This window comes from Lacerta agilis, chromosome 9, assembly GCF_009819535.1.
Source record: "Lacerta agilis isolate rLacAgi1 chromosome 9, rLacAgi1.pri, whole genome shotgun sequence".
NCBI lineage: Eukaryota > Metazoa > Chordata > Lepidosauria > Squamata > Lacertidae > Lacerta > Lacerta agilis.
In genome coordinates this window covers 39,711,342-39,853,348 of record NC_046320.1, presented here as the reverse complement: position 1 = coordinate 39,853,348, position 142,007 = coordinate 39,711,342, and the positions used below count along the sequence as shown (strand labels likewise).

The 142,007-nt window shown below is 42.0% G+C and overlaps 3 protein-coding genes across 6 annotated transcripts; 1 reads left to right on the top strand and 2 right to left on the bottom strand.

Moving 5' to 3' along the window:
- Positions 1–3,938: 3,938 nt before the first annotated feature.
- Positions 3,939–41,149, bottom strand: MGAT4D (MGAT4 family member D). Its single transcript, XM_033159800.1, has 15 exons — positions 40,886–41,149; positions 32,700–32,861; positions 29,744–29,884; positions 25,911–26,044; positions 21,901–21,947; positions 20,147–20,260; positions 18,366–18,441; positions 16,804–16,918; positions 13,084–13,214; positions 11,398–11,505; positions 9,417–9,610; positions 8,500–8,578; positions 6,969–7,032; positions 5,461–5,573; positions 3,939–4,049 (listed from the first exon to the last, which is right to left on the bottom strand). Exons 1-15 carry the CDS (start codon positions 40,974–40,976, stop codon positions 4,029–4,031), a joined length of 1,590 nt encoding a protein of 529 aa, XP_033015691.1. The 5' UTR covers positions 40,977–41,149; the 3' UTR covers positions 3,939–4,028.
- An 8,028-nt stretch (positions 41,150–49,177) lies between these two features.
- ELMOD2 (ELMO domain containing 2) lies at positions 49,178–66,430 on the top strand. 4 transcript variants are annotated; one of them, XM_033159796.1, is made up of 9 exons: positions 49,178–49,260; positions 50,772–50,919; positions 52,709–52,737; positions 53,543–53,640; positions 56,902–57,031; positions 58,211–58,344; positions 58,643–58,711; positions 60,209–60,342; positions 61,854–66,430. In XM_033159796.1, the coding sequence occupies exons 1-9, from the start codon at positions 49,216–49,218 to the stop codon at positions 62,003–62,005; spliced, it is 939 nt and encodes a 312-aa protein (XP_033015687.1). In that variant the 5' UTR covers positions 49,178–49,215; the 3' UTR covers positions 62,006–66,430. The 4 variants fall into 4 exon arrangements, with proteins under 4 accessions (XP_033015687.1, XP_033015688.1, XP_033015689.1 ...); XM_033159797.1 differs by lacking the exon at positions 49,178–49,260 and adding an exon at positions 49,333–49,434; XM_033159798.1 differs by lacking the exon at positions 49,178–49,260 and adding an exon at positions 49,375–49,480.
- A 1,229-nt stretch (positions 66,431–67,659) lies between these two features.
- On the bottom strand, positions 67,660–119,690 carry TBC1D9 (TBC1 domain family member 9). The gene is made up of 20 exons (XM_033160822.1): positions 119,317–119,690; positions 98,192–98,302; positions 94,597–94,715; positions 92,999–93,235; positions 90,596–90,832; positions 88,831–89,037; positions 84,092–84,262; positions 82,870–83,020; positions 81,185–81,399; positions 80,254–80,371; positions 79,417–79,702; positions 77,193–77,322; positions 76,810–76,908; positions 76,642–76,710; positions 74,527–74,767; positions 73,363–73,428; positions 72,395–72,481; positions 71,596–71,670; positions 71,381–71,481; positions 67,660–69,018 (listed from the first exon to the last, which is right to left on the bottom strand). Exons 1-20 carry the CDS (start codon positions 119,441–119,443, stop codon positions 68,317–68,319), a joined length of 3,549 nt encoding a protein of 1,182 aa, XP_033016713.1. The 5' UTR covers positions 119,444–119,690; the 3' UTR covers positions 67,660–68,316.
- Between the last annotated feature and the right edge of the window lie 22,317 nt (positions 119,691–142,007).

Genomic DNA, 142,007 nt, shown 5'->3' with positions numbered 1-142,007 from the left:
TGAAGGTAGGCCAAAGTCAGTGTGGTCATCTTATGTGCATGCACACACACACACACACACACACACACACACACACGGGCAAGCACACAGCCTCCCTTCTTAACTGATCAGCGAAGAACAGCCAAGGGGGGTAACTGATCATTTGATGACCAGGGAGGGAAGAATTTGTATCCAATCAAGGTGCCAGCCCCATTACTCTATCCACTTTTTCTTTTGTCACCACTGCCATAAACTGTGGACTTAACAGTGGCAGGGGGGTGGGAGGTTGTTCTGGGAGCTGGATCAGGCTCCTGAAATTTAATGGACAATTTTCCTGATTATTTTTGCTATGTGTCTTGTTTAGTCTTGATTTGTTGCTGTCTGCTTTTAATATTTTATTACTCTCTTGTTGATTCAGTGTTAAGCGACTGTGGTTTTTGTTTTTTTTTAAAGTTAGTTGCCTTGAAAAATCCTGCCCACCAATCCCACACAAAGGCCCAGTTATGAGGTGATAATTGTGCTAAGTTTTGCATATGTACTGTATATAAAGTTATTCCTGAGTAATATATTCAGAGATGAATTAAACACATTGCAGACTATAAAGGCACTTGGTTGTGGTGTGTGTGTGTGTTTTTACAGAATTTCTTCAGTTTTTCATTTTATTTTAAAACTTTTCTGAGTCGCCGACATACGATTCAGCATAGATGCAAGGCACAAGAGTGAATGGTTACGTCTTTTGCCATATTGTATGCAACCACAGTGAATCTTCTAGTTGTAGTGAATCTTCATTTGAAATAAAAAACATCAAGGTATTTAAACTTTAAAAAAAAAAAAAAAAACTTCAGAGGGGCCAATCCTACACTGGAATTATGTTGGCTGAGGAGCTTTAGGATTTGGCAGAAGAACCAGGGCACCAGTGCAATACCAGGTGCATTGCTGGCATGACAACTACACTGGTGGAACACTTGGCCAGTAGAGCTGTTCTACCAGTAATGATCTTAATAATCATAGTAAATTTATTACCTACCCTAAGGCCGCAGGGTGGGTTACAGCAATTAAAACACAACATTAAAGAAAATTTAGAACAACTGTCAGTCACAGAAATAGGGTAAGTCCAAATATACATATACACTGGGTGTCAAAAGCCAGGGTAAAAAAGCCTGTCATCAGTGTTCACCAAAAATGCAAAATGAAGGTACAAGGTGCACCTCTGTGGCAAGGGAGTTCCACAGCTTAGGGGCTGCCACAGAGAATACCCTGTCCTGGGCTGCTGCCAACTGCGTTTCTCAGGGTGGTAGAACAACCAAGAGGATCCCTTTTGCTGATATTAACACTTGAGAGAGTGTGCAGGAGAGGAGGGGGCCTTTTGGGTAGTTGGGGCCTGAGTTATTTAGAGCTTTAAAGACTAACATGAGCACCTTGAATTGGGCCCAGAAATGAACCGGCAACTAGTGCAGCTATTTTAAAAACGGGGATTAGGTGAGATCTGTCTTTTCAGGATTCAGCTTCAGTTTACTGGCCAAATGCAGCCCACCACTGCCTTCAGATTCAGATGGAACAGAGAGAGAGAGAGAACTGGATGTCATACGCATATTGATGACACTTCATTCCAAACACCTGATGACAGCTCCGAGAGGCTTCATATAAATGTGAATTGGCATAGGGTACAAGATGGAACCCTGCAGAGCACGACAGGACAATCCCATGACACTGAACAGTAGTCTTCCATGACTTTCCGGAAAACACCCCGGAGGTAGGAGTGGAACCACTGAAGCACAGTGCCCCCAACCTCCATCTTCCTAAAAGGCTCCAGAAGAATACCATAATCAGCAGTATTGACAGCTGTCAAGAGATCAAGGAGAACGAAGAGGGTCACATTTGCCCCCCCATCTCTTTCCTAACAAATATAATCAACTAGAGTGACCAAGGCAGTTTTGGTGCCATGACCAAGCCCGAAGCCAAACTGGAACGGATCCAAGTAATCAGTGAGGCAAGAACCTTGATGGGGCCACCAGTCATGTCAGCTGGAAAATCTTCCAGAGCATTCAGGAGTCCATCAGTCTCCAAGGGTAGACCAACTCAGTGGGTCATCCCCCACCCTTGCAGAATAGCTGCATTCAGCCCCAAACTCACCAGAGAATGGTCTGTCCATGACAACAGACTCACATTGGACCCTCCAATCAGCAAAATACTACTGATCTGCTCTATGGCCATGACAAGGCCGAGGGCATGTCCAGCCACATAGGTTGTGGCATTGATGTACTGAGACAGCTCCATGATTGACATGGAAGAAGAAGAAGAGTTTGGATTTGATACCCCGCTTTATCACTACCCGAAGGAGTCTCAAACCGGCTAACATTCTCCTTTCCCTTCCTCCCCCACAACAAACACTCTGTGAGGTGAGTGGGGCTGAGAGACTTCAAAGAAGTGAGACAACAAAGCCCCAAGCCAGCCCATATGAGGCAGCTTCGGCATGGATATTGAAATCCCCAAACACTATTGTGAAGGGGTTCTCCAACACCGCACCTGAGGCTTCTGCTGCCAACTTGGTTAGGGAGGTTATAGAGCAGCATGGTGGAGGGCACACTAGCAACATCCAGGTTCTGTATTTCTGGCCCAACACCACGAACCATCCTGTGGATTGGTCTGCTGGTGAAGGTGATTGAATTCTTATGGACAATTAAAACTCCCATGTGGTGCCTCACCCTCTCTCATCTGGAATGGTGCTGCGCCAAGAACCCAGGCAGACACAGCTAGGCTAGCATAGGGCCTAGCCTATCATCCCAAGGTCTCTGTTATACATGCCAAACCTGCTCCCTCATTCACCATCAAATTGCAGATCATCAATATTTTATTCCGGGAAGCCCTGGCATTGAGCAACACTAAACAGGGTTAAGATGTGGATGGGATATAGGAGAAATGCACACTGATGGCAAATCCTATGCCCCACCCCCACCCCCAAGCAAGGCCACACCCCAGCCCCTGATCGGGCACAGTAAATTCCCCTCCCACTTACTTGCATTAGGCGTGGAAAATATATTGGAAAAAGCTGTCCCATGTTGACAGCAGCTACACCCCTATTGTCCTTTTAGAACATAAGATAGATGTAACTCAGCACCCTATCACACCACGCCAACATCAACAAGTAAATTATTACTCAGATGATATAGCATGGGGCTACATTGCCTTAGGTTGTTCATGCATAGAGCTCAGGAGGGAAAAGCTTGGTGATGGGAAACAAGGGGAAAGGGCATTTTGCACGGGAAAAGGAGCACTTTACATAATAATCTGATAATTTACTTTCCCCCCCCCCCCCGAAGCCCTTTGTGGGGTAAAGAGGAAAAAGCTGAAAAGCCCTCTCCCAGGACTAATGCTTCAATCTGTCTTTGAGTGCCTCCCTCCCCAGATGCAACTGCTGTTATGAAAAAAATTAAAAATGTTGGGAGATTTGATTATGAAACTTCCACCATCACACACAGTCCATTTGGGAGGGCTTCAGTTATGAAGAAACTGGGTTGCTTTTGATCACTGCATCTCTTACCTCAAAGGGCTGCTGTGAAGATAAAGTTAAAGAATTCCAGTTCCGTTACCTGAGCAACTTGCTAGGGGGAAAAGGGATCAAATAAATAAAGATTAAAAAAAAACCTTCAGCTGTAATAGGACTTTTAAAGGTATGTAGTTTTGGCAATATCATGCCCTATGGGTTTTTTTTTTTTAAAAAAAGGTGTATTGCTAATCTACTGTACGATAAATTAACATGTGGTATTTACAGTGCAATCCTATGGGTTTTTATACCCTAAAATGTGTGGATACGACTGCACCCTTATTTTTTTTAAGCTATTGAAAGTATTTTTATTTACAAAGGGCCTGTTGGTAATATTAAAAAAAAAAAAAAGATTTAATGTAACATTATCCCCTCTCCTACTACACTGTATTAGGAAGGAGACTACAGTACATTTTTTGGTTGACAGTTTTGCTGCTACCACTAGATGGCCGTGTTTCCATGTAGCATTCAAGATTTTCATATTCTCAAAGAAGTGTTTCTTTCTTCACTGCATCTTTATGAGTATCTACATAAAAAGAGATGAGAATTTATTTGTCAACATTTATGAAATACTTAGAACATTTATCTTGGTTTGTTTGCTTATAGCATCTTTACATAATTTGCAGTTGTTTCCTCCAAATCTCTCAGTAAGATATTCTGTAGGTAGAAAAAAACTGAATTTTACAGACCAATCAGTATCAACAATTCTGTCTGAAGATGTTGCAAAACAAACAAAAAACAACCAGAAGAATTAACAGTAAAGCCAAAGCTTTGGAAGTACTTTGGAAGTCATTTCCTAGCTAAATGGCATATGGAATTTTTAAAAATGGAAAGCGCACAACCATCTCCCTTTTATGCAATCTTACATTTACAAATTCGGAATGCTACTGAATGGGAAAACAGGAAAATTCTAAAATGTCTCTACACTTCTAAACCCATTAATTGCAAATTCCCTTACACATGACATAAAAGGCCTTCTTGCAAACCATTGCACTTGGACTTACATATGAGAGTGCTGAAAGAGCAATTCCAGGTAGGGTAGATGGCGGGGGGGGGGGACTGAACTGGCAGGTGTTATGCTATTTCCAAAGCTCTGATCATTTATGCTGGCCAGAGAAAGTGGTGGTGATGTTTTTTTCTTTTCTTCATACCAGTTTTTTCATTTGCTAAATTCACCCCATTGGTTTTGATCGATGGGGTGTGTGTGTGTGTGTGTGTGTGTGTGTGTGAATGAACTATGCTCAGTCAGGAAGAAATGGCTGCATGGGCGTAGCCAGGATTTTTTTGGGGGGGCAGGCCTTTTGTTAGGGGGCGCAGAACCTGAGTTTGCTATGTATTTTTATTGATTGGGGGGGCAGCTGCCTCTCCATGCTCTGCCCATGGCTGGCTGCTATGGTGGCTTCAGACTCTTTCAGTTGCTGTCAATGGGCTGCTTGGTGCTGTTGCTTGCTGAATAGCTGGGTTTTCAAGGCCTTCAGCAGGTGGGGTGATGCAGCCTAGCTGCAGGGTCCCAGCCGCTCCTCCCCTCTACTTTCCCCGTTACTTTCGTCTCTTCAATCTTTGCTCAATATGAGCTGTTCAAAGAAACCTATGCCACCTCCATGTTTGCACAGTTAATGGGTGCAATCCTGGGTTTCTTGGGGGAACTGAGGGTCTTTGGATCTCATGATCCCTAGGCTGCCTCTGACATGACACTGTCCCTGGAATGCCCTATTTTAGAGCCTAACAACTGTGGAAACACCACTGACAGTAAATTATAACTGCTGAATTGTCTGTAGCCTGAGGGTTTGCCGGCACAGGTGCTTCATCATCAGAGCTCCTCTCCCCTGGCAGAGGGGTATTTCTGCTCCATCTTATCCCCTTCCAGCCAACAGATCTGAGGTTAGGAGTGCTCTGTTAATTATCTTTTGATTAATTCTTTATTCCGACATGCTTACCTCACTCAGTAACAACCAGGTAGGAGAACCAGAATGGATAGATAAACGAAGAGCTTTTATATTTCCTAAGTTTGGGTTGACGATGCCATCTGCGATTCCATTTTTGAATGTGTCTATAAGTGAATGAAAACATTATTTTTGGTATATTCTGTAATAAAATTATTTTTCCAGAATACTGTAGTAAAAAATAAAAAATCTTATTTTATATTACATCAAATAAGGCACAAATATTGCAATTCTTACGTCTTAATGAGACATCACTGAAGTGGGTATAGAATCATAGAATCATAGAGTTGGAAGAGACCACAAGGGCCATCCAGTCCAACCCCCTGCCAAGCAGGAAACATACTATCATATTAAAATAGAACCTTGGTGCATATCTTTGTAATGTTAAAACTGTGCAATGCAAACCTGTGACTTTTGTTTCCAATTCATGATCCTGCATAGCAGTTTGAAAAAAAGTGATATTTTCTTGCTCTAGGTTGTAGCCAGTGGTGGCTTTGCCTTTGTGGAAAGTGCTTTGGTACATGCAATTTTCAACAATTGGGACATCCATGTTTCAACAATCTCCTCAACCCAAATGGGCTCTTTGCATCCCTGCTCCTCAGCAAAGCTACTCTTGAGGGTGGAGGGACCTTCCAGAACAGAATGATATATGACACAGAACGGAAGGTTACTGGGTGGAGCAGGTATCAGAGAAATTCAGATGCCCCTAATTTATGCTGTCACAATCTCTTTCAACTAGGGCAAAGTCACTACTAGATGCAATTTTCAGTCCCCCAAAGATAGCCTTTTACAGGCAGGAATGAGGCCAAACCCTTTCTTTGATAAGGCAATGTTCTTTACCATAGGTGCAGCCTACAGCCAAACATGCTAAGGACACTGATAGGAGAACAGACCATTAAGGTTAGAAGTCAGACTGAAGTGATGTGCACACTTGCACAGTAATGCACACTTGACATGACTTTGTCATGCAGACCAGAGTTGGCTTGCAATAAGTGAGCTGAAATTCTGTCTCTGCCATGCAGTCACTGGGTGGCAGGGCAGTAGCATTCACACATCAGGCCCCTCTAATGTTCCAACACTAAACACAATCTTGCTACCCCTTTCTTCTCTCGTGTTGTGTTGCTTTCTTGAGACATCCGACCTTTTATATCCCCTGTCCCTCCCTCCCTCCCTCCCTTCTCTCCATGTCTTTCCCCCATTTCTTCTTCCTGTCTTCCTGCTCTGATGGGCTGATTTTGGTGTCCACCCTTAGCCCTACCCCCCAGCTGCTAATACCTCTTTCTAGAATGGAGAAATGTGATTTTGGCTACATAAGCACAATCACAATCTAATCGGTATTAAAATAAATGATTTCAACTTTCTCATGCAACATTGTTGTGAAAGGAGTACAACTTTTGGATCCTACCCCCTAAATTACCAGTATTGCAAAACTTTAAGCTGTGCTGCAGTTTAGAAGAATATAAAAAGCAAGCTGAAACCATCTTAGAATACATATTTTTTACCTATTTGAAAATATCCATCCTGAGTTTTTACGATTTTTAAATTCCCTGAATTGCCTCCTGCAGACTGTAAGAAAGAAAAAGAAAGAAAATCCTAACTAGTTTTCCAAAAGGAAAGCCGAGCCTTATTGTGCACATTTCCCTTTCGCAAATCTCCCCAGCCAATAGTGCTAACCATGTGATAACCCATGATATCCAACTAATCAATTCCAGTTTTAAATTAGTTTGTAACAACTATGTATGCTGTTAACATATTTTAACTTTCTCTGGGCAAAGTTATTCAATATATACTGTCATATACTCTTTTCAGTGTTTTCCTTCTCTCAGTTTTTACATGTTTAAGGACAATTTTCAAATCAGAGAAATTGATGGTATTCCAATAATTAATCAAGGGATTCTAAGTTGCATAAAAGTTTTGGCTGACAGCCTACCTTCCCATATTCATTTATACTATACCAGTATGTTCATTATTGTTTCAAAACACAATGTATTGAACAAAGAGATTTGCTTTTCTTCCAAGCTCTGGCGAGTACATTTCTGGCAACCGTCATTAAATTGCCCATCACTTTGCAATATGTTGCATAAGCTGGGTTCTCAGTTGTGTACAACACAACAGAATCATTGAACACTTCATGGGCCAATTACCTCAGTTGACTACAACAGTATAGGCAACATGTGGTCTTCCAAACGTTTCTGGGCCAGCACTCCCATCATCCCTGAGCATTGGTCATGCTACTTGAGGTTGACAGGAGTTAGGAATGTAGGAAGCAGCAACTGGTCCATCTAGCTCAATAGTGTCTACACCGACTGTCATTGCCTCTCCAGGATTTCAGGCAGGAGTCTCTCCCAACCCTGCCTGGAGATGCCATCAGGGATTGAACCAGGAACCTTCTGCTTGCAAGACAGGTGCTTTATCACTGAGCTATGACTCTTCTCCAAGTTGGAGTCCAACAGCACCTGCAGGGTCACAGGTCCCCCATCTCTGGGCTACAACAAATAAAGATTGCTAGTAAAAAGATCTGCAGGAGGAAAATTTACAAGGCAGGCCCAACTTCCATTTCTCCACCTTTTTTTTAGCTGATCAAACACTCAAGGTGTTATCAGAGCAATATATCAATATACAGAAGAGAATTTATTAAAATATAAGTGGCTGTGCCTGTAAGACATACACTACCAATCCTCAAAGCCTGCTTTCTGCTCCAATAACAGATTGACTTTTTTTTTTGCACTATGGCAGCCACGGTTTTCAGTCAAAGGTGACTTCTGCGGTGCTGCCAAAGGCCATGGCAGTCAAACACATTCTGCCATCACATGCTGAAGTCAGATCAGAAGCAGTGCCTGGATGAGATAAAACCAGAGATGCTTATCTCTGAGCAGAATTTTGACAAAACTGTCCCATATGAGGTTCAGATGGTAACATCCTGACAGGTTATGACTGCTGGCCAGGAATATTAAGAAAAGAGCAAGACTTTTCCCTAATATTAATAATAAGATTTGAAATGCTTTATATTTATGCGAGAGCTGAGATACTTACAGCACTGGGTAAAACTTCTACAGTAGCATCAACTATTATATCTCCTGGGTGTTCCTCATTTCCGCTTCTAAAAAGGTACCTGCAAAACACATTATTGGGGCAAATTTAATAATGCATTAAATATTTAACTTAGTTATTTTTATGATAGGTCTTCCATTTAATGTTCTCTGGGAATATTTTACAGATGGAAGCAAGAGCATAAACATACTGAGGGTGGAAGTGGACATTACATATCAGATAACACTCTGCCAATGCATTGTATTCTTCTTTAAAAAGACAAATAAGGTACAGAGAGCTGTAAATTCAATCAGAGGAGTTACTTCTTTCTCCATCAAAGATGTTCTTCTCAAATAGGGATGGTTGAATGAGTCAATTTCAGGTTCTCAGACTTAAGTTCAGTTGTCCACATTTCCACATCAGCTTGCAATTATTATTTTTTAATCCTCATGAAAGTGTATCAACATTGGAGTACAAATTTCTCCTAATAGACATGTTTCAATGCAATTATTGCATAATATACACATTTTGCAAGCAACTCCAAATAATACAATGAATTTTTGTATATTATCTTCTTTTCTTTTTTATTATTATTTATACCCCGCCCGTCTGGCTTTCACTATCCGGTTTTCACTAGTATATGCATCATTATGCACACTGCCTACAATATGTATTTTTTTTACTCATTATTTGGTTCGATAAATTCATTGCAAAATTCAGAAAAATGCAAATTCAAAGGATGAGTGTGTCTTGGTTTGCATATTGTTTCAGGAAATGCAGAATAGGTAGATTAGACTGTAAATACAAACTGAGCTGAATTTCTCCCCCATCCCAATGTCCAGCTTTTTCACCTATGGGAGAGATTAAAGAGCTTGGGGAGAAACAAATTAGAGGAAATGTTCCTGCATCACAATACCTACCTTTCTATTTTTATTGGCTGCCAAAACCTGAACAGAATATAATCTCCAGCCACAGGAGCAAAAGCCCAGAAATATTCCAGTCCTTTATAAGCTTTATCTAGGGTAAAGTGCTGGAATACTTTTAGACTTGTAGTCACATCTGCAGCTGGGTTGACATGTGCTGTAAGTAATGAATTTTTGCCGAAATCTCTATCCTGTAAGACATAAATGTATATTTTTATATAAAGAGAGTGAAATGCAAAGTTATCAACAAAATGAAGGGCAAAGACAAACCATAATCTTTATACTTTAAATGTGCTGTAAATTATAGTAATGGATGCATCACTGAACATTTTGCAAATAAAATCAGGGGCAGTCATTGATAAGGTGTAAACTATAACTTTTTTCAAACAACCAGTGCAAGAACAAGGTATTCATGTAGGAGAGGAGTTAGATCCTGGTATCAACATACATGCATTTACTAGACTGGGGTGGTGAACCTCAGGCGCAGAAAGAAAGCCACATGTCCTATTTCAAATGGGACAGTCCTTTATTTGAAAGGCTGTCTGGATAGTTTTCTATTTGAATGAACACCTGGTGCAAATCTGATATAAAAATATAGAACCATAAGAAGAGAGAGCAGAAGCCTTAGAGTTGCCCATCAACAGTTAGCAGACTGAGCAGGTGTACAAGCATGCAGCTCTGGATGGCCCTCACAGTGGAATGGAATGTGCTACCACAGCCTAACTGAAAAACGTTAGGCTGAGTGTTGCAAGCCAGCCCTACCATCTGGCAGAGTGAGACGGCTACTTTGGGCAGCTGGGAGTATGAAAGAGCAGCTAATTCCAAGTTACTTAATTTGTTGTTGTAATTTTATTCGTAAAGGGGAGGTGCATGTGAATTTTTTTTGCCTCCAGTTCCAAAATAACATAGCCATTATGCACCTTGACTTTGGACAAATGCGGTGCTCTAACTCAGGAAGCAAAATGTTTTGGGTCAGCCCTGAGAATGAAACCTGCTGCTATGATCTCGCTCCCATTCCATGCATGCCACACATACATAGATCATCTAAACAAATATTTACGTTTTATGCACCATTTTTTGAAAGAAACTTTGCCTGTGTGCAAACTAGCCCAAAATTTCAGCCACTTTGCAGGGTGGGGTATAAAAACAAGAGGTATTCATTTATCTCTAAAGAAGAAAGAAAACAATGACCCATAGTTCTATGACCATTAGGGATGGGCAAACTGCACTCAGCTGCTTAGCCCTAAGATTAATTGAGCTTCTCAGGTTGAACAACCATTCAATTTTATATATATATAATTTCCAAACCACCTTTCATCTAGATGGATTCCAGGGTAGTGTACAACACCCTCTAAGGAGGGTGTTCCATGGACATGGTGCTACCACAGAAAAGTCAAAATCTTGAACACTTGAGTAGCAAAATTCCCCACTTCCTCAGGAAAATAATTCTTACCTTGGGCAAAGCAGGACAATGGGTGGGAGAGACAAATGGCTAGGGCAGGCAGTTCAGAGCAAACTCTCAAACTATAAAACACCTGCAGCTATTGATTGTTGGGCCAGATCCACAGTCCCCTGCTGAAAATGTCATCTCTGTGTAGCTCTGAAAATACCCTGTAGGGCTACTTCTTGGCTGCATGGAGCTGTCACTTGCAGCTGGAGGGCATGGAGTCGGCAAGCCCCACATTCTTCAGCTGTAAGCTAAAGAGGGGTGAGGTAGCTCTCAGCCAAGCAGGTGTCCTTGCATTCTTGAGCATTCCCACTATGAATAATCACCCAATCACAAACGACAATTGGGGACTGTGATTTGTTTTGCTAGCAGACACCGTGCAGGGCAGGGGACTAGTTTTGGCACCTGTGCATTGCTTCCACAAAGTCTCTAGCACTTCATTTGCCTTCCCTTCGAACTTGGTGATGGTTGTATTTCTACAATATCGACACTGTGATGTTGAGAAAGAAGCAAATGACTAATAGAACTTACTTTCAATTTCTGTATTTTCCCAGTCAAAGAAGAATGAATTCCCACATGCTGAAAGAGAGAGGGCTTATAACGGATGCGCAAATAGGCCTTTTGCCGTTCACAGTGTTTCTGAAAATGAAACCATTTCATGTAAAACAGCAACAGAAGGAGTCAACCACATTCAGCTGCATTTCAGTTTCTCTATATATTTTATATTTATAACTTCCTATTGCAAACTATATTCCATCACAGGTGAACAAACCACCTATACTTTGTTATGCTTGTGGTGTTGAACTGACTGTGGACACTGCTTATCTTGGGGGGGGGGGGGTTGTTCTCACATTACCAACTCAGCAAGGTCATTTGTCCCTCTGCTTGTGTTGCTTGCTGCATTTGCACAGTGTTCACGCTTAAGAGGGGGACAGGGATGTCTTCACTCAACATGTAGATGAGAAAAGGAACCGAAGCAAGCAGAAACTATTGAGAGAGGGGCTCTAAAGTAATGTCACAGTGCCTAAAGCCTGTTTTACTGGAAGTGCTGCAACCCTAAGGAAGCAAGGAGAGCTAAGACACAATAGCCAGGGGTGGGGTGGGATAAACATTAACAAAATCTCATATATTAGTTTAAACCAACCACCCAATTCTGTGGTTGTAGGCTTCTAGTTAACTTTAAAGATATGTGTTGAAAACGACTATGCACAAACTCAATTCAAGTTTAGTATTTATGTGCCAACAAAGAATAAGAGAAAGAGTAAGATTTTTTAAAATGTAGGATTAACTGTTTAATTACAGATCAACTCAACTGATCAACCTCAAAATTAGGTCCAATATTCCAGCAGATATGGTTTTAGTAGGATTCAGTGTGGCATAGTACTTTAAGTGTTGGACTAAGACCTGGGAAACCAGAGTTGAGATTCCCACTCAGCTAGAAAGCTCTCTGGGCAATATTGGGCCAGTCACTGCCTCTCAATCTAACCTGCTTCAGAGGGTTGTTGTGGGGATTAAATGAAGGGTGAAATAGAGTATTATACCTTGAGTTCAATGAAGGAAAAGCTTAGATCTACATGTAAGCAATAAATAAACAAACTAACCACATATTATTAAAATATATAAAGCAATACTGGTATTGAAAATGACAGAATATATAAACTCAGATGTATAATTCTAATGGAATATCACATGCAAATATCTGTGCACAAATCTAGCTTGTATCAACTTACTGTCTTACTTATTAAATTGGTTTTAAAATAAAATACCCACAACATATCTAAGGTGACTAACCATAATTAAAACCAATTTAAAAACCACAATAATATCAACAGATAAAATGCAAATGATCAACAGCTTAAATTGGATTTATTAAATAATTTTGTACATAACAGCAGTTTTTTTATTTTAATTGTGTTCATCATTTCTGTTTCTGTCATGTTACAGTATATTACATTCAAACTTACAGAATAATGGAATATGCATTTTTTCATAGTAGGGTGACATGATTCACAAGGAAATTTATGAAATTTGGTTGAGTTAATTATTGTGAACTCATGCTGTCCATTTGCCCAATGGTTGTTTGGAAATTCCAGTTGTGTAAGCAATCAGCAACAATTTCCTTCTCTTTTAATTCTAAAATGTAATTGTATTGTCAGTGTTTGCCCATCTGCCCGACCCCCCACGCAACTTACTTTTGTTAATAATTGTAGTACTTACTGTATCTTTATCTGGACTGCAAACTTTAACCCAAAGTAAGTGGTCTAGAAGCCAGTCAATTGGCTTATCTTTGTAGAACATTAACAAAAATTCAACTATCAGTGGCAAGTCTCTGCATCGGAATAATTTTCCTGAAAATGATGTTTTCAAAAAGGGAGAGGTAAATCACAACTTTCCATACTGCACAGTAAAGCACAAAAGAATGAATTTGTGCATGTTGTTTCCATGATTATATGCAGTTTTATGCACAATTTACGCTAGTGTATGCATTTTTTGTACATATCATTTGACCACAGAACTGCACTGCAAAATGTAGAGATGTGCAAATTTTGAAGGATGGTTTTGTTTCAGTTTGTATCTTGTATGAATTGGGCACATATGCCTTTAAATGCTAACTGAATTGAATTTATCACCTATCCCTAGGTGGTAGTACTTCATGGTCCAGTGATGACCTCTTCAGGAGGGGTGGCACTACCTACTTTCTCAAGGTAGTGAGCATCTTTCCCTTTCACAGCAAGGCATGTACCATTTCCCGGACCCATCCAGTCAATCCCTTCCTGGCAGATTTTAACAAGGCAGGCAAAGTTGAGAGGTCAAACGACAAACATTCTATCTACATCTATGAGCTTAAAAAACTGCAAATGATCCTATAAATCTAACCAGATTGTGCTCTAGTAAACTGCACAGGACCTGCAACAATTGGCCTCAAGTTCGGAGTGGATACAAGTATGGATGGAAAGATCTGTTCATTTTAGTTCTCTCAGTTTCTCATTTTTCCTATCTTAAATTCTGTTCTTCATATATCTGCTGCAATTTGTGTTTTTTTTAAAAAAGAATCCTCATGAAAATTCATCAGAATTTTGGTGCAAATTTATTCTAATGTACACATTTTTGCTTACAGCTGTGGCTAATGCATACATTTTTACAAGCACTTTCTCCTAACATAATGCATATTTGTATGTTATATTTTCTACTGTATGGAATTTTATGCACACTTCCACCTAATATATGCTTTTTTGTAAATGTTGGCTGGGTGGAGAAAGGCATTGCAAAACTCTGATAAGTGCAAATTTTGAAGGTGGCTGTATTTCAGTTCTCATATTGTTTCATGAAGCGCAGCCAGATTTAGGGCACAATCCAGCCCAAGTCCAGCTCTTCTGAGTCCCATTGATTTCAATGCTTAGCATTCAAACACAATCAAAGTGGGGCATGAAATATTTAGTGTGATGGCCTGGGATTCAGACTCGGATGCTGAACCTGAGGGATCCCAGCCTGCACAGGATTCCCCACCTCCAGAACCAGCAGAGCCAGGGCTAGGGCTTGAGTCTGAAGGGTCCTCACCTGTGCTGGATCCTCAGGCGCAGGCATCAGCTGAGTCTGCTCTGGCTCCTGATGGGATGGGAGGACCCATTGCCTGCAGGTGCTCCACTCTCAGCCCTGTCAGGGGAAGCTGAGGCTACCCCTGGGTCCGGTAACCCACCAGCCTCTCCTGAGCTGTGGAGGCTCAGGGCAGAGAGGCGAAGGGAACTAAGTTCCTGCAGGAGGAGTGCTCGCCTCCAGGCCAGAAGGAGAGGCAAGTCACCAGAGGATCAGTGCCCTATGCTTTGGAGCAGATAAAAGCTAGCCAGCCCCAGCCCCAAGTTGCGTGAGCAACACAGTTGCTTCCGTGTGCCTGCCTGTGTCCTCGTACCTGATCCCGACCTGTACCTTGCTCTGCTTCCTGCCTTGCTCCCCACCAGACTGACCCCCTGTTGGACTCCTGAACCTTGGACTGGACTTTGACCCTGCTTCACGGATGAACCCCTGGCATGTTCCTGACCTCTGACTACTTGGCTAGACCCACAGATTGTTACCTGACCCTGCTGCCGCCCCACCCTTGGACTTGGTTGCCTCGCTGGACCTACCGCTGTTGTCTGGGACTGCTGACCACGCCCCCGCTCAGCCCCGGGTGAGTTTCTGGTCTTCCCACCTGGTGTTCTCTGGGCTGGGCACCCCCGGGGCCAGCACATTTAGGGCACAATCCAGCCCAAGTCAAGCTCTTCTGAGTCCCATTGATTTCAATGCTTAGCATTCAAACAAAATCAAAGTGGGGCATGAAAGCATTCAACTATGAATGAACAGCATACGCAGTTAAAAACAATGCCCCTTACAACCTGTAATACTGCCTTAACCAGATAAGATGAACCCTGAAGGAAGAACAAAACATGCAGAACTAGTTATTATTGTTACAACAGTTGCTTACGCACTACGCAGTATTTTGCATTGTTTCTAAGTGCACATTCTGGAGATTATATGTAATCTAGGTAAAAAGGTAAAGGGACCCCTGACCATTAGGTCCAGTTGTGTCCAACTCTGGGGTTGTGGTGCTCATCTCGTGTTACTGGCCGAGGGAGCCAGCATACAGCTTCTGGGTCATGTGGCCAGCATGACAAAGCCGCTTCTGGCAAACCAGAGCAGCGCACGGAAACACAGGAGCAGTACCTATTTATCTATTTGCACTTTTGACGTGCTTTCGAAATGCTAGGTGGGCAGGAGCTGGGACCGAGCAACGGGAGCTCACCCCATCGTGGGGATTCAAACCGCCGACCTTCTGATGAGCAAGACCTAGGCTCTGGTTTAACCCACAGCACCACCCTATATGTAATCTAAGTACCTGCTAATTTACTTGGGTCATGTTTTGCTTTCTTTGTTTGATCAAGATGATTTATTAATGGAAGAACTTTAAAAACCTGCACAGACCTACAGATGCTCTATTTTGGTTCCGTTACAGGTTAATTCCACTCATTGTTCCTTGGATCTGCCTCATAGGTTTAGAAAACATTATGCCGTCATAATGTTGAGTTCAACATTTCCTTGTTCTAACCCATCAACTATTTCCCATAAATAAGAAAAGAAACTGCATCCAATGATTGTCCCAGGGGAGGGGAAGTTTGGTTAAATTCTCAAGTGAGGCTTTTGTTCCACCTATATTACTTTAGAAGTAGCTTAAGGGTTTTGTGAGCATCTCTTCATTCTGCAAGTTATATCTCTGTTGTTCTGCATTCTGAAGCCTACCCAGATGCCTGTGATTCCTGAAAAATCCACGATGTCACAGGCTGTGTGAGAAGACAGAGACACTGCCTAGCATGTGCCTGATAGCTGTTTGTCACACTAGCCTTTTCAAAAGTAAAGTCTATTCGCTGTTAAATAAATCTGTGTGGAAACTTTTTTTGGAAAGATGAAAGGAAAGACTTTCCTTAAAAATCAGCAAGTGCACTGCTGTTGGGCACTTGGTAGCCAGCTTCCTCAATTTTCCATGCTTCAGTTAAAGCCCAGGAAAGATGTCACAATATATATCCTTCCATGGGGCTTTTTCTGATCAGGAAGCATGGACAACCAGGGAGGCTGCAGAGCAGTGGAGAAATGTTTAATGGGATAAACACAAGCATATCACTCTCGGCCATCTTGCTACCATAAAGTAAGCTCAACCTCATCCACAGGAAGTCTAATGCACCCTATGAATGTGTCAGAAAAACAAAAGCCTCTTTAGCAGAGAAATAAAACTTTTGAGAAACTGGTGTCAGATTTCAGCACACCCCTCCTTCAGGTCAGCCTACTAACATGAATGAATGAAAAATTCATTCCTAAATCAGGAGCAAAGTTGTTGCTGATAATAGGCACACACTTCCTCTCTTGCTTAGGCTGCTCCTTTGCAGTCTTGGATAATGTCACTTTACTTACCAATAAACCCAAGCTGAGAAAATTCGAGAAACACCCACTCCTTTGAGTCCTGTAGCACAACAAACTCACTGATTGTTTGTATATATGATGGTTTGGCTATAATATCATCTTCTAGCTGAAAAAGAAATCAACTTTTTTTCAATTGCAGCCATAGATCTTGGAGACCCTTTACAAATAATTTTGTTGCTTCCAGAAAAATAAATGAAATAAGCAAAGGGAAAAGAAACGGCAACAGGGTATCAATATAAATATAAGTCACTTCTGTACTCCATAGTAGATTAGCAGAAATGGAGGCACAGAAGAGGCATTGCTATATCCTGGGAAATGAGTTTTCAGGATGAACACAAAATTGGATAATCCTTTGGGTGGCATATAAGCAGTGCTTTTTTCTGGGGGGGACGCAGGGGTATGCATACCCTTAAACATTTTGTGAATCTTAGTTTGAAGAGCAGTATTTCAATATGAGTAGGAAAATGAGAGTACCCCTAAACATTTGTTTAAAAAAAAACTGCATATAAGCATCACAGCGGTAGAGTGAGAAGGTGGAGAGTCAGAGTCATGAGTAGGCTGATTATAAAGTAGCAAAGATTGTAAAAACAACAACATATTAACTACATATGCACAGTGCTGTTTAATGACTTGAACTGAGACGTTTAAATCTGACGCAGTAGAAATAATAAGATGCCTTCTGAGCAGATTCAAATGTGGAAACTGGATAATCAAAGCCAAAGGTTGTTTAAACATTAGCATTTTCCCTCATCAAACAGTAGGTAAATTGATATGCCTTATTATTGCATAGTTTTCTCACTGGAACTGCTTCACTTTTACTTTAACAATTTGATCTGTCTCTTCAATTATTAACCTGCTTGCTTTCCACTAATATATATATGTTTAATTGCTACAAATAAGAACATCATCTTGTGAAAAGCTGTGGGTGCCAAGAGTGCTGCTGAAGTGAAACAGTACTCCCAATAAATGTTCCTGAATTCTTCTTTTTTGGCATGAGTTCTGAATCAAGCTGCTGAAAGCTGCTGTAGTTCTTAATGTTTTCATTTCATCTCCCTTGAGTGTTAATAAAAAGCACTTTCTAACAACTCCTGAAACAGAGCTTCTCAAAGATGCTTTCAGCTTTGGAAATGCCTAATTATCTCAGGATGAAGCGGACCTAAATGGACACAGAGAATAATTACGATTCACCCCAGGTGAAGAGGGATTTGGCTGCCTGTTCATATGGCTCCTGTACAGCCATTATCTTTTCCCAGGCATGACTAAAAGTCTCTCAAGGGACCCTTGTAGACTTCAGAAATTGTGAACGATTGCACTGAAAATATTGACACAATTTTATCTAAACCTCCCTCAACCTTTTATTGATTTACAGAGACACTGGCCTTAAAAAAAGAAAAGAAATTTATAGCTTACATAAGGAAAAAAAAGAAGATGCAGATAAGAGGGTTTATTTCCTTAAACTGCCTTGAAAATGTTGCTAATGGTAGCACAACTACAAAGGACAGAAGAAAAACTAATTTAATCAGTGCAGCAATTTATGTAGCATGTGAACTTACCTGTAAATAGAATGTTCCCCTTGGTTGGGCATACATCATTAAGAAGCTATAATCCAAATTCTGTTTTGTTCTCCATCTAAACGGAGGCAACAAATTATGGTTTGTTGTTGTTGTGTTTTTTTTTAAAGAGGAGCTTACTTTCATACTATCATTTTAGACAGACACAAGCAAACTTATCTATACCTACAGTATTTCAGTCTAGTTTTCTGGATGGTAGTGAGGATGGAAACTCCCTTGGTGACCCTGGCTAATAATCTACACTGGGAGAGTGACAACAGGGACTGTAACTTTGTTGTTTCCCTCCGATTTATCAGCAACTTTCAGTACATCAGCCACAGTTTCTTCTGCAGTATTTACATAGGCTGCAAGTTGGAAGTCCTGAGTTACTTTGACTCCTACCTTACTAGGAAGTTTTGGAAGGTCGTGTTAGAAGACTTCTGTTTGTTTGTGTTTGTGTTTGTTTGTTTGTTTATAAGAAATCCAAACTAATTGCTTTACATTTTTAAACAAACAGAATAATAGCCATAAGTAATTATCCTGTGCAGGGTTCTGCAGAAATTTATTGTTTCTACCATGATTTTAAACTTCTGCATCAAACTTTAGGAGAGGTTGTCTGGAGGTTTGGAGAGAGCTGCCAGCAATACACAAGTGACATCCAGCTCTTATTTCTCCTTTCCATTTCAACAAGGTGTGAAGATGTCAGCTTAAAATATTTGCCTGAAATCAGCAAGGGACTGAATAACAACAAACAAACAAACACTCAGTGCAGACAAGACGTTTATGGATATACAGTACTTCGCCTGGGTGGGGTCATATTCCCCAGAAAGAAACTGTTGTGCTCCTGGATCTAGGCCTTATTGATCAGTTGTTTCCCAGGACTACCTCTTACTAAAAGTAGTAATGGCTCATAGGCATTTTAAACTTATTTATTTATGTATGTAATTGATATACCTCTTTTTAGACAGACCTCAAAAAGCAGTTTGCATAAGGTTTTTGTGAGTATAACCATCATTTTTTTAAAAATAAAAATAATAACAATAATATTACATTAAAATGAAAAAATGCAAATTCTTTGCTTGGAAGAATATGTTCTCACTACCCTTAGGGCAAGAAGCCCCTGTGGTGACAGTTGAGGGAGGCAGGGGCCACAATGGAGGGTGGGTGTTGATAATTCCTCAAGCTTCTGTCTTCTCTACTCCCCCCAGGGCAAGATGGTCCTGTGTCGGCAGCTGGGGGAGGGAGGGGTCACCATGGGAGCTGGATGCTGCCAACATTGACAGATATTGGGGGGGGGGAGCATTTGAGTGTGCTCAATGGTGCTGACAGAAGCAGCCCTGCCAGTCTACACTCCACCACAGGTGGGGAGGCTGCACTGATTCCCCAGCAAGACTGGTGAGGGTGTCCTTCCATGAGTCTCTGCTGGAAATGGATGCACCTGGGTGCCCTCAGGTTTCCTTGGGAGTCAGTTGGCTGCCGCCAGGGAAGGGTGCTGTCCCCATGCTCCAGAGACCGACCAGAGCTTAGAGGCCAAGCAGGTCTCCGGGGCTGCCTCTAAGCTGCAGCTGCCAACTCTGCTCCACCCTGGGGTGAACTATTTACTTTATCTTTGCAGTTGTGGCATTTGTTGACTAAACCATGCCTCGTAGTTTTAAGATACTGAGAGCTGCTTTGGGAACGAAGCTTTAAAACCAAGATATTCACTTTAAAATAAATAAAACAACCCTCTTTTAAAAACACTTAATAACGTGTGGTCTGAAATCCTCACACGCCGCCTTTCATACCTTACTCTCTCCTTTGAATCCCCTAATGATTCCTTGAGATTGGAGAGATTGGGATAATAGGAAGCAGGGGGAGATACAACCTCCAGAACTCCAGAAAGTGCCTCCTTTGGGAAGCTAAGAAAAGAAAAAAAGAAAAACAGTGTTCTCTTCCAGTGAACTTCTGTTCAGAAGTACAAACTGTACAGGATCAAGGGCTTATTCATATTTGTTTATGCTTGCGGGAGGACATTTGTACATTTTATTAGCAAAAAAAAAAACATTTATTTTTCCTGTGTATGTGTATTGCAGACTTGGGCAAAGCGATCCTCTGTTGCAATTACTCTGTGGCTTGAGATATGCCACCGCTACATTCAGGTGTTGCCACCTGAGGTGAAATGGGTATTTGTGCCTCCTGCCCCCTGCCCCTCTCTGACTCTCGCCTCTCAACTTGGTGGGAGATGGGGCACTCTTCAAAGCATTGCTGCTTGGCTTCTCCACCTGGGACCAGGGAAGACAAACAGCAGTGCCGTATGCCAGAATGCCTCCTCCTTGTTGGTGGAAGCAATGGGGCAGGCAGAGTGCTGCCTCTTGCACTTGCACCACCCGAGGCAGATGCTGCAGGGAAACAGAGGGAGCCAACCCATTCCAGGAAGTCTGGAGGCAAGAACTCCCTCCCCAACCCACAGAACAGCACAGTACCCCTAGCATGAGAGCCCTATTAGCACAGGCAGCAAACATATAGTTTGCCAAACTCTAGGCAGCACGGGAGGAAGGGATGTGACATCTCAAATATGCATCTGCACATGAACGCTTCAGCCTCAGGAACCAACCAGTCTCACCTTGGAAACCTATGGGGACCAACTTCTAAAAGCCATATTTTCCATACCTTTGGCATCACAAAGGCACTCTTAACATTTTATTACATTAAAGTAGGATATTATTTTGAAAGCAGACAGAAATAAACAAACACCTACAACAGGTTGAAAGAATTGCTACTCCAAATGTCTAGACACTAGTAAAGATTTCTGATTACTTCATAGAATGTAAGTAATTGAATTCAGTACTGTATACACACATGGGACGTGGGTGGCGCTGTGGTCTAAACCACAGAGCCTAGGGCTTGCTGATCAGAAAGTTGGTGGTTTAAATCCCCGCAATGGGGTGAGCTCCCGTTGTTCAGTCCCAGCTCCTGCCCACCTAGCAGTTCGAAAGCATGTCAAAGTGCAAGTAGATAAATAGGTATCGCTCCGGCGGGAAGGTAAATTGTGTTTCCGTGCACTGCTGTGGTTCGCCAGGTTTAGTCATGCTGGCCACATGACCCGGAAGCTGTCTGTGGACAAATGCCGGCTCCCTCGGCCTATGGAGCAAGATGAGCGCCGCAGCCTCAGAGTCGTTCATGACTGGACCTAACGGTCAGGGGCATCCTTACTTTTACCTTTACTGTATACACAAAAGGGTGCTTTGGGCTGGCATACTTAAATTATGTGGAAAGTAGTCTCAAATTCACTTATTTAAAGATTATAAATGCAAAGTAGTGTCAGAGAGAGAGAGAGAGAGAGAGAGAGAGAGAGAACTAAAGGATTTAGCTAAACTTTGCAATACTGTTATTTTTCTGTCTTCCTTAGTGCTGTAAATGTTAATATCTAGTTTAGTATATGCTACAGTAATCCATGTTACTGATAAGTAAACATTTATTGATGTGGTATTTTTAATGGCATAATATTACTTATTTTTAGTAGCCATAATCTGACATATTATATTAAAAAAAAACTTACCGGCTTCTGATGCTTTCTGCAATGCTGTTAACATATTTTGAATCCACCTAAAAATAAATAATAATAATAATAATCAACATTTCTGCTATTTTCTGAAAACAGAAGTTGTGCTAATCATACTGGAAACCATATGTGCATTCATTTTATTCCATTTTATGGTCACCATTGCTTAACAATGGACACAGCAGAATTAATTTTATTATATGAATGTTAAAAATTAAATAGAAAGAAGTTGCTGCACAGTTGTTTATATTATATAGAAGGATTAAGATGTATGTACTTTTCCTCATAATTACAGGTAAAAGATTTTAGAAAAATCTATTACTCTTACCTTGCAGCAATGAACTATACCTTTCTGATTTGTTCTCAATAATGGAAATGCAGCTGAGTTAATCACAAACTCTCCCCCACAACCTTTGGTGAGAAAATTCACCCAAGCAGTTTCCTTGCCTCAGGACATCCATTACAGAGAACTTCCAACAGTTTATTCCAAGTGTTTCCAAACTGTTGCATTTATATGTGAAATTGAAGCAACCAAGTTAGCCCATTCCCACAACATAACCAGACAGGTTTTTTTATGGCATTGCTCTAGGAGTTCTAAAGCTTGCTAAGAACACATTCTATATCTCTGGTACATTTATGCATTAATGCATGGGTAGGCAAACTAAGGCCTGGGGGCCGGATCCAGCCCAATCACCTTCTAAAACCGGTCCGCAGATGGTCTGGGAATCAGAGTGTTTTTACACGAGTAGAATGTGTCCTTTTATTTAAAATGCATCTCTGGGTTATTTGTGGGGCCTGCCTGGTGTTTTTACATGAGTAGAATGTGTGCTTTTATTTAAAATGCATCTCTGGTTATTTCTTGGGCATAGGGATTCGTTCATTTCCCCCCAAAAAATATAGCCTGGCCCCCCACAAGGTCTGAGGGGCAGTGGACTGCCCCCCTGCTGAAAAGGTTTGCTGACCCCTGTTAATGCCATCAGGAATACCCATAAAATATTCAAATATTAAAGTCATGATAATGCACTATTGTGAGAAATATTGAACTCTTGTATGCAGTACTTGATCTTTTAGGGCAATCACACAATATGTCCTCAGTAAAAAGGTAAAGGACCCCTGGATGGTTCAGTCCAAAGGCGACTATGGGTTTGCAGCGCTCATCTCACTTTCAGGCCAAGGGAGCTGGTGTTTGTCCACAGACAGTTTTCCGGGTCATGTGGCCAGCATGACTAAACCGCTTCTGGCGCACGGACGACCGTGACGAGTGCCAGAGTGCACGGAAATGCCGTTTACCTTCCCACCACAGAGGTACCGGCATGCTTTTGAACTGCTAGGTTGGCAGGAGCTGGGACAGAGCAACAATAACTCATGCCATCGCAGGGATTCAAACCACCAACCTTGCGATCAGCAAGCCCACAGTATCTTGTGCGGTATATGCAGTAAGACTACTTACATAGTTTTGGAAAGATTATAATCATAGGTTTGCAACATTAATATATGTGAAAATGTGTCCTTCGTTTGCAGGTGCTGGCTAAGAAAACCAACATTTCGGCGGACTAGGCCTGGGCTTTCTCTCCATCTACATTATATACTGATTACTGATTAAAGACTATCAGCATAATGTTGTTCCAGAAACTACAAGGTTTCTTCCCTCTTCAAGCTCCTATCTATTGCATTGTCCGTTTAAAGCCATTGAGCTTTTGCTACTTTAGAACTATACCAGAACTGCAGGATTAGCAAGTCAGAGCTCTAGCACTGAAACCTGCATTATTTGGGTGTTTTTGTTTTTTGCTATTTAAAAAAAGGGATATCCGCAGGCCAGTTATTGCATAGTAGCTGACAGTAGACGACCCTCAGTATGAAATATGGTAGATGGCTCAGCAGGAAACAGCAATGCAATGGGAAATAAGAGATGGGAGATACCGGTAAATCTATTCCGAAAGAACTAAACGTAAGGATGAGAACCTGTGGCCCTCCATGGTTTGTGGCCTCCAACTCTCGGGCATTATGACCAATGGACAGGGATGAGGAGGGCTGCAGTCTGTAATATCTGGAGAACCACAGATTCTACATCTTTGGTCTACCACAAATGACTTCTGATGTGACCTATCTAAACAATAGGTTTAGATGGTAAATGTGGAGCAGGCAGGATTTGAACTCTCACTCCAGAAAGCAGCACCCAAACCTCACAGCTCCTTAAAGACAGGCTCATGATGGGCCATTTAATATTGCCTAGACCATGACACATGCCTTTACCCATGCATCATATCCAGAAATCCCTCCCAATGTGGAGCCTCATCTCAGTGCAACAGTCCAGGTTCAGCAGACCCAAGTGCTGAAGTTTTGTAATGTTACATAAAATGGTGTATAATTGTAATGGTGTTGCATTTTAAGTTGCTGTGAAAAACGTGTGAACACGTGGTGAAGGCTTGCATTGTTTACATTGCAAAGATAGGGTGGACTAGGTTTTATGACTGAGTCATGGGTCTCTGGATAGAATTTTTGAATGTTCACTTATGTTAATGAACAGGGGCTGCAACCCCCCTCATTATTTTGAAGCAGGGCCCCAGTACCCCTCTTTATTGGGGGGCTGACATCCCTCACTGCTGGGTGCCCTCTGCATGCCCCAGCCCCTACCCCTCGCTTGTCCCAGCCCCCTCTTGGCTCCTGGACACAGAATGGGAGGAGTGATGGGAAGATTGCCCTCGCTTGTCCCAGCCCACTCCCAGCTCCTTGGTTCCCGGGCAGGGGCATGCAGAAGGCACCTAGCAGCAGTGGGGGATGTCAACCCCCTCAATACTTGGGGGGCTGGGGCCCCTGCTTCAAAGTATTAAGGGGGCTGAAGCCCCTTGCACCCCCTATACCCAGCACCCCTGTTCTGAGAGAGTACAGGCGTCATAGGCACTTCCAACTACCTTTATCTTTGGTTCTTTATTGTTTTCCACTGCGAAGTGCTCCTTTGCATCAACTTGCCCATCAACAGAATTTCATTCAGGGCTAGCGCAAGGCATTTTCCCACCTGAGCCAAGGTGGATGAGCTGTCACTGCTTCCCCGTGTACTGATCTCCTGTTGCTGCTGTTTTACTTATTTGCTGTCACAATAGCAGCAAGGGTGGTCCTTTGGCCTTCTGTGTAGTAAACTGTGAAACTTTAAACAAGTGCTTGTGTTCGTAACATCTTTATTAGGAGCACCTATGTGGCTTCTAGCTTCCTAGGAAACAGCTGCTGAGCCAGAAGTCATGGCTGATTGGCTGGTGGTGGTGGTAGCAGGGCAACAGCAGTAACCAGCCAAACATTGGTGGGTGGATAGAGACTAGAAATCTCAGAAGGCAGGCCAAAAGACCCTGATCCACCACCATGCCACCTGAGACAAGGGGACTCTTGTTGACTAATGGGTGGATTCACCCTGATTGCTTCTAGTGTGCCCATAGATCTCCACATGAAGAAGAGTGTCGCAGCCCCATGACTGTCTCCTGAATTAATCAAATCAGTGGCTTCGTTTCTTCGTTGGGTCAAGACCTAGCTGTTTACTCTGGTCTTTATGGGTAATGCTCAATATAGTGATCTGCTTGCTGACTTTAGCTTGCCATTGCTTAGAATAATAGAATCTCGACATGCGGTCTCCCATCCAATTTGAAACCATACCAGTCCCTGCTTAGCTTTCCAAATGTGCTAGCAGTTTTATTGCTGCTATTCATTATAGTTCAATATATATCTGACAAATCATCATTTTAGATTGAATGTATCCACCCCTTAAGATCACCTGGCAGAGTGCGAGTTGAAAATAAATAAATAAATAAATAAATAAATAAATAAATATCATTCTCTAATGTAGCAAAGGGGTAGAAGGGATTCTGGACTGTGGATCCCAACATATGTGGGCCAGGGCTGATGAGAGTTGGTGCCCCACGACACCTGCAGGGCCACAGATTCCCCACCTCTATATTATAGACAAACACAGACTGCTGCATTTTCCTTCCATAAACACAAATCATTTCAAGCTAACTTACCTCTGCTACAAAGATAATTATCATACAATGCTGCTTCTGCTCTTCAGACATTCCATTGAAAAGGGATTGCAGTGTGTCCATCAAATAGCTTTCCTTTGCTCTTCGCACTGTTGGAACACCTATTACCATGGCCACTAACATCAAAAAAGGGGACTTAGTTGGATTTAAAAAAAAAAGTACGATAAAAAATCATTTCCATTTTCATAATGACACAACTACAGATATTACTAACGTGATACTATTATCGTCCTTAGGTGCAGAAATCAGCAGCGAGTTTAAACCAGTAAGAATAGAAATGCATATTCTACGTTGGTCATAATCCAACACTAAGTTAGATTTTCTAACTGTGTGTTAAAGTGTGGTTTTAAGTTTTGAATCCAGGTCCTCCTTATTTTGGGAATATTTTGCATTCTCCACTAGCTGTCCATTTTATTAAGCTGTTGTTGTTCAGTCGTTCAGTCGTGTCCGACTCTTCGTGACCCCATGGACCAGAGCACGCCAGGCACGCCTATCCTTCACTGCCTCTCGCAGTTTGGCCAAACTCATGTTAGTACTCTGTCATCCCCTTCTCCTTGTGCCCTCCTCCATCTTTCCCAACATCAGGGTCTTTTCCAGGGAGTCTTCTCTTCTCATGAGGTGGCCAAAGTACTGGAGTCTCAACTTCAGGATCTGTCCTTCCAGTGAGCACTCAGTGCTGATTTCTTTAAGAATGGATAAGTTTGATCTTTTTGCAGTCCATGGGACTCTCAAGAGTCTCCTCCAGCACCATAATTCAAAAGCATCAATTCTTCGGCGATCAGTCTTCTTTATGGTCCAGCTCTCACTTCCATACATTACTACTGGGAAAACCAGCTTTATTAAGGGAACTAGCTTTAGTAATAAAGCTAGTTCCCTTAATTTTTGACTTCCCTTTAATACAGACAAATTAACCCCATTGATAAGGAGGATCTGTCATATTTTATAGATAGCAGCGGTAACTCATATGCTGGTGGTGGAAGCATCACAGCAAGAACATAAGGACAGCCTGCTATACCAGGCCAATGGCCCATCTAAGTCCAGCTTCCAGTTCTCACAGTGACCACCCAAATACCTGTGGGAAACCCACAAGCAGAAACTGAGCACAAGAGCACTGTGCCCTACTACTAAGTGGTATTTAGAAGCATACAGCCTCTGACTAATGTTAGGAACATAGGAAGCTGCCTTATGCTGAGTCAGACCATTCATCCATCTAGCTCAGTATTTCTATACTGAGCGGCAGCGGCACTCCACAGTTTCAGGCAGAAATCTCTTCCAGTCCTACCTGGAGATGCTGGGGATTGAACTTGGGTTCTTCTGTGTGCAAGGCAGATGTTCTAACACTGGGGTACAGCCCTTCACCTACTACTCCGCTAACATCTAGGCAGAATTTTAAAGCAGCTTTGTGCAGAGCTGTCAAATACAAGCCTTCTACAAAGAATAGCACAGAGCAGTAGAACTATGGTGAAGGCAAAATGAGATAACAGCGCAGAAAAGGTGTGTGTGAGAGAGACTTGAAGCCTGAGAAGATAGAGCAAAAGATGCCTGCTTCTTGGGAGAAAAGCAATGACAAACCTAGACAGCATCTTAAAAAGCAAAGACATCACCTTGCCGACAAAGGTCCGTATAGTTAAAGCTATGGTTTTCCAAGTAGTAATGTACGGAAGTGAGAGCTGGACCATAAAGAAGGCTGATCGCCGAAGAATTGATGCTTTTGAATTATGGTGCTGGAGGAGACTCTTGAGAGTCCCATGGACTGCAAGAAGATCAAACCTATCCATTCTCAAAGAAATCAGCCCTGAGTGCTTACTAGAAGGACAGATCCTGAAGTTGAGGCTCCAGTACTTTGGCCACCTCATGAGAAGAGAAGAGACTCCCTAGAAAAGACCCTGATGTTGGGAAAGATGGAGGGCACAAGGAGAAGGGGACGACAGAGGATGAGATGGTTGGACAGTGTTCTCGAAGCTACTAACATGAGTTTGGCCAAACTGCGAGAGGCAGTGAAGGATAGGCGTGCCTGGCGTGCTCTGGTCCATGGGGTCACGAAGAGTCGGACACGACTGAACGACTGAACAACAACAAATCATCTGTATACTAAACAGAAGCAGCAAGAGAAAAATGCAATAGTAAAAAAATGGTGCCTATTATGCTTTCCTCCTCCTGCAAAGGTTTTACAAAGCTCTTCATCTGGGAAATTCCGCAGCTACTCCTTGGACAATTTTTAAAAAGTGGCACTTTTACATCGTCTCTCTTTTCATTCTCTTTCCACCCCAGTCTCCAAGCAGTGTGATGGTCTAGGGGTCCAGGCACTTACCCAGGGTTTCTGTTTCCTTTATAAATGAGGCCCAGCAGAGAATGTGGGGTTCTTTATGATATGTGGTTTATTTACACATATATACAACAATGATGGAGGGGTTCAAAGCAATACACTCCAAGAAGGTCCCATCTCTCCAGGGGCAGATTGTTGGTCTTTCAAATTTCAGCAGCGCCCTGTGTGAGGCCAACATTTGGTCTCTCACCTTCTGTTCTGCTCAAGTCACTACCTTCATAGTTGTGATGCTCTGCAGTGCCCCCTAGGCCCAGTTCCCAGAGCAACAGAACCAATAATACTGCCCTAAATCCTCTCTACTGCAGCCTCCGATTCAAAACAGGTAGCCCACATTGTGCTCTGCCCCAACTCTCCAGCTTGCTGTGTTTAACAGACTGCAACCTCTTTTTCCTAGGTCACATCACCACCACTAAAATCCTAAATTTAACACTGCTTTTTCTTTGCTCACCATCTCTCTGTGGAAGGAGGGGCTCCACACCTTTGCTGTCTGGCACAACCTATGCCTTCTTTATGGCTTTCTTAATGGCGCTTCCCTTTCCCTTTGTCCTATTTTCCTGAACCCAGAAAACTGGTTTGGTCTGTATTTATTGACACTGGTAAAATTGACCTCTGGCTGCCCATCTTAATTCTCCAAGCACTGGTTAAACTCCAACACCCACTAGACTCGGGGAATTTAAGGGAGGATCTTGCACCCAGAAATTTAGGAGCAATGAGGCACCTGCAAACTCATAACAAAGATGATTCTAGGAATATATTACAAAAACTGTATACACCCTGACTTCCCTGGTGAAAGGGCATGTAATTATAACCACTGGTCTGGATCCAGCCTCATCCTTTCATGAATAGAAGCATTTCTTCTGTTTGCAGATGGTCCAGTGAAGGCTCCTGCTAGAGGAAGGGGAAAGGTGATACCCCTGTCTCCCTGCACCCCCAGTATCACCTCTTATGAAGTTCAGGAGCAGCTACAGGAGGAAGGAGGATTTGGCAAAAATTGTGTGCACCCCTTCTTCCACTTGGTGTATCATGTGTGCATAGTTTTCTGCTCACTAGAAATCTGGATACAACCCACTATTTCCCACAAATGCTAGTCACTATGCAACAGCACAGCACAGCAAGCTATGTGATAGGCACACAGTTGGCTATTTGGCAGATCTTACACCACACTTAAAAAAAGTTTGCATTAGCAGAGCAAAAGGTGTGTGTGTGTGTGTGTGTGTGTGTGTGTGTGTGTGTGTGTATATAGTTTTGCTGAGGGTTGCAGCCCAGCAGATCACTACAGTTTCATTCCCCCACCATTGAAAGCAGTAGTGGAGGAATTCGCTATGGTGGGGCAGAGCCCCATTTGCCCATTATGGACCAGCCTCCACTGGCAGAGGGAGGCAGATAGGCACACCCACCATATCCTAACTCTTTCCAGAAGGCAGTTCTAATCTGGAGTTTAGGGTTGCTCTCTAAATACAAACAAACAAACAAACAAACATATTCTCACCCCCAGTCCTTCCTTGTCCAATTACAACATTTGGATAAATACCAGCTTCATGCTCCTGGAGATGAGGCAGATAGTAATGGATATTTGAAAGATGTATAGGGAGCCTGTTGGCAAGACTCAACATGTTCAACTTCGTAGAGTCTTAAAACGAAAGGAAAAAAGAGCTTTGGAACTCAAAATCGAAACACTTAAATAACTGCCTAAAATGCCAACATGCTCAGAGTACTGAGATAACATCATGGCTGATAGCATACCAATAAGTCCAAACTGCACGCTTTGAAAGCATGCAGCTTTATGGTGTAGCATTATGGCATAAGGCCACTGTTCTGAAACAGGCCTCTCCCACCCACCCTCTCCAATGTTAAGCTTAAGAATGTCATGCACCTTCTGCTCACATCTCATGCATTGGCTATCAGCTGGAGCTTACAATTGGGTCTCCCAGCCTACCTGCTTAGGAGAAGTCCTTTACAATTTATTGCTTTGCTGTTCTCTACATAGACATATTATTCATACTGTGAAACAACTCATTTTGCAGTATGATAAAAGATTTTACCAGGGACTTGAGTAAACATAATTGAACTCTGGGAGGTTTACTTCTGAGGGTACAGGCATAGGATTGCTTTGTAAATTATTTCATGAGTTAGATATAACATTTATTTTTAAAGTCAGACCATGGGCATAGTTGGGGGGGCAGCTGCCCCCACCTAAATCAAGCAAATCAATAAAAATACTTAACTAGCTGAGGTTCTGCCCCAACCCCCCCACAACATGAAGCCTGCCCCCTAACATAAATCCTGGCTACATCCGTAAGTCATTGAGTGTTGCCTTTCATCCAGTCATTGCAAAGCAGTGCACAAAACAATATATAGTGTCTCTCTCTAGGTTCTTCTTGAGATAAATTCTGGTGTCAAAGCTTGGCTAAAGTGGAAGCCAATCAAGGGAGCTTTGCACAATGTAAGTTATAGGTGGCAAGAAGGTTCCATGCTCCTGGGTCCTCATTCCTGCTTTTGCAGCTTAATTCAGACTTCTCTGTCCCAAAATCATTTTAATGTCATTTTGGCAATTCTCTGTGAGATAGCCAGTGTGGTATAGTAGCTGAATGGTTGAACAAAGGAGAACAGGGTTAAAATCCGCACTCGGCCATGAAGCTCACTGAGTGACTTTGGAGCAGTCACTGCCTCTCCTCAACTTAACCGATGCAATCAAATAAAAACAAACAAACAGATAGCACTGCCTATTAAAGTTAGGAAAGGACTCACCGGCAAGCAAACTAGTAAAATTCCCTTATTGAGTTCTGGTGATTCATCACTGATTAAAACACAGGACAGAATTGACCAACGGTATGCATTGGCCTAAGGTTGATTATTTATTGCACGTGGGTTCGTTGTGACAACCCAGCTACTGGAGGTTGTGCCATTTTAAAGATGGAAAGCCTGGAACCAGGCCTGTGCAGAGCTTCTTTGAGGCCTGGGGTGGGAGTCTTGTTAGAATGAAGTTATAAACTCAAACAAAAAATCTGCCGGTCCCTGGCAGGACCTCCTGCCCAGCTTAGCCCTCTGAGTCCTGGGGCAAGTGTACCTGGCTGCCTCCGCCTATGCATGGGTCTGCCTGGAACACTTAATATATTTTTTTAAGATAAGGGTTATGTCAGAAGAAGACTAATAGAACCAGAAGTACTGCTGGAAACTCCTGTAATATAGCTGATGGCAAAGTTAACAGGTACATCCCTTAGGGGAGGGAGCTGGATCTTCCTTAAGACTTCTGAATGGGGCAAAAGTAGAGCTTCCACCACCTCAACTAATGGTGATGTATGATCTGGTTCTGTCTGTGTGGTTGAAATGGGAAAGTGAGACAGATTGGAGAGACACAGAGAAACACTGAGAGCTGATCTGATCTGGGGCAGTGGATCTGGGCTGTCTTCTGGAGACTTCACTTATTCTCAACCTGTATATTTGTAAATAAACTCCTAGTTTTAAAACGCTGTAAGCCTCTAGAAACTTATTTCCAAAGTAAACTGGTAAGTGCTGCACTCTAGAATGTCTCGTGGCTCTGAAAAATTCAGGCAAGCATTACAGTATATACAACCTTTCCCTTGTATAAAATTTTGTGAACGCAACAAATATTTTTTCAGACTTTGAGGGAAGACACTTTGCTGGGTGGGGTGGGGGTAGGTCACTGCGTTCTCTTTCCCAATCATATCCAAATAATTTATAAGAGGATATCATTTAACTGAAAATTAGAGAGCTGGTTTTGACCTATAAAGCCCTTAAGCAACTCAAGACCGCAGTACCTGAAGGACCACTTCTCTCCATATGAACCTACCCACAAGAGGTCCAGAGTGTGGCAACATGAGAGTGGGCCTTTTCTGCAGTGGCTCCCTGTTTGTGGAATGCTCTCCCCAGAGAGGTTCAGCTGGCGCCTTCATTATGCACGTTTGGGCACCAGGTGAAAATGTTCTTCTTCAACCAGGTTAACATCCAACACCCTTTTAAATGTGGGAGGGGGTGAGGTGGGATTATTAGTTTGTTTTTATTATATATTTTGTGTTCTTTTAATCTTGTATTTTTATGTTGTGAACTGCCTTGAGTTCTATGGATGAAGGGTGGCATACAAATTTAATAAATAATATCTATCTTGTAGTTTCTTATAAAATACTGCATTTTGATGTGTCTCCTCCGCAAACCAGCTTTGATCAGAAATGAGAAAAAGAATTATTGAGCTGTGTTTTCAGCTGGTCTGTACACAGACTTATTCCCTGCTTTTTTGGGATTTCCCTTATGCCTTCTGTTCCCCACCTCTGTGTCTTTCTGACTTCCCACTGCCCAGCATCACATCACATGCTCCCATTAAAATCCACAGACCTCCATTAAGATCCATGTTTCCTTTCTGAGAAAGTAATGACTTGTCAAGTCGTTAAAAACAAAACAACAACAACAAAAACCCATTCAACACAAACCTGTAAAATTTCCGGAAGTGCTGGCTAGCTCACCCATGAATTGCTTGATTTCATTTAGGACACTGTTCAGCTCTTGGGATCTTTTTTTGTTTTCTTTTTCAGCGTCGAAGAGTCTTTGGCGAAGTTCCAAAAGCTGTCTTTGGTTCAAATCTAAAACACTTCCTGCAATTGTAAAGGCAAATTATCTTCTTCGGAAGGAAGTAATTCATTTCCTTAAGTAAAAGAAGGGTTAAACCCTTTCAGACTGATCATTTATTCACAGAAGCAAGAGTGGAAAACACCCCCCCTTTTTAATCCTTTGTGTATTTATGGATTTATTATTATTACTATATTATTATTATTATGTGTAAACATAAACTAATATTCACAAAGTTCACTCCTCCTCTCCAACCTCCCATAAATCTGGATTATTGACCATGCCTTTCCTCACCAACACTTAGTCAGACTATAGATTGACGAGTCTATTGTGATTTACGCCTCCCACAGGTGCCTTACAATGAACCTGTTAAACACTGCTATTACAAAAGCCGGCTGATCATTGAACAACATGTAGCTGAATTCCATGCAGGTTTTGACCTGAGGAAACTTAACTAACTGGTAGTGAAATTTCTAATTTATAGCAGTAAAATGAGGCCGAATTCAGAGCCTGCTTTTCAGTAGCGCTAACAGAACAGTATACACACATCCAAAACAGTCCATCTTCCAGGGGTGGCTTTTAAATATTGTATAGCACTTATTGAATTAATGTATAATTAATGAGCTGTATAAGTGTTTACTAATCGAAGCAAGTCCCTGATCTGCCCATGTCCCCATGGTTACCAGAGCCATCAAGTAAGTAGAAAACAGTGACAGGGTGCTACTTTTAGGGTGCACATTGTTGCTTCTTCAGCCCCAGTGACTGAACACCCTCAGTCAACAATATATTTTACCTAGCTCTTTGGCAATAATGGCACTTCCTGTTTCTTTCCCACATCTGACGCCAACATGTCAACAAGAGGGATAAGAAGCAGCTGTTGCACTTGCCACAAGTGAGCAAGAGTTATTATCCAAATGAGAAAGGAACTCAGGAGAACTGATTTTTTTAAAGGGGGGTGGCGGCAATATCCCACATAGCGTCTTGTTCCAACTCAAACAGTGTCAATGAAAGTACTTCCTTCTACCAAACTGGCATTGAACTATGTAAAACAGGTGAGCTACCCAGCTCAGTGGCACTTGATTTCTGCTTACGCAACCATTATACAGTCTTGTGTGTATTTACAATGAGCAACAGGTCCACTTCCGTTTATTATTGCTCATGTGTGCAAAGTTACTATCTGCATCACCTTCTATAATAAAACCTTGTTAAAGACTATACCTCCAGTTGTTTCCCTGTTCAGATGGAAATTTGACATTTGCATTTTATTATCAAATCTGAAGGTGGAGGCTGTACATAAAAGTACTAGGTGAGACCTTGGGGCAACAACATCATTATGTGAAGCTCCAGCAGCTGTGGGAATATTGTTGTTGTGTTAATTGTTCTTGTATATACCTGGAGAGAGAGAAATATGCACCTATGTTCTATATATAGATCTACTAATGGCTAACAGCAATTCTCTGTTGGAGGAATGCAGTTTTAAGGAAGAGTATAACCAGACATACTTTGAAAGAAAAATCTTAGTGTTTTGGATAATCTTCCCAAGCATTTATATCAAAAAGATGTTTTATTACAGACACACACAAAATAATAAAACCACTCAGTATAGAAAAAAATCACCCTGCAACACATGGAAGCATGAGAAGTGCTGCAGAACAGTCAGCATGGATAACCTTCTACAACTGTGTTCTACACAGTGCTTTTCTCCTCAGGAGCTGAGGTGGTCCCTGTTCAAAAGAAATCTCCCAACTACAGTATGATGAAAAAAACTAATGATAATTTAAATGTGAGAGGTGTACAACTAGTCAGGGGCACCAGACAGCAGTTGAGAAAGGCCAGAGCATCACAGTCCGAAATGCAAATGTAAAAGACAGAGTATATAAACATTTATACACTAATACTAGAAGCCTCTGAGTCAAGATAGGTGAACTGGAGTGCTTGGCCTTAGAGGACAACATTGATATAACAGAAACCTGGTAGAATGGAGAGAGCCTGTAGGACTCTGGTTATAAACTCTACAGATGCCTTGACTAAGGGAGAAGTAACTGAAAGACAGCAAAATCCCCCAATCTTAGTTTAATTTATCCTCAGACTTAGGTGTAAATAGGTTTGTTTGTTTTTTAAAGCATTAATATTATTTCAAATGTATAATTTTAAGGTGAACTTATTCATTTTACTGATTCAACTGAATTAATGAATGCAACATTTAATATACAGTAAATGGTTAACTTGCCCTGCAGCTTATGCATGCCTACTTGGAAGAAAGGAACCGGAATATATCTATTGGAAGTTCAATTTCTCCAAGTTCATATCATTAGCTGGATATGTATTTATCTTTAATATAAAAATCTTGCATCCTTCTTAGCAAATTATCTATTATAGTCAATCCTTTTCTAACTAAATATCCTGTAATGATACCATATTAGAAGACTGCCTTTCTAGATAATCAGCTCTTCAACATGCAATTTCATTTTGTTTCCCCCCTCTCAAATCACCCTATTCAGTTTCACATAAGACTCTTAAGAGTAGCTCAAGATTATGTTTGTAGAAGATCTACTTTCACAAGGAGAAAAGCCGTAATAAAACATCTATTGTGTTTTGTGAATGCCTCATGTAGCACTTGTCAATTATTACAGATTTATTTGGGTGACTCATGAATTAGTTTAGTTTCCACACTGGCTCACTGCCATTCTACGGGGACAGATTCACCACTTGGAACATCAACCTAAACTTGATGTGAGGGTGGCTAGATAAGAGACTGCTACCCAATGCAGCTGTCTGTCTTGTTAGGCATTCTTGTGTACCACTTTTCAATACTACCCCAATTCTAAGCACATTTATGTGGTAGAAAAGCTAGTATGTTTGAATCTTATCAGTCCGATTTGCTTGTACAACTACTTGGGACACACTGCAAACTGTGGCTTGAGTGGTATGTACAGATGGGGATTGTATTTCTTAAGAAGTCAGGAAGGCAAACAGGAACAAAAAGCAACACACAAAGAAAGAACATGCAGTCTTCTTGTCTCGTATTTGTTTAAAATGCCTATGTCAACTTGACCCAAAATGTCACACCCAAGCAGGCATGTAGTGCTCCAGAGTTAATTATTTGGATTTATATCTTCATTTGTTCTGCCTTCTATCTGCCTGGCACTCCCCTACTTTTCACCTGAATTTTTGCTAGTTGTGTATGACAGAACTGCCTCTTGTTCATAATCTAAGGATTGGATGCCCCAATTTCTAAGAAATCCTACAATAATGGAACAGCTTTGCATTACACTGGGACCAGAGAGATGCCACCATTCTGTCAGTGGAACAGCCACCATCTCTAACACATCCTTGGACTGGAAGGAAAGGGGAGGGGAACACACAACCAGAAAAACAAAATAAAAATGGTGCTGGAAGCCCTGCCAATGACAATCAAGCAGTGACTATGCCCACATACAGAGGTACTCAATGAACACACAATGAAAGCCACATATTGCTAGCACATGCACCCCTGCATTACCACATAAATAACACACATGATAATGCCACAGTGCCTCTGCTCTACCAGTGCCATTGGCACAGCCAGCCAAGACCCCACTACTGCAAGTCCCAGGAATCCCTACTGGCAACCTCCCTTACGCTCCTGATAACCACTGTTTTATAAGCACAACAGAGAGGAGAAAGGAGAGCCTATACAACATAATACACACATAGCTCCCTCGGCAGAGAGCCTGGAGAGATTGCATACAGAGCTCCTGAGATAAGGGTTCAAGACCCACCCCGGGAAGAAAATACTCTTTTCAAAACCAGTCAAGGGGAGCGGTCAGGGCATTCAAGTGCACCCACAGACACACAGAGCAGCAGCCTTCAGCGCCCCACTTACAGGGCATAGGATTGGCAAGCAGGAGATATCCCTACTGAACCCTGTGAAGGAACAGCAAGGAGCATCCTGGACCCTGCTTGTCACGGGATTAACACAGAACACGGTGTGGGATGGATCCTGTACTTGTGGGAGAGTGACCTGTGTAAGGGCAGGGGAACAAAGGGAAAGAATAATGAGCAATTGTCAGCAGCTGGAACACACAGTCCTTGAACCTGGATGCACAGTGGATGTTTGTGAGGAGAGAGAGAGAAGGTGGAATGGTGCCACCTGGGTGCTCAGCCAGTGTGTCCATGCCACAGTTTCCTTCCTGTGGAGGGAGAAACTGTAGTGATTATATATGTACTTCCTTTTTTATGGTTGTAGTGAAACACTGTAACAGCTCTTTAATTTGCTCCATGCATCCAAGCTGTTATATTGCAAGGCAGAAGCACTCGTGAGTGTTTAGCAGCAGTGGCAATGGGTGCAATGGAGAGCCTGGCTTTCGGCAGCAGAGAACTTACCTACATGGGCAAAGAGTGCCTCCCCTGTGTGATGAAGACAAAGCTCCCCACTTCTGGGCTGGAAAGAGTATTAAAGCAAATTGGTTTAGTCTAGACACAGATTCCCAGCTTTCACTTAAAAAAAAAACGGGGGGGGCAGTTTCTAACATTTGTAGAACCTAAGAAAGAAGGCAAAATGTACAGGCACTATTTTCCTCGTGTGAAAGTAACTAGCCTGATCCCACCTTTCAGTGATTTACTCCCCACCCCCATTAAAAAGCCTGCAGGTTGGTACAGAGTTTTGTATTGAATGTTTGTGTCTTGAGTCCCAAGGTGAGGTATCTATTAAGGTTATAAGGTTATAGCAGAGAAATGTTAGCAATGTGCTTGATTTCCCACGTGTGTTCCATGTACTGGCAGGTTTGTGTCCTTTCTCCTTGTAAAGTTCAATGGGACTTAATACCATGTATATATATGACTGAATGTTCTAGTCACAAGTACAGTACCACAAGATTAGTCAATGTAAATCTCAGGGGCAAGGAATACATCGACTTTCATTTTGCAATTAAGCCAAGAATGTTAAAATCTAATACTGTAGAACTCTTTATCTCTTATTTACATAGAGTAGGACATAACATATTAGAACCGAACAATGATCTCATAAATCATGCTCACATGCTTGGTCACTACTGATATTCTCCAAATTTATCTATTTAAATTAAAAGCAGCATAACATAAAAAATGAATATAATGGCTTGGATCCTAAGATAAGTTAACTTTAGGAAGTTCATGGAAATAACGTTTCCCCCCCTCCTCCCCAGTGGTCACCTATGCCTCTGAAAAGTCTCTCCAGACAGTAGGGGCCCGCCTGAGCAATGTGGAATGGAGGCAGGGGAAGCTTCCTTCCATGAACTTCCTTATCATAGAATCCAAGCCATACTATATTCAGTATATCATATCCTTCCTTCCTTCCTTCCTTCCTTCCTTCCTTCCTTCTTTTTCTTCCTTCCTTCCTTGCTCCCTCCCCCACCCTCACACACACACACCCTCAACTTTCACCTAGTAGCAACCATTCCAGGAGGCTTCCTCAGTGGGAGAGATGGGAAACCTGGCTCATTCCATCAGCTCTGGTGAAGGACCAGATCTATCAGATCCCTGAACTATTTTCATTCCAGATGATCATTATAAGAATTATTTAACTTTAAGAACTGCCCCCCCCAAGTTTGCTTTTCTGCCTCTTTCCTCCCCGTCCTCTTTTCTGTTTGTGTTCTGTCTCCTAGATTGTAAGCCTACAGACACCATCTTGTTTTAATTGATAGCATGCAAGCTGCTCTGAGAGCCTTTTTGGCTGAAGAGTGGGGTACAAGTGCTTGTTGTTGGCATCCATCTGTCTCAAGGGACAATGGAGTGCACATCTGGGGTGAAGTCAGACTGCTGTGTTAGCAGCACCAAAGTGACCTCCTTGGGGCACAAGCCTGGGCAGTGTGTATGGAGATCCTGGGCTGCTCAGATGACAAGACGGCCTTGCTGATATGGTTGAGAAGGAGGCATAATATGGTTGAGAAGGAGGCATAAAAGGCACCATCCAACTGTCTGAGGGACTCCACCGCAGATTTGTGTAAGGCTTACTTCTTATGCATTTCTTCTCCCTAAGATATCCCACAAGGCAGCAGAGGTTTAGGATCAGAGATGGGCTACCTTCCCAGAATAACAAGCCCCATCTGCCCTTCACTTTCCTCTACAGCACGTGCAAAAACCGCCTTCTTCTACTTAACCATTGGACCCACTACTGGTCTTGTGCTCTCAATCCTTTACAGCCTGTCTTCGCATGCAGGAGAGGTCTTTAACTCACCAAGGATTTGAGGCCCATCAGCTACCCTCACCTGGTTTAGCCCAACAGTCAAAGCAATTTCCTGGTGTGCGGGTGCTGTTGCATGTTGATAGCTTCTAGGAGCCACAGGTGAGAGCTGAGTGCAGGGTGAGGATCAAAGGTGGACAAAGTACCCCGGAAGGAGCACATGTCCTCCACCAGAGGTACTACCTCTTCCCTAACACCCCATACACCCCAAGGTACAAGCACAATAAATAAATAATTCCACTGAAGTTCATGGAGTGAGTGGTAATAAGAGAAATCTATTACTATTCTTTTACCACCAAGTGGCAGTGGCACAGATAAAAAGGTAAAGGGACCCTTGACCATTAGGTCCAGTCGCAAACGACTCTGGGGTTGCAGTGCTCATCTCACTTTACTGGCCGAGGGAGCTGGTGTACAGCTTCCGGGTCATGTGGCCAACATGACTAAGCCACTTCTGGCGAACCAGAGCAGCACATGGAAACGCCGTTTACCTTCCCGCTGGAGTGGTACCTATTTATCTACTTGCACTTTGACGTGCTTTCGAACTGCTAGGTTGGCAGAAGCAGGGACGGAGCAAGGGGAGTTCACCCAGTCACAGATACTTCACAGATAAGAGAAGAAAATATCCTCAAATCCCACAAGCACTCTAATTTTAAAATATATCTATGGAAGAGCCAATTTGAGTATTCTGGGCATCAACCATCACTGTGCATGTAGCCAATGCAATGTCTCAAAAAATTAGTAATTAGCAGGAAAAGCTATTTGGCACATCACTGTTCAGCCCCATTAGGGTGGCTTCAGTGGCATGCTAGTCATTTTTGTGTCTGCGATACATTCATTATTCTGGGCCACTACAACTTTCTGAATTTGGGTAAGGAGTAAAAAACACACCCACACATTGCATCAAGTGTTATTAGTGACTGACACACATTTAAATAGCTGCGTTGTTGTCACAGCATTCAACGAACGGGTTGTCCACACTGGGGTGTTTAGCTAAAGACATCAATTCAGGACATCAAAACCCACAAACCATGCAGGAAAGTTATACAGCTCTCCATGCTAATCTTACTTCGTCCATAAGGCAGAGAAAATCGATGGGACCCCGCAGGTGGCACAACCCACAAAAGAAATACCGCGCCCGCACAAAATCCAGAGCAACGCGGTGATCCCAGTTTTGACTACGACTTCCCCCACATAAACTCTAAAGGAGCACCACGAGTAGATCTTGTGTAAGGACTCAGAAGTTGTACGGAATTCAAAGGGATTTCTATAGTAGATGGTCCCACAATGGAACAGACACAGAGCAGAGAATGAGAGTTTTGCGCGCCTGCCGCGCTTGAAATAACACGTGGTCCTTCTGCAAAAGGGAAAGAAAGCGCCGCTTTCGTTCCTTTTCCCCCGGCGAGAGACAGCTCCTCTGCCTAAGTTGCATTTCCTTCTGTTGCTGTGCTATTTGCAGTCTCAAAGCAGGAAAGCAGTTCAGGACCGATAAGATGCAAACGCCTCCAGGCGAGCGCCTGGAGCCCGGAGAGCAGCCCCCGGCCGATCAGAGCCTACCGGGACGAGCGCGCACAGCCGCTGCCCGCGCAGGCGGAGGTTAGCGGGAGTTGGGAGCCGCGGCCCGGAGGCTGTGGAGCGCGCGGTCCCGCGGGGAGCCTCCAGGCGCGCCTCCTCAGCTCCTTTCCCTCGGAGAAGCGAGGCACAGCAGTGCTGCCCGTCTCCTCCAAGGGGGGCCCTCTTCCCTCTTCTCTTTCCCGCCAACCAGCCAAGCCCTCCTCCTCCCGTCCCGGGCCGAGCTGGAGCGCTCGCCAGGGGCAGACTTTCCTCCGCCCGCCTTTTCCCGCTTCTCACCTCCGCTCCCGCTGCGGGCGGCGTACCAGGCGAAGGAGAAGACCGCGCTGAGGCACACAAACGTCAAGGCGCTGGTCAGACGGAGCCTCATCTCTCGGCCCCCCAGCGAGGCTGCCCGAGGTCCTCAGCAGCCGGGGCGCCTCGAAGCGCTGCTCTGGCCGTCGCGTCACCGTCTTTGTTTGGCTTCGTGTAGCTGCGTCCCGCTCGCCCGCGGTGTTTTGCTTGACGCCCTGAGCCGGCGGAGGCTTTTGTGTGTGTGTGGTGTTTGTTCCCCTCACGCCTCGTTGCCCCTCTGGGAAGAGTTATTATCTGCAGGCGCCTGGCCAAGCTCACAGGTGCGGGAATCCGATTCCGCGCTTATCTCTCAACCTTGGCTGCTGCTCCAGCAACGCGGGCCGCCCAGCTCCTCCTCAGCTCTTTCTCGCGCTTGCAGGAACTTGTGGCACAAGGCATCGACCATCTCTCTCTCTCACGCAAGAGCTACTGAAATGTTTCTGGCGCTTCCCCGGAGGGAATCGTTGGAGCCGCTCGGAGAGAACGAGCCGCGAGGCCAATCAGGGGAAAGTCGCCGCCGCCCCTTCCTCCCGCTTTAATGTATAAGTCAACAACCTGTGCAACCTGCTTCGCTTTCTCGGAAACATTTGAATTGCCGACCCTGTGGGCAAGTGGCCAAAGTGAGAGGTTGGAGAGGGATAGGTCTGGCGCCTGGATTTTAAAAGCAAGGTTTAAAAGGCAGCAATACCCGCCCTCATTCTTAGGTGCAGTCGCTAGAACTTCGGCACATTTCTGTTCGAACGCGCAAAGTATTGTGACGTAGCAATTCAAGGGGTTCGCATGTTGACCCGTCCCGGGCAACTGAAACCTGCCACCAAACCTGCTGCAGCTCTAGCTATGGCACTCACTTCTTTGGCCCAGTAAAGCATACCTTCTTACGTCAGTGTTGTTGTTTTTTAAGCATCCTTTTACAAATATGAATGGAAAAGTATCCCTTGTTCACTGATGCAACTTTTCCAGATATCTGTACTGCTATTTAAATGTGGTTTCTATATCTTAATTATTTTGAAGGTCAAGGTACAGAAGTCATAGGGAAATTAAAATCACATTGTGACCTTTCAGTCTCCGTGAAGGACTCAGAGTTCTGCAAAGCCTAAGAATCTGAGTGCTCCATTTGTTTGATAAAATGAGCATTTTGAGGTTTAAAAGTCAATATTCTTTTTCTTTGATTTTCACATAAGTTCTCACTGTGTCAATTGCACTTTGTTTCTTTTTAATCATTCATTCCAGTTCTAGCCAAAATATGTAGTGTTTAAAATTTATCCTAAATACAAACATTAATTGCATTTCCATCTTGAAAGTTCAATATGCTCTCAGGCTGACGCATTGGCAAATCTCCAGGGAAAGTTGTAGAGCAGCAACTAAAAATGCTTATGTGTTCTTCCCGCATGGTGGCAGGAATGCAATAAATAAATGTGCCATTCTTAGACAACTGAGATTGTAACAGGATACAGAGGAGGAAACTGTTTCCTAGATATTTTAGATTCTGGTGAAAATATCTTCTGCAAAAGGTACTTTGTAGCAGGAGCACTTTTAAGCTATACATTAAGCTACTTAACTTTCGTCAGTGTGACCTTCCTTTATTTAGCAGTTTACAAGGACAGTTTTACTGCCCCTCTTAATAGTCATTATAAATCATAAATGATTATTATTTGTTCATGGTACCCATGAGTGTACTAGAGTCTGTAATGAGCAACATAAATAGTCAGCCCTATAGAGCTTGCAGTGTGATTTCTGGAATAAAAAACCCCACTGAAGGTATAGAGAGAATGGGAACAAAGGAATTCTAATCAGTTATTTGATGCCTCTGGCATATATAGTAACACTCATCTCTTTATTATTAGCACATGATTATCATTGTAGCCAATTAAGTATTTAAGCTGTGCATTATTCACATTGTAGAACATTATTGTAAGGTGTGGTTCAGTTTTATAAACTAATTGCACAACTGCATATTGTACAATGTGTCTTTTTTCTGAATGACTAAAGCAAGGTGATTCAGTTTTCAAATTTTAGGCAGGCTCCTGAAGTAAAGGCAATGGTAATATTTGACAAAAGACAAGTATATTAAAGTATATCCTATATATGTTGTGCCTCTTTCTTTCAGATGAATGAGTGCTAGGCAACATCTACTGGTAAGTATAGATAAAAAAAATTACTGATCCATGACAAATCAGACTTGTATTGGACCCCAGAGCTGTGTATTTGAATGTACATTTTACTATGTACATTTAGTTGCCAAGGATCACAAGCAAGTATGATGCAAATGGATGTCATTATCCTTGTAGAATAATCTGTGAAGAAGGCATGGTCAAAGGTCAGGATGAAAGATTGATGAGTATAAATGAAGTTCTCTGAAACCACTGACACCAGCTTATTTAGATTTAGAGTAGCTAGTTTCAATACCAAAAATAAAGGCTCATTGCAAATTGATTCTGCATTATCCTAAAGTGTGCTCATTTAAAACAAATGTATGCGGATTAAAGCAGTTGTGGCAATGTGGGTTGTATCCACAGCTGCCAAATGCCGTCATGGGTTTGTGTAGACACAATCACAACTTCTTCATTCATTGGAGCATGTGCAGGAAAGAAAAGGTGTGGATAACCTAGGGGCAGCCTGTCCCATTTTGTCATGAGGCAAAACAGGAAGGTGCCCCCTGCCCCCCTGGCTGCCCCTCCACTGAAGCCTTGCTTACTGGGGTTGTGCAGCTTTGGCTTCCTGGTTCTGGTGAGATCTTGTGAGAGGTCTGCAATATTTTGGCAGAACCTGGAAGCTGCAGCCACTTCTCTTGTAGCAGTGGCAGTGTGCAAGACACCTTAATTAAAGAGACCCTCACAGTCAAGAGGAACGTATTTGATACTTGAATGGACCTTTTGTGGGCAGGGCCATCTTTAGCAGATGCGGTGCTGGGGTGCAGATATCCGCCCAGTGCCCCCAAGTTACCACGGATAGTGTTGCGGTGGCCGTAGCTGTACACTGCCAGCCATCAAGGGGGTGCAACTCTCCCCCATGCCACTACGGGAGAGCAATCCCCGCAGAGGCTTGGGAGGGAAGCTGTGTGCCCGCCACAAATGGAAATGAATCAATCAGAAATTATGCCATTGTCATAGAAGCAGGATGTTGACCCAACTCAATGTGCCCAACATTAGGCAATCTGTCTCATCATTTAGTGTGCTGAACATCTTTGTTTAAGTTTCTACAACAAATAATAACAATTACAAAAATATAATAAAATACAATTAAAACTGCTTATTAATGGAATTGCTCTGAATTATTATGTGTTTTAATTGTAAAGGTAAAGGGACCCTTGACCGTTAGGTCCAGTCACGAACAACTCTGTGGTTGCGCTGTGGGTTAAACCACAGAGCCTAGGGCTTGTAGATCAGAAGGCCGGTGGTTCGAATCCCTGAGACAGGGTGAGCTCCCGTTGCTCGGTCCCTGCTCCTGGCAACCTAGCAGTTCAAAAGCATGCCAGTGCAAGTAGATAAATAGGTACCACTCCGGCGGGAAGGTAAACGGCATTTCTGTGCGTTGCTCTGGTTCGCCAGAAGTGGCTTAGTCATGCTGGCCACATGACCTGGAAGCTGTACACCAGCTCCCTCGGCCAGTAAGGTGGGATGAACACCGCAACCCCAGAGTCGTCCATAACTGGACCTAACGGTCAGGAGTCCATTTACCTTTACAATTAAAACACACATGATAATTCAAAGCAATTCCATTTATAAGCAGTAACAAACAGCCAAGAGGGAGGGGATAAAGATAGTCTCCAAAGGGTTTGTGAGAACAAATGGGTTTTCACCAGCCAAGAAAAAGCCATTAACGTTGTCACCATTTATGCTTCCAAAGGGAAGGAGTTCCATAAATAAGTAAGATTGCAGACTGGAAATGTCTAAAGTATCCATCAGGTTCTGCCTAATAAGAATGGATAAGAAAACATTCTCTCACTTGGTGATTCTAGTGCCTATGTGATGTTTGCTCCAAACTTTGTTATGCAATCTCTCTTTGCCATTCTTTGAAGCATGCATTCCCCATAATTACTGGAATAGTTTGGAAGAGAAATAACATCCTTAGAAGTACATTCATTTTTATTCTTGCAATTCTTCCCATTAGAGATTCATCCTATTCTATGTTTCCAGATTTCTTTTAATTTCATTCCAAAAAATTTCATAGTTGTCTTTAAAAAATATTTATATTTTTTGCTGTTATCCATACACCCAGATATTTTAGATTTTTATAAGCTTCTATCCCTGTCATTTATATTATTTCTTTCCTTTCAGATTCTTTGAGATTTTTTAAATATCAATTTACTTTTACTTTTATTTAATTTAAATCCTGCCACCTGACCAAACTCTTGTATTATATTCATTACTTTTGGGAGTTTTTTTTTTTTATCTTCCACCATTACCAAGTTGTCTGCAAATGCTTTCAACTTGTGCTCGTTTTTCTTTACTTTTATTCCCGACACTTCTTTATCTTCTCTCACCCTTCTTGTCAAGACTTCCAATACCAGAAATAACAAAAGGGGTGACAATGGAAATCCTTGTCTTGTTCCTTTTTGAATATTACACTTGTCCGTTATCACCCGATTTACAATCATTTTTGCATTTTGTTCTGAGCAGACAGCCTGTATTCCCTATTAAAATTTAATCCAAATCCTATTTCCTTAATCACTTTCTTCATGAAGGTCCAAGAAACATTATCAAATGCTTTTTCTGCATCTATAAACGTCAATGCTGCTTTTTTCTCATTTATCACTTCCAGGTATTCTATAATATTTTGGTATATGTATAATATTATCTTTAATATGTCTACCTGGAAGTAATCCAGATTGGTCATAATGTATAAGATCTTTTAAAAAAAATCAATCTATTTGCCAAAACAAATACAAACAATTTGTAATCATTAATAATGATATAGGCCTATACTTTTTTTTTTTTTTACCAATGTTACATCTGCATCTTGTTTTGGTATCAAAGTTATATAGGCCTCTTTTCATGTTTCTGGGAACTCCCCCATTTTCAAAACCTCATTCATAGTATCCTTCAGAGGGTTTACAAGCTGATCACTGTTTTTAAAAAAATAATATTTAGCTGTTATTCCATCTGGCCCTGGAGACTTCCCTACCTTTGTTTGATTTATTGCTTCAATTACTTCTGCCTTACTCAAGCTTCTGCTGCTATTTTAAACTACCACTTTTCCCATCAGTGCCACTCCTTCCTCATTCCCAGGCCATGGAGGCTGCTGTTATGCAAACCTGCCTTCACTTTTGCTCTCTCTGACTTCATGCAAATCCAGGATTGTGATGTGCCACTACAATCCTCCAATGGGGGCTACATGATTATAACCTTCCATTTTTATGTATATAGGAAAATATTATGTGTAAGCAGGTATTACAAATGAGGATCACCTCATTTGTCTCCTGAGAAATCTCTAAGTGGGACAAGAAGCTACAGTTAGAACTGGATATGGAACAAATGATTGGTTCAAAATTGGGAAAGGAGTACGACAAGGCTGTATATTGCCTCCCTGCTTATTTAACTTATATGCAGAATTCATCATGCGAAAGGCTGGACTGGATGAATCCCAAGACGGAATTAAGATTGCCGGAAGAAATATCAACAACCTCAGATATGCTGATGACACAACCTTGATGGCAGAAAGTGAGGAGGAATTAAAGAACCTTTTAATGAGGGTGAAAGAGGAGAGTGCAAAATATGGTCTGAAGCTCAACATCAAAAAAACTAAGATCATGGCCACTGGTCCCATCACCTCCTGGCAAATAGAAGGGGAAGTAATGGAGGCAGTGAGAGATTTTACTTTCTTGGGCTCCATGATCACTGCAGATGTTGACAGCAGTCACGAAATTAAAAGACGCCTGCTTCTTGGGAGGAAAGCAATGGCAAACCTAGACAGCATCTTAAAAAGCAGAGACATCAACTTGCCGACAAAAGTCCGTATAGTTAAAGCTATGGTTTTCCCAGTAGTAATGTATGGAAGTGAGAGCTGGACCATAAAGAGGGCTGATCGCCAAAGAATTGATGCTTTTGAATTATGGTGCTGGAGGAGACTCTTGAGAGTCCCATGGACTGCAAAAAGATCAAACTTATCCATCCTTAAAGAAATCAGCCCTGAGTGCTCACTGGAAGGACAGATCCTGAAGTTGAGGCTCCAGTACTTTGGCCACCTCATGAGAAGAGAAAACTCCCTGAAAAAGACCCTGATGTTGGGAAAGATGGAGGAGGGCACAAGGAGAAGGGGACGACAGAGGATGAGATGGTTGGACAGTGTTCTCGAAGCGATTAGCATGAGTTTGGCCAAACTGCGGGAGGCAGTGGAGGATAGGGGTGCCTGGCGTGCTCTGGTCCATGGGGTCACGAAGAGTCGGACACAACTGAACAACAACAAGGTATTACAAGTGATAAATAGTCTCCAACTTAAGTAAGCTAAGCTGTATTAGAAAACAGCCAACTTTCCCCCTGCCCTAGCACTGGAACCAATGACAAATTCAGCTATTAAACAACAAAAGTTCACTTGAAAACCAATCACATGGTTATCAGTAAGACTGTATCTGACTCAGGATACTCACCTATGTGAGCTGCAACATCTCTCTTTACACAAATGTCAGACAGCCACAAAAAACAAACCCTTGTAAAGACACCCCGAAATGTGCCACTTTATCCTATGCACTGTTACTCAGAAACAATAGTACAAAGGATTACAATCTTACTGGGAAATAAGTACCACTAAGTTGGAAGTTAGTGGGCTTTTCTTTCAAGTAATAGAGCTGAAATCTATTATAGCAGCTGCCAAGCATCTACAGTGACAAATGTTTTCTGTAAGATAGAGCAGTGCATGGGTTAATGTTATTTCATCATCATGTCTTTTTTATTTTAGAAAGGGACTACTGTATAACTGTATTTTAGGCCAAGACCACAGTGCTGTTGGTACAGCAGGACAGGTACCTTACATGGAAAAGGTCCAGCTGCATTCCCCGGCATTTTCAGCTTATTAAAAAAAGAGAGAGTATATGATAGCAGGTGATGGGGAAAGACCTCTGCCTGAGACCCATCTGCAGTCGTTACAGACCACACTGGGCTAGTCTGAACAGACAGGCAGCTATGTTGTGGAAAGTCCTGGGATTCCGATTGTTTGAAGGGCGGCGCGGAAATAGAAACACAGTTAAAATAACATGAAACATAAACCAAGCAGGACGTGCCGCCGGAAGCGGTGCCTGGCGTGGTGCCCGAGACCCAACCTGCACCATCTCCTTTCCCCTCCTCTCCCTTTCGGATCTACCTTCGGCCTGTACAAACCTTGCGACACCTGAACGAAGGAGAAGCAGCGACGGAGCGACCTAGTGGCCACAAGACGCAAAGCCAGCAGGAGACGCCTCCGCTTCTCCTCTGCGCCCGCGAGCTCCTGCCGGCGGCCTAGTTTCTCCCTATTATAGGGGGAAATAATATATTATGGGATAATATATTATTCATAAGAACTGGCCAATGTGTCTCATTTCCGTGCTCGTTTACTGGCACTAATTAAATTATATATATATTAACCGACTTGCATTATGTTAATAATGATGACTGTGTTCCATTTGCTTTCCTAAAGTCCTAGTAAAATTATTTATTATTAATTGGGGACCGGCAAGTGTGTACGTGAGAGAGTCTTTTCTGGCTCCTTTCGGGGCACGCGCAGCGACCGTCGTGTCTCTCAATTCTCCTCCAGTCCTCCTCTTGCTTCATATTAATGCTTTCAAAAAATAAAAATAAAACCTTCAGGACCCCACCGCCCAATTTTCATTTGGCAATTGGCATCATTTTTATACTTCTTTATTGCCAAAACAAACCCCTCCCCCGCCTCTCAAGCGGTTTCTTCCCTGTCCCTGCCTTCTCTCAGGAGCCCTCACACTTTACAGGATGCCTGAGGAAAGGTCAGCAAATGACTACGCTGCCCACACCCTCTCCGCAACCCTCTTTAAGGCTTAGGAACCGGCCGCCGCCCAACCGGCGTCCACCTCCCAAGTCCCAACTGCCAGAGCGGCGCCTAGGCACGCGGGAGACTAGTCAGCGACGCCTCGCCCCATTTCGCCGTCGCGAGCGTCTGTTGCCCTGGTAACGGCGGCGACCGCCCGCACGCTTTGGACGCCGGGGCCGGCGCTGTGGGAAGCCCCGCCCACCCGTTCGGCGTCGTTAAACGGACATAACGGAAGACCCGCCCATCCACGCCCCGCCCCTTTCGGCCCTCACGGGCCAGTCTGCGTTCGCCGAGTGGGCACCATGGAAGCCCCCGCGGACACAGACGCTCATGTCATTTCTAAGGAGGTGGGGAAAAGAGTTGGGAATGGTTTGTTAAGGGACGTGTTTCTCTGACAGGACAGTTATAAACAGCCAACCCAACCCCTCCCCCATCTCGGGCCACATCACTCACTTCCGGGTCTGTGGGGGAGGCAACTTCCTTTTATGGTGGGGCCGTGGGAGGGAGCTGCTGACGTGAAGGTGAAGTGAGGCCGCTGCCCGGCCTGCTGCGCTCTCGCCTGGGATGGTGTGACCAGAGTTTGGTACCGTTTAAGGGCGGGGAGGTGGGGGCGGGGGCAGAGCATCTGTTGGAACGTGCAGGGGAGGGGACGGCGAGAGGACCCTGGAAAATGGGGGCGGCGGCGACAATGCCGCCTATAGGCTCGTCCCCTTTCAAACCAGCTGCTCTTCGCTGGCCCGATATTCGCTTCCGGGATCAGGTTCATTAGGGAGCCGGTGGGCGGGAGGACTAAACATATTTGCAAATGTTTAGGTCCTATGGAGATATCCTAGAGAAGATGCTGGCCAGAATCAAGCCAGTAAAAGCTGGCACTTGAGTATTCCTTTTTTTATGAGCTCGGGAAGCAGCAAAACAGCTCACAATCATGAGAGTAACTCACGTGCAATAAAATTGCCTTTTAAAACTACCGTTCTGTTACGATTTCTGCAATCATCGCTGCTGATACCTTTGCTGCTAGCGGAGGTGAAGGGATTAGGATGTTCTTAAATGTTTATATAATGTGTTTATATGTTACCCTTTAATGGTTAAGAGTTTAACCAGATGTTTTTTAGAATTGTAAACGACTGTAAAATCAGCATGAAGTCAAACCAAGTGCTGAATGGACAGTAAGCCCAGCAACTAAAACTTAAAACTTAGAAAGTCTGGGAGAATAAATACTTTGTCTGCAATACAGATGTGAAGACAAAATGGGGGGGGGGGAATGGGGGAAAATGTATCCCTCTCCCTAAATATTCTCTCCACCCCACCCCACCCCCCCACCTTCATGTCTCTAGTCTGCAAGAAAATGAGAGCATGAGCAGTTTTTAAAAAGCAAGCAAAGCCCAGTTTTAGGCATTCTATTGGGACATCAATGGGGCATGTTCCCAAGTAACTGTGATACAAACACAACCCTAATTTTGTTGGTTTCAAATGCTTAAGTACAGTGCAGGCTCTATTTATCTCTAATCAGAAGTAAGCTGAATTCAGTGAGATTTTTGTTGTTGTTTAGTCGTGTCCAACTCTTCGTGACCCCATGGGCCAGAGCACGCCAGGCACTTCTGTCTTACTCCCAAGTAATTGTATTTAGGATTCCAGCATTATTTAGTTTTGGGTGAAATGCCCCAATAGTTTAATACTGTAGCTTGAAGCAGCCACTACTGGAATTTATGGTTTGCATTTAATTCTGTGCACACTTACGTGACTTACTTGGGAGTATGTTCCATTAGACTCTATGGGATTTCTAAATTAACATAGTACTGAATTTTTGAGTATTTGTTATACTAGGTCACCATTTGTGATTTTTTTTTTGGTGTTGTAGAAAATGATTGTACACTTATGGAGTTATTTGTATAGAAATATCTTTCGATTTTGGCTAAAATGGATCTTGAGACAGTTGACTGGAAAATGTGAACTGCAGCGTATCTGTGATGGCTCAAAGAAAAGAGCAGAAAGGACACTACGGATAGGTAATATATTTGAAATATACAAGCTTATACATAGATTGTTATGTTCAATCTCCAAAATTAGTTTGACAACCGCAGAACAAGAGAGAATTTCAGGTTTTTCACATTCCATAAATACTAACCTTCCTTCTATGTCCTTAATTTTGGGTGGCTAAGATTCATGTAGATAAGGCTATTGATTCAACAGAGGAGACAGCTGACACTATACACAATGTAGTGTATTGTGGTTTTGTCTTTTGCAGTGTGTTCCCTGTTCAGTATGTAAGCTGGTACAGTAGCTGTAAATTAAAGTCCTATAGACAAATAGTTATTTCAAATTAAAATACTGATTCCTCGCCTTTTCAGTTGCTCCAGCCATTCTCTTTCCCTGTTTCTTTCTTCAGGCTCTTCAGGCTTTTTCTTTTCATTCCTTTGGACCTCACATCTTTCATTCTCAAGCTTAATTTTCTAATCTGATTCACTCCCTTGGTCTGCTGCCTCTTGAAATCCTGGCGCCTGCATTTATAGCCTCCTGGTTCTTCTAGTCATTGTTGTCTTTCCTGCATCTCTCTTGGAGATTAGTAACTCCACATGAATCTCTCTTTTTTTGCTGCAAAAGGCTAAGGGCAGGCATGTCCAACAGGTAGATCTTGATCTACCGGTAGATCACTGGACGTCTGCGGTAGATCACTGCTAGATCACTGGCTCCCCCAAAGAAGCTGAATAACTGTGGTTCCCCTAAGAAAAGCTCAACATTTTACCTCCTCCCTGAAAAAACCTAACAACTTTGACCCGAACCCACCCCAAATGGGCCTTCCTCCTTCCTAAAAAAAGCTCAACAACCTTGACCTGAACCCCATAAAAAGGGGGTAGATCACTGCCAGTTTTTAACTCTGTGAGTAGATCGCAGTCTCTTGGGAGTTGGCCACCCCTGGCTAAGGGTGTGTTTACACTAGTGACTTGAAACACAGCCAGGTCATTCCCCCCTGCTGCATTTCATGCCTTATTTGCACAGAGATGTTCAAATCAGAGAGGGGATGGGGTGCTTTCACCTTATGTGTCCACTTTTTTTGTTTCCCTGCCCCTGTAATCCTCCTGGAACTCCTATTCATTTTACTGTCATAAGTGCTTGTGGAGTCACTTGCGTGCTGGCTGTTGAAGTATGTTTACATTACCGCATCAATGGTTAGCATGTGTCAATAGTACATTGGGAGGTCTGTTCCTTACAGCAGTGTTTTTCAACCACTGTTCCGCGGCACACTAGTGTGCCGCGAGATGTTGCCTGGTGTGCCGTGGGAAAATTACTTTATATATAGTCAATATAGGCACAGAGTTAATTTTTTTAACATTTTCTAATGGTGGTGTGCCTCGTGATTTTTTTTCATGAGACAAGTGTGCCTTTGCCCAAAAAAGGTTGAAAAACACTGCCTTACAGTGTAGGAATTGGACCTTCATTGTGGTGGCGCCTTCCAATTTGAACTCCCTTCTGCTCCATATCAAACAGGCATTGTCTTTACTGTATTTTTGGTGTCTGTTGAATACCAACACCAACAAGCCTTTTACACACTGAGATTTTTTTCCTAGTTTTTAACTCTCTTAGATTAGAAATTTTATATATAGTTGTTTTTATTGTTAAATCACTTCTATATGTCTTATGGGAAGCAATTAATACAGTACATGAAATAAATAAATTAGAGGTATTAAACCACTGTTACTATCATGCTTATTCATTTGTCTTGTGTAATTTTAGAAATCAGAATCTAGGGTCTATGAATTTCTTTAAAAACTCATGCATGTTTTTATTTTATTGCAGAACATTCGTTGGAATCATCGAAGTGTAAGGTAGGTTAACTTTATATTATGCCCAGCATCTAAAGTCAAGCCCAATTCCCTCCCCACCTTTGAGTAGAAAACCTCCATAGTTACATTAATGAAAGGCACTATGTAAGAAACATAGCTCTAAAGCATACGGAACTAAGTTTTCTGATCTTTGGATCCTCCTCATTTTTCTAAAATAAAGAGACCCAATATTATAATTTGCACCTGGTTGGACTTCTTCTGAGTAAATGTGCACAAGATTGGCTTTATCATTGCTTTAGCAATGATATGCTAACCAAGGCTAGTCAAGAACTAGATTGGATGCAAACTAGATCAAGTCTGATTTAGGAGCCAGCTTAGTTTACATTATCTGGAGCTATAACAACACTGCTGTGACACAGTTTTTGGCTTGCTGTTAATGAAACTGTGTATTCATACACCAGTGCTGAGGAACCTCTGGTCTTTAGATCTAATTAAATGTGCTTGGCCTTCCCATCCAGCCCACCAGACCCCTATGGCCATCCCACACCCACCTGTCCTATGCCTAACATGTAAGGTGTGAGGCAGGGAAAGATGTGGCAGAGTCATCTATTCGGTGGTGTCTTTAAAGCGCTGTGCACTGAACCACACAAGCCCCACCAGACAGCTCATTCCCACACTCCCAAACTGTGAACTTCATCCTTTTGAAGGGAGTATGACTCCATCCAGAACAGGTTGTGGAGTCCCTACTCATAGTAATCTTCTCCTGAAACTTAAAGTAGTTTCTATTAAAACAGATGATATTTTGTGTCAGAAGATTTTTTGTTGTTGTTTTACTTGTATTTATCAGGCTTTACAAAGGGCTGTGTATTCTTCTAAAGATGACGTGGAAAAATGTGTGGCACTCATCATTGAACAAAAGAAAATTAATACACAAAAGGATACAGTGTAAGCCTAATTATTGTTCTAAAGATACCTTGTTTGGAACTTTATCTTTGAGGTCATTGAAAATGTGTTTTCTTCAAACAGACACTGAGAATTAGTAATTCATTCAAATTAGTCTTCATAAAATGCATTTAGTGTGTTTTGTAATTCATACATAGTAATGTGATTGTTTAGAGATTTGCTTAAAAACTATTTTTAAAAGTGTGTTAATAAGCAATGATCTGAGTAGAGTCTGACTTCATTGAAATCAGCAATTTTGCTGTGGACTTCAGTGAAGATAGAATGATGCACAGTAACATTCATTATCTAAAACACATGATTCTGAGAACCTAAGTAAATACCAGCCAGTTGCCAACTTCCCTTTTGGGGGCAAAGTTCTTGAGCAGGTGGTCACTGAGCAGATCTAGGTGCTCTTGGAGGAGACTGATTTTCTAGATCCATTCCAATTGGGATTTCACCTTGGCTTTGGCACAGAAACTTCCCTGATTACCTTATAATGACCTCTGCCGGGAGAAAGACTTTGGCAATGTGCCTGGCTTTTGATACCGTTGACCATTGTATACTCCTGTAGAGGCTATTTGAATTGGGGGTGGGCAGCACTGCTTTGCAGTGGTTCTGTCCTACTTGGTCATCTTTAGCGAGTGATGCTTGGGAAATGTTTTTCGGCAACATTGGGGTTTCATTGTGTTGTTGCTGAGGGCTCAATTCTATCTCCCATGTTGTTTGATATCATATGAAGCTGCTGAGTGGAGTCACCTGGAGTTTCAGATTGTGTTGTCAGCAATATGCGGATGACACACAGCTCTATTTCTCCTTTTCATCTACAGGCATGGCAACGGATGTGCTAGACCGGTATGTTGCCTTGGTAGTGGACTGGATTAGAGCTAATAAACTGAAGCTCAATCCAGATAAAACAAAGGCACTGTTAGTGGGTGGTTCCCTAGACTGGATGGATGGGAGACTTCCTGCTCTTGAAGAGGGTACAATCCCTCTTAAGGAGCAGGTATGTAGCTTGATGGTGTTCTTGGATCCATTACTGTTGTTTGAGACCCAGGTGGCCTTGGTGGAGCAGAGTGCCTTCTGTCAGCTTTGGCTGGTGGTCCAGCCACATGCCTATCTGGACAGGGATACCCTAACTTCTGTGGCCTATGCTCTGGTAACCTGTAGGTTGGATTATGCGTTATATAACTGAAGACAGTTCAGAAACTTCAGCTGGTGCAAAATTCAAGGGCCAGGTTGCTCACGAGAACAAAACTGTTTGAGCACATAACACCAATCCTGACCCGACTGCACTGGCTGCCAGTTAGTTTCCGGGCCTAATTCAAAGTGCTGGTGTTGAACTATAAAGCCTTACATGGTATATGATCAGTGAAAACAGTTGGTCCTGGCAAGTATTAACCACTCTCAGTCTTAACCTGATAACTGCCATTTGTCCAGAGTTTAATTTGTCTGAATTAATTTTAAGATTTATTTTAATTAATTGATGCCTGTTTTTATGTATACTGTGTTATTTATATGATGTTAGCAACTCTGAACCTGGCTCCGGCCAGGGAGGGCGGGGCACAAATGAAAACTATTTATTTATTTATTTATTTATTATGGCTCAGAACCTCATTGCCTTAAAGACCACCTTTCCCCACATGAATCAACTTGAACCTTGTGCTTGTTATCCAAAGCCCCTCTCTATGCCCCCCCCCTGGACAGGTTCAAAGGATGGCAACACAAGAATGGGCCCTTTGTGTGGTGGCTTCCCATTTATGGAATGCTCTTCCTAGAGAGGCTCTCTTGGTGCCATCATTATATGTCTCCAGGTGCCAGGCAAATATATTCATCTTGGCCAGGGGTCCCCAAACTTACCTGGCCTCAGGCCGGTTCCTCCAGTGCCGATCGCGCTGCAGGGCGGAGGAGCATGCGCACATACGCACGCACACTCGCCTTTTCCGGGTCAGCGCAGCACTGGAAATAGCTTGTGCGCATGCGTCATTTCTGGAGCATTTCTGGCGCGACGTGGCACCGAAAAGAGTGTGTACGCATGCACACAGGCCTCCACAGACCTGGAAGTGCACCAGAAATGGAAGTCAACATCTTTATCAATGACTTAGATGATGGGCTTGAGGGTATCCTGATCAAGTTTGCAGATGACACCAAATTGGGAGAGGTGGCTAATACCCCAAAGGACAGGATCACACTTCAAAATGACCTTAATAGACTAGAGAACTGGGCCAAAGCAAACAAGATGAATTTTAACAGGGAGAAATGTAAAGTACTACACTTGGGCAAAAAAATTGAAAGGCACAAATACAGGATGGGTGACACCTGGCTTGAGAGCAGTACATGTGAAAAGGATCTAGGAGTCTTGGTAGACCACAAACTTGACATGAGTCAACAGTGTGATGCAGCAGCTAAAAAAGCCAATGCAATTCTGGGCTGCATCAATAGGAGTATAGCATCTAGATCAAGGGAAGTAATAGTACCACTGTATTCCGCTCTGGTCAGACCTCACCTCGAATACTGTGCCCAGTTCTGGGCACCACAGTTCAAGAAGGATACTGACAAGCTGGAACGTGTCCAGAGGAGGGCAACCAAAATGGTCAAAGGCCTGGAAACGATGCCTTATGAGGAACGGCTTAGGGAGCTGGGTATGTTTAGCCTGGAGAAGAGAAGGTTGAGGGGTGATATGATAGCCATGTTCAAATATATAAAAGGATGTCATATGGAGGAGGGAGAAAGCCATCTGTCAGGAATGCTTTGATGGTGTTTCCTGCTTGGCAGGGGGTTGGACTGGATGGCCCTTGTGGTCTCTTCCAACTCTATGATTCTATGATTCTATTTCCAGTGCTGTGCCGTGCCAGAAGTGTCCCGGAAATGACGCTTGAGCATGTGGAGCACTGTTATAGGTGTTTTCAGCTGCCCGTGCCTTAGTGTGAATCAAAACAGCAACCCACTTAACTACCAATAATGTAGGATTAACTGGTCACCATGAGTATGGTTAGTAGTGTTTTGCTCCTCCTTTGATTTATGATGTGCAAAATTCTCCTTGCTCCCCCATTGTTTTGTGTTATTGGGGAGCTCATGGTAGTGGGTACAGAACTGCCTGCTCTAAACAATATTTGTCATAGTTTAGAATGGTAAGCAAGGTGGTCTGGAAAATTAAGGTCATATGATTTCCAACTAGTGCTAACAGCTGTGCTCCATTTTTATTGAAGATGAAAGCTGTTTATCACCTGTTAATTATAATTCTCTCTGTGTTTTCCTATATTTAAGGTTTGCTTCAAAGCTGCAATTAAGTTTGCTCCAGATATCAGGATGTAAGAAACTTTATTTGGCTGTAGAAGAGCTGAGAAAACAGCCATATAACTCTGATAATAAAGAACATGAAGAGCAACTAATGGAGGTAATTTTTTTAGGTTTTGTGCCTTTTATGGCATATTTAATGTCCAATTTGTGATGTTAAAAACAAGCATCAATTATGATCACAGTCTACTGAAGTTACAGTTGCCCAGGCTAATGTAGTAAGGCCACTAGATCAGCAACTCTTGTTTGCTATAGAAGTTCATGCAGTTATGAGTGATGTGAAGAAAGGGATTAGAGAAAGTTGTGTCTCATAATAATACTAAAACACAAGGCCGTCCAATGAAATTGATTTAGCATTAAGTTTTGAAATGGCAAAAGGAAGTATTTCACACAGCATTTACAGAATTCATTGCCACAGGCAGGATACAGTGATAGCTACTAGTTTAAATGGCTTTAAAAAGGAATTAGACAGATTAGGAGAGATGGGTAGAAAAATAATTGGTGTTTTCCCAAGTTTGTTAAAAATTGCAATCTGATTTTCAGTAGTAGCATGACTCTAATTACTGAAGCCTAGAACACATGGAATAGCCTTGATCCAATGCCTCCTTTTGAGCTTTCAGAGTTATCTGTCAGATACAAAATGCTGGACTGGAGGGTATAATTTAACAGCCATTCTTTAGTGAGCTGCTAGACAACACATGCAAAGCAAGTGTTACTTTGGTGGGATGCAGTTTTATATTTGTTGGGAGAATCTTATAAAAAAGTTGATTGTGAGTCCATATGCTTTAGTACAAGTTCATTCAGTCTGGTGCCTATGTGGAGCTCTGGACTAACTGCTACATTAAATTCAATAGGAGGAGGAAAACTGTGTTCATAGATCCACTGAAATGAGCAGGCAGCCCTTTTCAGGGAAGTTTTTAATGTGTAATATTTTTGTATCTGATTTTTGTTGGAAGCCGCCCAGAGTGGCTGGGAAAATCCAGCCAGATGGGCGGGGTACAAATAATAATAATAATAATAATAATAATAATAATAATAATAATATGCGCAGGAGAGCTTCATGCCTGAAACAGATTGCCATGAAAGCTCTTTATTGTTTGCCACACTCAAAAAGAAAAAGCTTCCTTGTTAATACATTTCTTTGCACCCTGTGTTTCAGGATGCTTAAGCCATTTTGCCATTTTGTATGGCATCCTGTTTGATTAATGATACCTATTTGTATTTAGAATGAGTTGGGGAAAATACTGATAATTCTGTTAACAGTAGCATATTTATACAGCTTTGGAATTTGTTGATGCCCCATGAAAAACTGAAGGCTAGAATCACGAAGCAGTGGTGTGACATTGGTTTCCAAGGCGATGACCCTAAAACAGACTTCAGAGGAATGGGCATGCTGGGATTAACTAATCTTCTGTAAGTGAAATATATTATGTAACAGTGGGCATTCTTTTGCTGATGTAAATGGGTATTAAAAAGAGGGTATTGGATTCAGTCTTTAACAACCTGCCAATCTAGATATTAATCTATTTTATTTCAAAAGCTATTGTCCTACTTTTCATGAATTTATTAACACCATTAATTACACTATAGAGCAATTGACTTTGCAAGGCAGTGGTTATAATGTGAATGTTTAGAAAAGTAATTTTTAATCACTGCTAGTATAAACAGTCTCCTGCAAACATAATTACTTTGTGTGTACATATATTTTCAGATATTTTAGTAAACACTATCCCCGTGAAGCTCGTCAAATCCTTTCTCGCTCAAATAATCCAAAACTGGGGTAAGCTACTTTTTAATAAAACTGCTGTCATAATTGACTCTTAAACCTGAAAAAACAAAGCTGTCATTACTTTAGTTTCTAATAAATAATCTGAAAGTATATTTATCTTCTGCATCTCCTCTTCTGTAATACTTGTGAGAGTAATCCAGTAATTTCTAGGATCCCATAAGTGAAAATATTTTTTCATTGCATGTTAGCCTTACGCCTGTCCTATAACTTTTCCTCTGCACCTCTGTTGTGTGTGGTTAGATTGTCCTGTTGATGTCTTCACACAAAAGACCCTAGTAACTTTTTCTGTCTTGCTCCTCCACTGTATATGTATAACCTTAAGGATTTTTCCATGAGGTTGAACCTGTCCTAGCATCTTATCAACATTCTTGTGTGTTAATAACTGAAACTTATCCAGTAAAATTGGACTAGACATGTCCATTAAAGAAACTGCATTAAATGTTGCTTTGTAGTTTTGAACAAACACAATCAGTGTCTTCCATCCACATGATGTAGGAATGTGAGCAAATAGGAAACATGTCAAGTTGGAGGCTGTCTATAAAGATCTTGTTCCTGTTTTTCAGGATCAGTAAGCAGAGCAGATTGCCAGGTTGCAGTCCTTAATAGTGTTCTACCCACATAAAATCCTAAAAGTAAAGTCAAATGAAATAGCAATGCTGTCCTCAACAATACTGCCTCTTAAACTTAATTTTAAAATATTTGCTGCAGTGTGAATTGGTACTTGAAGCTTAAGATACTGTTTCACTCACTATCCTCATTAGATAAAGCCTATTTCATAAATGTTTTTTAATTTTTAATTTATTTTTTCCATGTCATAAGGATGTTCCCCAACCAGGTGCCTTCCAAATGTTTGAACTACAACTTCCATTATCTCTGACTGTTGACCATGCTAGCTGGAAATGATGGGAGTTGTAGTTCCAAACCTCTGGAGACTGCCAAGTTGGGAAAGCCTGTTTTAGGTGAGGGATAATAGCACACATTTTTAAATGGCTGTCATTGTACACCACACACCCCATAGCTTCTTGCTCCATCCTATCATTAGCAGAAAATGAGAACATGCTGCAAAATTGTCAAATAAAGGCAAATTGCTTAATTTGTATAATATGAACACATTGCATAATTTGAATTACCTTTGTGTATTTTTAGTGGTGTTTTTAAGTATCTTATATTCACTTCTCCTCTTAGGAATTTGAAAATTGTAATAGATTGTGTTTGGACATGGGAGTCGTGTTTAACTTTGGTAACACTAGGGCCCAGTGAATGGTCTTGGAACAGTAGGCAGACATGGCAGTATTGCTGAACTTAGGAGGTTATGCATAGAATGAATACATTTATATATATATATTAAAATTGTTAACACTGAAGATGTCTCAAGACTCCTAAAATAATCATAAAGGTAATAATTTGCCTTTGGTTATTCTTGACATTTATAGTGCTTAAAATGCAGAAATCAATAAGTATAGTGATTATAATGTCTCTGTATTGCAGATATTCTTATGCAATTGTTGGGATCAATTTGACAGAAATGGCTTACAATTTATTGAAGAATGGACATTTAAGAACTCACTTCTACAACTTGGTTGCTGGTGAACCACAAATGAAAGACTTCCATCAGTTTTACTGTAAGTATCTTCAACTATCTTTTATATATAGATAATAACAATTTCAGTGCTTTGGAAGCTGCTGTTTCTGAACTTAGCTACAGGCAGAGTGTTCTCACTATTTTGTTAACATATTTGCAGATATTGGTGTTTTTAAAAAAATAAGAATCTGCTATGTTTTCTGGAAAGTATTTTGAATCCTCCATGATCCTGCCAATGCTATTGCATCTCGAAGGCGCAAGGGTGGGGTATCAACATGCTTTCAGGAAAAATAATGCTTCTCTATATTTAAATGAAAGATGAATTTCAAAGGCCTTATACACACACTACACTAGGCATGTCCAACTTTCAAGAGACTGCGATCTACTCCCACTATAAAAAAAAACTGGCAGTGATCTACCAAAGTTGTTGAGGTTTTTCTTAGGAAAGGGGGGGCGGGGTCCCGTGATCGACCCACAATCAACTATGGACCCCCCGTGATCGACCAGTAGATCGCGATTGACCTGTTGGACATCCCTGCATTGCACTGCTGGAGAAGAAATTAATGTAATAAAGCATCTGTCACGTGTATTCATCTCCAGAAGAGTGGAGCCATATGCACCACTGTAAACTTTGACTTTTTTTGGGCAAAAGCAGCCTCCACATTCTGACTGAAGGTGCTCTTCCCTGAACAGACAAATTGGTTCATGAGAACCAAGAAGATAGAGAAAAGCTGGAGAAAAACGTCTGGCTGCGACTCCTTGTATTAACCTATTCACTTCTGCAAATTAATATAGGGTAGGGTTGATTACATATATTGCATGTGTTCCAATAATAACATATTTGCTGAATAACCCAAGATAGGAGTGAACCGTATGGGCTTTGTATTTAGCCCTTTCAAGTGAGCAAACCAACCAGGAAGTCTTCAGTTAACTATAGTCCACCATTTTGTCTGTTTTGGGAATCTATAGTTAACCGCTTCATAACAGGTTATTAAGCTGAGAGAGATGGTCATATGAACAAATATATAAAGTATATGAGCAAGCCATAATCTATGGGTATAGAATGCTATACTACTACTACTACTACTACTACTAATAATAATAATAATAGTAATGGGAAATGAAACAAATGACTGCTAAATTCATTTGTAGTGTTCCCCGAAGCTTAGTATGCTGTTGTATGTGTCTTCTTCTTTGTTGCATACATACAGTATATGGAAATACAAGATTATTGGTTTTTCTTATAAGTTCATATTTTATGCAAAGCATACCAACTTTGAAACTGCAATTTCAAAAGTAATTTGATATAGCTTCTACTCTTCTACATTTCAAAAATAGTGCCAGTGTCCAAGCTTTTGGTTGCGTGTACCTGAAGTAGCTCTCTTTGGTGGTATTCAGCTAAGATTTACTCAAGTAGACATATTGAAATTAATGGTTCTTACTTGGTCATGTTCATTAATTTTGATGGGTTTTCTAGTCGTTTTTGAAAAGCTGCTTAGAGGCAAACACATGTGTTGTCTCAATACACTTTCTATGTTTTGGTCTTTACAGGTTATTTGGCTTATGAATTTGACAAATTTTGGTTTGAAGAAAAGCCTGAAAGTATTATGTACTTCAACCAGTATAGAGAGAAGTTTCATGAAAAAGTCAAAAAACATCTTCTGGATTACGATGTAGTCCTTGCCTTAAGAAACGAAATATAGTAATGTGCATTCCTTTGGATTCTGTCCATAAAAATTATGCACTGGACTAGGATTCTCATATTTAACCAAAAACTTCACTTAATGATCACAAAGTTTTATACATCTATTTTTTTTATTTAAAAAGTGGTTGAGAGAGCTTGGACAATCAACACTTACATAGGTCTTTATACTATTTGCTGAAGGTAAGAACTTTATAGATACAAATATCCTTTCTGTACCACAGATCCTCATAATTTTTGTATACCTAGCAGATGATGAAACAGGTTCTTGTTGTGCTATGTCATTTTGTCTAGCAATAGCTTCTTTTCCATATTTGACTGGTGTTTAGCTTACAACCAGAGATGTTGCAATACTTCTTGAACAGTAATAGCTTTTCTTTTAAATGTATTAGGTTGCATTTTCTCTATCTTCTAACCTGGAACACATGGTCTTTTATTATTATACTGCTGCGCGGCGGAGGCGGGGGGACCCACTAATAGGTTAAATGATTTGGGTGTATGAGAAAAAAGCTTCACTTCTGCTTATTGAAGACTATTTGTTTGATTTTTCTCATGACAGCATGCTTAAACATTGCCAGAGTTAAAACTTTTGTTTTTAAATAAGTCTTTGCATGTTATCATAAATATATTAAGTTAAATATATTTTCTGTACTAAATTATTTTTATTTAAGATGTTGTAACTGCCTTCACATAGCAACCATTGCTCTATTTTCCCCTTTCTTTTGTCACTTAAGTTCACAGCTAAAGCTTAAGAATACTAGAGCTCCAAATATTCAGTAGAAGATAATTGGGCAATTAATTAAATTTTCTTTAATACACTGCTATTTTGTATTGAAGAAGGCAACTCAGATGGCATATTCCAGGACAATCTAAAGATTCTTCAGCTATTGAATAAGCATGTTCAAAATGCTTCTAATCAAACTTTAGTTGCAGGTAGCTTTGCTTTAGGGTTAGGGTGATCAGTTCAAAGATTAATCTTTTTAAAGTGCCTTGTACTTACTTCATGTGCGCTTCAAATCTGAAGCTGAGACTGAGCCGTTGCTGGTCAGTTCTTAAAAACATGCTGGTTTTGTTGTAAGAATTGATATTGGAATTGAGCAAATTCCTATTTCATCTTACTAACTGATAATCGACTAATTAGACTGCTGATAAGGAAAAAGTGAGAGTGCAGCAGGAAGCCATGGGAAGAACATATGATGCCACATGGCAACATTGTAGGCATTACATATGCTGGAAGTATTATCTAAAACCTGTGACATCTAAAAGTAATAAGGACAAAGCAAAATTGATGATATCTAACATGGGAAATAAAATGCTTATCAAAGTTCCTTTCTACCAGAGCAGTAGAGCCCTGAGAGATGGAGTGGATCACAGAAGGCTTCTTTTCCGTATCTACATCTATTTTTAGAGATGTTTGATCACTTTTGTGCAATACAAGAAATTTTTCAAGAGAAATTTGATATCTGTGAAATGCATTGGGGCACAATCGAAAAAGTCCGTATGAGCTCTCTGTATAAGGACAACCCTATTTTCTGCCATTAGCTGGAGATTTGTCTTCACAGAGAAGTGTGTACCTGGTTATATATGAGCACTGGGTCTAGTGGTTCATGGTATCAGAATGTATACAAAAATCATTCCTGGCTGAAAGTGTTGTAAATGTATTTTCCTATTCTGTATGCTATAAGTTACATTTATTGCACACTTGATTCCATTTGAGTTTTTCTTTGAAATGGCTTAATTGACAACCTTTTTTAATTTAAGAAATTTCATTTATTTTACTTAAAAGAAACCTTGATCTTCTATACTAAATGCTTTAAATATAGTGGCAATAAAAAATTCTAGAAAATATACCAGAAAAGATTTTAAGGTATCTAGTTGTCACATTACTTGTTTACTACATAAGTATTAAATAAGAATCAATGGCTGTGCAAAAAATAAAGCTGATGCAACATTGTGCATGTGAACCATAGCATCTACATTGTTCCTGTGATTTAATCAATTTGGACCTGTAGGGATTTGGTAGGCTGAGTCTACCTGAGCCCTTCCAATACAGTCTGTATTTTTTCTTTTTAATGGGTTCATCTTTTCCTGTCAGATGATAAAGCTAAGGAAGACTGATAGATTATAAACTTTGTCAACTCCCAATGCTAGTGATGAGTGGAACCAAAACTCTGAGCTAGATTATGCAACAATGAAAACATAAACCAGCAAACTAACTAGTTTTAGGGTTTTGTTTTATTTTTCTAAAAACTAACATTAAATGAAAATGATTATCAACAGAGCACAAAGTGATATAATGCTAACATAGCCAGTTTTAGGCAGTATAAATATTCTTTTGAATGGTGCTAACAATCATAGTTAAGTTTTGAAGCCACCAGTTGTGTTGTAAATATTTTGAAATTCTCATTCCTTACTGGAACAAAATTGTATCTTCCTTCTTTAAATGTATTGTTGATTTTTTGTAAAGCTGTGTTCCTTAATTACAGATAGTGATGTAGCTATCCTATAGTTATTATACCTAAACATTACATCCATAAACTTAATACGTCCATTCTTCATTAGTTTTTAAATACATTGGTCTCATTTAGTTGTAATGATCCCGGTCTGGTAAAGTATAGTTTATTGGACCAGAAACAAACCCCCTGCCCCTTGTGTTCAGTTTGGCAAAGTTTTCTTGATTTCTTAAACTACAGCCTTCTCGGACATGCAGATTACCTCCAAAAAGAATTTGAAGCTAATTTGGAAGGTAGCCCTTGAGCCACAGTTTGCATGTGCAGACATTCTGGGAAACATTTAAAGAAAGTAGGAAAGCTTTATTGAAGATGGCTACTAGGGGGAAGGGGAAACTGCATGAGCCTGGTCAAATACCTATGATTTATCAGACAAATGGCTATAACTGAACTGGGCCAATGTATTCCAGTAGCTGTGTAGCTTGTATATATATTTGCCCATTTCTTTTTGAGAATAATTCATTCTAGACTTATAGTTGAACCACTTAATCTAGTTTTGAGCTGTGAAAACATAGAGAGACTGGTGGTAGATAGAAATATGTTGTAAAACAGGGTTTTTCATTAAATATTGCATTGTGACAATCGTAAGACAATATACTAGTATATCTGCACTGTTTCTTTAGAAAGAAACAAATACACATTGAAATACACACAAGTAGCCACTTATTTTCTCACACAGCTGTTCACATTGTTTTTCTCCATGTGGTGTGAGGTGAGAGAGCTACAAGGAAAAACATGTAGACGTCTATGTGTATCCCCTTCATTATTAACGTTTCTCCAAAAGCTTTTGAACCTGTGACTGTATGATACATTGTGGGAAGGCAGATCCAGCTGCTCGCATAAAAGTTCCTTTTATAGACTTGAAACCAGAGGCGACTTGCATTTCCAGTTGCTCAAGGCAGCACTACTGAATTCTCCCACTTTCTCATTCTAATCACTGCTTTCCCTGCCCTATCCACTCCGGATGGTTCCTTGACCTCTGTAGTTGCTTTTGGGGAGCAGTGCTGGGAGATGAGCCAGCAGAGTTCTGCTCCTCTATCTGGATCTAACTCACAGCGTTTCAAATTGCATTCTCACAAAAATGGCTACTAGCTGGAAAAAAATATTTATCTCCAAATTAAGCTCTATGGCATAACCGAATAACACTTAAAAGTTTGGCTTATGAAAAAATGGATTTCATAAAAATCTTGGGCGCTTGAGTGCATATTACTGTACTCAACTAGGAAATGAAGCAAGCATTAAAATATCTCAATAAGACAAACTTAAGTAGTAAACAGCTTCCTTAAAGGGAGCAAATTACAAAAGTCACTCATAGCAGTATGAGCCACAATATTTGTTGAATGCCTGCAAATGAAAAAAAAACTCTAGGAAAAAGGGTATACTTTTAGACTTGTAGTGGAGCTTCAATCTGGAATTGCCAACTACCAGAGACACTTCATAAACTAGAGGCGCCATATTATTGGTTGTGCTGTATATAGGTGTCCGGGTTCATTGGATTATTTACCATAGCCACAGATGCACTAAAAGATCATGTAAAAATATCCAAGAGGTAGAAATAGAGACCACAGAATCCTCTTCTATAACAACCTGCTTTTTAGCTTTCCAAATGTATGTCAAAAGTGTCATAATTACAGTTGCATTAGTAAGGTTCTGTAGCCTGTACTGATAACTTACTGTTTCTTGTCCTTATGATGTGCACTTGTACTGGTTACTTCTGTGATGCTCAGGCTGGTGACAGTTTTTTTCTGTTGCTGCTCTTTCCCACTGTGAGGAACACATGTGGACAGTGACTTGTAAACCTTTGTGGAGCAAGAGCATTGCCCATTACTAATTGTGTGTAGTTTGGAAGCAATAAAATGTGGTTCTTGTTTGGGTGTGGAATGACTCCTAGCAAATAAAGATCAAGTTGATCAGAAGCTTTGTTTCGTTCGGGTATGTTGTATTTATTGTTTTCACAGTCCCCTTTGTAGGTTCCAATGTTGCTACAAGAGTAATTGTGTGTACTACTTGCTAAGTCTGTTTGTGGAACACAGGGATGAGGGGAGTTTTGAGTTCAGCAACAACTGTGAGGGCCACAAGTTCCCCAGGCCTGATCTATACCTGTATGATGGGACTTGGGACTGCATCACCCAGTTGTAGAGTGACTGCATGATGGCTACCCCTGTTGTAGAGAAAGTCTCACTCCCCTGCAATAATTCTTATTTATCTGCTACTTAACTCAGTAGAAGTCAAGCTAGAAGAGTTACACCATGAAAGACAGTTGCAATTTTCCATCTGATAATAGTTTAATGTCTTTTTCAAAAAACAAAAAAAGAGCCTTGTTTACATTTACCTACTGTGGCTAAAACCACGTCAGACAGTTCAGTAAGAATTGAATTAGAATTAAAGCAATAGCTTTGGCTAAAAAAAAAACCTGGAAAAGTTACATGATCATAATACACAATATATAAAAAAACAAAAAGGAGGTGGAAACATTTTTTGAAGGCAGCAAATATAGTTCAGGCATGTAAGAATGATTTGGACCTAATCACCTAACAAATTTAAAAAATATTAGGCACAATCCAGTCCTATCACAGGCACATCCAGAGGATTCCCACAGTATCAACAGAGCCTTGCTCCACCCCCGGACACAGGCATGCGTACAGATAGTGTGTTTGAGGATGGGGGGGGGGGGAAGAGATGCATCTCTTTGAGCCTCTTGGAACCATCTGAGCAAAGGAAATATGTGCACCATGGAAGTGAGTTGTGCCGCCATTTAATGTTTTGGAAAAAGAAGCAAAGATTCAAAGTGCAGGTGCTCCATTTGTCATTCAACATATCATTCATCTATAATAAAGTGACAGTGTTTTCATTAAGACTTTCAAACATTCAGTTACATTTCCTTGCAAATCCCCCCATTACATTCCTGCTAATAACTGTTTTAAAATGAAGACTTAAGCTATGAATTCTTAATCTACCATACACTAGGTTTAAAATGTTCAACAACATACAATTATCTACAGAATTTTATTAAAAACCCTCTCATTTTTAAAAGGGGTACTATGAATTGTTTAGGTCAGGATGTCGGCATGTGTCAAGGCAAGTCCATGGCGGTATCCCTGAAGAATGTATTTTAAAAAGTATTAGGAATCACTAGCCTCTCTTAAAAAAAAAAATTATATCAAGAGACATCCACCAGGGATGCTGCACAGAACTTACTTTCGAGTCCTAAACAAATTGACAGCATCCCTTTTTATTTTTAGCGCAGCCTACTAATTTCGTAACAGGCATTGGGTTCCAGTGCACACATGGTGCTCCCTGCCTGCAGCAGCTTCTGCTTCCCCATTCACGGCTGTGAGGGAAGCAGCTCTGCATGAGCCAAAGGCATGTGAACATTGTGCTACCTCCCTCAAGGGGAATGGCAAAGACAAAGGAACTCCATGTGCAAGCTGCAGCACACAATGCTTGTGCCACTTTTAAGTTCTTCCAGATTTTTCCTTACCAGGATTTCAGGTCCGTTTTTAAAACACACACAAACTTTGTTCATTTCTAGACTTAAAATTGTACTAATTGTCACCATTTATCCATGGATAGCAATACTAATAACATACCCACCACTGACAATGATCCCCCCCCCCCTATATTGACGATAAGACAAGCATTCTGATAATGTTTCCCACAGAGAGAGAAAGTTCAATATAACATGTTCACATAAGCAAGAACTACCACCTTTTGAAAACACCAGGACCTGTGCCAGGCAGTAATAAATATGTAATAAAAACCAAAAAATATTTTTTTAAAAACCCTCCCTACCTGGGCCCACTTAGCCTGACATAGCAGAGATTTCGTAGTCACTCGCAGATATTATGGGTTTACCCATCATCCGCACATTCTTGGCATTTGTAATCCTTGCCATCATACAGACTGGCTTGTCGAAATACCGCACCAGGGCAGGTTCAGTCAAGAGGGAAGCCAGAAACTGCTCAAAGGTGATAGCCCAGTCTCTGTCGATGCTCATGCTTCTAGGTAGAGAAGGGTTGCTGCTTCGCACTAAAACCGTGTCCTCGCCGATGTCTTCACAATGCAACTTGTCTTCCTCATGAGAGCCTGCACTTAGGACGGAATAGGAAGACATGGAGCTGTCGTCTTTAGTATCGTCATCTGAAATAAGCATGGAAGAACCAGCTCCATTGTCTCTAGGAGAAGAATCTTCCAGCTTGATGTCCTCCATCTGTGTGCCATCACCACAAATATTCTCTTCCTCATCCGCAAGGAAGCCATCTTGAAAAGGGTCACGTTGTCCAAGGTGATACTGCTGGCTTCCCTTCTTCTGAAGAAGTGCGTTCTGAATGGCTTTGCTGCTACTCTCCACCTCCTTAAGAGGCTGCACACTAAATAACTTACCAACTTCCCCAATTTCCAAAAGCAAACTTGTCACAGCTGCAGTAGCGTGGTAAAGATCCTGCTCATTGGGGTCTTCACTAAACATGTTATACATTGTCTTGCACAATTCAATAAACTGCCCCTAGATGCAAGAGAGAGGAACAAGGTTTTGTTTCTTAAATATCTATTATACTCCTACTTTTGTATGGGGCTCCAAGTTGTCTCCCATTCTAGATCATGACCATGTCCACACTTGCTTAGCTTCAGCAGTAACATGTATTAGGTGCTCCCAGTTAATTGACTGAGATGCAAGAGAATTAATGGGAAAAGGAGAAAGGCACAATTGTTCTCTGTATATTCCTGGACATGTAATACCAAATTAACAATTACCAACATACACTTTAACTTGACAAAAATCAGTTCATTAAAAAAAAATCATATGAGTGTTACTAGCATCTAGTGCTTACCCCAGTCTAGCAAATGTTTCTGAGGCAGATTATGGAGGAGAATTAGTACCTCCATGTTTTCTCTCTATTGGCAACAGAAATTCCTGCAGATTCTTACCCAAAAGAATGCATGCGCCAGCCTAAGCTGCCCTCCTTAAGCTATGTAGAAAAAGATTAAAAGTGAGGCATTTATTAAGTCACAGGGCTTAATCTCAAAAAAGTATGTGTATACGAGGGGAAACTCTGTAACTATAGGTGACAACAGAGTCATCCCTAGGGGGTGCAAATCATGATGCCAATCATGTTCTTTGGGTGCACTGTATTACACAGGGAAAATCTGCCTCTGAAATTTGAACCAGAAGGCAGAGAGCCTAGACTCCCATGTCTTTGAAGAAAATGTCTAGAAGAAATCTGAATGCTTTCAACAGGTGACAGGGATTGACTCTGAAACTATTTATGTACAAAACATCCTTATAAATCCCCTGCAAGTGCCTCTTGAACTTGCCTAGGCCAGCAAATTTTTAAAAGACATTTGGGATTCAATTATACCAGTTGTTTCGAGGACATGCACCTTTTACTTAGGATTCCCATCCTGCTAAAAGAAACAGAAAAGAGCAGAGTACGCTCTAGAAATTACTTTTCACTGTTAACTAAATTCAGAGTGCAGGCTTTTTCTTTAGGGTTACTTACAACATTCTTTGGCTTTAAGCAATTAAGCATTAAGTGAACTAACGGACTTCAGGATTTGCCCCACATTCCTGCAGTTGAATTTGAATGTGTTGAGAAAACAAAACTACCAATCTCTCTCTCATACATACATGTGCCTTTTTTTCAGAGGGAGGGACTTTGCTTTTTGAAATAGGGAAGGGGGAAAATAAGCTATGCCACCAGCTGACTTTTGAATGCAAGCACACCCCTCTTCCCATGCCTGCTTTTCTGGGGGCTGTAAAAGGGGATTCAGGTGAACACGGGGGTCCTGCCCAATCACTGACCAGTGTTACTTAGCATTTGGGGCCTGTTCCCAAATGAGGCTGCCTCCACGTAAAGGTGTGGAATCCCTGAAAGTGCAGGGCCCAGAGTGGTCACCCTGATCCCCTACTGTGTAGGACTAATTAAACAATCTATGAGGAGATCCAACCTTGCAAACTTCCCTGTTGTGGGCACATAAACCACCACCACTCTGCCATCTCTGATAGCAGTAACAGCAAAAGAAAAGAAAAGGGGGTGTCAGTGAGATCACAGGAGTCTTTGGATCTGCTAGATCAGGCTTCCTCAACCTCGGCCCTCCAGATGTTTTGAGACTACAGTTTTCACCATCCCTGACCACTGGTCCTGCTAGCTAGGGATCATGGGAGTTGTAGGCCAAAAACATCTGGAGGACCAAGGTTGAGGAAGCCTGTGCTAGATCTAAACAACTCTCCTGTTCCCTGACATGTCCCCAGAACAGATTAGAAAGTGCACCAGCCCTGGAGCTGGCGTTACTGATTTTGAAAGCTACTGGGACTAATGGGAGAGGAAACGCTGAAAGAAATAAAAATGGGAGAGGAAACGCTGAAAGAAATAAAACCACTGGTCCAAAAGGAAGAAATTTAAACAACTTTTGCACCTGAAATTTAAACAACTTTTTCCAAAGGATTATGCATGCCAACAAATTGTGCATTTTTCTCTTCTCTATGAATGAACTTCAAATGCACCAACAATATTGTATCAACACCCCTCTTCAAATTTTGCTAATAAAATAAAGGCGATTCATTGTTTAGTCTTACATTTTTGTTCAAAAATGACTAAAGAATTTGATCCACAGATCATTGTATGGGTTGCTGCATGCATTCACCTGTTGAAAAAATGGCTTATGCTGCCAGCTTTCACATCACTGATTGCCAGCTGGGGGGAAGTGGGAAAGGGGCTCCTTTATTTGCATTTAGAAGTGTTAGGGACTAACATACCACCTATGTTACAGAATGCACTACTTGCAGACTCGACAACCTACACTATGCTTAGTTGCTGGATACGGGGACTGAGACCTTACACACCTTTTTGTGTGTTAACAAAGCTTACCTGATTGAGTTTGGGCAAGTCCTTTGCACTCTTTGCTTTGACTTTATTCTCTTGGCTCCACATTCTAAGGTAGTTTCTATTATCTTGAGAGTTCTTCTTACCTAACACAAATGTTTTTCCAAAAAGCAAGATTATTATTTTTTTTGGAAGAAGTTGGATAACGAAAAATTATTTCCCCATCCCCTCCAATTTAACAGACAGGAGAAACTTCATACCTTTTTCAGTTTTCACACTCACATTAACAAAACCCTCATCTGCTCCATGTTTGTTCCTGCCATCTACGCCAACAACTAATGCACAGAAGGAACAAAATTAATGTACTTTGAGACACCTCTGTATTTACACATTTGGTTACATTAGTTAAGCACAAGCCCAGGAAAGCTGGTATCAGCCAGGCCTTCTCAGGGTGTTTCCAGACATGCAGCAATTCATCGCTCTCTTTTTCCCCAACACAGCTGACGAGTATCACACTTTTGGTATGTGGGCATCCTGCTGCGATCTCTCCACACAAGAGGGTATGACATACCATAGACGATGGCACAATTCATCCAAGTACCATCTTTTTAAAAAAGTGTCTCATATTAAAAAAAAAATTCAAGCTAATTTCTGCTGCCTCTATACACCACTCTGTGCCTACTCACCCTCAACTGGGAACCCAGCCTGAGCCACAACCTCAGAGAAGGTGATCGGATATGCCTTTCCCTCTCCACATCAAGGAAATTTCTGTGACCTTTGTTCACAGAGGGGGTACACCAAAAGGATCCAATACCTTTCTGGTCTCCTGAAACTCCCCTCTACCCTAGAAACTAAACTACTCCAACCATGAAGCTGATGTGCTTTATTTCCCTTCGAGAGGGAAGAGGGTGGTCCACAGTCCTCCTGATATTCAGAGAGAAAACTGTAGCTGACTTCTATTCTATTTGGGGTGCAAGAACCTTTGAGTTTATATTGGAAGGGGAAATTGGCGTGGTCATGAAAGAGGAAAGAGAAGAGATCTGAGGTAAAGTCCTGTACCATGTGTACACTCTGGTGTGATGTCTTCAAAGAAGTACTGTGTTGCTTCAAAAGCAGAATCCGGCTCTTCTTGATCAGAGGATGGGTCTGCGCATAGAAGCATCAAGCATCAGCATACTTGCACAGATCAACCAACCCACTTGTACATATAAAAAATGCCAACCTCCACCACCACTACCAATATATATTACAGTTGTTGTTTTTTAAAGCAATCTATTTCAGGGGAATAATAAATTACTAATGGATAGGTTTATGAAACAGCATTTCCTATACTGTATAGAAATGCTTCTTAAATGTCTGATATAAAAGTCTTGGGCACAGATGTCCTTATATGTACCAATTTAGGTGAACAAAGGCTTAATTATGGTCTTTGTTGAAACATGCAGGTTCTCGGAAGCCCAGTGCTGGGCATCACAAGGCAAACACATAAATGTCAGGGCATTTTGTGGATGTGCCCTAGATGTTAATGGCACACGTTTTAATAATAATGCAAACAGCAAATTATTACAACCTGTAGCTTCCAGCTCCTGCTGGGCTACAACTCCCATCATCCTGAACCATGGGCCGTGCTGGCTGGGGCTGATGGGACTGCAGAGTCCAAAAAACATCTAGATGGCCACACAGTCCCCACCTTTTATTTATAGTAACTAGATGCTATGTATTTATTTTTGGTCTATATGCTTATTCCATTTAGCACTGCCGTGCATATCTTTTTGATGACAAACAGAGTTATGGCTATGCCTCAGAGCACAGCTACCCTTCCCATTTAGTATGCGCGAATAGAAATCCCAATACTGGTTGGTGGATGAGTTACAGCAAATGTCCTACCAACAGATGCAATCCTATGCATGTCTACTCAGAAGTAAGGCCCACCGAGTTCTGTGGGTCTTACTCTCATGTTAAGGAGGTCAAGAACGGCACCGCAAGCGGAATCTTTAGGTATCCGGAATGGCCCTCTGCTTACTTACCAGGCAAAACATGCATTTTATACAGTAGCTTCAGCTTCTCTGTAAGATCTCCATGGCATGCTGCACCTAGAAGTCACATTTGCTGTATCAGAATTACTAATTATATTTTAATGCAGCACACACAATCTCCCAGACATTTAGAAATTAGTTATCTATCTTAAATAAGGAATTATACCTTATTCATATGTAACCTCCATAAACATACATAGCAAGTGCAGTAGGGGGGGGGGAGGATTTACCTGTTCCTTTAGATACCATATAGAGAGAAAACAAGGGTTATAATGTACTAATCCATCTAATGTGGCCACATAGATACAATTTAGACTCCGTGTCTGAAGAAATAAATTCCAACTACTGAAGAGGGATCAAACAGTTAAATACTGGACTTTAGCTTTATTTTGGGGATTGTAAACTATGTGCACATCCAATATGCATTTCAATTGCTTAGGAATATATTTGCATAATTGCAGTTTACTGTTTCTTTGTTTGAATCCACCCACCACCATTGCCTTAATCTGAAAAAAAATGTTGCCCTATTATCTCACAGCAGAGTACATGCTGGGGAAAACTTTGACTATATGAGAATTTCACATGCATCAGATAAACTGGACTTTTGTTAGAAAAGACAATATGCCATGAGCAAACTTTACTGGCACACAATGTACCTCTTTAAAATTCTTAACCACAAGATATTGAGGCATTAATGTGCTGAGCGCAATTCAGATGTTGCTTGGCTTTTGGGATGACAAATTCTTTACACACTTCAAGTGTACCGATGTGTTCAGATTATGGCTTATTATGTAATTACTACACAATAAATATATATCAATTTTATTTAATGGCAGAATCCAAATCCAAATAAAAACTGCAGGTTAACAGGCATAAGCTATGATATTTCCCTTCTATTACATTCAAAAATATATAATTGAATGGGTTTTTTTGGGGGGGGGGGAGAATGGTAATTGCTCCTATTAACCTATTCCTTTAAAATGACTGCCAATGATATAAACATATCCAGGTTATGAGAACACATGTGTATATAGCCTTTTAAAATGCAATTGTCTCATAAGGCTGCATACCAAGCCAATGATTTCACAGTTAATGCAATTGGGAGAGTCAGGCCTCAGGTTTAGTAAAGCAGTTAAATACATGTATTCTTCTTACTTAGTCCAGAGACAAATTCCCGAAAGTTGATTAAGGAATCTCCGTTTTCATCCAACAATCTGAACAAGCGTGCCGCCAACACATCAGAGTGAGTACCACAGGCCCAAGGAAAGAGGAGAGCAAACATGCCCTTGAATTGCTCAAAGTCAATGCGGTACTGTTCTAAATAAGGCAAGCTTGGGTCATGGCGGTCAGTGGCATTGCTGGTGCCTCCCCAGTAGCAGCTAGTGAGATGCTCTGCCTGAAGAAAAGCAAGGCACACGACATTGCCATTATTAGGACAATATTCATCTCTCTTCTGGCAGCAGCATCTGCCATCAATGATTTATGCTACTTTTGAACAAATGCAATTGTTGACAAATTTCACCTGACCTAGAGTTGGCACACAGAGTGTTTAACTTTACACTATTGCTGCTATACCAGGACAGAGGTGCCAACTTGAGTAAAATATTGGGAGGCGACCAGGTAAGCCCCACCCTGCATAATCAATCACATGACACGGCACACTATTTGAATGGCAATGCCCATCAACTGGGAGGGGGATGAATGGCCCCCTCAAATAGTTTACTGGGGTAGCTGAAGGAATCTCAGCCCCTAGGAGTTGGTTCCTGTGTACCAGGATGACCCATTCTCCACAGAGCACAACCGTAACACACAACCTAAATAAGATTACACCATCTACATTTTGTAGTCACAGAATCTTTTCTATTATGAAAAGTTCACAGGTGCTATGGAAACACTGGTTATACACCCCCTCTCCACACATGTGAGTAATGATCAGGGACACGACTGTCAACCATGGGGGGGAAAAGAGTCCAGCTTGCCCTGTTCAAATCTTGCATCTATGCAAAAGCGTTTTATTGATTGACTGATTTTCATTACATTTATAACCTGCTTTTCTTGTCTGGAACTCAAGATTTATTAACATGTGCAGGCAGAAAAGGATGCTATCCAGACTTTGCCTTCTGCAGACAGAAAGGCTCCTTCCATTCATGGAAGGCTTTTGATCAAGTGCAGGGATCCCACTAGTAACGTGGTGGTGACAGAAGGAGTGCCACCTCTCCTCTTACACAGTTCCAGAGGATCCCCAGCCCTCAATAACAGTATGGGAGGTGATGTTGAGGGTTTCAGTCAGTTTCTTCCACTCTCTGCCAGTGGGGCTGTCCCTCAAGTTGAACTCCACACAGATGATGATGCTCCTGCCCATTGGAGTGAAGTCCAGATTCGGCCAAATGTACTGATATACCGGTACACCTCCGCTTCCATTATACCATGGCTGTAGGGACCTTGCTCTAGTAATTGACATAAATGGCCTCGGCCCAGTATACCTGAAGGAGTGTCTCCACCCCCCTTCATTCAGCCCGGACACTGAGGTCCAGCTGAGGGACTTCTGGCAGTTCCCTCACAGCGAGAAGTGAGGTTACAGGGAACCAGGCAGAGGGCCTTCTCGGTAGTGGCACCCGCCCTGTGGAACGCCCTCCTATCAGATGTCAAGGAAATAAACAACTATCTGACTTTCAGAAGACATCTGAAAGCAGCCCTGTTTAGGGAAATTTTTAATGTTTGATCTTTTACCGTGTTTTTAGTATTCTGTTGGGAGCTGCCCAGAGTGGCTGGGGATGTATGTATAAATATAACAACAATAACAACAACTACAGGAGGGTTGCGTCTCCAAAGTTAGTGTCATGGATCTGAGCTCTCTGGGTTGCTGCTGAGTTCCTTTTTCAACATATACTGCAATGGTGTTTTTGCAAAAAGTTACTGGATTTTTAAAACAACAACAAGAACAACAATTACTTGTGATTACCAATGTGATCACTGAAAGAGCATCTACATGACAATTATATGGTTGGTTTCATTTCCCAATCTACACTTACTTTAATTAAAATATTCCATCCACATATTTACCATCAAAGTGGAAGTGAAATAGTTGCTTCTGCATTATGGGTTGAACTCAAACACAGCTTATAGTTTTTTCCTTCTTCAAACTGTTTTGACAATCAACTGAAATTTCACTGAAATCAGTGAGAAAATATATATGGAAGGGTACACAGGCAACCTACATAATACTACTAAACAATGAATGAACTGGACAGCTATTTCAAATTTACGTACCTTGAAAAGGGCATAGAGTTCCTCCAGTTCATCTATTGTAAAAGAAGTTTCTGTCACTATGGTTCGTACCTTTCAAAATGTGTAAGCAGAAAGAGTTTAGGCGCATGTAAGGCATTAGAAATCAAAACTCAAGAGACAATTGATTAAAATAGCTCTCCAGGAACCTACCACATTGCGTTTGGTCGTGTCTTCTAGAGTCTGGATCACCTTCAGTCTCTGTTTGAATCTCATTTGTTCAATCAAATCTGCCCGTATGCTTCCAAATTTCTAAAGGGAAAAATTATCACTCAGCTTTGCTGTAAACCTAGACAGTCAGATCTGTAACTGGTTAAAGAATAAGGAAGCAAAAAGCAGGAATAAATGGGACAGTTCTCAAAATGGAGGGACAGGAAAAGTGGGATCCCCGAAGCATGAATATTGGGACCTGTGCTTTTTAATATGCTCATACATGACCTGGAGTTAGAACAGTGTGGAGCCTAACATATTGCTTGTTTTCGTGTTCCTTTCCTCGCATTTTTACATTTAATCGCTGATATTTTTTGTCAAATCACCTCATAGGAAGTTCTGATGAGCCTGAAGATATCCACCTCAGGATAAGGCCCTACATCGTCACTGAGCAGCGAGTGAAGGTGAGGAATTGGTGGCAGAGTGCTGTCCTTATTGGTCACACTGTCCAAATATCTATAGGTGGGAAAAGAAATCAAATGGAAGCACTATAAGGCACGTCTTTGCGTGTAAAATTAATCCAAGCTTAAAAGCACTGTACATTCCATTTCTCCCCCGAAGTTTATTTAAAACACTCACACCCACCAAGTTCGGGTTTGTAACAGTGCTTAGTATGGACATCTCCAGGTAGGGCTGGAAATGCCCCCTGCCTGAAGAAGAAGAGGAAGAAGAAGAGTGGAGGAGCGGAGACGTGAACCCGGTTCCCCAGATAACATGCAGCTGCTGGGTGACCTTGGGCTAGTCACACTTCTTTGAAGTCTCTCAGCCCCACTCACCTCACAGAGTGTTTGTTGTGGGGGAGGAAGGGAAAGGAGAATGTTAGCCGCTTTGAGACTCCTTCGGGTAGTGAAAAGCGGGATATCAAATCCAAACTCTTCTTCTTCTTCTTCTTAACCACTACACCACACTGGCTCTGAAGCCCTCGAAAGCCACTGTGAGTTAGGGTAGACAATACTGAGCTACATGGACCAATGGTCTGAGGGTATAAAGGCAGCTTCCAATGTTCCTAAACATCTCAGAATGAACTCCAAATGATCACAGATTATAGCATCAACCGTGTAAAGGAGACAATTACTAAACAACCTTGTGTTTGTGATGGAGACTGGGAGATAATGGCTCAGCTAAGACTATTCAGCTACTCCCTTCCAGTCAGCTAAATGAAAATAATAATGTTAGCAGAGCTAGTTGATGGAAGTCAAACAGTAGGATGTCTGGCTTTTGGATAGTCACAGAAAACCATGTGGAAGAAAATGCTTCCCAGAGAACAGCATAACCTGCGACTATACTCTGAATAAGACAGACCTGAATTTAAGCACCAGCCTAGTAGCCATAGGCTAGGCATAGCAAACTCGGCCCTCCAGATGTTTTGGGACTACAACTCCCATGATCCCTAGCTAACAGGACCACTGGTCAGGGGTGATGGGAACTGTAGTCCCAAAACATATGGAGGGCCGAGTTTGCCTATGCCTGCCATAGACTATCAGGAATGCCATGCAGGGTGAATGTTGTGAGCTAGTGGAGGATGGACAGTGTGACATCCCTCCTCTCAACCCAACATGAAAACCAAATGGGCTGCTAGAGGAGGAAAGTCCCATTTTCTGCACCCAGCATGGAAATGCAGCTGCCAGTCCTTCCCCTGCCAGGAGGCCCAACAGGCTAGTAAAATCTTTTGAGGCTAATAAATTATATGGGCTTGTAGAGTCTGTAGCAAGAGACTGAGTTGAAATGCATATGCTCTGCATGCATGAGATCCCTGGGTGATTTCTCAGTATGAGCCCTTAGTAACAGAGATGGGAAAGACTTTGCTTTGGGTGCTGTTGCCAGTTCAGAATTGTCAGTACTATGCGGCACTGAATCATGTTAATGGGTCCTCTAAGGCAGCTCTTTCTAATGAAATCAAATCATAGTGCCAGGGACTGGGGGGTGGGGGTAGGGACAGACTTGAGCAAAACTGCTCCAGTGCTAGCGAGTGGCTAATTAGGGAGACAGAACAGGATGAGTCAAAGTTATTTAATGGCTATGCTTTCCCTTTATTATATGGAAAGCCCTTTTGACAATGTGAAGTTACTGATTTAAAGGGGGGAGTTGCGTGCTGCAAGAGCATTACGTAGGACGGTCACAACTGCAAGATATTTTAAGCTTAGTTTATGTATATGCTGCTCTCCCATAGGGAACTGTGTTGAAAGTAGCTCCCACCAAACACCTACTTACTGTCAACATATATAACAATTGGAATAAATAAAAAGAAAATTGTTATAAGACATTATAAATTCAAACAAAGCAAAAAACAGCTCAATACATATCTTATAAATTCAACATTACAATGAAATAGTCCAGACTTATTGCATAACAATTACAGTGCTGGGAAGAAGCTGTGGGGAAATATTTAAATATTCAACCATCCTGGTTAACAATAAAACTGCTAGCACATTTGCAAAAAGCTAAGCAGGGTCGTGTATGGTTTCAAATTGGATTGCGGGGGAGCTGTGTCTTGAGATTCCTGCATTGCAGGGAGTTGGACTAGAGGAGATTCCCAAAGGCAAAACTTACCTTCCAAGCACTGTCATCGCTTCCCCATCATCTTTACAATTCAGCAACTTGTCCACATTGGCATCTAGCACAGCCAGTGCCAACTGGAATATCACTTTTATGCCTTCATAGAAGAAACAGTCCACAACAACCACGGCACTTTCAAAGGGCATTACACTGAGGAAGAGTGTGAGGAACCAGGAAAGGGATATAGTGGAGATGACCCCCAAGTCCTGCATACAGTCATATAATTGTGGAACATAATCTCGAGCTAACTCTTCAAAGACACCTTGATCCACCAGAGCTCCTGCAAGACATAATCAGTATTTGACGTATATGAAATGTTGATTCATAGAACGTGCATTAAACCTATCTAGAAAAGCAGTGTGGAATCATTTTCCAATTAGCTTACACTGAACTACATTACAATATCTTGCCACTCAGGATTCATCCTTTCATCATTAATTTTGTGTTTATGTAGTGAAAAGAATCTGGTTCATGCAACTGACAAACATTATAAAAATCCATTACTCTGGGTCCTATTGCTCTAATTGGATCATCATAATAACATAAGGTCTTTATTGATTTTGACTTTTGCAGCCCACCAAAAATCATTTATATATTTTACAGACTAGAAACAAAATACGGAATGGCTATGTTTGGACGTGATGTGAAGCAAGATATAAAAGGCAGTTCTCCAAAACACAAGGCAGAAGCCCAGCCACTCAAATGTCATTCAGCATCAATGAATTCAAGCATCCCTCCCCCATTGGCAGACCAAACCTCATTTTCCGGCAGCTTAAGAATTAGGTCTGAAATTCCCAGTGATTATGCTTTTACAAGTCTCCTTTGACATACCAACAACTCTCGTGTTGTAGTAATCTGGCAGCATGCGCTCACACAAAGCCACAAGCAGCCAGAATGCTTCCTCTTCCTTTGCATACAAAAGCAGTACCGATGTAACAATATTCATGGCCTAGAAAAAAGTACATTCAAAAGTACATATACTAGATGTTAAATGGTCTAGATAACAGAGTCAATCAACAACAGCCCTAGTTTGGGCCTAGTTTCAGAAAGTAGCAAGTGATTCCACGAAGTATTTTTCAAAGACGTTGAACCATACAGCCTGGCCAACTTCAACAAGTTATCACACACTGACTCTCTCTCTCTTTCTCCCTCATTTCCCACTCCCTTGGAAATCTGCAGAGGCAAAAGCCACGCTTTTCAAAGTCTAAGTTATGTGATTAGAAATGGAGAAGTAGTCTACAGTCTACAGCAGTTTTAAACCAGTCACCTATTCCAAAGTCACTCCCTTTAATGGCAAACCAGGGGGTGGATGCTGGTGGTTCTGTAGTAGCCACAAGATGGATGTATCAGCATGCTAAGGGATCTCTGAGGTTTGCATAGTTCTACCCCGCACCCCAAAAACTTAACAAAATCTTAAACATTCAGATGCACACAAGCCCAATGACCATCTGAGTATATTCAGCAGTATCAGCTGGAAATGAAAACCAGAAAAGACCCAAGTGTGGGAGGAGGCGAGAAGAGTTGAATGTCCTACTTGGCTGGACCTTGAAAAGGAGAATTCCTGTTATAAGGGCTCATATATTGCAACATTTTGCTGCAGGTTCTACTTGTTAAATTCCAGGAAGGTTTAAATTATCCAACCTACTCTACTAGATCAAAATTTACCATAAGTGCAAGGAAGGTTTGGCCTCTGTGTGCAACAATAAATAGAGAGATGAGTGAAGGAATCTGGGTTCTTCGAAATGAAATGAGTTTCAATTACCTGGCAGTATCCTATGTTTGGATTTCTAAATGCATAAGCAGTTAGTACTCTCCTCAGAGCAGCAATACCCATCTCATTCTGGAATGCAGGATGCTCTGGGAGAGAGCGGTGCAAATCCCTCTCAATCTCTTCTGTGGCGAGATTGTATTTCCCCATAGACTTCTCCACCAAGTCTTCATAATAGCCGGCGTGGGTGGCCATTTCATTAATAGCTCCTAACAATGCAAGAGAGCCAAATTGACAAAAGAGAAAGTAGGTTACAGATATAGGCCAGGATCCAAACCAACTGCACAGTGAGTTCTGCATGCCCAAGGGGACATGCCCCCCCCCCCACAATGCTAATTGGCAAATCATTTTTGAAGCTAAGAAGGTCTTCATAAAGTTTGTGCTACGGCATAAGGGTTTGCTGTTAAAATAAAATTAAAAAACTCTCTCACTATTCAAATGTGCCTGAAGTGATTCTTTGGATTTCAGCCACTGATTACAATAATCAGGTCCTATTCTTTCAAAACCTCCCATGCTCAAGTTAACTGTCATAGACCTTTGGTTTAACACAATGAGTTAACACACCTGCCTCCTCTTCTAAGAAAAAGGTTTGCAGACAGTGGCAAGCCTACTGTGAGAGATCCAAGATATTCTGTATACAACCCCAAATAGAGCCATGCTAACAAAAGTGTGCTTGTGTGTGTGTGTGTGTGTGTGTGTGTGTGTGCGCACACACACACACACACACAGAGAGAGAGAGAGAGAAATGCTCATTCAAATAAGATAGCAGAATGCAGTTTTATGTTCTGTGGTAAGCTACTTATAAATAGGTCATAAGAAATCTGCAATCCCCTTAATAGTTTATCACGCCTATTATGTAAGCCCACAAAAAGCCTGCTTTGAGTTATAAGTCCCACTGCTGGCTCCATGATTTGGGGGCACTTCAGCAAGGCATCCTCAATTGACCCCAGATTGGCTGCACAAACTGAGAATTCCATCATTCAGTCTCTGTCTTGGTGCTGCATATAAAGCAAAAACGGTAGGGCATTGGAAGTGTCTTAAGGGTCTCTGTTCAGGTGCATGGACAAAGCTCTCACCTGCTCCTTTTTTCAACCCAGGAGAACAGATTTAACTGGCAAGTTCATTTCTCTGTGTGTTTTCACCTACCTCTAATTTTAAAAAAGTATCTGTCAATCCCTAGCAATTTAATGAAGTACAAATTAGTCCACCTCCCTGTTGTTAACTCAATTCCTTGTGGAACTTGACACCTATGCCTACATCACAGAGGAAGAGCCCTTTTATATGCTTTGCTGTACACTTCTTCTGAAGCAGAATTATTTTGGGCTGCCGGGCAGACACTTGATTGACCCAGAAGAAAAACATTTTCCTGAAGTGAATAGCAAGCCAGCTTTCCCACCAAGAAGTTGAACTTCCAAATATCTTATTTCACTTTCACTGGTTGCTAAAAGATACATCACCAATTTAGGCCACAATCCTAAACACAATTACCAGCAAGTAAATTCCACAGAGAGACTTTCTTCTAAGAAAACACACTTAGGACTTCAATCGCCAATCTCCATTTATCTGCAGCCAACATGTCCACTAGGGCACTGACATAATGAACTTCAAAGAAGGTAAAAGATCATATGGGAAACCTTTGACTTACCATTAATAAAACAATATTATCTACTGATACCCACCTGACAGGAGTAGCCAGAGTTCCCCTCTCATGCTTTCTGGAATACCTTTCAGCACAAGGTCTCTTGTTTTCTCAGTCCGATACATACAGATGCCTTGGCCATACTCTGCAAAATGAATCTTCCAAGCTTGTTCTTTCAAAAATTCTTTTGCCTTAAAAATAATGGAGAGTATGATATACAGAACTAAAAACGCTGTGTAACACAATCCTGTAATGCAAAAGAAGAAGCCACCCCCCAAAATTTCATTTAATCCTTAATTTTATTATCAGGAGTGGTGTTCAGACTACTCTTTCAGCAAAGATTTCTCAGTATACTCATGTTTAACATGACATTTTCTCATCTTGATGTCACCTCCTAAGTATTTATGTATGTCCCCATGTACATACATATTTGAAAAAAAGTGCTACAAGCACTAACTATTATGACATGATGATTTCAAAATACACTAAAATGACATGCAGGTGAGGAACATTTTCCACCCAAAGGCCCACATTCCCTTCTGGGAAAACTTCTGCAGGCTTCATACCCATGGTGGGCATGGCTAATGGCAAGAGTGGGTACAGCAAGGAGTGCAAATTACCTTTGTACAGTAGTAGGCGAGTTTCCTACACAAACACACATCCATTTCTCAGCCCTTTTTGCTTTCCTGGATGAAGAATGATCAGTGTTCAAGGACACATTTCAGCCAGGCAAAAACACTCATGGAGAATGTTGCTGCGGGGGAACCTGTGGAGAGACCCAAGGGCCAGCGAGAGGCCTGGAGGGCTGCATTTAGTCTCTGGCCCTGAAGCTCCCCACCCCTGGACAACATCAACCTCTCCCTCCACCTTGTTGACAACAGAATCCATAAGGGAAATTAATGGGTCTAGGTCAGTGGGGAGGAACTTCAGGCCTAGTGGCCAAATGCAGCCTTTTATGCATCTCTTTTTGGCCCCACTCCACCCCACACACCACATGAGTGCTTTCGCCTGGGTACAATGTGCCCTTGAGCTGCTATGACACCTTTTGCCTGCCTGGGTGGAAGATGATTGGTGTGTGTAGGAACCTGTGACACTTTGGCATGGCTGGAGTGTAACCTGCTGTGCCAAGGTAAGAGTCACCTTGTTCTGCCCACTCCATCTGTTCCCAACCACTGCTGGTATGAGGAAGGTATAGTTCACATCTGTTAACAATTAATGTAGTAATCTAGATGAGAGTTAAAAAAAAAGATGGCATGACCTACTAATTTAGGGTTGAATTCTTCAGGTGAACGCCTCCGGTACATGGTCATTAGTGCCTGGGTTACAGTTGGGACGCTGTTGCCATTCAGGTTGAACTGCCGCTCTCCATCTGCTTCGGAACTAAGGCTTCTTTGAGGGCTTGAGGATAGGATGCTGCTTGTCCTTGAATATACCTGAATGGAGGAGGGGGGAAATCCCCACAATTTTATGAACTGTTCAGGTGCGGAAAGGAAAAGGGCAAGGATCAGTTTGTTTCCACGGCGCTACAACAGTGGTACCCACCGAGTTGCGAATTGCAGACGCACACAAGGGCTTTCTGAGTTTTTAAATAGCTACATGTCAGGAAGCAGTTTGGCCTGCGCCTCTTCTCCTGTCACACTGCCTACCCTTCTCCGCTGCCAGCCTTTGTGCTGAGCTCGAGTAATTGGAACTACAGAGGGTGGGAAAGGAAAGGGCAGCCAGACTGCAGCACTGCAGCAGACAATCCACTTTGGCCAAATGCATTCTGCCATGAAGCCTCAAAGGCATGGCCCAACCCCACCCACGGCACTCGAGTCAGAAGCCTGAACCCCTTCAAATTAGAAGCCTGCACCATGGTTGTTTGCAGTGCTGGATTCCTGTGAAAATCATAAAGAAACTGCAGTGGATTTCAGGACTGACATTTGGACAACAGAAACAAGCTCCAAGGAGCACAAATGCATCCAAGCAGTAAAGCATTCAGTCCTTCCATAAAATATTTTAAAAACATTTTCTATAGTATCCCACACCCCAATGCCGCACCACATGATTTGAATGGAAGTGGAAGGTTTTCAATGAGCAACATAATATGTTTGTGAACTTCCACTGGCAAGGTTATTAAAAATATGTACCTAGAAGCAATCTAAGAGCTGATTTAGAAGAGCAATAAAATTATGCTAGTTCCGAAGGATATTGTGGTCCACAAAGTCAGAGCAGCTGTTTGCCAGAAGATATTTGCACCTTTGGGGTCTATTATTATTATTATTATTATTATGGAGCTTTGTATAAATAACAGCTCCCAGAAACTTAACTGGTAAAAGCACTGGGCAAACTAAATGTGCAACAGCTCTCTTATCAGAGATGCTCAGCTTGTTGGGGAAAGCAATATTGCAATGGGCCTCTTGTGGCCCTCCTGTAATCATATCCTTCTGTTACCTGCCTGGCAATTCAATGGATGCACCGCCTGCATGTCTGTCAGATTCTGTCCCTGGGACAGTAGCCATATTCATATGCTACACTAATCTGTGGTTTAGCTCTATGTGGATGAGCCAGAATGAGTCCGAGTGAACCTGGGACCCTGGTTTTAAAAAATGAAACAAAAATCAAAGGCAACAAACCTCTGGTTAGTTTAATGGGCCAGCTTAATAACCCATGGTTTGAAGTTTTCTTGTAACAAAGCCTATGAAGGTTTGTTTTAAACCAGGATCCCTTGGAATGCTGGGTCTCATCCAGATACTGGTAAACCATGGTTCTGTGCTACTAGAAATTGTGGACACTGTGAGAGTGATCACCTTAATAAAATAAAAGATGGAAGTCAAACTGCAACCGGATTCGTCTGGGAGGTAATAAAGGGGAAGCAGAAGTCAGAGAAAAGATCTCCAATCAAGAATGGTGAACAGCTTTTCAACACTGCCGTTTTAAGTTGAATTGATTTTAATGACTTCTTTTAAAAAAGCATTTAAGCAGACAGAGAAGTCTCTAGCTTTTCAATGCCCTTATGTGTCCCCTCTGACTTCCTAGTTCCAGGCAGAAGCTTACTGTGCATGAAGTCTACTGCCATCCATGCCTGAAGGATTGTGTTTAATGTGGGGAAAACAACAAACCGTCTTGTGGTATCTTAGAGACTAGCTCATTTATTATAGCATAAACCAAACAATGGAACTTCAATGGGAAATTTCAGGGTAGGGTAAAAGCTGCTGAATTAGCACTTTCAAGACATTCAATCTATCACCTGTGGCTTGAATTGAAATAACTGGTTCTAATCCCACTACAGGTGTTGAATTGATTTATCAATGCCAGGATCCTTCTGTTATCAACAGTGCTTCATGAGTATCTAATTATTTTGCATGCACTTGAGCATTAACACAAATCATCACTGTCTTAGTTGCTTTCCCCTGTTTGCCAAAGTTTGTAGGAAAAGCATGTGTTAGTCTTTAAGGTACCACAAAATCCTGCTGTTTTGGCTGCAACACCCTAACACGGCTACCCCTTTGGGAACTTTGCTTGGTGTACAACAAGTTGTTTGGACCCACAGCTGAAAGAAGCCCCATGACCATACTGAGCCAAAAGCAGGAACTGAAGGACCATTGACAGCTTATTGACCTTTCCAAGACTATGAAAGTATTTATACTTCCAACCATTATTAAATCAGTCATGCTCAAAAATAGCACATGTCAAAAGACAAATACAGTTAACGAAATCATCTGATTCAAAGAGGTGAACTTTTAAATGGCTTGTTGCCACAATTTTTTTTTTTAAATCTGACCATAATTTTATGATTTGACAAGCTAGACACTATGTCTTAAAATCTTCAGTCTTGGTCATTTTGCCAAGCTCATTAGAATCCATTTGTAATATAAACAAATTACTTTTATAATTAATTACTGCAATTTTATGTGCACTCCATCATGCTACTTTCTGCTGGGTTTTTACTGCCTTGTATTTCATTTCTAAGTTGGCATACATTCAGCAGTCAATAGCTGGCATTTTGCTGACACCAGCATTAGGCAACTTTCCAGACAAAGAAGATATCTTCTGAATATGGGTAAATATTTCCTCTCCCCTTCCTAACATTTAACCTTAAAAGCAGGTAACCTCTTTTAATAAAGGATACTTGTTTGTTTAAAAAAACCAAGGTTCTGGGATGCGAAGTTAATAGTTGCTGATGAGATTACTCAGTCTCTGTGCACCAGACTGTGTCTTTGTCTAATTCAAATATACACTTAGACATGGTTTACGATTCAACACCAAACCACTGTTGGAGATTCATTCCCCATGTGCAGTCATGGGTTTATTGTCTATCACATGACTGGGTATGTGTTTTGATTCCACAGGAATGGGATGTGGCGTAGACAGGATGTTTGTCTTACTGTGTTCCCTGAAGTGGGACTATTGTCCTTTGTTCTTTCTCTTTGCTACTTGATGATATAGAGAGAGGGAGCCATGTTGAAGTGCTCTGTGTGTGTTTATATGTAAATAAAGTAGATTAGCCTAAATGCTGAGTTGCTGAGTTCTGTTACGCAACTGTGCAAACCTCTGCGGATCCCTAAGTGTGCTGATGTCTTCTGGCATCAGTCGTTGTGATGTTCGGGCTAAGGAATGCTTTTGAAGCTCCCGAACGATCATCCAGGAGGTAGGGAACATGCCAGTTGGGCATGTGTCTCTGCCAAGGTTCTACTCGTGTGTAGGACATATCCTGACAACCACAGGTTGTCAGGTGTATGAGTATTTGGCCCGTGTGTTTTTTGGTTCCCACACACCCAAGCAAACTTATAATGGAGGGAACCAAAGTATGGCAGAGCCATAGAGCCACCCTTGCAACACTGGCCTTGCTACAGCTTACCTTGGCAGGGCCAGGTAAGGTTGGGGCTGTTCAGATGCAGTTGCACTGTTGCATCTGCACAAACCTGAGCAAGCCATCATCCTGCCCCTAGCCCTGTCCAGGTAAGCTATAGTGACACCACACCCACCACCACTGCTGTGAATTTGAAGCTCCATGATTTGGCCCAATTGGGCCAATGTGATCAGCTAAGCAGTCTTTTTTTTTGGGGGGGGGGTATTAAGACATGCTGAAACAGGCTGTCCACATATTGCTGACACAGCCCTTCAGCACTACATGAGAACTGCAGAAACAAATATTCAACCCCGGTTGATTTGAGCCCAATCCTGATATCTGTTTCAGATTTCAAGAAAATGTGAAACAACAGGATAGTGTCTCTAATTATGGGCAAAGATAATTTTTTTTCATTACTTGAATGTAGCGACAGTTCCTCTCCAAACCCTCTTGTATTAGGGAACAGGGGTTCTGAGTCAAAGCATAAATTTAGGAGTCATGACACCACTCATATATAAGTTTTGTGGTATGGAAAAGGCTTTTGATGCGGTGAACTGTCACCTCTGATACATGCAAGTCACAGGGCAACTGTGTGGCAGGTAGGTAACATGATGTAAAGGCCTTTTTTCTGTGTAGACTATGTCAACTGTGCCAATCTGACAATTCCTCCAGTCTATCATATGGACTAGCATATATTTCCATAGACATCCCCATAAGGTGCCATTATGCCATCAGAGGGCATTTATTATGTCCAAGCAGCTCTCTTTCCCACAAAACCTTGATCATACATGTTCTTAAAAGCCAACATAAGATTTTCAGGGAAGTACATGATACCAAATTTTACACCCTACACTATCAGAATACAGGAGCAGTCTTCTGCCCAATGTGCAATTTTTGCATGTCCAGGAAAAGACTGATATGAAAGCATTTCCAAACAGTCAATGGTTGATGTGCATTCTTAGATAGAAGTTGGGCATGAGAGGGTTTAACCATATGCCTACCTGGCCCAGCAATTCATTAAGAAGATCAAAACAGCCTCATGTCAATGGAGTTCTGCAAATAGGAATCTTTACACTGAATTTATTACTTGGGAGCAGCTACTTGAAATTATATAATTTTACTAATCTGAAATTAACTGAATACTTCCTGACAGTGATGTCATCTACTCACCTCATCATCTGAGCTGTTGTAACTGCCAGAAATCTCTTTTTCAGAGTATATTTTGGAAGTTGTTTGCTGGAGAAAATCAGAAATTCTCTGCACCAGAAAGTCTCTGTCTTTTAAATTGGCAAAGAGAAATGTCATTCGATTTTTGGTGCTGATAGACAATGGGCTAGGTAATACACTAGAGCTGTCAGCCTTTTCTACAATAGTCACCTAAGGGAGAGGAGGACAAAAGGAAATACAAACATACAATTGGTCATATTCCAACAACATCTGGCAATGGCAATCTTAAATACAATTGGATTTGCTAATCATTTTCTAAGACACCCTCACAGCAGTGAAGCTGAATATCTTATGGCCTTTCCAGGAACTCTGAGAGCTATAACATTTTGTTATTCAGCAAAGAAGTGAGTAAATATCCCTCGAAAGGAGCACTACTGCGATTTAGCAATTCAGCCCTTGCAACGATGACGTTTCAGACATTTAGGAAATCAGATGAAAATGGCCAGAGCAAAAGCAAGGTACAAGGTGGTAGCAGAAATCTAAGAGAAGTATGGAAACAGGTTGTCTCATTTAGTGACAGTCTCTTGCCCCAAACTGTGCTAATGGCAGGAATATAGGAAACTGCCTAAAACCAGGTCAGAGAATTTCTCTCTCTAAACCAATATTGCCTATCCTGAATGGCAATGATTCTACATGGTCTCTCATTATCTGCTGCTTGGACGCTTTTAACTAGAGATGGGAGGGACTGAACCAAGGACCTTCTGCATGTGAAATATGGTTCTATTTCTGATATATGGTCCTGCTCCTAAGTCTTAACATTGGCTCATATACAATTAACTGTGTAACTCACTCTCTCTCTCTCCCTCTGTGTGTGTGTGTGTGTGGTTGTGAGGTTCTTGTTTCAGGAACAGTGCATTAGTTAGAAATGGAAACAGTATGCTCAAAGACCCTTCTGAAGACCATGAAGAAAAGTTTTAAAAATCTTTAAACCACTGTTTCCAGATGGCTTATCAGAAGCAATAAAAATTGCATTAGGCACTTCAGGATAATACCGGTAGGAGTTTCAATGTACAGATACTTTAGTTTCAGTTTGCAGGGTTTTTTTATTTTAATGATCTATGGTCAAGCATTATTACAGAGTTTTAATGTTTCATTAGCAGAAAGGGTAATTTGTTGCCATCCTCCCTTTCATTTAACATATCCTATTAAATTGTATTGAAATATCAGCAGCTATGTCTCAGTTACTTAAATGATATTGTCTTAATACTTCTCCCAACCAGGTTCTTACTTCCTTTATATAAGCTATAGATCTGTTCATAATGCAAGAGAGCCACATTAACAATGCATATTTCCAATTAAAAGGGAAAGTATTTTAATAGTCCTTCCTAAGAACATGAAAGTAGCCCTTGATCAGGCGAATGGCCCATCTAGTCCAGCATCCTGTTCTCACAGTGGCCAGCCAGATGTCTATGGGAAGTTCACAAACAAGAACTGAACACAACAACACTCTCCCCACTTGCAATTCCCAGCAAACTTCCCAACAGGTCCTTTTTATGTATGACATACTACTACTACTACTACTAATAATAATAATAATAATAATAACAGGGCCAGAAATGGAGGGACCCTAATGCAGAGACAATGCCAGTTTGTTGTAAATTATACTAAGCAAGCAATGGAGTTCATTGTTGAGATGCTACCTGGAAGCTAAGGAGCCCGTGAACTTGACTTACATGGTATAATAAAAATGGCTGGACTTGATACCCACCTCTCGTAGAGGGATGATGAGGCTGCACAGGTTTTCTTCCTTGCTAGTGAAACAGATGTAATTTGTAGACACAAACATCTGACCCAAGATGTGCATTTTGTTAAATGGAGTCCAGAGGGTACAATCGGTATGTCCATCTAACTTTTCGTCCTTCGGAAGCCGGAACAAGGCACGGTACCTTTCACTCTTTGCTCTGGCATCAAGATCCCTGAAGTGAGCAGTTCGAAGTTTCATTGTTCATATTAAAATTCAATGTGCATGCATATGTCTTCAACAGATTAGATAAATGTACACTGTAAATTTATTCTGCACAAGCACAAATAAAACACCAGGAAATGATATTCTACGGGACGAATCTGTCATAGCAGTGCTGATGTTTGTATGCTTCATTTATATTCATGCTTTCTGACAGCCTTATAAATCACACCACAAAAGTCACTAGCCTGCAACATTTGTCTGCTTTTTACTTGTAAGAGGACAGCTGGCACTCTTTATTTACACTTATGAGTAAAAATCAGGCTAATAAAAAATGTTGCAACACAACAGGTTGGTGGAGGAAGCACAGAGCATTCCCTTCTCCTCCTTATTTATTATGGCAATGCACTTCCATGCAGGATGAAGCTTTGCCTACTGTGCATATAAACAAAGAGGACTGCCATTGGATGGAAGGCCTCCTCCTTCTTTCTACCACAAGTCATTTTCTTTTCTATACTGGATGCACAGGAAGAGGCCAGCATGGAAATGTAAGAAGCCACTGAATGAAGGATGAAGCCTTCCATTCTTCCTCCAGAAGCCCACTGGTTTTCTTTGCTGGGTGAAGAGGACTTTCCCCAGCTTCAAGCAAGTTCAGGAGGTGTTTAAAACACCTGGAAGGTTTTCATCTGGTAACAAAAAGCTTGTAGTGTCAGCACCTGATATGCCTCTTTCTGGGGAGAGCATTCTAAAGTTAGGGTGCCACCGCAGAAAAAGGCCCTGCAAGCTATGGATGATCAAACAGGATTGTTCGACTAGCTTGTACAACTAACCAGCTTTGGTTGGTTCACACATTATTCTAAGCTGAGATCCTTAGAAAATGGAAGTCAACTTAGCTATTCCTCCTTCCAGGGAGGATAAGAGGGAGAGAGCAAGAGCTTGCTGCTTTGTTTGGGCTTGCTGTGCTTCACCCCATATAAAAGTGAACTAGCCCAAACTCAAAGAAGATCAGGCTCTCTACTATTAATAGCCAATATACAAAAGCATTATAACCATTGAATGCCAGGTTGCTGTGCACAAGCAACAGGAACTGGCTATCCCATTCATGCCTTGCTTGTAAGCTTCCTGGAGGCATCTGTCTGGACTACAGAAAGAACCATATGTGCTTATGTTCTCATATCAGCCAGCCGTCCCTACACACAATGTACACTCGAATGAAACCTCCTTCTAATCAGTCGAGTGTTGTAACAGGAAAAACAAGTATGAGACCTACATACTAGGGCTCCACGCAGTAACTTAATCTACTATAGGCAAAAACACCAAAACACACTATATAGGACAGGAATGGGGAACCTGAGGCCCTCCAGGTGTATATAGACTCCAACTCCCATCATCCCTGACCAATGGGCATGCTGTCTGTGGCTGGGAATTTTGAATCGAACAACATGTTAAGTCCACAGGTTCCCCACTGCTGTGAATCTCATGATGGATTCAGGAACTAAGAATGTCTGTAATTATCCCTGGCAGTAGGATGTTGATGAGCCAACTGCTCGTCAGGCAAGGTGCGATTAATCAGATAGCTCTGCACTTTAAAGCTGTAAACATTTTATAGAGAGTGACCACACAAATGATGAAGGTTCTGCGCATGTGTGTGTGCCTGAGTTATCACCAATTGCCCTGAGGCAGAAACTAAAATTGTTTATGAACAAACTCAATTGTATACGATTTAGCTCTTTTGTCCGTAATCACTGCTTATATATTGCTTCCACTCCTTGACAAATACAGCACCCAGTGTCTGTTTCTTAAACCTGAGCAATGAAAACTCATTCAAATAAGGATTAAGCACAGCCTCTTCAGACCAGCAGGCCACTTTTCCCACTGCTCGACATCCATGAGGATGTGACTGCAGGCTTTCTTCAACATGGTCAGCTTTCGGAAGGGACACTTTGCCCCATCACCATACTTCTTGGGCATCATATATTGCCACCGTAACACCAAGCCTAAAGCCAGAATGTTCCAGGTCTCCACATAAGTGACACTTAAAATGAATGGGCAACTCTAACTAGAAGGATAAAACATAGTTTAGTGGTCCATGCGCTGTCGCCAGTTCCTGCACTACATGAAGTCCACCAACAATGACTATGTGTATTGTTCTATCTAAACCACCAACTTCAAAACATACACAAAAATTAATAGAAACAGAAGTCTCTAATTCATACCTTCCCGTCCCATGAGGAAGGAATAAAAGCAGAGGTGGTTAATGCTGAGATACATCCAGCCCTGACGAGGGACCTTCCCTTTCCAGTAACTGCAGGAGTAGTAATTCACCAGCTTCTCTTCCTCCGGCATCCCAAACAGTTTGTGGAACTTCACTATGGCTTCCTTAAATTTTTCAGTGTCGTCATCTTCCTTGATACCATTAATTTTGTTATATTCTGCAATGATACCCTGAAGCAGAAGATCACACAGGACAGTTTGGCTACCCCAAAAAATATATGCGTGCTATGGAATTCAAAATTCCAGCATTCAAAAAAAAAAAAAAAAGATTCAGGGAGAGGAAGAGAATACAGTTTCAGTACGCAACCCAACTGGCATACTGCAGTGACATGGGGCTGTAGTCAAATTAGCAGAATGACAAGATGAGTCTGCATCAGGGTTGGGGAATCCATAGCCGTTCAGATTTTGTTGGGCTGAAAATCCCATCGGCCCCAGCCAGCATGGCTAATGGTCAGGGATAATGAGAGGTGGATTTAGGAAAGTGTAACCAGTTTGCCTGCAATGGGCGCTGGCCAAGAGGACACCACAACAATGGTGTAAAACAGTAAGCAAGAGGTGGGGGGCACCGAATTTTGGCATTGCACAGGGTGCTGCTGAAATTTGAAAGCCCAAAGTCTGTCACTGCTGTAGTTCAGCAATTTCTGCAAGGCCACACCTCTGGTCCGTATGTTCTATTGCAGTCTTTCCGACTGTTGTTGTACTACAACTCTCATCAGGCCAGTGGTGAGGAGGTGAAGGCAGTCCAAGAAAGTCTGGGAGCCCAAGGTTGGGAAAGGTTGTTCTACAGTATCGCCTTCAGAAACCACAGCATGCACATAAATCACACTAACAATTTCCAGGGGAGTGGCCATGCTAGTTTGTTGCAACAAAAACAGAAACTCTTGTGGCATATTAAAGACAAACAAAAGCTTCTGTCATTTCAGCTGTGTTGTTGTGTTATCGATTTTAGCCTTTAAGATATCACAAGACTCTTTGCTATTCTAAGTTACCAAAGCAACATAGAGGAGAGTGCTGCAAGACAAAGCCTTAATTGTTAAATCCAACCTACACAGGGCATCTCAAGAGATTAGATCTTGGCCATATGGATTTCCCAAACTACCAAACAAACTAGATATTCTCTGTCAAAAAGGACCTGGCCTTACTCGCTCTCAAACAATAGCATCCCAAGCTACATGGTAAACCTGTTTTGGTAAACTGATTGCATTTTTTTTTTTAATGTTGTGTTGTGGGGAGGTGTTCTGCTGTTACAAGATGAAAATTCTGAAATTCCACATGGCTAACATAAGTCCCTTGCCAAACCTGAAGATAGTTATGTGATCTCACCCTTATCTATGCAACTTGATAATACCAATGTGTTTGTTTACACTGGTGCATACTTCCTCAAACTAGATAATGAAGCTCACTGGAATCTGCACTTACCGAAACAGAGAAGTACACAAACCAGCAAATCAAGTATAAAGGACAAGCTTGCATAATAGCTTTTTTCCTGGCCATGAGGATAATTAACTGTGCTGACAATATATATACACTACCTGTATTTTTCCTTTGACAAATGTGTTTATGTCATTTTCATTTTCAAAGATCGAAAGAGTTTGTAGTAAATTCTGTTCAAGCCATTCCCAGTGCTCAGTTATTTCTTTCCTTGAACAACCTAAGACAAGAACAGGATAAATTGCTAGATTATGTCTGTAATTTGTTCATCATAAAGCAAAAATAAATAAATATATTTATGGATAGAAGTGCAACAGTATGTTTATTGGATAACCAAAAACAAAACAAAACAAACCTGACAAAGAGAATACTGTGCATTTTAAAGCAAAACACAACAGAACACCATGGCCCCCTTCAGTTGTAACAAGAAGCCATGGTATCCTGCCATGTGAACATGACATAGTTCTTAGGGGAGCAGGTAGCACTGTAGTCTAAACCACTGAGCCTCTTGGGTTTGCCGATCAGAAGGTCAGTGGTTTGAATCCATGCGACGGAGTGAGCTCCCGTTGCTCTGCCCCAGCTCCTGCCAACCTAGCAGTTTGAAAGCACACCAGTACAAGTAGATAAATACATACCACTGGGGCAGAAAGGAAAATGGCATTTCCATGCTCTCTGGCTTCCGTCACGTCACAACCCCATATTCGCCTTTGACTGGACTTAACCGTCCATTCCCTCCCCTCTTTAGTATGCCTCTTTGGAAGAAATCACAAGTTTTCACTTCCCATCTTTAACAAACCACAGTTCCTCATGAGGTCTGAACTTGAGGATGTGTAGTTTGCCTATACTTTCCAAACAAGGCAGGAACTGAAACCATAGTGTGATCCTGGCTTGTTCTTACTACTCATAGTTTAAAACAAACCAGAGTTATATGAACTTGGATAACATGGGAAACTGTGGTTTGTTTGAAACAGGAAGTGAAAGCTTGTGAGTTTCCTTCCAGGGGCATGAAAGTGTAGGAGAGATGAGAGCGGCATTCAGGGGCCAAATGATCTTAACAACTGGGCCTACATGATCTGTGGATTGAATAGACTTTACTAGGCTGGCAGTTTTCAGCAATCTAATTTTTCTGCTTATCCTTGAGCCCTTGGGTTTTCTCCTAGAATGGTAACAATTTAGAGTCACTTCTAAATGGCATTATAGAAAGTTAGAACATGGTTGTTGAAGTAACTTGGCAGCACTGTCTCTTCCCCTTGACCCAAAAGTAGAAACAAGGACAGACCTCTAAGTTCTCTCTTCTAGTTTTGGAAATAATTGCCCTGCAAATACTTTCGGTAAATAGGATACAATTCAATCAGATACATTTAAGTGTGTACTTCACTCAGTCTTGCATTTAAGTACTTGCCTGGTAGGTCTAGCAGACAATGAATTTCATGCAGGTGAGTGCTCCATCCCTCGTTTAAACCCAGCATAGAAACCAAGGAGCATGCCAGAAAACAGAACCCCCATCCTCTGTGTCCAAGGTAAAATACAATGTACTAGGGGAAGGAGAAAGCTCATAGTCCATCCTCTGCTAGCCCCCCAAAGGTTAAGATAATTTGTGGACTTACTAAAAAGGTGGGCTTAACTCCCTCCTATTATAGCCTAATCAATTGGATTTAAGTGATTCATGTCATCAGAATTATGCCCATAGATTACACTGAATTCCTGAATGAATAAAAGTTATACAGTACATATTATACACATCACTCAAGAGCTTGCTACAACAGTGCCAGGAAGGCATAGGTATGTGCAGATCAATTATTTCCTAGCCACAAAATTAGAAAGCTAACACAGTAGTGAAATGATTTCCTGGGAATTGCAGGCATAAGCTTATCTCCAACACAGCTCGGCTGATGAGGAATGAGATCATCCTCTGCAGCTTCCAGGGAGGCCTGGCATTTCTGCTCTGCCTTTTCAACACAAATCATTTCTGAGAGCCTACATAATTTAAACAGCGGCAGCAAAGGCCCATATGTGATCATCATGTTGGGCTTTGCTTGCAATTACTGCATGAAAATGTACTGTTATAACTCCGGATGTGGCTTTAAAGGCCGAGTTATTCTTTCCATAGCTTTTTACACACCTACAAAAGAGCCATAACACAACATATAGGTAAAGCACTTAAAATCGCCAGAGAGATGCAAAATGATGATGTCTTGCCTCCTGTGGAGCAATAAAATGCACAGTTACCAAGCCATTACCATCACAGTATCTGTTCTGCAGTCACTGTCTGAATTATTTTGTATATATGGATTATTATACCGGCAGCTGAGGTTACTATTCACTTTTTCTAAATATGGATACAACTGCCGTCATACTTCAAAAGTTTTTGTTGTTGCTGTTGTTGTTCCTGCTTGTTATTCTCAGGAATTTAATTTATTCTGAAACAGGAATGTATTTTTTTTTCCAAAAAAGAAAAACACTAATACTTCCCAGCTTTGTTCCCTTCTTTCCACCAGCAATTCTGTTACGGGAAAGACAATTGGGGCACACAAATATATCTTCATAAAAGGAATGTAAGAGACACATTATCTGATGAAAAGTGTGGCCCACCTGTACCTGCACACAAGGACGTAGGAAGGGTGGTGGTGGTGGGCGGTCTGCCCCAGGTGTCATCCCTGAGGGGTGTGTGTGTGACAAAATCCCCCCGGGTGGATCGCCGCCTTGCCCTGGGCACCAATCGCCGTGCCGATGGCCCCCAACGGGCGCCGATTGTTACATAAAACTGCAACAATGTCAAAATAGCTAATACTAGCCAGTGTTTACTGTATTACCCTTGTCATAGTTAATGCTTAAAAGGAAAGGGAGCAAAAAAAATCCACATAAGAGAGGAAATGTGGGAACAGTAGCTGTACACAGCTTGGTATCCTGTTCTTAAGTGTCTTAAGAGTTTGACAGCATTACATCTACAATAGACCACAGCCACTGCTCAATATAATCTCACTAGATTACAACAGGCTACAACACAACACAATGGGTTGGATCCAGACTTCAGTCATGGTTTGAGTACACTCATACAAATCAATGGGGTTGGTCTAATCTAAGCATGAGTAAATCTGGATAAAATCCAGTAACAGCAATGTCATATTATAAACAAATGCTTGGTGGGGTTAATTGCCAGGTTTGATAGTTACAGAAGATTAAATGGAGAATAACTTTTTAGCATTTCAGAGCCTGGATCTCATAAATGACCTGCTATGCAAGTACGATGTCATCACACAGTACAGGCAACACACCTTCCACTCACACAAGACGTTTATGTGTGTCACCGCAAAATAAATAAATAAATTGGCCTTCCTTCCTGGAAAGGAGGGAAAGCATGCCATTCAGGGCTCCGATCTAGAGGAGGCTTGGGACAGGCCAGGTAGCGGCCCATAGCGACTTCCAGGCAGCAGCCCCAGCGGCACACATGAGTTTCTCTCTCTCTCTCTCTCTCTCTCTCTCTCTCTCTCTCTCAATCCCCCCTCCCTGCGGACCCTCCCTATTAAAGTGGGGTACTCCCCACTTTATGTCATTTCACTTATTCATGTGGGGACCCCATGTAAGTGAGGGGACGTCTGTCATCAAGACAGTATGCAACTCAGTACTCCTATGAGCTACATGGAGCATACAGTCCTCTAAGAAACTGGTAATTTTAGCCACTGTTAAAATACTTACCACAGGCAATAGTCCAGTATATCATAGAGTCTGGAGCCTGGTATAGAATTCGATATGGCGCTACCCTTGCACTTGAATCCAGCACAACATCAAGAGTTCCCACAAGAAGACCTAGGGGGAAAAGTAATTCAGTGGTGAACAGTACTGCTGCCTTGAGGTAGACATGGATACATGAACTTAACAGAACATTCCAGCCCAGATTAAAAAACAACAACAGATAAGATAGATATATTTAATATCTGAGAGCCTGAAGATACAGTGACTAGATTATCGGCCTTAGATTGGGTGATGTGAAACTAAAGTGCTAATCTGAGCAATTTGAAAGAGACAAAAGTAACAAGTGAATCATCATGAAAGGCAACTTTAAATAGGTAACCAGGTCACCGACTGAATGAACTCTTCTCCTAGCGCTTAAGCAAGTGCTTAACAGCAGTGGTAGCTAACTTACTTCTTCTATTCACCATTCTTAGATCCACCCTACTGACTAAAGATGAGTTCTTCTAGAACTTTACTGCTCGGCTCTTTGTTTGATCTGTCATAATTTTATCCAGTCATCACAAAACCTTTCGGGCCATGCACAATCTGAATGGTTAACTAGTCACAGGTCATTTCTCAGCCTTCTGTTTTGGGATATAGCCATGGCTCGCCACATCCTGGTTCACATTTGGGATTTTCCTTATAGCTCAAAATAATGTTTTTAAACACCGCCACCAACACAGAGATATAGCCACATTCCAGTTACTACAGAGTGCAAACCAGCACTAGAAATTTCTCCACGTAATTAAAATGAAACATTTAGTAGGCAATTGGTTGATCTCTCTCCTCTGGAAATGCATCTGTTCATAGTCCTTTGGCCAGGAGTAAGTAATCTCTCCACTCCTCTATTCATACCCATTAGCCCTCTACCCCCCTTTTGTTTTAGTCTCAGTCAATAAGAGGGAGGTGTAGCCTGTGCGGCGTTAACATATTGAACTACACTCTGTTCGTATAAGAGCACAGTGTAATAAATAATTGAGCATAATTTGAGACACTGACCTTGCTTGTCCCTTCTTCAGCCTTTATTGTGCATGAAGAAAATGCTTCAGTGAGCACTTTCCCAAACATTTTCTTGTCAAGCTGAAAATGTATTCAAGAACCAGCTCTTCCTCTGATGCATATTCTCTCTGCAGAGCAATCGGCATCAGAGGCAGCCTTAGCACAGTTGGGCACAGGACAAGGGAGGGACGTTTCAACTCAGGACTGTCTGAGACCTTTGCAATGTGCCTTTGTAGACATCGTCCTGGAAGAGGAAGAGGAAGGAGCAGCAGGTGCGGCAGCTATCTGACACGCCACAGCAAGGAATACCATTTTAGGGCGTGAAACTTAATTATTACAAATTTCTTTTTTTTTTTTAAACAGAATTTATTGACATTTTCACAAAATAACACAAACCCAACCCCCACACCTACAAATATCAAAACAAATACAAATACACATAATGTCAGGATTCTTCTTCTTATCTGTATACCTTACTATAAAAAAAAAAATTCTAGTTCCAAATCTTGACGTTTGACTTCCCCCGCCTGTACACCTTCGGTTTTAAAACAATACACTATTTCCTTAACAACTTTTCTCTATGAAAATTTAACTTTACTTAAAAAAGAAAAAACACCTTTGTCTTAATCTTTGCATTGTAACCTAAAACTTAACCAAATATTCTTACAGCTAAACTTATTTCTTCTATCAGTTATCATGCTGCTTTTAACTTAAATTCAATATCTCCTTACTTATATAAAATAAACTTGTAGTTAACAGACTTCACACTCCGATTTCGGATGCCATGGCAGACCATCTATATTATACATTAATTAATTCAACCCACTCCCCTTCTGTCCATTATCTTCTCCTGTCTTTCACCAGAACCGGATCTCCTATTGTATTCTTCTGAATGTCCACAGATCCAGGTTGCAACCACAACAAACCCTGCATCGAGCTCCAAGATGTTCATCCTCTCCATTCTGAGTTTCTCCGTGCCTTTGTACCATACTTCTTCTTCTTGTAGAAATCTTAATTCTGTGTCCCTCGACCCCGGGCTGCCACCTCGGAGTCTGGATATTAAAAATCTTTCCGTTCCAGGGCTACTGCCACCCCCTGAAATCGGCCCCTGTTCCATTCGGATTTGCTCAGCCATCTCAAACCATCCTTCCAACACATCTTCCAGCTCTTTGCAAAAGTCTGTTTCCATTGAATAAAACTTTCGAAAAGCCTCCTCTGTGGAAAACAAATTCTTTCCATTTATAATCGCACTCAAGGCTCTTAATTTTCGATCAAGCAGTTCCAGTTGAAAGACAGTAAGCTTTTCCTCATCCTCCCAGTCCTTCAGTGCCAACATAAGCGCAAAGTCCAACATCTTCGGGGGGGGAGGTGGGTATCAAGTTACGTTTCCTGTCTTTTCCTTCCTTTGTCTCAATTTTTTCCTACGCAAGTCCAAATCGCCGCCATTTCTTCCGATGCCAGAGTATAAAGACCAAAACTTCAAATGGAGATATTTTTTCCTCAGTTAACCCCCAAAAGGAGATCTCAACAGACTCAGCTTTCAAATTCCAAATACTTTCAATTGATTATTGTAGCAGCAGTCACTTAAAGAGTTAATTTCTTTCACCACCCGAAGGGAGAGAGGCGGGCTGCCTTTCTTCTTAATCCCAGAGCTTTCCCGGAATACAAAGAGTCAGTCAATTACTCACAGCTTCTGGTTTCTTAGCAACTCCTTAATGACAGGTAGAACAGAGACGCTCATCACGGACTTTGCCGCCGCATGTAAACATCCCGGTTGGGGCATGTCCCCTAAAGCCCGGCTCCGTAGTCCCTTCACCCCCACTCCCCCTTTACAGGGGGTGCGGGGGAAGGGTTCGGAGCACAACGGGCACTGCCGGGGAGCCCAGGGCACGGGACGCTCTTCCCGCGCCCCAACTGAAGCCCCGCTATGCGGCTGCAGGGCTCCTAACCCCCGGGATGAACTGGGTGCTTCGCAGCCGAAGCAGCCCACGACCATCCATCATGGCGCCAGCCGCCGGAAGTTTAATTATTACAAATTTCTTCCATGAGGGGTTTTTTTTTAATGTGGGTTTCTTTTGGTGTGAGAAATTCAAATCTGCCTCTGTTTCAAGGCCTCCACTACCTATTTCCAGCACCCTGCTATACTTGGATAATACAAAAATCTTTTACATCCCCCTAAATATTTCATCCCCTCCCAGCGATGCCTGGTTAACCTTTATGAATGAAACATACCTTACCACGAAATATATCTGATTACATGGATCCAACACATGTAAACGTACAACATCAGAGATTTAATATACCGTATTTTTTGCTCCATAAGACGCACTTTTTTCCTCCTAAAAAGTAAGGGGAAATACCTGTGCGTCTTATGGAGCGAATGGTGGTCCCTGGAGCTGAATTGCCCAGGGGCCAAAAGCAGATTGTGCTATTTAATTTACAAAGAGAAAAGGGAGTGTTGAAAGGACCCCGCTCAGCAGCTGATCAGCAAGAGATCGGGAGAGAGATAAGTCCCGGCTCCCTTTCAGCCCCGCCCTCCTTTGTTGAATGTGCTGCAGAGGGAGGTTGTTTTTTTCCCCAGGACATGTGACTGGCTGATTAGATTATCTGTCTGGCAACAGTAGAAAGGCTCCCTTTCCTTAAGATTTTTCAGAAATGTGAGTTAAACCCCATAAAAATGGGGCTTTTCCTCTTTGCTTTTCCCCCTTTGCAAAAAAGCTGCAAAACCTTTAGCTGATCCTCAACCCCCCCCCAAAAAAAACCCCAGGGCTTTTCCCTTTGCAAAAAAAGCTGCAAAACTTTTAGCTGATCCTTAAAAAAGGGCTTTTGCCTTTGTAAAAAAGCTGCAAAACTTTTAGCTGATCCTCAAAAAAGCCAGGGCTTTTCCCTTTGCAAAAAAGCTGCAAAACTTTTAGCTGATCCTCAAAAAAAAGCAAAACAAAACAAAACAGGGCTTTTAGAGGAGGAAAACCAGAAAAATATTTTTTTTTCTTGTTTCCTCCTCTAAAAATGAGATGCGCCCTATGGTCCAGTGCGTCCTATGGAGCGAAAAATACGGTACTAGCTTCAACTGGAAAGACACAATTTACTCCAAACACTACCGGTACTTTATTGGTGCTTAGGGAAACACATTTAAAGTTTTGAAAACCATATCAAATGCAGCTGCATGCTAAGAACAGTCAGGTTTTTCTATTCATCATATGGCACCAACTGCAAGGCATCACAGTTAACATGGAATTCTTGGCATAGGGCAATGCATAACTTACAGTGGAACTGATGAAAGTTCAAAACTGAATGAGACTTTTAAAACAGCATTATTTCATTATTTGAGTACAATAGTTTGCAAACTTTCTCATTTTGAGGAAAACTGGTTGTAGATCACAGAAGTTTGATATTCCCTCATTTTTTCCCCATTTTTAGACTTTGACTGAAGAACTATTCAGCTACATATATTGCTACATTCAAGAGTCAAATCCAATCATATACAGTATTATGCTTCCTGGAAAACTGGTCATACATGCCACCATCATGTGTCAGCTTTGGAGTCAAGTCTCTGTCAGAGACCAGCTGATAATTCATAGGAGATCAGTAGAACAACAACAAAATCCACAATGGTTTATGTTGTGGTTCTTATGACTTTTACTCAAGTGACTTTAATCTAGAGGTTCTCTATTTCTTTCAACCAAGGCTACTGTAGCCTGGCAAACCAAAAGCACATGTACAGTTAGGTGCTAGTGATGCATAGATCCCATTGCAGCCCAATGGGGATATGGGGTTTCATCACCTTGAGAGACATTAAACCTCATATTACCATTCTAAAGACTACAAGCTTGCTGCAGTTGCAACACTGCTCAATATTTAGATGTTCATATGTTGCATAACAGATTAGCAGAGGGACAGAAGAATGTTGTTGCTGCTGCTGCTGCTATTCAGATAAGCGCTCAAGGAAATGCTTTTAATAAAATACTGTATAGAATAGCCATAATATATCTAAATATGCCTGATGCATGCTGAGATGTAAATGTGGGACATTTGCCCACATTTGGTGGGATGGCTTCAGGTTAAAAAAAGATTACAGATAGTGCAGGGAGTAAGATATTTCTGGATATTTGATTCAGTTAAAAACTCATGTTGTGCTGCTGGGAGCAATAAAAGGTCAACTCAGGAAGGAACATATAGCATGAGTCATGCCAATATTAACTACAGCATATATGCTGCTGGCAAAAGCATGGGTAATAGATATGTTGTCATCTCCAGACCAATGGAAAGGGAAGATATGGAGCTGTACTCTAGCTACCGAATAAGATTACCTCTTATAAACACTGGTGGGAAAGAAGAAATATTGCATCAGATACTTTCCAGAACATGTGGACACTTAAAAATAAATAAATTTCAGAAGAGATATATTCCATTCCATTGAACTGTCTGAAATGGGAAGCAAGGTTCAGCTTTGCCAAAAGACCAGCTCCATCAGCCACCACATGCCCCTGAGTTACACCACCTGAGTTTGCTTTTTCCCTCTTCCTTCCCTGTCCCTTACTTCTTGCGTGCTGTGTTTTTTAGATTGAAAGCTTGTGGGCAGGGGCTGTCTTGCTTTCATTTATTATACGTAAGCCACACTGGGAGCCTTTTTAGCTAAGGAGCAGGGAACAACAGACCAACCAACCAAGTGACTTAGCAACTACAGCCATACTACCATTTGATGCAAGAACTGAGAAACTACATAGGATGCAAGTATGAAAATGAGCATGCACTGTTTCTTTCTTATCTTAATGACTTGCAGACTTAATGATTATTTTGAACTATCAGCCCCTCAACCCGCAACAAACACAATTTTTTATAAAGACTCCCATTGCAACACTGATTCCACTAGAGAAGTGCTCCGAAGGCTAGGGACATTACGATTTCATGCAATAAGGTTAATCACAACTGGGAACTTCAATAACGAGGATGCAACTTTTAGCTTGTTGGTAATCTTCTCAAGTAACAGCTCTCCAAAGAGACAATGCTCTAGCACGTTGTAATTAGGTACGAACTGCATTGAATACTAGCCAAATTCCAAAAGTGAAGATTTCTTCATTAACAGCCTGACAATGCCACAGCAGAAACCCAACTGTTTCCTTTCACACTGAGAATGAAAGCAAGGTTTGGACTACAAATCTGCTATTAGCAGTCATCTTGAGCAAATGCTCCTTACTATAACTACTGTATTCTAGATTTTAGGAAAAAGCTACCAAGACTAGAGCCTTAAATATTACACCATACTTCTTTCCCAAGTGACATTTTAACAATACTTAACAGAAACAACTGCTTTCTCTCCCCCCTGGGATAGGAATACTTCATGTCGTTCAATTTTATTTTATTTCTTTAACCAGAGCCCTGGCATCCCCCAGGAGTAAACTACAAAATGGCAGCTGGAAGGCGGGAATAGAACCAGCAAGAAAATGGCAACTCAAGGGCAGACACGGCCATAATTACCAGCTGCATCCCACGAACCATAGTCATTAAATTCAATGGGCATTACTCACAAAACAGTGCGTATAAGATTGGGGTAGGCGTTTTCAGGAGACCAGACTTTTCTCCCAGTCCTATACATGTTCTCTACTACCAATGAATGCCTTTACTTTTTCAGATTTAAACAAGGTCTTAGTACAGTAGTACCTTGGGTTACAGACACTTCAGGTTACAGACTCTGCTAACCCAGAAATAGTACCTCGGGTTAAGAACTTTGCTTCAGGATGAGAACAGAAATCGTGCAGCAGCGGTGCGGCGGCAGTGGTAAGCCCTATTAGCTAAAGTGGTACCTCAGGTTAAGAACAGTTTCAGGTTAAGAAATGACCTCTGGAACGAATTAAGTTCTTAACCCAAGGTACCACTGTAGTTTACTACACAATCGTATGATTTAGTTACTAAACCTGTTCCCCCCCCCATTTATTTCTCCCCTCCCCAGCAATAGATTAAAAAGATCAGCTCTCTCAGTTTTAACTTGTTTGTAGGTTTGTCAGGAATACATTAAAAAAAAGATGCTTGATTAATACAGCTTGGCTTGAGTTTTATTCTCTATACTCTAAAGGTAAAATTGTTCCCCAACTGTCTCATTTAACTTTTGAAGAAAGAAAATATCCGCAGCAGATCCATCCACTCCTCTCAGTGCTGGTTCCCCACCCCAAAATAGCAAAGAGTGAAAGCTTTGAAGAGACTGAATACAGCTTTCTTTCACAAAACTCCTGAAGCATAAAACTATTCCTTGTAAGAGAAATCTTAATCTGCAAAAAGCACTGTAAATCCTCACAAGCTCCATGCCATCATGCAATATGATCCCTATTAAAATACAACTAGAAATCCTAGGAAATATATGGTAAATTTTCCTTCCCGTCCCAAGAAAAATGCCCATTTTACAGATGAAACAATCCCAGGGGGCATCAGTGAGTCAATGGGGGAGAGAGAACTCATGGCATATGCAAAACAGAAAAAAATTAAAGAAGTGAGCTAAGACAAAGACTCTGTGTTCACATATGCAGGATAATTAATCCCCTTTTATAGCTTGGCCATCTGGAGGCTGAGAGAGAACAACAAAACCCAGTGCATCTCTTTTCTCTACTTAAAATGTCCTTTAATAAGAAATATCAGTGGAAAACCTATTTGTGGACTGTACCACTTTTTAAAATGCTCTTCCATAAATAATAATTATCAATAATCAGAAGACAAATCCCTGCACATAGAAGCTAGCTTGTAGTGGGAGGAGGCTAGAACCATTATTTCCAGCATATAGGGCAGGGTGGTCCAATACATGGCCCAAGAGCCACATGTAGCCCCCAGGTCCCTTTTTAGCAGCCCTTGGCAACATCTGAAACCTGCCCAACCCCCTCAGCTGTTGCTCTGCCTTCCCAAAGCCAGGTAAGCTATGATTTTTCTATCTGCCCTGTTTAGATACAAAACTGAAGGGGCCTATTATTTTGTTCAACAGAACACAGCACACAGGTGAGTTAAACTCATAGTTCTGTGTTCCAGATGGTTTCCACTCCCCCCAGCCCAGTTTGTATTACGTAGCAAAGTAGCCACAGTGATACAGCTAAGGGAAAGGAGATTAATTTCTCATCTGCACATACATTCAGCTATAAAAAGGAGTACAATTTCCAACCCCACCTTTGATTTCTATTTATTTTATGCTATATTTAGATCTCCCATCAGCCAAAGTCCTCTGGGCAGTTTTTATAGTCAATAAATTGTACAGGTAAATACAATAATCCTATATTGCTGTGCACTGCTGCTCTGTGCTGTGGTTTCGTTGTTGCTTTTTTGTTTCATTTTGTGATTTTTATTTTAATGCGGGGTTGTTGTTGTTGTTGGCGGTGAATGGTAGACTTTAAGTACAAACAAACAATAAAATCGCCCAAATACAAACACCATAAAATCTCAAACTAAAGCAAAAACATTACTAGAATGACATTAAAAACACACTGGCATAAAATGGAATACAAAAGCCAACCTAAAGAAAAAGAAAGAGAGAATGAAATTCTGGGATGCAATTCTGTGTAAACGTTTAAGGAAGTAAGTCCTACTGAACAAGGTAGGCCTCATTCCTAAGCAAATATGAACAGAAATGACTCCACACACATTTAGGGAGTAGATTGCTTTTTGCTATAGGCAGATAACTCCAACGTAAGCACACAAAACACAGACACAACAACACAACACAACACAACACACAGAGCACTATGATACTCTGATTAAACCACACAGCTATATACACCTACAGTGGTACCTCTGCATGCGAACGGGATCCGTTCCAGAGCAAATGATGTGTGTCTGGGTAAATTCAGAGGCAGCATAGGTCACCTCTGGATGTGGTGTGCCTGGGAATTATGCATTCAAGAGGTCACTCTCCAGGTGAAAGGTACATGCATGTGTGGGATATGTCACTCAAATCCAACATTCTAAGAGAGGACTAACTGCCTCTATGTGACAGTCAGTGTGGTCTGTTGGTCGGTTAGGCTGCTGCTGATAGAAGTATTAAGTAGTAAATGCTCTGATGGAGTCTTTTTAGGACTCACTAATATCTAATATTTAATATATAGTTTATATCTTTTGTAACCTAAGTATGTACTCAATGAATCTGACTGTAAACTAGTTTATTTTGTTATCATTCAGATTCATGTGTATTTTTCTTTTAAGAGGGACAAAAGGGATTAACAACCACAAGAAGGCAGGAAGGTAGAAGACATAATTATTAAAAAGGACTCAAACAAGTCAGCAATCCGCTTGCTGCTGTGTAAACTTAAATAAGGAAACTTTAACCCTGCTATATTATATATACCGCATTTTTCGCTCCATAAGACACACTTTCCCCCCTCCTAAAAAGTAAGGGAAAATGTTGGTGTGTCTTATGGAGCGAAGAGCATCTCCTCCACTGCCCACCGTTCACAAAAACAGGCTTTTACAAGAGGTGGGCAGCGGAGGAGGCACTGCTTGCTTCACCACCACTCCCCGCCTCCTGCTAAAGCAGGCTTTGGTGGGGGGTGAGCAGCAGCTTCTCCGCTGTAGCGGCAGCGGAGATGTCGCTGGATCCTCCCCGCACCTCTATTCACAAAACCAGGCTCGTTTTTGAGAACGGAGGCTGCGGGGAGGATCCAGCAGCATCTGCTACGCTCCCTGCTGCCTCCCCCGACAATGCTTCGCCTGCCTCCCCCAACACTGGCGAAAGTGGGGAGGGGAGAAAGGGGAAGCCCAACAGCATCGCTACTGGGCTGCCCCTTCCTCCCTCGCCCCCTTCGCCGGACTGGTCCCAGACCTTTAGAGGAGGAAAACCAGAAAAAAATAATTTTTCTGGTTTTCCCCCTTTTAAAAATAGCTGCGTCTTATGGTCCGGAGCGTTTTATGGACCAAAAAATATGGTAAATGTTCCTACAGCATGAACCAGTCAACATTCATGGCTGGAAGCCAGTGGAAGTTGGGCGGCTGAAGTCAGGGATGAAATTGGCAGAAGCTAGTGGAGATACCTGGGTGATGCTGCTGGGTGGTAGCCATCCCTCTCACTGTGTTTGTGCCTTTCACAGTTGTCAGAAGCTGTCAAGGTTTTACCATAGACCACTCATGAAAGAAAGGTAGTGGCGCCCGCCCTGTGGAACACCCTCCCATCAGAGGTCAAGGGAATAAACAACTACCTGACATTCAGAAAATACCTGAAGGCAGCCCTGTTTAGGGAAGTTTTTAAACTGTGATATTTTAAATGTATTTTAATATTTGATGGAAGCTGCCCAGAGTGGCTGGGGAGACCCGGCCAGATGGGCGGGGTACAAATAAATTATTATTATTATTATTATTATTATTATTATTATTATTATTATTAAAGAGAGCAGTAGGTCTTAAGCAACCCAGCTTCTATTTCTAAATAAATGGCTTTCTAAATACATCTAAGTAGTGTTCGATACACCCCCCCCCACCGCAAGACAGATAATAGAAAGCTGTGCAGATAGTTCTCCAGCTGTTGCCATTGGGTACAGACTCCCTGTGGAAAGGAAGGAGGGGAGCTGGACCAGAAGAAGGAAGAGGTGGTGGCTGGGGGGTTGGGGTTGGGTGTGCAGGGCTAGCTGGAGATGCAGAAGGGAAATCTGGTTTGACTCCCTCCTGTCTAACTGAGGTGCCAACATTATGCTCTCGCAAGGCGCCTCTGTGTGTCTTGCAATGCCCACATAGGGGGTAAAAGGAAATAAAATCATGACTGATTTTGTCACTAAGAATCCTCCAGCGCTAGTCACCTTATAAGGTTCCCTGGAGGTTGAAAATCCTTTTTAGCTGAACTCTGCTGTGTTTGACAAGGTGTTTCCCTCAGGGTCAACTGCTTCAAACGTTTAGAAGAGAGAGACTCGGTGCAATGTAGAGGCTCAGCACACGAACTATGATGAGCCTCAGAGAACCTGAAAGTCCTGACAGATAGGTTTTCAAACACGAAAGCACAGAACAAAAAAATATGCATACCCAGCATTCTGAGATGGTCCTCTGAGTGCCTTGCATCATGTGGTCTGCAAGTGAGCACCATGCACCTAATGCACTCATTTAGCATTCTGAGAATATCAGCTTTCATTGTAAAAAGTAATTTTCTAGCTTTTGTGGTTGCAATCTGATCTCTGTACATAATGGGGGTGGGGAGGGAATCTGATGTAATTTACTATATTTGATAAGTTGCCCACCCTGTTTTATAGGAACATGCTTAGTGAACATGTCCACTGATATAGTGCTTCGTGGGAAGGCAAAGCAACGTTGTGGTGAACTTGGCTATCTGCCCAGGAATGTAAAATCCCAGTGCATAAGATTTTTTTTTAAGTGCCTCGATCAGTCGTAGGGGAGGGGGAGCCTGGGTCAAGACCAAGGCTAAGTACACACCCCATACATTCAAAGCACATTTCCCCTCACCCAAAGAATCCTAGAAACTAGTTTACCTTTCACAGACATAGAATTCCCAGCACCCTTAACAAACTACAGTTCCCAGGGTTCTTTGCTGGGGTGTGTGTGCTTTAAATGTATGGTGTGTACTCAACGAAAGTGAGTAATCACATCACTGGCTGGGCACATTCACTCATCAGGAAGCAAGAGCTCAGCAAACTCTCTTATACTTGAATGATCCTCTATCAAAGAAGCAAAACATGCCAAGAAGCAGCTATGGGTGTTTCAAGATCTCAGGTTCCCAAGTGAGAATCAACAACCTGGAAGCAGACTGGGAAGTATCTCATACTGCATGTGAAAATCATAAGCAGTTGTGTTGGTCCACTGGGGTACAGAATTCAAAAGCCACAGTAGGGTAGCTTGAACAAGTTTGCAAATACTCCAGGATTCAAACAAACAAACAAACAAAAGTCTCTGCAGGCTTTAGAAATTTAACATTGTGTCCTGTTTTTTTTCTCTAACCCACCACTTACATTTGCTGCAATTAAGATATAATCTCTGTCAAGAACTCAATAAAAATTGTGGAGTTAGTGTGAATCTTCTCCCCAACTCCCATGTTGTCCGTTACTGCATTTGAACAAGAAGTAATCGGCAGTCAAATTAGGACCTGACTCAAGACTATTCAGCATGCTGGCACTTCGAGCATGCCAGTCTCTTACAACTGCAGGATATTCACTGGAAAGGAGCACAGCCAGGAAATGGCAGTACAGAGCTAAGCCCAAGAACAGCTGCGAATGACTGCCAAAAAAGTTGCCAAGTGTTCTTCACCTATTGATTCCTGCTGTTTGGACGAGATAACCCTTTGGGTCCCTTCCAACTATAGTTCTATAGATTTCTATCTACTGGGAAGAAAGGACAGATGTCCTTAATAACACTGGAAGTTATAAATGCAGGAGGGAAGAAATAATTATTCAGCAGCATCTTGGACTGGTTATTTTAGATGTGGTTGAGGGAAAGTGAAAATAACAACACCAGAAAGAGCTCTGCTGGATCAGACCAAAGGCCTGTTTAGTCTAGCATCCTGTACCCCCAGTGTTCCACCAGAGGTCTGAGAGATGCTCACAAGCAGGACATGAGCATAACAGCACCATCCCCATTTGAATCCCCTAGCAACCGGTTCAGAGATACACTGCCCCAAATGGAATCTTCTAGTTAATTATGTTCGCTTACACACTCTTAAGTACTCCCCAGGCTTTTTTTAAATTCATGCTCATGCCTGCAAGCAGGAAAGGCAACACCTAGGTAACCAGTGAAGTTGCTCCAAACAATGGATTTGGGGGTGGACAAAGAGATGAAGAGTCCTAAGGAGTTTCACTTATTAATAAGGGGAAATTCTGAAAGTAAAGATGTTGCTGCCATTTGTTAATATTAATTCATTAGTCTCTTTGTACTAAGTGACTTAACCAGAGAAAAATACCACAAATAAAAACAAAACCAGAAAATGTAAAACAATCAATACATGTTGCAATGTAGCTGAAGTCCACACCTCTGACATTTGACACATTTAAACCAGTCAGTTCTGAACCTAACAAGTCCCATATTACAGGAATATCTTGCTGAAATCAAACCAAGGTGATTAGGCAATTCTGCCCAGCACCAAAGGTTATTTTTGGAGCACTTTCAAAACTGTGGCTCCATTCAATCTGTGTATTTTATATGCACATAATTAACTATATCTGCATGAATCCTTTCTGGTGCCAGGTCATGCCTGCTGCTGCTAAACATGTCTTCACTTGCCTATCAACATATTTTGATTGTTTTATTTTTCATTTCAGCAATTTGTTCCTGACAGATTGGCAAGTTCGCCAAGTATTCCATCAAGGGAAAATGACAAGGGACCATGGGATATTCAATGATATACATGAGCTCTTCTTCTTTGTCTTATACAGAACCAGTACATTGTCCTGGCTCTCACTCTTGGATGAAGAACTCAGACTCTATGCTTTGGAAATCCCCAAATTATTAATGAAATTAGCACATGGTCTCAGCATCAACTCAGAGTACAGGTTACATAGCTCAAAATTTACATTGACAAGGGCTAGGATACATGGCTAGGCATAAGCAAAGACTTGACACATCCCTCCTGCTCTCCTTTTAAAGCAGTGGGATTTAGGAATTTTTTGAGCCCATCAGATATGCTACCATTGCATTTTCCAACTTTTCACTGACTTTCTTTTAGCACAGGGAGATTGAAATCTATTCTACACCAAGGAATCTTATGCATCAAGAAAACTAAAAAGAAATAGACAAACAAATCACAACAGCTGTTTCCTTTTGGCTGTATTATGGTTGCTAATTTTCCCTTCATTTCACAAGACAAGCCATATGGTCAATAGGCTTACTCATTTAAATAGTAATAATAATAACAGGAAGAGCCATCCATATGACTTAGTGTCAAAAATCTACAATTGTTGATGGCACGAGGAAAAAAATAGGTACCGGTATAACAAGGAAATTCCTGGATGCCAAGATCCGAGTTTGGGGCAAGTACTCTTTGGTGAGAAAACACCAACAGAGATTTAAAATCACAAAACATGCAGCAAAGTAAAATGTAGAAATATAGGCTGTTATATTTTTTAAATACGCCCTTATGAGTTCCAAAACTTCCCTCTTCCTTTAGCATAAAAGACCACACATTTGGTCTAAAAAAAAAAGAGAGATAAGTAATAACTACTTTGTAAAATGGATAACTCTCCTGAAATATCCCACTGCTGAGAAACATATAATTTATTACCTAAATGCAGCCTTTCAAATCTAAGGATAAAATGTTGGTGTTGCATGGATGTGAAAGCCAACACTATCTGATGTTTGAAAGCAAATGCTGCACTATGTCTTATTTAACATTTTCTGCACAATATTTTTTAGCACAAGCATCCTTACAATACCATTATGCCTAGTTAGACAACTGAGGCCAAGAAAGAGTAACTTGTTCAAAGCCAACTAGGCAAACAATAACAACAACAAAACAACAAAACAATAATAATAATAATAATTTGTTTTTGTACCCCGCCTATCTGACTAGGTTTGCCCCAGCCACTCTGAGCGGCTTCCAACAGAATATACCAAAACACATCAGAATATCACACATTAAAATCTTCCCATAGTAAATGTTACTATGAAGGCCACAGTAGCATTTCTATATACAGTATGTGAATCCTGCAAAGATGCTGATGAAAAGTTCCTTTATTAATCTATCCTTGCTTCTTCGCAGCGAGGATCAAAAGCAGTAAACCCTGCCTCTACAAAGATGCTGCTGTACTGCACAACAAAAAATTAAAGGTCAATTAAAAACAAGGAGATTGCAAAGTGCAATGAATTCAAAACATTTTAGCCATTCATTTAACCTAGAACAGGCGTGTCCAACAGGTAGATCGTGATCTACCAGTAGATCACTGGACGTCTGTGGTAGATCATGGGTAGATCACTGGCTCCCCCAAAGAAACTTAACAACTTTCAACTTTTACCTGAACCCCCAAAAAACGGGGCTCTCCTCCTCCCTAAAAAAATCTCAAGAACTTTGACCTGAACCCCCCAAAAAGGGAGTAGATCACTGCCAGTTTTTAACTGTGAGTAGATTGCGATCTCTTGGGAGTTGGCCACCACTGACCTAGAACATAAGCAAACAAGCCAAGTACTTACGGCACTAAAATTGAACATGCCATTACTATACTGTTGCTTCTCTTCATGATTTTGTTACTCTTGAAACATTAAACAAAGTTTTTAATATTCGTCAGTTTGGCTCCTAATAACCCTATAAAGTGGATACCATAGTGCCTATTTTCTCTAATTTAGTTGGTCTGGTGTTCCAAACCTTCCCTTAGAAATACTAAATATAGTACCAATTTGCCTGAGGATTTAATGAGTTTCCCTTTACTTTTGCTACACAATTTTTTAAAGGTTCAAGAAAAGGTAACTTCAGTAACTTACAAGAAAAGTTTTGTAAAATTTCACAATTGATAGGGATTGAGTTTCAGATGTTTACAAAATCATATGAAGAAAACAATTTATGGTATGATATATGAAATTATGTTACCATGAAGGATGCACTACTGCTTTATTTTAAACTTAACAAAATAGTAATTAGGCTATTGGGTGAAAAGGCAAGAAGGTACTCAGAAAATGGCCCCCCCTCCCATTTCAGTAGATTTATGAAGCCAGTAGCTTCAGTGATCTTGGGATGAAAATACTTCACAACATTTTCTGATCTGAGGATGAGGGCAGGATGCATTTAAAGGAGCAGACCATTTTTGCACATTGCCAACTTAAGAGTTTGTAGGTATATACTTTTTGCCTAATATGGGCACAAGAAGGTTCAAAATAACTGAAAGAGTGCAAAAACTTAAATGAAATTATGAAAGTTTTGTGAATTTTTCTTGCTTTTTTTAGAGTCCACTTGTGGATGAAAATATTTATGGAGCCCCGAATTCTGGTTCATCTTTTGCAGATTCTGGTTTCCCTGATAGTACACAGCACAAATCTATAGTGTCTACTCAAAACTATGTCCCACTGAGTTTAATGGGGTTTACTCCATGGAAACTAGATAGAGAATTGTGGATGTAGTCTGCACACCTATATGTACCAATACGTACGTGGGAGTAAGTATCATGAACTCTTCTCTACTTGAGAGTAGTATTAATTTATTATTTTATCCCATTTGTTAATTGCTTCCAATGAAACATCTTGAAGTGATTTAACAATGAATACCTAATGGTCAGGGGTCCTTTTTACTACTACTTAAAACTACTTAAAACTACTTTATACACACAAATCAATTAAAATATTTTTATTGCTACATCTTTTTAAAAGACATGTATATGACTGAACTGCATTGATGTAATATCCCCAGGGCCCAGTTTCCTACCAATCCTTATTAGCTGCTATAACAAAGAGGTAGGCATCTTAAAGACTTAAAGTTTAGCATCAGCACAGAGAATTTGTAGTTTTAATGAATTATGAAATGCTTTGTCAATCCCTTAAGAGTTTACTGAGAAAATGTCACAACTCAGCAAGAAATATTTAGATGCACTGAGGGGGAAAATAATCATTTCATTAAAGAATTTAACAGCATAATCCTATGCATGCCTTCTCAGAAGTAAGCCCCTTTGAATTCAATGAAGCTCTCCGCCCCCCCCCCCCCCCCCCGAGTTAACAGTACAGAGGATTGCAGTCCAAGGCTGTAATTCTGAGAGCAAGTCCCAAAGAACTCTGTGAGCCTTAGAAGTAGATATGCACAGGATTAAGCTGTAAGCTCCTTGTATACCAAATATTTCATACTATATGTAAAAATGACATTTTTTATAAAAAAAAATAGTGCTGGTGATCTATTAATGTCAACCTATCATACTATAATGGTGAGAGAAGACCATTCCCACCACAGTTTCTGCGAGCACTTTATTCCCCTGGTAGTCAGCGGATAGCCATCTGCCAGCCACCTAAACAAATGTGTTAGAAAGATGTTTGGCACCATTTCATGAACTTAAAACTACTGTTACATGTCCAGGCTGCAATGAACAGCTCCACAGTCCACACTGCTGTGGTCTAACTGCTACAATAAAAACTGTATTTATAAAAATACTCATTCTGTAGAAATGTAATTTGTAAACACACAGAGAGCATCTCTTGTTTCCCTGAGAGGTCCAAATGGAAGACACCACAAAAAAACACATTTATGTAGGTATTCTGCAGACTACACCTGAAAGCAGTTATAGTACCATAAACAATAGCAGAGAGTAAGGCCTGGGAACTAGGAGTGCATGTCAAGTTCTAATGCTAATCTGCAAGGGACTCTCATAGTTGCTTCTTTAAAAGCCAATTGCTGCTGTACATGATCTGAAGTGTGCACCGCAAGAAGGAAATGCACAACAGAGCAGAGTACACTTAAAACATCCATGCACATCATGGGCAGACATTCATAAATTTGGAAAACCAATTCCATGTTAATGGAGCACACAACAATTAATTTAAACTTTCAAGTCTTATGATGGGTTTTGTTAGGACACCAACAAGTTGGTGCGCTGAAGAGGAGCAGTCAGAGTCGGATAAAACCGAGGTCAAACAGTCCGGGTCAGAAGCCAGCTGAAGTCAGGCAGCAGCACAGGGGTCAGGAGTCGCTGAAGTTGGTTCAAGCCAGAAGTCAGAAAGCCAAAGTCAGGATCAAGCCAGAAGTCAGAAAGCTGAAGTCACGAACATAGTAACCCGGAACAGGACGAGCAAGAACAACCATGCGCTCCAGCACAGCAGTTGCAGGTGTTGGTGAACAGAGCATCCAGCCTTCCTTAAGTAGCCGGCTCATAACAATGCCTCTTACGAGCTGCAGCTGCCTCTAATTGTTCCCTTCGTTCTACAGCTGAGAAGGGAGGAGGGGAGGGGGCCAGCCGGTTCCTCTCCTCACAAGGGCCTGATTCTGGCTCAACTTCTTCCTCCTCCTGTTCAGGTCTTTCCACTTCCCTATCTGATTCTTTCTCTTCTGAGGAGTGTCGGCACCAGTCTTCTCCAGGTATGAATTCCTCCATTTCCCCAGATTCTTCCATGGGTGCAGCCTTGCCAGGGCGGGCTTGCCACCACTCCTCCTCATCCGGTTCAACCCTGACAGGTTTCAGCACTGAATGACTTAAAAGCAAATTGTGCTGTGCAGCAAAGGCAGCCAACAGGATACCCTCTAAATGTTGTTGGACTCCAGTTCCAATTGGGCACAACCAGCATGGTCCATGATCAGGGATAAATGTGAGAAACATCTGAAGGTTTCTCATTCCTCACCTAGTTACAGATTTTTCTTTATTTTGTTACCCAGTAACTAGAAATGTCAGAGACTGGACCGGGGACCTTTTACTTGCAAAGCATGTACTCTGCGATTCCTCCTCCCAATCTAATCAACTGCTTTCATATTTTAACAGGAAATTACATGTAGCTGAATGTGCTCTAGCCAAACCCTTTACATTTGCAAAATCTGTTTAATCTGAAATACTGCCAACTACCAAGGCCAATTAATCTCTCTCCGGCAAACTGAGTCTTCCTGAGCCAGTGTGGTGTAGTGGTTAAGAGCAGTAGACTAGTAATCTGGTGACCAGGGTTCCTGTCCCCGCTCCTCCACATGCAGCTGCTGGGTGACCTTGGGCTAGTCACACTTCTTTGAAGTCTCTCAGCCCCACTCACCTCACAGAGTGTTTGTTGTGGGGGAGGAAGGGAAAGGAGAATGTTAGCCGCTTTGAGACTCCTTCGGGTAGTGATAACGCAGGATATCAAATCCAAACTCCTCCTCCTCCTCCTCTTCTTCTTCTTTAGATCTATTTTTTGTTTGCACTTCTTCTTGCAAATTGCCATGATTTGCATAGATAGCCAATGCGCAAAAGGCCACACAGACTATATGCCTGCTCTAAAAGGGCTGTATTTGAGCCTTCAGGCAAACACCTTCAACAATAAATGTATTTTGTTACCATTTTTTGTTGCATGTAGGCAAGGTCACATTTTGCAAAGCCTTTATTTCATGTAGTAACAGCTACCAATGGAATGAATTCTTGGCATGCATAAAATACATTGCTTTCAACAAAACCATAAAATTAGTATATGGATCCAGCACGATTTGGTGGCTGAAGTGCTTTGACTTAGGAAGCTTACATCTGAACCATTTATCTGTGAATATTCTAGGTGGCCAAGAAAGGAGTGATTGAGGTGTTGTAGTTTTTCCAAGTTATATATGGGATAAACTCAAGCATCTACCTGAATCAAGACATGCTTACAGTGACTCAGTTTTGCCAGACCCTACTTTACAGTAGCCCAATGTTACAATGAGGCAAGGGATTTTTTTTGGGGGGGGGGAAGTGTGCCATTTCACTGATGTCAGTCGACTTTATACAATTAAATATCAATACAGATTAGGAAGCAGAAGAAAGCAAGCTGAAAACAAGCATAAGTTGAGAATGTATTTTTGACTCATTCCTGTGATTTCCATTTAGGTAACTGTCCTTGGCAAGTACAGCACAACTGACAGATCACTATGACCAAAGGGATGGGGGAATAATCCATTTAAGTGAATGAAGTATATAGCATGCACAATAGTGGCTAATGGAAGAGCCTTGCTGCAAAAGCTTTCTAGGACACTTGAATCAAAATATCCTAAAAATAACCTTAGACTAGAAGAGAGAGATGCACAACCATTTTTGGGAACGATGGAATTGTCAACACTGTAGTGCTACAGAATTAAAATTCCTTTAGTGCCAATTAAGACATTGTGTTTTGCAGATGCCATCAGAGTCTTGCAGCCAGTATTGTAATTCAACCCAAATTACAACCAAGCATAGCCATATAAAGCGCAGTGACAATGCACATGTAAAACAAAAATTTTTAAAGCTGAATCCTGGTTTTCTTGCCAGATCTTCACTATTTCCAGATGATCAATGCTAGCAAAAAAAACATACATGGCTAATAGACATCACAACTACAACTACTACACTCAAAACATTTGAACTGTCATATTAAATTGTAAGGAGTTCTCTAGAATGGCAAGTCCAGTTCATTTCAATTTCAGCTTTGGACTGGCTGGCTCTAACCAAGCTAGGTTTAGGTGAGGAACTGATTCACTGAAATAGTGAAGTGCAAATGGAGATGAAGAAATGAGACTCATCATGTTACACATTTACTGCTGTAGGCCACAGAAACTGACATGCCCTAAATCAGTGTTTCCCAACTTTCTGTCCGTCCCACAGACCACCGAGTCTTGGCAGATCACTTAATGAGTTTATTGCCTGTTGCAGTAAATTCTAATATGATGCAATAGATGCTGGTTTTTAAATTGTATTTTATTGCTTTTATATTTCATATATTCTACCTGAATGAAGCTTGTGACACTCTGCCATAAACCATTCTAGATCTTTTGAGCTAGATGGCTCAGAATTTATTTTTTTCTTGATACAAGACAAAAGCAATGTGCTCCTGTGAATAAATTACTATTTCACTTGGGATTCCTGCATTCCTGATAAGTCCCAAACTCACTGTGAGACCTCACTGTATGTCACTCCCGGTATAGCATATCTAAAATAACAATTGAGTGGCCTTCACATACCGGTAATTTCTTTGAAGGTAAGTTACAAAAGCACTCTATCAATCTACCTCCGCTCTATGCATGGCTGATTAGAAGTAATCAGAGTCCAATGGGACTTACTTGCAAGAAATTGTGCAAGGACTGCAGCTAAAACTTCTCTGTGTGTGCTATTAGTAATCTTCCTTCGTGCAATTTTCAAAGGACTTTGGGATGCCACTCTAAGTCTTCTGCACAAGGATGTAGGAAACGATAATCAGTAGAGACTCTGCCAACCCCAGCAGTACTGACATGCAGGTGATATAGCCATCCATACACCATAATAAAAGCCTAAGCAAGCCAATATAGATATATGATATGAATAAAGAAAAACTGGCATCCTGAATTTACCAAACACACAAATTGCATACCTTCAAGTGAAATGCACACACCTGTTGCAAATGCAGACCCTGCATCAAGACACCAGGCGTGGACATGGCATGTGAATAAACGCCCCAAAGAATAGCAATAGCAGCACCCCCCCACCCCAAAGGCAAAAGAAGAAGATCCAAACTGAGCAGTTTTGCCCCTTCTTTCTCCCCCTCCCGCCTCGGAGCCCTCTTCGCCCCCTTACCAGCTAGCCCTCCGCTGCCTCCATCTCCTCCGTGCCCCTTTCTTCTCTGCAGGATGAAGTAAGGGTTGGCCCTCTCCGTGATCCACAGGGCGTTTGCCAGCAGCACCTCCTCCGGGTTCACCCACATGCTCCCGGCCAAAGACAAAGGCAGCCTGGACGGGATTCGCTTCAGACGTCTTATTTCGTTTTTAAATCATGCGGAGCCCGGGACGATGCTGCGAACCCCAATTCGCTTCAAGCGCCCTGCCCAGCCCAGCCCAGGTAGGAGCCCGCAACGCTCCGGCCAGAGGAAGGAACATCGGGGTTAGTAAGGGGAAGAAAAAGCAGCACCATCCCCACCGCGACTCTCCAGCTCCGTATCAGCCCCTTCTCCAAGCCGAGAACAGCAGCAGCAGCAGCAGCAGCAGCTAGGCGAGAAGACTCGCTCGGTGGCGGACGCGGGGATGAGCCGAGCGGGTGACCTCAGAGAGCATCAGCTGCGACGGCTGGGCCCGCCCAGCAGCCTCGCCGCCTCCCAGCCTCCTCGCTGCATTCAATCTCCTGGAAGGAGCCGGTTGCGGAACGGCGCCCCCACTCGGAAAAACGCGAGCTTAGCAGCTGCTCTCCTTCCAGCACAAGTGCTCGGGTGGTCCGCTCCGCTGCACAGGCGAAAAATGCAAAAAAAACCCACAAAACCTCGCAGTGTCTGATGCTAACGAATAAAGGCCAAACCTATCTATCAGCAGGGAGCGAGATCCACCGTTCGGCATCTGTGATATGACTACGGGGAAATCACAACAGGTAACCCTGGCGAGAACGCGCCCGCGCGCATACACCCCCCCCCCCTCCGGATTGGTACTGCCGAGAGCCGCCCAGCGCACCACGGATCTTTGAAGATCACCTACCCCCGCTAGGTTTAAAACACGCGCACAGCCTAACAAGAGCTCAGCGAGCGCGCACATGGGTCTAAAAAGCCTGCCATGGAGCGACACCGATATATCCCGGAATCACTGCAAAATCGTCCGCATCACGGTCTGACAAGTGGCCTCTTATGGCAGCTTAAGGAGATGGGCATCCGCAGGGAGCACGATGCCACCACTCGGAGCACGATGCACAGAGCGGATAAATCTAACCAGCCTGCCATCGCTCGGTAGCTACAGATGGCTTGCTCGTACTTGTCAGTTTCTGCTCAATGAAAGGGGAACGGGAGGGGGGCATGGAACGTCACCAGCTCCCGTTCCGCCGAACGCTTTCTACGCGCAAGCGCGCGACCTTACGAACAGCTCGCCGCCAGGTTCCGAAAAAGGCGTGGCCAGCGCCAGCCAGCAGCACAACCTGCGCAACGTTGTTTGGTTTCCTCCTTCCTGCACTTCCAGGAGCGCCTCTGTCCTTGTTCCTGTCCTGTGCAAGTCTCGACAGAGGCTCCACCGTCCCTGCCCCACCCCGGTTAGAACCAGCGCAGGAATCCCCTGCAGAGCTCTGGCAGCGAGCTGATCTTCACGGAGGGTGTGAGAGAAGAGCCATTCCTACCGGTATCTCACCCAAGTCAGAATTCCTAAGCAAAAAAGACTTCAAGGAGGCGAGGCTCCAGCAAATGTTGCCGAACTAAATAGGACATAGGAGTAGCCAGGATTTGTGTGTGTGTGTGTGGTGGTGGTGGTGGTGTGTGTGGGGGGGGGGTGCTGGCTTCGGGCGGCAGAACCTCAGTTAGTTAAGGAATTTTATTGATTTTCTTGTGAAATAGGATCAGCAAATTCCAATCCATTCGGTTCGAATTTAATTGAAAGAGTCGATTTCTTTCCCCATGAAGGGATTACATTAGCATAACTAGAAAGATAAAATTATTAGCCGTGATTACTACTGTTGTGTTAGCGATCATTTTATCTCCCAGAAATGGTGCAACTCCCCCCACCCCAACATGGCACAAACCTACACACAGAATTACCTCCATTCATTCATGTAATTTTATGGACTTTTTGCCTCGCTACGCTTTTTCCTCCTCTAGAACACCACCTATATTTGACAAAATAGTCTCTGGTCCTCAAAAGCTTATTCCATAACAGATGTCATAAGATTTGCTTTTCAAGAACCAATGCCCCTTTTAGTAGACTATGGCAAGGGTGGCTAGCCTTCAGTTTAGGGGCTAGAGAGACCGCCCGCAAGACAATTTTGACCTGAAAATATGTCATCCCCCATTTTGACATCATCATCAACAACAAAATGCAAATAACCTACCCATGGTTATCAGATTGGTGTTTGATGAGTGGAAAGGAGGCAGCCCAGCTCAACTACACCGATCAGTTGAAGGGTGGGGCTTGCCAACTTTTTGAACTAGTCTTTAGCAGCAGTTTGATCTGCAGTAATTAGCAGGTGGTAATGTTATACCTCAAGGGACACAGGTGGTGCTGTGGTCTAAACCACAGAGCCTAGGGCTTGCTGATCAGAAGGTCGGCAGTTCAAATCCCCGCGAGGGGGTGAGCTCCCATTGTTTGGTCCCAGCTCCTGCCCACCTAGCAGTTCAAAAGCATGTCAAATGCAAGTAGATAAATAGGTACTGTTCCGGCAGGAAAGTAAACTGCATTTCCGTGTGCTGCTCTGGTTTGCCAGAAGCGGCTTAGTCATGCCGGGCACATGACCCAGAAGCTGTCTGCGGACAAACGCCAGCTCCCTCGGCCTACAGAGCAAGATGAGTGCGCAACCCCAGAGTCCACAACTGGACCTAACGGTCAGGGGTACCTTTACTTTTACTTAATGTTATACCTCACTGCTTCCCCTGCCGATTCCTGCCTATCAACCTGTTACAACTGTGATAGCCATGTGGGAAAGCTAAAGAAACAGCTCAACACAGCCATACAGTTACCCTAGGACTCCAGCAGCAACAAAAGTGTCCACTCTACTTGTCATCCACAACTCTCCTCATCTTTCCAGGTCCATCATCAGGAACTTAACAGCTCATCCTGGAAGATGCAGGCCTGTTATTTCTACCTGGAAGTTTCCCCACAATGGATGAGTGAAGGGTGTGGTCTGAGGAGAAGTGTGGGTTGGGCCACCTGGCTTGGAGAGTCTGGAGTGCTAAACAGGCCTGCAATAAGCCCCCAGGGCAGAGGTTATCCATACTGGCTATACTTAGTAATGTATCTGGAAATAGGCCCCACTGAGGGTTTGTTGTGTAATAATCCTAATCAACTATAATTGCGCAACCTGAATTCACCAGCATGTGACTGACTCCCACCTAAAAATAGGGAAAGTCTGGAAGTGCCAATAGGCTATAGTGTGCCTAGTAATGGTGGAACTTGGTTGTGTGAGTGTTTAAGGATAATCAGCTTCTTTATGGCTCCGATTTGCTCCTGTGCCTAATCTGCAGGTAGTAGGAGGGAATTAAGTGTTTCTTCTATGCCAGGAAAAGTTTCCCCTGCTGGTTTCATCTTATCAAGCTGCCGTGAAAAGATTAAAAGCAGGCCACATTTTTCTGGTCCATTTGCAACCCAGAACACAAGCCCCCTCTGGGATATTTGTATAATGATTCTGTTGTTAGCAACTGCACTTTTCCCTCGCTTCCTACCCTCTGCCAACCTCCCATTGTGTTATGAGCTATGATTTTCCTTCAGTAGGAGAGTAGGGGAGGGGGGAAAGGCCAATCACGTTTAAGCTGCTTTGGTAGCCCAAAGGATTGTCTTGCAATATAGGAAGTCCCCTGAGTGGGCCTTTGGTTCAACAATATGCTGAGCCTTTGAGATAAGGAAAATATCACTTCTAATTGGCAGGGTATGTCTTGACACCTGCAAATTTATATGCTATGCTTGGTTGTTGTTGTTTTAATCCCTGTTGCTTGGATTCCTCTGTGGAAGCCTTATGATTTCCCTTTTACCCCTCTACTATACTGAATTCTCTTTTCTTCCCCCCCCCCCTTGTATTTTACTGTTTTCTATAATTAGATCATCCCTATTTGGGTTTTCTTTAAAAAAAATCTGATAAAAAACAGTATAAATCTTACTAAAGGCCACATTCACACCATGCATTTAAAGCACTTTGATACCACTTTAAATAGTCATGGCTTCTCCCAAAGAGTTCCTGGAGCTGTTTTGTTAAGGGCCCTTAGAGTTATTAGGAGATCCCTGACAGCTACAATTCCCAGCATGGTGTAACAGTTAATCCTTTTGCACAGGGAACCCTGGGAGCTGAAGTTTTGGGAGGAGAATGGGGATAGTCTAAGAACTCTCACCACCCTTAGTAAATTACAGTTCCCTGAATTTTCTCCATTTTGGGGGGGGGGGGCGAGCCATGGATGTTTAAAGTGCTATCACAGTACTTTAAATGTGTGGTGTGAATGTGACCAAAGCAATTGGAAACAATGCTACCCATTATTCCATTCCTACAGATGTGTCCTTGATTTTCCTTCTTTTAAGAAAAATTACAGTGTGACACACAGCACAGCACCACAACAGACACATCCCACCTAATCCAGAAGTTGAAGCTGCAAATACACAGGTAGCTAGACGGGACCTCTAGTAATAACCCTTAGACCTTTTAATAAGTTGTTGACATCTGTTTTCCCAGCATGAAGAAGCTGACAAACATTGGGATTAATAGTGTTTGCTGATATCTCTCTGCTAAGGTATAAGGAAACCACAACCAGCACAAGACCCTTCTTGTTACTCAGTTAAGGCTGCTTCCCTTAAAGTTCAACCCTGGAATGAAGAAGGCTATGAAGTAGTTCCAAAGTAGTTAACTTATAAAAAGATACAAAACCAAGGTAGTTTTCACATCCTCAAAGAAATGAGGAAGGTTGTTGGAGGCAACAAACCAACAGCTTTTGCTTCCTCATCAAATTGACTGTTTACCAGAATGGAAAGGCAAATAACATAGCAAAACCAGACTGTTAACTTTGTAGACATAGTTATCAGTGGTATTTACAATGTGAGGATATCTGTTTGTGGAGAAATATCACATCTAAGGAAATATCAAACTGCATATCTGTGAGTTATCAAGTAGTGAGTATGTTAGCATAGTCTCTCTGAACTCTAGTTGTTGATCAGGTCTGTTTCCAAATTTATGCTGATAAATGTAGCATTTTAAAACATACTACTGATTGCATCAAACCCTCTTGACTACATTTGCAAAATCTTTTGGACTTGTTTTCTTTGGGCCTGCAATGGCTAATCTCGCAGAAAGTGAAAAGATACATGCGTAAACCAGAAACTGAGCTGCCATCTGAACGTTAATGCACAACTGCATCTGTGTTTTCAAGTCAACATATCTACCACCATCGTATTTTATGCTACCTGCAGAATCCAATCTATAAGTGAGACATAGAGCATGAGTCTGTACATGGGCATAGTCAGGATTTTTGTTGGGGGGGGCAGGCCTTTTGTTAGGGGGGAAAGAACCTCAGTTTGCTATATATTTTTATTGATTTTTATTGATGGGTGGGCAGCTGTCCCTCCCTGCCCACCCTTGGCTAAGCCCATAAGTCTGTATGTGTTTAGTTTGAAAGTGAATCCTATAGCATTCAATAGAATTTACCGACAAGTATGTGTGGGACTCCAGCCTTCCAGTGTGCAGAAGTTCCACCCAGTTCATTTGGGTTTGCTGCAATGTTCTGTGCATAGAATAGAAGCCTTAGGCACTCTCTCTTCCCTACTTAACACATTTTAGTTCATTGTGGCATCATCCCATAAATATATTCCTCAGTGAAGAAAGAAGATTGTATTCCTGAAGCATCACAAAAAGGAAAAATAAAATGATTTTGATCTAGCGCTCAAAGATTTTCAAGGCACAGATAAAGAACTGGTGGTTAAACTTGCAGCTGTTTGGTATTGATATTCAAAATGGGGCCCACGATCAATGGCAAATGCAGTCAAGTAATTGGGCATCCATGAGGTAAAAAACTCTTGCTTCTCCCAGCCCACTGAGTCTGGGGGGAAAGCTAGCCTGAGCTGCAACTAAGTGTGATGAAGGATGGCATCAGGGCCTAGTATATTGGGACATTTGCCAGGGCCTATGTGTTCTGGCAGGGCCTACTGGGATTTTGCCTTGACATTCTGCCCCTCTGCCTCCAAGCAGCAGCAGTTGTTGCAGCAGCAGCCACCAGCCTCCTCCTCTGGCTCACAAAGGAGCTTACCTGGGGGCAGCACTGTAAGGAGCAGACCCTTGGCTCCAATCAGCACCTGGCGGCCACCTTATCTTCCACAGTGCAGTAAGATGCAGCAGGCATCACATGGCTCCTGGCTCATTACTCTGGCTGTTTCCCACAGGTAAGCCTGTGTGCTTGCAGCCAGAGTAATGTAAGGGGGGTGCCTGTGGATGCAGCAGGGAGGCAATGGGGTGGGGTGCAGGTGGGGGGGGGAGGGTGTCAACTGCCAGCAACCTGCCCTAGGCCTCCCAAACCTGGACCCAATATATGTTAACTTTAGCTGTTCCCCTCCTTGTTTTTTAAAGATACATTTATTTAGTTTCTGGAATGACGAAAGGGGGCAGGAGAAAAGGAACCGCAGCATTTTCTAGAAGTTAACCTGAATTCTAAGCGGCAGGGGAGATGGGAAAGGGTGCAGATGTTCAGGAGAAGCCCCCCTGCAGAGTCTGAGGTATTTTTTTCTCCTCACGTTTCAGGATTCAGCCATATTGCAGGTGCAGGCATCATTACAAATTAAGCCTGGGGTGGATGAGGAAAGCATAGGCAGAGAAGGTAAAATTGTTCTTGTGAAGAGTTGCTGTAAGGAAAGAAAGCAAAGGAAAAACAAGAAAGCAACTTTGTTTTAATTTTTTTATGGTAATGTCATACAGTGATATGGAAAGGAAAGTACTCATACACATGCGTATAAAAAAATAAGGTGAAAAAGAAGTAAATATTTTAATACAACAAGGAGCATATAAATTCACAGTAAAGGGAGGGAAAGCCACATTTTCAAGACTGGGTTGTTAGTACCGTTTTTCTAGTGGTTTATACAGTTCTGAACTTGTCAAGAGAGAAAATCGTCCTAAAACATCTTTCCGTAATGAAGCATGAGTCAGTGGTAAGCTCCGTCCATGTTCCTTTTGGGCCACATGGGCTATAAAAAAAATCCATTTACATATAATGTGTTTTTATTTGTTGGGTCATTTTTCTTTGTCTTTTTTGTTGGGTTAGTTTCTCCATTAAGGTGACTGTCCAAATTTGTTTAGTCTTGTCTTCTATCAAATTACAGTCAAGTTGTTTTAAATGTTTTGCTGCCGCCTTGGGCAGATCCACATCATACATACAAAGGCTATCCAATGGACATTTAGGTAAAACACATGAGTTCCCCCCAACGAATCCTGGAAACTGTCATTCCCCTTCATGGAGCTTCAATTCACAGCACCCTTAACAATCTACAGCACAAACATATTGGGGCAAGGGATGTAGCTCGGTGCTTGCGTGCCAAAAGTCCCAGACATTCCATCTTGGATGTCTGCAGGTAAGGCTGGGAGGACTGCTGCCTGAAACCCTGAAGAGCTGTTGCTGGTCTGTATCAACCGCATTGAGCCAGATGGACCAGTGGTCAGACTCAGGTATCAGACGGCTTAAGGATCAAAGCTTCTCACAAGGAATCCAGGGATTTGTAGGTAGGCAAGGTAATACAGCTCCCTGTCCCTTCTCACATAATAACAGTCCCCACAGGTCACTTCAGGAGTGGGATTAATAGTTAATCTGATTTAAGTCTGTGGTGTGGATCTGACCACAGACATTTCTGTGATGTATTCTGGCATGTAGTCGGTGTTATTACTTCATGCAAAAGGGGACGGTTTGTCCTCTCTTTGGAAACAAACAAGTTGCATGCTTTGCTATGCTGGTGTTTTGCAATTTACATACACAGTTTCGGGTCATGTGATTTCCCCAGATGTGTTAAGAAGCTAGAACCATCATTAGTAACCAGCTTGCGCCTCTGGCTCACCTGACGTCTTCCTTGCTATTTTTAGGGGATGACTCAGTCGCTCTGTATTACAGCCACTGAGAATCTCTGTAGACTGATAGCAAAAGCTTTATGCCAAGTGCTGCTAAAGCCCAGCAGAATACTGGAGCACGTAGATAAAACCAATTGGCACTGTTGCTAGGAAGACACAGAGACTTTGTTTGCTCTTCTTTTCCCAGAGAAAGGGCTCAAATAGGCAAAGGGAATATCAAACAGGAATAAAACCCTTATGATGAAGAGAATAAAGGCAGAGCCAGTGGCATTTCACCAGGGGCTTCTTAATACGGACATGACTGTTGTGCAAACAGACAGACATGTATTTGAATGTCATTTTGCTTTCAGACAGGAAAAAGTATAACATTCCAGGTCTTTTATTTGTTTTAAATTAGCTTTGTTACTCGCACCAGTTGGCAAATAATGCTGCCTTGCCCAACTTCTTCCACTGTCTTGTGGCATATTCATTCCTGCTCTTTCTGTATGAGGCTCTGATTTCTCTGTCCTTTCACCTTTCTCTCCAATGTGGCTTGCCTAGAGCCAGTTCTTATGGAGCAGAGGTGACTTCCCACACCAGTTCTGCCTCCTCTCCTGTGATCTCTTGTGTTCAGACATTTCACACTTAGTGGTGCCATGTGCTCCCAAGGGCCATCTGGTGCCCACTAAGTCCAGGCAGGGCCTTTAGTGGGGTGGCATCTGGACCTTTGGAATGCATTTCCAATGAAACCAGTCAGGCACCTGCAGCATTTGTTTTTAGCTGCCTGCTTAAAATTTCCCTGTTCATCTGGGTTTTTACTGACAGGTGATCTAGGAATTGTTGCAGAAAATGAATTTCAAGTTCTGATTTCTTGTAAAGAGTTCCCTTCCCACCACACATTTGCTGGGCTGGTGGTATGAAAGAGAACAAGAAATGTAGCAGCTGAATAGTTTCATGGTCATGGAATGAGAACAGATTAACACAATGCAATGTGGTAGCTAGATTTTCAGTGAGGTCCAGGGCAGGGCCATCTACCGGTACTTATAGGGGAGATGGGAAGAAATAGGTAGAGACCAATAAATGCTAATACTGTAAGCCAAAACATGGTTGAAGGGACATTACATTTGTGCTAGGCCTGAACTAAAAATCACTGCCTCCAATCCGGCACCCTATTTCGGGGTGGCCAATCCAGTGCCTGGTTTCAGGAACTGTGATCTCACTCTGATATGCTTTTGGGGGGCTGGCATGAGGAAGATTGCTTACCTTGACTGCTTCCTCTCCACCTCTCTTTTAAAATACCACCCTTCTTTCCAAAAGAATCCATATTACCATAATTACTGGAGAAATACTGCAAAAATTACTCTGCTTAGCAAGGAAGCTGTATGTTTTGCTTATACTGGAGGCAGACCTGCGTCTGGCCATTGGTGCTTTGCCCCGAATCCTAGCTGTAACCTGATACCTGCAGCTCCTAACTGCAAAGACTACTGTAATTGAATCAGTCCACAATCTCCCTGTTGAGATGTAAAGTGCTACCCCTGACTGTTGCTATCTTCGGGTGGGATTCAATCACGTACCTGCAAATTCAAGTTGTGCAATTAAAGTTGATTTGGAGCTCTTGCTCAACACCCCACTCACTCCACAGACTTTTTAAATTTTATTTAATTTTATTTATTTGCTGTAAGGAAAGTGACAGAAAAATGCACTGGAAAAGTGGGATAACAATTGGTTGGTGCAATGTCTTCTTACACCCCCACAGACAAATCAGAACGATTCAGAGGGAAAAGGCCTGCCACTGCCGTGTTAAGCCCACACCCCTCCCAGCAGGACAAAGCAATCTGTGCCTTCAGTACACCCATAGGCCTTTCATGACCCCTGATCCTGGACAAACCACAGAGAAAGGTGTGCAGCCGTGGTGTGTATACCAGCTAAGACTGGTGTGGAGGGGCTTCTTCTAAGACCTCCTGGACAGTAGTGTTGCTAGGGGGGCAGAGTACCCGGGGTGGCCTGCCAGAGCCCAAGGTGACATACTGAGAGGGACATACCGGTAGTTCCGGCAGCACCCCCTGCCCCAGCTGGCCACGCCCCTATGGGCAGCTCGCCCTGCCCCTATCCGTCCCAGCAGCTTGCTCTGCCACTGCTCCTGGAGAGCTTTGGAATGTGATAGGGAAATGCATTGAAAACTGTGAGATAAAGGAATGATTGACGAGGAAGCATGTAAATGCCCTGCAAGCAAATCAGGATGAATGCTCATTGTCATATAAACCACCCTGTAAGCAAATGAGAAAAGATGCTCAATCATGACCAGGCGTAGCCTAAAAAAGGAATAAGCTTTGCCCAAGCACAGCATGATGAATGCTCAATGAGCAGGTCCTCTGAAGGGGATGCAGAGCAATCAGTGGCAAGGACAGCAGTTCCCATTCCATTCCAAGCATGCCCAGAAGCTGCTATTTTGCCACCAGGAATACAATGAGATGATAAAGATGGGCTAAACTTCAGAGGGATTTGGTTTGATTCACAATTGATGGATCTTTTCCCAGTAGGGCAAGCGCCAGAGCTCAGTAGTAGAGCATCTCTTTTGCATACAGTAGGTCCCGGGTTTGTTCCATGACATCTCTAGGTAGGGTTGTGAAAGACCCTTGCCCCAAATCCTGGAGAGTGACTGCTGAGTAATTGAAAGACAGTACTGAACTTGATAAGCATAGAGACACTTAAAAGGTAAAGGGACCCCTGACCATTAGGTCCAGTCATGTGCAACTCTGAGGTGGCGGCGCTCATCTCACATTACTGGCCGAGGGAGCCGGCGTACAGCTTCCAGGTCATGTGGCCAGCATGACTAAGCCGCTTCTGGCGAACCAGAGCATCGTATGGAAACGCCGTTTACCTTCCCACTGGAGCGGTACCTATTTATCTACTTGCACTTGGACGTGCTTTCGAACTGCTAGGTTGGCAGGAGCTGGGACCGAGCAACGGGAGCTCACCCCATTGTGAGGATTCAAACCGCCGACCTTCTGATTGGCAAGCCCTAGGCTCTGTGGTTTAACCCACAGCGCCACCCACATCCCTCCCATAGAGACAATTACCTGAGAGTAAACATGCTCAGTATTGTGATGCATGAGGAACAATTGTTTATAGAGCACCTATGATATAGTTATAATAATAATAATAATAATAATAATAATAATAATAATAATAATAATAATAATAAAATAGTAGCCTGCCCATCTGACTGAGTTGCCCCAGCCACTCTATTTTGAGATGCAAGGAATAAAACAATTTGATAAATGATTTGCATCAGCCACTAGATGGCACTAGAAAACCTGAATAAACACAAGTGGTACAATGACAAATTGTGACTTCTTGTGAGATTAGTAACAGCAACTTGTTCAAGGTCATTCAGTGGGTTTCTGGGCCAGGTGGAGATTTGAATTAGGGTCTCCCTTGGCTAACACTACACCATACTTGGTTTGTACAGCCAATTGACCTTGGGCACAGTGCAACATAGGACTAAGTGAAAAGTGGCTGGTCGCTAACCATAGGTGTATTTTTTAGGCAATGTCTTACTCATGATGCTGTTCAACTCTAGTACAGAACTAGAATTGCAGATAGGGTAATTGGTGTTAGTTTGCCTCCAATAGAGACACTTTATGCTGCTCGAGCCAGGAAGAGAGCAGAGAGAATTGTCGCAGTCCCCTCGCATCCTGGTCATTCATTACCTGTTTGATTTACTTCCATCTGGAAGTCGTTACAGGACTCTATACACAAAAAACGTCTAGGCACAGGAATAGTTTTTTTCCTTGTGCCATCAAACTTGAATTTGTAGTTGTGTGCGGAAGGGAGGTCAGTTGGTGGTATGGGGTTCCTTTGTTGTGCTGTTGTATCTTGAGGGGAATAGTGTTTGTATGAGGTACGTTTTTTCTTTACAATGCAATGTAGTCAAAGCAAAATTACAAGTTTGATTGATACCTGGCCAATAAAATTATTCCTATTCCTAACTATAGTAAAGGTAAAGGTACCCCTGACCATAGTGGACAGCAAATAAAGAGACCTGGTCTGAAACTGGATAATACACCCTCATTAGAGAAGATGTAATTTGTGTGGCTGGTTAGGTATACACTAGGTATTCAACTAAGTTTTACTCGGAGTAGTTGCATTTAAATTAATGGACCTAATTTAGTCATGCCCATTAATGCCAATGGGTCTACTCTGAGTAAATCTTAGTTGAATAACACTCTATGCTTCTACCGAGCAGATTTATTCTGTGCTTGAGGCAAGCTCCTTCTACAAAACAAGCATCTAATCCTGGCTTTAATCAGCTAATTAACTGAATCTGTTTTAGGTGGAAAGGGAAATGTTTAGGATATTGCCTAAATAATTTAAACTGGATGCTTCGTAACTCAGAATGATGATGGTGGGGATAGATTGGAAAGGCAATAGAATTTGGTTTACCATACTGTATTTTCTTCTATTTATGCATGTTTCTTGCTCATCTTTCTTAATAATGATGGAAAAGGCTCTCAGTGGAATATAAATCACTGTGTCTCTGTGTTCACTAAAGCAATTTTGAATCTCTACCGTAAGCTTTGCTCCCCTGGGCCATACTTTGTGCTGCAGTGATCACGCTTGACTGAGATTAACTTCTTCTTTGTCTATATTCCTTGTATCAATTTGAAATCCACATGAATCTGCTTTCCTTTTGAGTGTAGCTAGACTATTTAACATACATTTCAGGAGAATCCTACCATTATCTGAAAGGTATGAATGCCCCCTACTGGTAATTTTAATAATACAGCTGGATTGCAAACCTATATCCTGTCCATTGAATTCAAATGAATCCCAATTCTCAAGGCAAATTGGAGCATCTTTGAGAGACTTGGGGCTTGACAAAGCAAAGGTGATGTGGGCTCTCTACAAATCAGGCCACACAAATCAAAATGCTTTGTGGCGTGTTGGCAACCAATACATGAAAAATACTATAGACAAGCATCTGCTAAAAGTAAAATAAATGTCTACCATAATACCAGGAGTGGCTCATGGGGGGAAGGAAGAACAAACACTAGAGCCAGGTAAGGGGAGGGAGAATATTCTCTTGGGGCTGACAGGTTAAACTTGTAGCCAGATAGGGCAATTTTATCTACGGAGTGAATCCTTTTTTATTTCTTACCTTCCCAAAATAAACTTTAAGGGTGACTAGCACAAAAGCCTCTGAACAAATTTGTTTGCAGTTTGCCAGGGTTGTTACTCAGGGGCACCTCTCTCATGCATACAAATACCAGACTAATTTCAGGCAAAATACTAGGGGAGATTAAGTGATTCCTTTTATTTCCCTGTGTGGGAAAACAACTGCTGCCATCTTTCTGAAATTTGGCAGGGATTCATCCTCTCAGAAGAGGTAAGCTTCCCTGCAAATTTCATCAAATTCCACCCCCAAATAATAAGAAATATATTGCCAGGAGCGAGCTGGCAGTAATTCACACTGTTCAAATTGGAGTCAACTTTATTAGCAAGATGAATATCTTCAGACTTGGTGGGCTGTCATGCCTAATGAGCCCAGCAGCTCATCCCTGGTAGATCTTGCCTCATGAATTAGTTGCAAGGACCAACAGTCCCTGCCTTCCCACAGCTGTCTAAAGTTCCCTCATTTCCAGGGCTTTCCCCAAGCAATTGCAGACTGCACCTGCATGAAGCCACCATCTCCTCTGCTCTTTTCATGCCTCTTCTGGTTCTGGGAAGCTGGGGCAGGGATCTTGTTGCAGCAGGAGAGGGAGAAATCCATGACTCTCCACCAGCCTGACTCCTCTCTGCTTCTTGGCCTGTCTCCTCCCACCCTCCTCCTCCCTCCGATTCTGGGGTAGATACCTGCTCTTTTATGATGATTATTAGGCCTGCATAGCATGAAAGGGGCCAATTTAAACTTGAAACCTGCATGAACGTTGTGTAGATAAGTATTCCTGTTGACCAAAGGATAATATATTTTAGGGAAATGAAGTATTTAAATTTTATGGAATTCAAATTGCAATACAATAAAGTACAATATAAGAAATAAAAGAAACAATAAAAACGCAACTAAGAATCAATATTAATATGTAATGCAGGCACACTGTGGACCACTTGAATGAAGTTCATGGACCACCGATGGTCTGTGGACCACAGTTTGGGAACACAAAATCTAGATGCAGCATTGTGAAAAAGAGTGTAACTTTTAGATGTTCATTCAGAGACAAAGTCCAGGAGAAATTCCTATTCAGGCATCACAGTGTTTTGTGTATTTGACTTGCTTGGCTGCTTTTGCATTTAGAACCATCTGGTTTCATGCATTTTTAACTAGAATGGTGTTTGCTTCACCATATTCCACCAGGCCTTGGTGCTGGGCTGTTTTCATCTATTGAACTGTTGGAGGGCATATCAGTTGCTTACAAAAACAACCTGTGTACTAGGTTCTGTTTCATTTGCTAGTGTTGGTTCAGTATTAAAAAACCTAACTGAGCAAAGTGCACCAGACTATGCTTACGTCAAAGTCTATGCATGTTTACAAAGAGACTGTTCAAGTGTGTTTTAAGGATGGGAAAGCCAGCTGAAAAAAACTTCAATGCTGCTTCTGTTCCTTCAATAGTTGCTAGATGAGGACATTTCAACAGATGCAGCTTGCAATGCAAACTACACCTGCTGAAAATCCCTATTCTACAAAACTATTAAAGGTATAGGAGCAGCCCTGCCTTCTTTTTTTCACCTGACCAACCCTTTTGCTTAGGCTTGCAGCTGTTCAAAGGTCTCTCTGTATACATGGCCCTGCGTATGGAAAGTGCAGACATGAAGAGCAAAACTCTGCTTACATATTTTACACAATTGCAATAAACTATATTGTTCCTGGAGCTGAATTTCCCAGCCAATTGGGGGCTCTCACTCTTGGTTTCTCAAACCCAGATAGCAGTGCCAATGTGCTTTCACCATCTGAACCGTTTTAAAAATACAGCTAGCATGAATCAGTGAGTGGGAGAACTTCTTTTAAGTCCCGAACCAGAATCTCTCTCTGCAGTCAGCTGCAGATATTTTAATAAGTTAGTGTCAGGCTCTTTACATCAAAATGAGACACTCATATTGACATGCACAGAGCTGATCTTCAATAAAATTAAAGTAAGGATTGTATCATTTCCCCACATTTAGTCTTTACCCCAAAACTGCCAGAGCTTTCCAGTAGAAGCCAAGCAGGGGTAGTTTAATTCTCAAAAAGCTGTTCATTCTGGACTTGGCAGCTCCTCCTTTTGTATTTATAGATACTAATGCCATTCTCTTTTGCCCTCTCCCAATGCTGCCCCCCCAGCTTCAAAATGTACTCTTCAGATATTTGAGACCATTCCCTCCCTTAAGATCTATAATATCAATGACAGCTGTGTTGTGTGTGCAGATCACATAGCAACTTCGTCCTGCTGCCTGCCAGAAACGCTGGCGCTGGCTTCTCCCATGACCGTATTTTAAATGTATGTGAAGAACAAAAGGCAATGAGGAGAGAGGAAAGGGAAGCTGGAGGAACAACTGCAAGAACAGGGCATGGCTTATAATACTCAAGTGACTTGTTTCTTTTGAAAAAGCCAGACAACTCTAGGGTTTATTTCTGTGGTGACTTGCTTCCATTCTTGGAACCAAAATGCTAAGCCCAGCTAAGGAGGGGAAGCCTCTTGTATCACCAAGTGGCCAACACGTTTTTAGGGCTATTGGGAGACGTCCCAGTATCATTGGCAGAAACATCTGGAAATGTGTGTTTCCTGTTTCGTGATTCACTGTGTGCTTCCCAGTCACATGAATAACTGTAGCTGAATTGCCTTTAACACCAGGCTGTGGCTGGTCACAAGACTTAGCTTGGTCCTGACTTTGACTAGGAGGAACCTTTTTCCTATTGAGGCCCCCATAAACTCCAGGAGACGGAGTATGTTCTACGTAGTCTACCCAGTTTTCTACCGCTCACATGCCGCAGAAGAGGATGTGATCCCCAGATGTTGTGGGCCCACTCTGGAGATCAAGAGTGAGCCCACAACATCTAGAGCACTGCCTGTTCCCACCACTGTTCTAAGGAAAGGCAAACATTCATCTTGCGGCCTTTTCACTTTATGCAGACTTAAGAACATAGCAAGGACCTGCTGGATCAGGCCAGTGGCCCTTCTAGTCACGCATCGGCCAACCTGTGGGAAAATTTCATGGCACAGAAGTGACTCAGGGAGGAAATTAAGCTGCTGAGCTCAAATACAATAACAAACGTAGAAAATTTAATTGTTTAATCCCCTTTCCTTGCTACCACATTAATGCCTCTTCCGGCAGATTCATAGATACTCTAATTTGAGACAAAGGAACATCAAATGTTCCTGCACGTGGGTGAATGAAACCACCTACGCTTGAAAATTCAACTAAAAGGCTTGCGGTTGAATCATGTCAGGTTGGAACCCATCTTTCCCTGTGAATAATATATATATTTTCTATGTGGGGGCAAAATAATTTTGCACATGTATTTCTAAAAAAAGGCTGAAATCTTGCAATCTGTGGTTAAATAAAAGAGACCGAGGAATAATAAGCACCAAATGGCACTGCTTGTAGCTACTGAGCCAAAGAATTTCAAGATTCCAGTAATGGAAATGCAGGGTATGCAAGAAATTGTGTTCACTTTGCAATGCTATTTGTATTGTTAAAGATTACAGTGGCATTCATTTAATTTTCTTTCTTTCTATAATGCTACCATGAGGGATATTGACAATGGAACAGATAACTTTGGGGGCTGCCTTTCTCCAAGGCATTTCTAAGAGGCAAGCTGGGGTTGCGTTGAAACCTGTCCTCCAATTCCTATTTTTTCTTTACCTGTGAAAGAGGCTTCTGTTTTTCTACCTTACACAAGGCACTTGAATAAGATTTTGATTGGTGTGCAATTTGGATATTGATGCACTTGTGTGGGATAGGAAGAAAACACACACACATGCCTATCAAATATTTCTCCAGTGCTCTCTCCAGCCTTCCTGGCTGCTTGTTCTTTCTGATCTGAAAAAGGCCAGTGGGTGAAGTTTACATAATTACAGTGGTACCTTGGTTTATGTACTTGATCCGTTCTGGGGTGCCGTTCGCTCCCCGAAAAGTCTGTAACCCAAGCAGCGATATCGCGCTTCTGCGCATCTTGCACGGAGCGCTTCTGTGCGTGTACCACATTCATAACCCGTGCCATTCACAACCCGCAGCAAACGCAACACAAGGTACGACTGTATTTCTTCCCCTGTGTTTTAATTCATTAATTCAATCAATTTTTTTTTAAAAAAAAAACCTGCCCCAATTTCTTAAAAAGCAAAAGTACTTTACACAGTCCTTCTCTTCTGCACTTAGTTGAAAGCCTAGCTGAGGACACAGTGGCTTTTCAGGAAGTGTGGGCACCTAGGAAGGCTGAAGTGTGCAGACAACCAGAGATACTATTTGTAAAATGAAAGAACACTCAACAAGCAACACCTTGGCAACCTTCAGAGTAATTTTAGCACAACAAAAACATTGCAGCCCATGCAATAGACTTTTGCTGAAATTGTCTCACTTCTTTGACAGATACAATGTCTTTTCTCATAAAGAAGAGTTATTTAAAATGAAGAAATTTTCGGCACAGCACTGGGGGGGGGGGGGAAACTGTGACAGCAGCCATCACTCTTTTTGGGCCAGAATGCTCTAGAATTCCACAACTCCCATTACATTCTGGGATGAAAGTGGCAACAAAACTGCTGCACCAGATTTGATTGTACCACTCCATCCAAATAGGTAATAGGAAGCAGGAAAAATATGAAAACTGAGCTGAACGGGCCTCGTTCAGTTCAATTTTTCATTTGCTGAGGAATAAACTCCCACCTCATGTGGAAACTTTTGAGACTGCATTTGCACCAGCAGCTGGAGTGAGCATTTGTGAGGTGGGTGCCTTCAGATTATTTTGTTTCTCTTCAGAATTCAACCTGGAGATCATTTGGAAAAGAAGCCTTTGTGCACTTGCCTAATAGGTTTGTTAGGGAAAATGTAGGACACAAATCAGATCGTTTTTTATTAAAAAAAGAAAGCTTGCAATAAAATTCCTCCGATTTCACAATCCTTTAACTTTTACATTTGCAATATTTTACTAATACAGAATAACACAGTCTCACATATTTACACTATAGTCCTCTATATAACAAAAATAGCCATGTTGTACTACTGAATAATGTTTCTCCAATATCAACCTTAACATCTCCATATTTCCTCCCACAGCTGAATCACTGTCTAAGCTGTAAAGGACAGTGAGGACACAATTAACTAAAGTAATGGTTTTAAAAAAAGTATCAGTATTTGTGCCACTTGATTTCAGGCAAATCCCTTTAAATATGATAGACTCCCACATTTTCCAAATGATATAAAGTGCATTGGAAGGGAGGGTGGGATATATAAGGATGCATAATAAAGTAACAGCAACTTCACTAGCAGTTGAAATACATTTGCAATACTGTACAGAATGTGTCATAAAATGAATTCTTCACAGAACTATTTCAGCGTCGCATAGGCAGACAATTCACAGCTGCCAAAGTATGTTAAGTTAAAAAAAATGCCTATGCAAATGTCATTGGGTAATCTTGGGTGATTTCTGCCACACACAAACCCCTCCTTTATAAGCCGCTTCAAGGTGAGATTTAGAAGGTGATTAATGAACACTGTGAATGTTAATTGAATTGAGCATCCAGTTGAATTGAGCATCCAATTGGTTGCATTACTTATTTTAAAGGAGCAAAATCATTTATTGAAATAATAATAATGAAAAGAGATAAACAGCTTGGCAAATGGAGGAAATGGCATTGTGATAACACAGGGAGCCAGCCAATCAGTGCTGTACACAGCAGAGTGGCTTGCATGTGTGAACACAACTGCTTTTCACAGCAGGCTGATTGTTCAAACTATTTTCGTCTGACACATTCTAAATTCAGGGGGGAAATAGCAGGAGAATGAACTGTTTTAAGAGTGTTCTACTGTAAAACACTGTTTTGGTAACTAGAAATAATTTCAACATAACTGCATAAAAGGTGTATTTTTATTCATTTATCTACCTTTAAAAAAATATTGGCATTTGCTGGTAAGGTGTGCATTCTGCTACATGACACAGCAGGAGAGAACTTTGGAGCAATTACTGTAAACCAAATACTTTTAGCGTTATGGATGAACGTTGTACCAAATGGACGTCTTGTTTTAGTTTAAAAACTACTTTTAAATAAAAATAAATATTTTCAGGAAATGGATGGAATGTATATTTTGACAAGTACAAAATCATTTTAAAATGCTCACGAGGTACAAGGAACATCTTGCTATAAAAATAACAGCCCTTCCCACCCCAACCCCTAGTTTACATTTCGTTCTATTTATAAAATGGTATATAGCCTCAGGTTGCTTAACATGAAAACAGGAAGAAAAGGTGAAACTATGTACATGTTAAAAAACACTTTTGATATTTCACATCTGTAATAACCATATACATATACATTCATGGCAAAGACATGTGTATCATCTGATGCCTTTAAAAATAGGCAGTATTTTAAAATTAGCAAATAAAGGGGAAGGGGTGATGACAGCATCCTCTTTCTTCTTTTGTCCTTTCTTCTTTGAATTCCTTCTATGCTAGATAACGTTTTGACCAGAAAGCAAAATATTTTTGAAGAGAAATGAGCATAAGATGATGCTATATTACACTTTCAGCATCTTCAATCCTTTTCCCGTCTCATTATTGTTATAGCCAAGCGGGTACATCCTTTCCCCACCCCGCATCCCGGCCACTAAAGAATTACCGGTAACATTTCTACCAGTGACAGATTTCCAGCTGTTGGATCTATGAGAGAATTAAAAGTGGGCTTCTGGCGGCTGGAAGTCAGACAGCAGAGGGCGCTCTACAACTTTGCTATACAATGCATTAACAAACACCATCTGGTATGCCAAGACCCTTCTAGACTAGAAATTCTCTCACGTTGTTACTACTGCAGAACTATCAGTTAGTTTACGCAACCGTTTGTCAAAACAAAGAACCTAAGTTGCTTTGTATCAACTGTTCCAATTATTATTATTATTATTACTTAAAAAACAATTTTACTAAAGGTCAGCCTTCCCTCAAATAACCCCTTGCTTTAATGGATCGCCTTCTGCCTACTTACAACAGGCCCGCTTGTAGATGCATGCACTCTTGAGAATAAGCCCTGCTGAATGCAGCAGGTCTTTCTTTGCCAGGAGAAATGCATAGGGCTAGACTGCACACTCATGAAATAAAGCCACCAATCATATCTGCTTATGAAGGTATCCATGGTGTGCATTACATTTCCTGAACTGCCCGATCCTTTTGTATCTTTTAGGCTGGTTCCTCTTGTTGCCAAGAGAAGCCGTCCCATAGCTGATCAAAAATGGGGCTTCTTCTCCAGCTGCCTCAGGAATACAGGAATAGCCCAGGCAGGCTGCTGTAGAAGGTGCCTGTTCTGAGGCCACCCCATGTGTTTCTTGGTAAAGGCACACTCTAGGTGACTGACCATGGCAGTGACACTGCTGTTAATGTCTGTGAGGTGGTTTCTATTGATGGCAGCGTAGAAATACTGGAGGAAGAAAGTTGAGGGCTTGAATTCTAACTGAACTCCTGGGCAACAACTGGGCAAAACTTCAGGTTGTTCGCTGCCCTTATACTGTGCAATGCAAACACCTCTAGCCATATTCATATAGCAAGGTCTGGGAGGGAATACTGGAAGGTCAAAGTAAAAATGGTACCTATTCTTAACACTGGTGAAGACAATAGAGCTATGCATTGGTAGAGAACCACAATCCGGGGCTTGGGGCATTTGATCAAATGGACAAAGACCATATGACTTTGGGGGAGAGTTCTCACACTCAAATCTTGATGCAGCAACAGCTAAAGGAAAAGATGGCACCTCTCCTCAATCCATGCACAAAAGCTGATTACACTGGCAGCTGAATCTGACCTCAATGCTGGGAGCGGGACAGAAGCTTCCACTGCACCTGAGAACAGCAGGTTGGCTTAGGAGGGGGAAGGGCAGGCCATGTGGAACAGGCACAACACCTTGCCACAGCTCCCTGTTCCTCAGCAGCTGTCTCACTGGCTAATGATAAAGTTATTCCTGTACAGCAGATATGGGGAAAGTTTGGCCCTCCGGATATTGCTGAATCACAACTCCCATCATCCTTGGCCATTGACTATGCTTGCTAGGACTGATGGGAGTTGTAGTTCAGCCAAAGGTTCCCCACACCTGTCATACAGCGAAGCGATTCAATGCAAATCATACTCCCCTGTTCACATGATGGCTGCTGCCTCCTAGGCTAGTGTACATCTGGAAGGAGGAGGCACCCAAGAACCTTTGAGCTTCCTCCCGGCCTTCTATTTTCAGTCCTAATTGATCCATGCCATAGTTCAGCCACTTACAAGGCTGGAATCTCTCTCTGAAATTTGACATAAATCCATTTTCCAAAAGAAACTTCTTTGGATACAAGGGTCGGGGGGGGGGGGGGAAACTCTGAAGTATAGGTGACATTTAACTGATTTTCCAGTTTCGTTTTTGCTATTTCCATATCAGTTTAAAGGCTTCCATCCACCAGTAAATAAAGGCCTGGTCCCTGTACTTTAATAACAAATTATCCCTGAAGGATCTCTCATAGAAAGGGTGCAGAGCATATCCTTTGCATGCAGAAGTTTCCAGGTTCAGTTCCTTGGAAGACCAGGTAGCAGATAACTGAAATCAACTTTGCCTGAGACCCTGGACAGCCACTGCCAGTCAAGAGTAGTCTATAATGGGCCAGATAGACAAATAAAGCAGAAGATGCATGTCAAAAGAACCAATGTTTCCAGAATTATGGTTTGTACTCTTTGTTGGTTCTACATTTTTTTTTTGGCAGGGGGAAATGAGATGGATGAATATGTTGTTAATTGGGAGTTGGCCATTAGACTTTCCCTCCCTGTCAATTCTACATGGGCAACTAGGCAGAATAAGCTGAAAGGGTGGTAGTTTTGGTGAGGTGACACAATTCATGCTGTTCTGTCAACCGAGCATTAGTGGATGCACCAGTAACAACCTCCAGTACTTGAAGTGACATTAAAGTGGTGCTGAAAGCTATCAGATAGCATAGAAATTACAGAAGAGACAGGGGAGGAACAGAGGTAGGAAGATTCACTGTGACGAAGCCAGCTTTTGCCAGTGCAACTCTGGATGCATGGTAAGAGGTTATAAAAGGAGTACAACTTGCAGAACAGCTAGATAGGTAAAGGTAAAGGGACCCCTGACTATTAGCTTCAGTTGTGGACGACTCTGGGGTTGCGGCGCTCATCTCGCGTTACTGGCCGAGGGAGCCGGCGTACAGCTTCCAGGTCATGTGGCCAGCATGACTAAGCCGCTTCTGGCGAACCAGAGCAGCGCACGGAAACGCTGTTTACCTTCCCGCCAGAGCGGTACCTATTTATCTACTTGCACTTTGACGTGTTTTCGAACTGCTAGGTTGGCAGGAGCAGGGACCAAACAGGAGCTCACCCCGTCGTGGGGATTCGAACCACCGACCTTCTGATCGGCAAGGCCTAGGCTCTGTGGTTTAGACTCTTGCTATATTCATGCAAGCCACATAGCAATATAGGCTCGATAGGGGCTATGTGGAAAACCCACTTTAAAAGGTGGCTCCACTAGATTAGGACTGCACTTTGCTTCTTTCTAACTGAATATGATATTCCTGACATGCCTCGGAAATAATAAATTGAAATTGAAGTTGGACCTGCCCCCAAAACTCATGCCCAACCACACTGGAGCACAGGGAAA

Excerpts from the sequence above, each read along its gene's own strand:
- TBC1D9 (XM_033160822.1), bottom strand. The coding sequence starts at position 119,443 with ATGTGGGTGAACCCGGAGGAGGTGCTGCTGGCAAACGCCCTGTGGATC. Across the intron at positions 90,833-92,998 it reads TGGGACGGGAAGGTATGAAT|ACAATGAAACTTCGAACTGC; the intron begins TAGAGACTTCTG and ends ATTTTAATATGA. Across the intron at positions 83,021-84,091 it reads AAGAATTCAACCCTAAATTA|GCAAAAGAATTTTTGAAAGA; the intron begins GTAGGTCATGCC and ends ATTATTTTTAAG.
- ELMOD2 (XM_033159796.1), top strand. The coding sequence starts at position 49,216 with ATGGAAGCCCCCGCGGACACAGACGCTCATGTCATTTCTAAGGAG. Across the intron at positions 52,738-53,542 it reads TGGAATCATCGAAGTGTAAG|GCTTTACAAAGGGCTGTGTA; the intron begins GTAGGTTAACTT and ends TGTATTTATCAG. Across the intron at positions 58,345-58,642 it reads CTGGGATTAACTAATCTTCT|ATATTTTAGTAAACACTATC; the intron begins GTAAGTGAAATA and ends ATATATTTTCAG.
- MGAT4D (XM_033159800.1), bottom strand. The coding sequence starts at position 40,976 with ATGAGGCTCCGTCTGACCAGCGCCTTGACGTTTGTGTGCCTCAGCGCG. Across the intron at positions 18,442-20,146 it reads GATTCAAAGGAGAGAGTAAG|ATGGAGAACAAAACAGAATT; the intron begins GTATGAAAGGCG and ends GCCTCCGTTTAG. Across the intron at positions 9,611-11,397 it reads GGAAAATACAGAAATTGAAA|GATAGAGATTTCGGCAAAAA; the intron begins GTAAGTTCTATT and ends TATGTCTTACAG.